Source organism: Carettochelys insculpta, chromosome 1 (genome assembly GCF_033958435.1).
Source record: "Carettochelys insculpta isolate YL-2023 chromosome 1, ASM3395843v1, whole genome shotgun sequence".
NCBI classification, from domain to species: Eukaryota; Metazoa; Chordata; order Testudines; family Carettochelyidae; genus Carettochelys; species Carettochelys insculpta.
In genome coordinates, this window is record NC_134137.1 from 266,331,005 (window position 1) to 266,475,183 (window position 144,179).

Below are 144,179 nucleotides of genomic sequence, written 5' to 3' on the forward strand. Positions count from 1 at the left end.
TTCCCACATTCTTGTTAGTGCAGCTGAGCTGGCATAAAGGCTACTGTAATTTACTGCTCGTACAGAGTAGCAGTAAGGTGCAAGTACAGCAGCCCCTCTCCATTGAGCAAAGTACTGTAGAAGAAGCTTAACTTTAGGAACATAACCACATCCCAGTGACTTTAATGAGACTTTACTTTTATGTTTTTCTGTAGAGGAATAGACTTAAGCGTGTGCTTAAATCTGTGACTGAATAGGTCCTAAGTTACTGTCTTCAGATCAAAGTGGAAACAGGAAGGAACTGGGTACTGGAGGGGTGTCTACCTGTTCTACCCTTGGGGTAGTGTGGGTAGCTGCTACTCCTGGCTCAGGGCTGTGCCTATATGACCCCAAATAATCACTGAGGTTGTGTGAGCAAGGTTGCGGGTGTTCAGACCTACATTTGGAAGAGAAGTAAATAAACTATCTGCAATATATATAACTTCTTAAACTGATATGTAGTTTTCTACTTGGCATTCTTAGCAAAACTATATTTCTTTCCTACTTTTCATAGAAATATATATTGAAAATAAGTGCTTCATGTTTGCTGTGCAACAGGGCTATCTAAGAATTACATTGGAAAAGTCTGCCCTGTGCAGACATCCTCTGATCTTCTCTACTAATATGGCATTAGATGGAAAACCGTAGAGTACAATTAAAATAAAAAAGATCCAGTAAAGATATGTCTGACCTCCACACCAGATTACAGCCGCCAGACATGTTTGTTTACTGAATCCAGCAGTTGAGGCTTACATTACTTGCCAGTGCCAGGAAAATCTACACACATGACAGGCAATATTCATACCCTACAGAGGCACTGAAGACTTGAATATAATGTGAATTGGCTGCAAATCACAAGCAGCCACAGGGGACACTTCAGAATTCATTGTGCTTGCCTCCAGTCTGCTTACTGGGTTCGCTTAACAACATTTGTACCCTACTTGTATATTTTAAATATGCAGTTTGGTCCAAAAGCTCATTGAATTCAATGGAAATCTTTCTATTGGTTTCAATGGGCTTTGGATCAGGTCCACAGGGCAGTGCTTCAGCACATTGTCGTCTCTCTTGGTGTCACGACAAACTACACACTGGCTACGTCTACACTAGCACTAGCACACTTCATCGAAGTAGCCTATTTCGATGTAAGAAATAGGCTACTTTAATGCGTATCATCTACACGTCCTCCAGGGCTGGTGCCTTCGACGTTCAATGTCGAAGTAGCAACGGGGAACGTTCAAAGGAACTGCCCCGGAAGGAAATGCGGAGTGTCCACACACACAAGCGCATCCCGTAGAAATAAGGGTCCAGCAAAGCCCCAATCAGCTCCCTTAAAGGGCCCCTCCCAGACACACTTGGCCTGCACAGCACGAGATCCACAGAGCCGACAACCGGTTGCAGACCCTGTGTTGTTTTTCTAAAATGGAAAATGTTGACATTTTTTGTCTTGTTAAGTTTCTACCATTAAGTCTTTCAAAGCACAGCAGACAACTTTTTTCTTAACCTCTTATAAAAGTAAATATTTTGGCTAACATATTTTTAAATCTTTGTTTAATATATCCTCTTCTATTCATGAATAATTAGTAGTAACACTTTTGTTGCTGCTAGATTAAAATTTATCAAAGATGTATCTCTTAATCTAAAAAAAAATAGTAAAGTAGAGACGGTAAATAAAAGTTCTAAAAAGTGCCTTGTAATGGACTCAAATGAATCTTTTTTTCTCATGTGGATCACTTACCAACAACTCTTTATGGGCAAGAGTCTCATGTACTCCATTTTTTTTTTGTATGGAGTGGCTTCAGAATCAGGCCTAAGGATTTGAAGGCTTTCCCCAAGGCACTGCTTTAATGTATTGGCCACGACACAAAATGGCTACCAGCCAGCTGCGCTGTATTTTATCTTGGGTTGGGGTAGGGGTTCCAGTCCCCACCTCCTAGCCGGGACTATGTTCCAGCTGCTGTTCCTCTCAAATGGGTCTCTCTCAGATAGGGAGTCTCCCTTTTCTCTTATGCATACTCTGTGTGAACCGGTGGCACCAGAAGCCAAGCCGACACCTCAACTCATGCTGTACAGGAATAGACACCTCATGTGCCAGCTTGCTACACAACTCATGGATATTTGGCCTGGCCTCCCTTTTGTACAGAGAAGCAGTTGGGTCAAATTTCAGTGGCATTGTGTCCATCCAGCAGGAGCAATGTTCCACACCGCTTCAGCAACAGCTGCACTGGTTTGATATAAGAGCACACCTTTAAAGTGGACAGGCCAGGCCCACCCTCATTCTGTGGCCTATGGATCTGGGAGCAAATGCAAAAAGCTTGAGGCAGTTGGGGGAGACATCACTCCCTACAAGCCCCAGTTGGCACCATTGACTGTCCTCTGCCAGGTGAGGGTACCAGAGTGAAGTTTTACTCCAGCAATTGCCCCTTTCCCCTAACATGAAATACAAAAATCTACCACTGTAGACTCAATTGCAGGACTGGGGCTTAAACAGGGTGAAGCTGTATAGTTCATTTTCAGTGGTTTGACTAGACACTGATAATCAGTGTGTAATAATTCAGGGATGGGGGAAGGAGGAGACCTGCCAGATGAGAAGGTTAAAAGGTTCAACAAGTTAGTCAAGCCCTGCTGCAAAGGGAATAATTCAAGTAATTAGACTCTTTTATCCTCTCTGAAGTTGAAAAGGAACAAAAAAAAATCATACCATAAAGTGCTCTGTGGAGGTTCATTCTAATCTCCTCCCTCATTTTCTGTGATAATCAAAGCTCCCTTCAGATAAAGAAGTCCACTCACACACATTCATACACTAAATACAATAAAATAATTATATTTGGCAATTCTACCTCCTGTTTCATCCAAAGGTCTTCAGAGCTCTCCACAAACATTAATTAAATCTTACAAAACCCCTGCAAAATAATGGCTATATTAGAATCACTTCAACCTCTGTGGAAACACAGTCACCTCAGGGGTGAAGCACACAATGCTTAGCAGCAAACACCACCACTAGGCAACTGCTTAAGACTCAGTATTCAGATGAACCTGCTTATGTAATTTTAGATAAGGAAGAACAAAACCAGTTGGAGTTTGACCTGGAAACCAATGAGCTGTGGGATATTAAAGGAGAAATATACTGTTATCAGGATTTCAGGTTTGTGAGTCCTCCTCAGAAGGTGTAAGATGATGACACCCATTATATTCCTTCTTCGGGAAGATGTCACATGAAGTCACTGACCCTCCTCAGCTGAATTATGGGCATGTGAAGTTCAGGAAACAGCATTTTCCCCACAGCTCCATTTCTTCTCTTCCAGCAGGCAGCAAGAGAGGGAAACACCTTATCTCAGTACTGCTAGACTGAGTGGCATTAGTTCAGCCATAGTTCAGATGGAAGAATGGTATCTTCTGAATTACATCAGCATTTATAGCTTCCGAGTGGGTCTTCCATCCAAATACTGACCTTGGGATCGAAAAATGTGCTGGTCTGTTCTAATCTGTATTAGCTGCCAATGCTATTGAAAAGCCACTACATCTGCAGGGAGTCAGTGGGTCTTGAGGAAGCCCTGGCTATGTCACTTTTCCCTGAGGCAAGCTGCAGGGGGGAGAGGGGAGGTGGGTGGTAGGCACCATTATGACAATCTTCACCACACTAGAGTCGTTTTTGCAGGGGAGCTAGAACTTCTGGTTTTAGTTGAGCTTGCTGCATATACTTTTTGTGACTCTGTCCATATACTCTCACATTATGCCTTCCTTTACCTTTCTTACTCTATTTTTACAGGCTTTTATAAAAATGAAGTGCCCTACAGACACTCGATTGGCTCTTCTCTCCTCTCACCATAAATTAGTGATTTGGATGCTAAATGGCACTCAATGTGTTGTCATATGGTTAAATGCCCTTTCCCCTCTTCATATAGCTTTCAATCTGGGCTCCTTTGATTAAACAATGCACACCCCTACCTCCATAATTTTTTTCCTTTCTCTTTGCTTTTAAAGGACCCTGGCTTTCCAGGTGGAAGATACCAAAGTATTGCTATTACATTATAAAATACCAACTCCCTAATTTTTTTCTAATTTTTTTGTATTTGGGGGAGAAACTATGGGCATATACCAGGGTGCTGTGGTGTAAACTTTTATTGGCTGTCATTTGGGAGTGCCAGCATAACATATGAATGGCAAAGCTACCTGCTAGTGATGCAGCTGTTAGGGTTACAGGGCTAACAGCAACTCTGACCTCCTCCTGCATCCTCTTGGATTTCCAGCCCTTATTTTCCTGTATGTTGCTGAACAGCTGACAACTTCCAACCCAGAAATGAAAGAAGGGATCTCTATAGCTGTGAACTGAGTTCATGTCATAGAATGCTTTGGGATGAAATTCAAAGTATCATTTGTCATGAATATGACAAAAGACACTTCAGCATCTCACTTCATTTCTATACTTGCTGCTTCTCTTTGCCCCTGCCTCCATGCAGCCTTTCTAGCTTTCTCTTTCTCACTGCCTCAGTCTGGCACTCAGGGCCATCATGAAGAATAAATACACAGAATAAAGATCACACTGATTACCTGCTCTAAAGAAGCTTTTTGTTCCACTGGTGTGGTAGGTAATCCAAATGATTGTGCAGTTCTGGTTATGATCTCATCCTGGTCATTTTCCTGCGTTTTCAATCGCGCTATATTCCATCATGGTTGGCAGTTTTACAATTTTCTGGAAGTATAGTGCTCAGATTTTTGAGTGGTCCTCATAAGCCAAATGGAAGTGAGTTTGTGAACAAAAGGTCAAAACTGGGTCTGGTTTCATATAAGACGAATGAGGAGCCAAAAACATTTTCTCTAAAATATTCAATAACACCCCTGCCATAGAAAATATTCAACCCATCACTGGCTTACTTGACTGACTTTAAATCATCTCCAGTTCAAAAGCTGCCTGACAATCTAGTTAGCAATGCAAATTTAGGTCATATTTTATGCCAATAAAATCTTCAAGCATGTTCATTTGAATGCAGAAAATAAGTGTACTTTGAGTTAGTGAATCTTTCTTCCTATGCATTTGTTTAGCTTCTAGCACCAATGGAACCCTGTTTCTCACTGGGCTTCTGGATCGTTTTGCATAATAAATGCTAAATAATAATGACCACATATTTTTTGTGTGTAAGTACTTGTTTGTTTTCAAATGTAGGTTTCTGCATGACCAAATAAATGCTTTCTCAAGATTTGCTGGTGTATTTTTGGAGCCCCTGTGAAAGTGTGTCTCTTTAAACACTAAAACAGTCCTGTTACACATACAATACTACTTCAGCTTTCCACATGGCAAGTTATCATAGACCAAGTCATGCTCTGGGGCTTTCAATGCATTGTAGCAGCATCTGCCTGGAATCTTAATACACGGCCAATTGTGATTAAAACCTTGGTTTGCTGTGCAATAACTTCTCAGGTTGACAAATCCCTAGGGGCTACGTCTACACTAGCCCCAAACTTCGAAATGGCCACGCAAATGGCCATTTCGAAGTTTACTAATGAAGCACTGAAATGCATATTCAGCGCTTCATTAGCATGCAGGAGGCTGCGGCACTTCGAAATTGACGTGCCTTGCCACCGCGCGGCTTGTCCCGACGGGGCTCCTTTTCGAAAGGACCCCGCCTACTTCGAAGTCCCCTTATTCCCATGAGCTCATATGCATTTCAGCGCTTCATTAGTAAACTTCTAAATGGCCATTTGCGTGGCCATTTCGAAGTTTGGGGCTAGTGTAGACACGGCCAGGGAGTGTTAGGATTATTTCTCAAATTCTCCTTCACTTACGCATTTAAAATGATTTAAAGAATTCATGTATAAATTATAAAGCTACCAATGAAACCTATGCCATATCATAGACCTTTTATACCCATAAGTTGTCTAGGTATATATGTTGTTGTAGGGTTAATCAAAGACTAAGTAATGCAAAAGTTGCGAATTAGATCATCGTCACCCTAGAAAGTTATAGGAAAGGCTTCCAAATCAGTAAAATAAAAGTCTGCAGAAAATAAATGATAGTACATAAATAAGAGTAAAGGAAGGGTTGGGTAAGGATTCCCAGGAAATGGAACAAATTGCTAAGTCTTATGGGCAGAAGTGGTTAGGATTTTTTTTTTTCCCCGAGGAAAACTTTGATGAAAATTAAAATTGCTTATTTTCATTAATGTGTTTTTTTATTGAATGATTTGGCTTCAAAATGAATAATTTGGAGTTTGGTCACTGAAAACCAAAAATATTTCAAGGTTTTGGATTTTTGGTTTATTGACGAAAACCAAATATATATGTATATATTATGTAGCCTCAGTGGCTCCGACCAATGGTCCATCATGCCTTGTGCCAATGGCTGGTGCCAAATTCTCTAGAGGAAATGACAAGAGCAGGGCTATTCATCAAGTGATGCATCTCACTTGTCTGGTTCCATTTTCTGTCTGTCACATACCTAGGGGCACCCAGAGCATAATTTAAAAAAAACACATGGAACTAGGGAGGTTGTGGAATCTCCATCGCTGGAGATATTTAAGAGCAGGTTAGATAAATGTCCATCAGGGATGGTCTAGATAGTACTTGGTCCTGCCATGAGGGTAGGGGGCTGGACTCAATGACCTCTCAAGGTCCCTTCCAGTCCTAGTAGTCTATGATTTGATGATTCTATGATTTTTGTGAAAAAAATTCATGTAAAAATCTTTTTGACGGAATATTTGCGACCTGATATATTTATGAGTTATTGATGACTCTGCCCTTTTCACGTAATCTAGAAGCAGGTAGCAGTGCGGAGATAGCCTTCTGCCTACTGGAGGGGAAGCAATGCTGATCCCTAAACCCCTGATGAGCATCCTGAAGAAGCAAAATAATGGGTGTAGCCATCCTGCACCTATTGAGGAGGACCCAGAGGGAAGTTTTCTTAGGTTCTAAGGACAGAAATCATCCTGAGGCAGTACAAAGCAAAACAAGGGTCAGATCATTACTGCTTGACCACAAACCTGATAGAGAAAGGTTGGCAGGAAAAAAGTGGCTAGGTGGTGGGATGATGGAGGTAAAAAGACAAATCAATGACATTTCTCAGTACAGAAATCTACAGTTCACATTAAAGAGGCCAAAATATGAACTGCATCAATCCAGCTTTAGTGAATATTTGTGGACATCTGCTTACGTTTGCAGCCCCACTAGCAATCCAAGCCCACCCTGATTTTCAAGACCCAATAAAACATTTTGCATAGACCTACTGACAGCTTCATCTTTGTTCAAAGCATTTTTTATTTTTTTTTTAATTTATTTGTAATGTGAGAAAACACTTCATTATTTACTCAAGAGCCCAAAGTGCCTCCTCTTCGGAGAAATTTATAAGAGCTGAACAACTTTTTTTGAGAGTAATCCAGTACTTGTTGGTGGAGTTTACTTTGCTGTAGTACAAAGTAAAATTCTCATGAAAATAATTCCTGTGCCCAGACAATTCAACTTGAAGTAATTCAGGCTTTTAGAAATGTGAGTTTTTTTCCCAATTGTCAGATGTTAGAATATATTTTACATAAACCACTTGCTAAATTTGATTATGCTTAAATCAAAATAATATTTGAATATGTAAATATATATTCAATCAATAAATTTGTTAATTTTTGCATGTCTTTTACAAATTGAGCACATTTACATTTTTTACAAACTTCTGGGAAAAGTTATTTATTCACTCACTTTCCTTGCTAAATTTTCATTCTGATTGAAGTTTTATGACTCAGGTTACGTTTATAAAAATGGCGGTCTTCAAAAATATGGTATAGTCCAAGATCCTAAATCCTGAACAAAGTTACACACAAACATCACTTGTGAGCAATTCACTTGAGAAGAATGGAATTGCTCACATGGTAAATGAAGCACATGCTTAACTTTGCAGGATCAATATTTAAGGGATCAATGAAAAAATAAACAGTTTTAAATTAACTAAACACCTCAATGACAAGGGCATAGTATGAGAAACCACCTATAAACAATATACATGTAGACTTATTTTTCAAAGTTGTATGCCTCAATACAGGCATTTCATTTTATATATAGGTACCTAATTATGAGCCTGTGCTTTTCAGAGAGGCAGAGCACCTGCAAGCCAAGTTTGGAAACAAAAGTAATTATAAATAATTTAAAGAACAAAACCAAAAAAATAGAGGGCACAAACTGGATTATTATTCCTTTGGTATTGGATAATAATTTAAATCCAAGTAAGTGGCTATTTAACTATTTTGCCATGTGTAATAAAACATACATGATATTAATAGCAAAAAGATTAAACAGTTATAAACAAGATGTTCATTACTGAACACTAATGCTACATTTGATCGTGAAGTTGTTAGCTTTTTTGGCTATTATATGCAAAAAAGTGCAAAGAATATTCAGTCAACTGTTACAGTACCACATTACAAAATAGTAACTTTTGGGGCACAAAACCCCATTTCCTATAATACTTTATATTAAGATAAATGTATACTCAAAATAGGTTTTGAATCTCTCTGTCTATAATTATATCTTTATATCAGCCTTGCAAAACTATCATGAAAATTTACCAGCCCAGACACAAAATCTCATGATGATGATGGTGATGAAAAACAAACTTACTCACCTAGGGCAAGTGGATGAGTAAAATTTGCAAGGCTGTGTGTGTATATACATTTATTAAAATATAATTTTGAGGGTTAAAATGCAGTGAGACGAAAGGACCAAACCTCTAAAAGGAAACATTTTCTAAAGGACTTAATGAAGGTGATTTGAAAAAAAAATTGGTTGGTCCCTTTTTTGGTTTTGTTTTCAATAATATATAAAGAAGGCCTGAAAGGTTGTGTTTTGTGTGTGTGTGTGTGTGTATTTAATTATTTTATGCTTGGTTTTACTAGGATGTCAAAATTAGCCTTCTGCTGTTTTTTAATGGAGGAAATCATAAACATCTCAGAACCTGTTGATTGAAAGCCATCACACCTTAATTTAAAAACTGAAGATGATGTATTTTTATAAATTATTTATCCAAAATGTTAGTCACTGAAGTAAAATAAGTATTAACAAAGCCAACCAAACCCAAAAGATTTATTTAAGTCTGAGTAACAGTCTCCCCTCTTCTGGTTTTCATTCTTGTCATGTCAGAATTTGGTAGTTCTCTCATCATAACAGAGTTTCCCTGCATAGACAGGACATATATTTCTAAATGTATAGTGTTTTTGGATTTTTTTAAACTAAAACCTTTCTGGCTTTCTTTATATGTCAAAAAGATGCAAACAATAGGGGGAAGAAAAAGGGAACAACACTAATTAATTTTCCTGTTGTAGCTCACCTTTAAAAATCCTGAGCCAAATCCTTCAGTCTTTTCTTTGCCCCTTCTTAGTACAAATTCTTTCAAGCTACATCTACAATAGCCCCCTCCTTTTGGAAGGGGAATGCTAATGAGGCAGTTCAGAAGATGCTAACAAGGCGCTGAAATGAATATGCAGTGCCTCATTAGCATAATGGTGGCTGTGCACAATTCAAAAGTGCTGCTTTTGGAATGCACACTGCCTGTCTAGATGGTGGCCTTTTGAAAGGACCCCCGGACTTCAAAAGCCCCTTCTTCCTAAAACCAAATAAGAAGAAGGGGCTTTCAAAGTCTAGAGGGTCCTTTCAAAAGCCCCTTCCCCCGTCTACATGGGCAGCATGCACTCCAAAAGTGCATGAAAGTGGTACTTTCAAATCACGCTCTGCCACCATTATATGAATGAGGTGCTGCATATTCATGTCAGTGCCTCATTAGCATCTTCCAAACTGCCTCATCAATATGCCCCTTCTTAAAGTCTACATCTACACCACAGCCCTATTTCAAAATATTCTCTTTCGAAATAACACAACCACCATGCAGAATGCATTTTGAAATAACACCCAGCTATTTTGAAATAGCATTTCTGGGTCTATAGCTGTATTTCAAAATAGTGCCATGGAGCCCATTATGGCCTATTTTGAAATAGGCATTATGCCTCAGAAAATGATGTTACTGGAATTGAACTAATGTACCTGTTATTTTGAATTTATTTTGAAATAGTGTGAGCATCATTTAGAAGCTGCCAAAGTTATTTCAAGATAACTTGGCTGGGTAGACATAGCCTCACTGAGCTAAACCGGAGTTTTATCGAGATTTAGATCAATACTGCAAAGTAATGTGCTAATATTCATTCAATTTTTTAACGAACTAGCTTTAACTGATGCTTATTTTGTATTTTCTTTCCATGAATATTCCAATAATTGAGTTTACTAGCAGGAATGTTTTAGGAAGTAGTAACTGTTAACATTTCTACCTTGCTATATTGATTGAAGGCAAATTTCACATATATAATCACCATCATTTTCACTGAAAGCCTGGGGCTACATTCAGCCATCCGCATTGAATACATGGAAACAGACCAGAACAAATTCCATGAGAACATGGCATCCAGTGAAAATAGCTTGGATCTCAAATCCTCATAGTTGTCTCCGTAATGTCAATAGGATTGTTGTAAGGGTTTGTCTGAACGCATTCATTTTCAGGATATGGCTCATATGATCTGAACTAAAGCCAAAGGTATTCAATACAATATCTTCCATTGACTTCAGTGAGCTTTAGTGTGGGCCCATGGTCAGCAAAACAACATTTGAGACAGTCATAGAGAAAGGACATTAGGTTGTTAGAACTGTCTTTCGAATTACCTCAAAAGCTGGAAAGATTTTCTTTACGGGTCATATAAGATTTAGTGCAAAATTTATAATTTAGAGGCAAGTTACAAAGGGAATGCTGTATATGGCAATTTTTGCTACCTTAAAAGGAATAGCATCATAAGCTCCATTTGTTTTCAATATTTTTCTTCTGATTTCCTTCCAGGAGCAAAGAAATAGGTGGTATCAAAACAATACTTCATGACAGACCCATGCCAGAGAGAAAAATAAATATCTTTGCATCAGGAAGGAATATTTTGGCTCAAGTGAAATTCATTTTTAAGAAATTATTATAAATTGTAATAGACTTAAAACAGGAAGAAAATCTATCTTAATACAAAAATATGGATACAGTTCATCTGAGGAAGCCAAACCTTCTGTTAATGTAGGTGTGATGGACATGGAGCTTGGACACTGGATGTGATGAATCCATTCTTGTGCCCTAGGGTGTAGGTGGTGGTTTTGGTGATGAACAAGACCCCTGGCTATCAAAACTGGTTGCCTGGCCAGGTAACTGAAAGAAAAGTTTTAGTTTTACAATCATATCAGATCTCTCCAATCATCATGGTTATTTCTGAGGATTTGAGAGTCATAAGGATCATCTCCAAAGGGAGCTGGATGGTACCCTCCAATGAAAAGGACATTTTTAGAAAATGAAAACTGAATTAATTTTTATGCTTCAGGATACACCCTCCTGGAGAAGTAACCATGGTAAAAAAAAAAACTTTTTAGGGGGGGTATCCCATAAGGACCTTCCCTGAATCATTGCATTTGGGTGTGGTTTGCTTCACCATCTACTGAGCTGTTGTTCTGCCTCCAAGCCATGCATGTATGCTGGAGAATCCAGGAAGGGGCCAGGAACCTCTGTGCAGTGCCCTCTGGACTCTTCGGGCTCCAGGTTCCTCTCTCACACACACTCCCTAAAAGGGTTAGCTCCAGAAGACACTCCCCAGCTGCCACCGCCCTGAGATGATCCTTTAAGGGTGGTTCCCCCAAAAGTAGAGGGAGCCATGAAATAATGAATGCTGCATCAGGTTGCGTCAGCTCTCAACTGGTTTATCTGCAAGGCTTGATTGAAGAGAAAGGCTGAACAACATTTGTCCCCCTAATCCAAATCTTTACCTGCTGTCTATTGGAACCCAATCTGCACCCTTCCCGGCCCTAAAGCCATGGCTCCAATGGGTTTTTTGCATCCTAAGACAGTGCAGGGGAGCTTATCAAAGTTCACAGAATTTCCCCTGCATTAGGATTACAGAGTTCATATGAGTGACTGTTTTAGATCTCTGTATGTGGCTACTTGTGCATAGCCTGAACTCAACATAGCCAAGGGAGGAATCTCAGCTTGATGTTTTAGTTGTACAACTGTACTAGGGCTAGTAATTTCAGATGAGAAAATGATTGGCCTTGAAATGTTTACCATTGCCACTCTCAAGCAACCCATGGCCATCTCAAAATAAACAATAGGTGAGCCCTAAAAAGATTTGAAAGAACTTTATATCAAAACCTTGAGGGCGGAGCGTAGCAACTTCTGAAGTGACACTTCCAGATCAGACCCCTAACACAGAGCCTTACTAATTAAAAGAGCGTAAAAAAGCAGTAAAAGCATTCTTCAGCCATGAACCAAGTCATAGATTTCTTTTGACTGTCTGCTATTTATAGAAAATTCAATCCGCAAACATAATAAATGTCAGGTCATATTCAAGTGGAGTGCAGGATGGGCTGAGGCAGTGAAATCCACCCCTGAAGACCCAGGGTCAATATCTAATCCCCAGCCAGCCCCAAAGTGAAACTCCATACCAGCCTTTGGAAGGCATCGTGAGGTGCTTGTCCATAATATTCGAGGCTTGCACGGGCATCCCTGCTTGGTTATTCCACTATTTTGCCCACCTGCCAGCACACATAACTCTTACGCAACATTTAAGGGGGGGTGGAGGACCTTGCATAAACTCCCCACACGCGGAGTGATATTCCCACCTTAATGACTGTCATGATTCTCCGAGGCTCATGGAAATGAGTTATTAAATGCAGAAAGAAGTAGCAACAACTTGGCTACAGAGATAGTCTACTTCTTACCTCTACCAATGGATGCCAATGAGTAATAGGTTTACGGGGGTAAGCCAGCATTTCATTCCAGTGATCTCTTCCAAGTCCTTCAGCATCAAGTCCTGTCCTACATACCCCAATCACCTCATTGTGTCCTACCCTGAGGATTACAGAAGGGCAGAGAAAGATTTTTTGTAATGCAGATAGATTTAATCATATCTTTGAAGCAGGATGCAGTTTGATTGGTTTATCATGCAATGATGTTGAAGACATCCTGAAGTATATATATATTTTGTTCTTATTAATCATATATATTAGAGGATAACCTAAAAATCCCAGTCAGGTTTGGGGTACCATTGTGTTAGTAGCTCCAAAAGTTTACATAAAGAAATAGACCCCTCTGCACTAGAAAGCCTACAGTTAGAGCCCTGCAAATCTACAGGTATCTGCTTTAGATCTATGGACACAGGTGACATGTGGGGGAGCACAAGGGCCACACAGATCCACCCAGCTTCCGGCCCCCTGCACTCCAGTTGGTGCCACGCCACTTCTGGTGCATGGGCGGGAGCAGTCTTGGCCCTCCCCCAGAGCAGCATGAACTTCCTGGCTCACACTACGCTCTGGCCATGCTGCTCCAGGGCAGGATGAGGGAGAGCCCTGCACACACCAGAAGGGGCACAGTGCTTCCACAGGAAGAGGCATGACATGGGTGGAGCAGAGGTGGGGAAGGAATGGACAGGAGTGGGGAAAGGGTGGTGCTTCAGCAGAGCAGTAGTGAGAGGGAGAGGGGCTTGGGCAGGGAAAGGAGGGGGCAGGGCAGAGGCACGTGGATGGTGTCCGGTGTGAATCCCTACGCTGGTAACCTCTGTCCATGGACCATGTTTGCAGATCTGATGCAGTTACACTTGTATCTGTGCAGGGCTCTATCTGCAATCCAAGAGACGGGCAAAGACAGGGAAAACATACAAACAAATCACTGTGGTTTTCGGTGTGCAGAGCTGTGGCTGTGTCAGTCCCAGGATATGAAAGAGAAAAGGTGAATGAAATAACATCTTTTACTGGGTCAAGTTCTGGTGATGAGAGAGGCAAGCCTTTCAGCTTACACTGAGCTCTTCTTCAGGTCTTGGAAAATTACTCAGTGTCACAGCTAAATACCAGGCTGAATGGACTGTTAAGCATCAGTGGCTCACACACATTTCCAGGGACCATTTACAGTGAAGTGGTCCATTAAGACTCTTTGAATCATAGGAAGAAAAGGATGGCAGGGTGAGGGGAAAGCAAACCAGCCAGGGATATTATTAGTGGGTTATGAGGTTGTAATAAGCCATAAATCCAGTGTCTGTGTTCAGTCCATGATTTTCACTGTCTAGAAGAATTCTGAATTTATGATCTCAGACTCATCTTTGAAAGTGTTGTGCTGCCTTCCTTTGGGGAGGAGGACCAATAGGTGAGATATGGAGAGATCTCTTGATGAAAAGTTTTCACCCACAGGGTGTTCTTGTCATTTATAATTTTCCTGTCTGAGTTCATTCAAGAGCTTAGGGGTTGTCTAATTTCACCCACATAGGTGATATTGGGGCACTTAGTGCACTGGCTGAGGTTCACCATAACTGTGATAGGCACATGTAGGATTTGTGGATCTTGAAAGGTGGGTTGAGGGTGGGTTTGGTCATTGTAGCAGCCAGAATATGTCTGCAGATTTTGCACCCATTGTTCCAGAAGGGTCAGGTGCCATGTTGTGTTGACGGGGCCTGGGCTGTGGGGAGCTTGCTTTCAATGATGAGCTGGGAGATGTTAGTATGTTGTTTAAAGGCTGGGAGAGGGGGATTGGGAGATATTTCTTTCAGGATGGGGTCTCCACTGAGCATGGATTGTAGCTGTTTGATGACACCATACAAGAATTCCACAGGGTCGGGTGAAAAGTCACAAACGGTGGTTGTGATCAGAGGGGGTTTACTTCTGTATGGACACAGGTTCTCTTGCATAACTGTGTGATCCGTTCCATGATGTAATCTGTCTCTCTGATGGAGTGTCCTCCAATGGTAAAGATGGTTTAAAGTGTTTCATGATGTATCTCCTGGGATTTCTCTTTGGAGCATGTTCTGTGGGATCTGAGTACCTGACTGTACCTAAAAGTTTTCTTGGTGTATTTGGAGTGGTTACTGGATTTATGAAGGCAAGCGTGCTTTCAGTGGTATGCGCTAGTTAGTTATATGTTTTGCTGATGTGTTTTAAATCATGGGAGCTGTGTCTACACGTGCACGCTACTTCGAAGTAGCGGCACTAACTTCGAAATAGCGCCCGTCACGGCTACACGAGTCGGGCGCTATTTCGAAGTTAACTTCGACATTAGGCGGCGAGACATCGAAGTCGCTAACCTCATGAGGGGATCGGAATAGCGCCCTACTTCGACGTTCAGCGTCGAAGTAGGGACCGTGTAGACGATCCACGTCCCGCAACGTCGAAATTGTGGGGTCCTCCATGGCAGCCATCAGCTGGGGGGTTGAGAGACGCTGTCTCTCCAGCCCCTGCGGGGCTCTATGGTCACCGTGTGCAGCAGCCCTTAGCCCAGGGCTTCTGGCTGCTGCTGCTGCAGCTGGGGATTCATGCTGCATGCACAGGGTCTGCAACTCGTTGTCGGCTCTGTGTATCTTGTGCTGTTTAGTGCAAGTGTGTCTGGGAGGGGCCCTTTAAGGGAGCAGCTGGCTGTTGAGTCCGCCCTGTGACCCTGTCTGCAGCTGTGCCTGGCACCCTTATTTCGATGTGTGCTACTGTGGCGTGTAGACGTTCCCTCGCTGCGCCTATTTTGATGTGGTGCTGCGCAACGTCGATGTTGAACATCGACGTTGCCAGCCCTGGAGGACGTGTAGACGTTATTCATCGAAATAGCCTATTTCGATGTCGCCACATCGAAATAGGCTACTTCGATGTAGGCTTCACGTGTAGACGTAGCTGGGGAGAGGGATGATGAATGGGAACTGGCGGAATGAGAGTCCACACAGCATCTCAGAGTAACTGGTGAGCTTTTAGGTTTATTTTTCGTTCTTAGTCTGTTATAATTAGAACCTCAGGTACAGAAATGTGAAAGCCAGGCTTGTGCTTCTTGTAAAGGCATTCCGGAGTGTAACTATGACAGGCAAAATATAACACCAACTCAATGCTAAAAAGCTCTGACTCTGACATTAATCTGTCGTGTGACCTTGCCCAACTCACTTCCTCTCTCTTTCTTATTGCTTCCCTCTGTAAACTTCCAGCTTCCCCTACAGCCAGGCCTCGGAGATCAGCAGAGGATCCATTTCTAATGCAACTTACAACTCCCAGGCTACTTTAGTCATATGGATGATTTTTCCCCTCTTGTGTTAGGAAAGAGTCTGGAGTAGTTTGGGATAGGATGGGAGGGGATGGAGCTGTGCCCATAGGAAAACAGGCCTTCTTAGAGGTCCAGAGAGACCTCAGCCACTTCCAGCTTTCGAGGCCCTTAGCCATGACAGAACAGGATGCTTTTTTTAATCAAATCATATCTCTTATTTGCTTAAATTTGCACCTCTAAGTTGAGAGTGTCATGTTTTGGTCCAATAGGGATGTGCATAACAACATGTTGTGAAACTCAACAATGGTAAAAAATTAACAAGTGTCAGAATTTGAGGCCCTCTCTGGGCCTGAGGCCAAAGCATCCTGGCCCCCTCTGATTGGCTGTGTATGAGAATGTAACTGGATGATGTTGCTGAGCAGTGTTTCCCTCCCTTGTATGGAGAAAGAAATAGGCAGGGCCAGAGCAACTGACTTGAAATCATGGAGGAGTGGGCAAAGACTCACACTATTAATATGGGTCACATTGAAATGACAATTTTCAGTCATGTTTAATTTTTTTTCATACTGTCATTAATGACCTTGATAAAAAGGATTAAACTCTGAAAAATATGATAAGTTTACACCCCTCCAGCAGCGCATTCAAAGGTATTATTTTAGTGACAGTGAATTTAGTTAAAATGATAAGTCAATGGCAACAATGTGGTAACCACTTCTTAAAGATTAATATTTTCAGAGAAAAAATTGTGCTTACCGATCGTAGTCCATCACAGCAATGGATAGGCTGACCTGGTCCACATTCTCAGGAGGGATATCGAAGATGATGGCCTCATTGTAAACTGGGTTAAGTGTGTTTTTCTTTGTGGTTGTTTTTCGCTTTTTCAGTCTTCGACCCTCACACATCAGTGACACTTTGACATATGGATCTGCGTAACAAGAAGTCATTTTCATACCCTGGTCTCAATGCAGTTGTAATGTAAAGAAACAAAGCAGCAAATTCCTAGCAGGGCCATATTGAAAACCTAATTTATATAGGTCGAAGTGACATAAGACAATCCGAGCTGTCTCTTCTGCAATTTTGTTCTCCTTTTTATTCAAAAGAATGGTGCAAGCAGACAGAATAGATATACCTACCCCTGTATCACACTCAGCGGGTATCTCTGTTGAAGGCCTCTCCACCTTAACCAGTTCTTGTAAAGTTTTCAAGTGATACCCATATTAGTTAAAAAAAATAAAAAAGAAGAGATTCTCAAAAGCGCAGAGGACAGTTAGGTACCTAACTCCAGTTGGAAGTCAATGGGAATTGTGTTCCTTTGAACATCACATTTTTAATGCTCCTTTTTCTTAATTATCTTCTGCTATTATCTGAAGAGGAAAGATTAATACCCATTCTCCTACCCCTCCAGAAAGCAAAGCAAAATTTAATTACTCCTCCCCTACCCCCACCAAATTTGTAGATTACTATAACAGTACAACTTAATGTAAACTAATTAAAAGTTTTCCAGATTGGATGTAGAGATTTTTAATACTCCACTAAAAGGTTTCATTTTAAAGAACAGTTCTATTCTGAAAAGTGTCTTTGGTACGAGATTGTGGATTTACTTGTTTGTCTCACAATGCTTTCTGTATCAAGTTTAAGTTTTCAACTTAAAAGGAAAGGAAAACCATCCTGCAAACTCAGCCTGAACTCTAACAACCCACCAGTGTTCTATCTCACTCAACATCAAAAATAATCAAAGTTAGGATGGCCAAATTGTAACCCTATTTTACACCTGGATAATCCTTTTGTTTTCAGTGAGAGCCCTCAATGAATATTGTTTTCAGTGGTTTTGCATACATTGTTTGGAACCCTGTAAATGATTTGGTTTACCAGACAAAACATGAAACAGACTCATCATTTCACTTTTTCTGAGCTGCTTTGCCTCTGCATACCAATAAAAAGAAAATCAGCAAACACACACACACATATTTTTTCACAAAACTAAGCCAATATGACTCTGCATGTTCAAATGTACACACATGTTGAATAAGAAGTTGCTTTTTTATATATAGTCACTTTTCAGATCAGAACCCCATCTTGGAAAACGAAAAGAGGCACTCTTACCTGATGCACCAGTTACATCCATGGCTTTGAGATTTCTACATTTGATTACTGTTAATGTCATTCGCCCGGCCGTAGGTAAATAGCAAAGGGAAAACATGATTTCACCCAGATCTATGCTTTCCTGAAAAGGAAAAATATGGTTAGACTTTTTGAATAATGCAAATAGTTCAACAATACAAAAAATGTAGCAATATTCAAAAATGAATGTGGAAACCTATTTTGCTAAAGATGCAATCTCATTTAGATGTGTTTATGAAGAGATTATAAATCAATTTTTTAAAAAAAATTTGAAGTGCAAATAATAATTGGAAATGGAACAATATTTGGTGACTGGCTTTTGATTTGCAGATAGAGGACTTTAGTTCAGGAATAACCTCAGAATTCTGGAATCCTAGGCTGGAGGGACTAGAGGGTTGATGCATGTGCAATGAGGAATGGGCAATACTGAATGTAGGACCCCAGAGACCATGGATCTTTAGAAGTCATGGAAAGATACTAATGACAGCTCTGGAAGGGACTCTGTGTTCTACTGTCCCAGCCAGTCAGTGAGGTGGTAAGGGGTCAGCCTAATGCACATTCACATACATTTAAGCTCACTTCACAAATGTGTGACAAATTTGTGCAGGTGTGAAAAATTTGCCTAATTTTGTGACCATTTAGAAGGGTCATTGTGCTTGTAAAAATCGTCAACGGTCAGACAGAAGGAAAGCAAGAGCAAATTAGCATTCCCTGCACTGCCTCATGTCTTCCTGGATAGTAACAGAGAGGTAGCCATGATAGTCTGTTTTCTAACAAAACAAACCAGCAGTCATACAATGCTGTGGATCTGAAGAAGTGGGTCTGTCCCAGGAAAGCTCATCACCTAAGAAATTATTTTGTTAGTCTTTAAAGTGCTGTATGCCTGCTGGCTTGTTTTGTCTTCCTGGGTGCAACACAACTTTTAGGAGGGTAATGTACAAAACTCGGAAAGATGGACAAAGTATAAACAAAATGTCTTCTTCTAGAATTTACTCAGTATATTACGCAGCGATATTAGGTACATACAGGGAAGAGACTCTGGCCAGAGATGGAACAAGGAAATAATGTGGCCTTGCTGCATAAATATGAAGCTTGAGAATTGAAGGATAAAAAATAGATATGAATTATGGACCCTTTCTTGCACCCATGTTTAAGTAATTTCCCTACAAAACAAATATATATGATAGCAGATATGGTAGATATTGTTCAGGTATCATTCTCCAGTAAAACACCACCCACCCCACACACTTTTTAAATCTTTAAAAACACAAAAATGAATAAAAAGAAAGCTGTATGGTAAGAACTAGCAGATCAATCCAATACCAATTGAAGACAATGTAGGTCTTTCCACTGACTTCAAAACAGTTTTGGTGCAGGCATCAGTACCTGTACTGATGTATTGAGAAATATGCTGTAGCTACTTAATCTTAACATATCTGCATTTGTCTTATATATTGTTCCTGCACCATTTATGGTAAAACAATGTGGTACATGGAGAAGAATTTGAAATACTTTATCATAATATACCAGATTAATAATGTTTGTGTAGAAGGTGTTACACAGTATGTTACTGATAATTATGGGCCAGATTTGGAATTTCCATTCACAATTATTCTCACATGTAGCCTCATTGACTTCAACAGGGTTTAAGTGCATGCCTAAATTTAAGTGTAGGCTTAAGTACAGGCTTTAGCAAAGGTGGATGTAACCATATTCTTAATTTTTTTTCTGAACCAGGGCCTCTAATTGCAGCTTTAAATTTGAGAATGTAGGTTTTGTCATAGCTTTAAATTCTTTCTTGGACCATTAATGAATGCAAATAGCTTCTATGATGAAACATGCTTGTAGCTGTTTCCATCAATTCACAGGAACTCAACAGATTTTCTGAGGTTCCAAGTAACCCACAGACACAGTGACAATCTTGGAAGCTTGTTTAGACAGAATTTTTTGCAGAGCAGCTTGTATCCCACTCACATGGAAAATAATTTTACTGGGGTTTTATTCTGAAAAGCAGTAGGTTGATATGAACATGCCTAGACGCAGCAGGCTACTTTCATTGCTTGATAAAGTTTCCAAAAATTTCCAAATGACTGCTGCTCACATTCAGTCCACGTCAGATGGACTTGGTTACTTCACTTCTTCTCATACGTTTTATTTTGGGACTCCGGGCTTTCAATTTTATAAATTACAATGCATTGAAAACCCTTCTTGAAAATACGAATAAAGCATGAAATGTGTGACATTTTCCCACCCATTCACAAAAGGGGTGAAAAGTCTGAAATTATATATATATATATATATATATATATGTCGCTGCATTTCTATTTTAACACAGCCCTTTCAGTTCCTATTCTAATTGATGTACATGGAGTCAGATTACGACCCATGTCCCTATATGCAGAAGGTACTCTCTTTGCATGGATGTCACCCTATAACATGTGGAAACAGGGTATAGCTAGCTTCATATCACCATCCCCTCTATGCCCCTCTGCACAAGAAATACTTTAAAGTCTATGCTCAGGAAGGGGATAGGAACTGAGCAGCTCAGATAAGGGAGTGGGCTGTCCAGAAGAAAGACAAGGAAAGACACGTATCAGTCTTCCATCTAGTTCGGTGGCTATTAAGAGAAGAAGACAACCTGCACCAGGTGATATTAGCATTTCTAAATAGCCTTTTGAACCCACTGTCACCTGGGTGAGCTGAGTGGTACCACCACCGGGGGTGTGCCTTGGCAGAGTGTCTCTTTGACTTTATGATGCATGTTAAGCTTTACAGCTATGAACTGCAATCATAATAGGAGTTTTTCTTTTATATTACATTTCCAAACACTTTGAATGGAAACAAGTGAAACTTCAGTTCCCAGAATATTTATGTAACCGGAAGTGTCAGCACGGTTTGAATCTTTATTTATTTTCTTTTTGTTGGTATTGGCTGGTGGTTGGCACCATACCAAAAGCACAAATCAGATACACACTGTTCCAGAAGTGTTCATGCAATCTCAGTTGGGGAAAAAAAAGGGAAAGAAATTACAAATGTTTTCAAAATTTGTAATAAACATTTCAAATTTTCTGAAGTTTTTGACTGCTCCATAAGCTAGCTGTAAAGGAAATTAAAATATTTTTGGATACATTTTCAAAAAATAAAAATCGCAACATATTTTTATTGACATTTCAGATTTTTTTCCCCATGTAGATCTACTTACAATCTAAAACACAGACAAAGATGGGTCAGGAAGATCCAGAGGATTAAGGTAACTTAGATTTTTAAAAAACATTTCTTACAAATATCATAATTCAAGTGAAAGTGACATATTGTGACTTTGTGATGTCTTATCTTTGGTTGAGTAGGCGATTACTAGGATTATTCATGCATTAAAAAGCTGGTAATGGAAGTATTGGGAGAGGTAAATGATAGTGTAATTTGAGGCTGAAGGTGGTACAGTATTATAGCATAATTTATGTTGCATTTGGGATGGACACATTTGCGCCTAATTCTTCCCTCAGAAATACAAATGTGGAGGTAATTTGTTTTGCTTGAATGGCTCAGGTCTGTTTGTACAGAGTTGTAAACTCCTGGGATATGTCTTCCCCACTGCATTGTACAGTGTTAAACACATAACTATAAATAAACTAATAATAAGTTATGGCTCAAGCTCATCCCCTCTTCATCCATTGAAATAGTCTACATACAATGTACATGGAAATGATCTGAAACATTACTATCCAAATGCTGAACTTTTAACGCTATGTTGGACATGGATGAAAATATGCAGGTTAACTAGATTGTAAAGGAAAACATTATTCCTAAATTTTAAAAATATGCTCAGGTCCACATGTTATGAAATATACCAGAGAAGGAAAACGGTGGCACCTGGAAAGCATAGACATCACACAAAAAGTAGGCTGTTTGACATGATCTATATCAGTTATACAAGACCTATTCCATTGCAGTCCATTTATACAGTGACTCTCAAGCGACCATCAGTCAGAAATAGATAGCAGCTGCTCTAAGCTCCAGTACAGTAGATTCCTGTTTATCCAGCCTCCAGTATCTGTCCTTCCATATTAACCAAACAACCAGTGCACACACTGAGCCATAGTTGGTGAACCAATTGCACAACAAAGCAGAGAACCTTTCATCTGAAGCAATGCAAATGGTCGGCTTTTTCCCCCCAGACAATATAGACATGAGTGCGGCTGTACCTACCAATGCACTGCCTACAGTTCGTATTTTAATTTGACACTTTGTGCGTATTACATATTGTTAATGGGGTTAGTTATTACCATTACCATGATCATTTCTGCATTTTTAAAAGCTGCGACTAGTTACTAGATGTAAACGGTTGTGCAAGAAGTAAACAATGAAGTGGGTATTTTTTCATGATTTTCTGGGAGGGTTCAACTGGTTTAAAAGCAACTCTAGATCTTTAAAGTAACAGATAGAAAGCTCTTAGCCCATTCTTCTGATTGTCTGAATTTCAGATGATCTAATCTGGCCCTGATCCCAATTTGATCAGCTAGCCAGGGCTGTATTGCACTATAACTATTTCGATGATTTCATGTTGAAGAACAGCTCTGCTGGAGTTGCTATGACCCAGTGGACCCTGTGGGACTTACACTCTCCACAGGGTGGAGGCTGTGATTATGCCCAGCAGCAAAGTTCTATACCCCTGAATCATCTATATATATTTCCTCCAGAACAGCTGAACTACATTCGTGGAGCAAGAAGTTGGAGAGACCCTTAAATGCTTAAATTAATATATAGTAGAATCAGTTTAGCATAGAGTCGATGCATTCCACCCAAAGAAAACCCACTCCCCTATGCTTTGTGACAATAAATGAGTTCTGATAGTGACTGGAATAAATACCATAACTGAATGTCTAATATCATCTCTGGCATTTATAAGGCATGCATCACTAGGCAATCAAGGCACCAGAATAAAAATTAAAGGATTCACTGGCATAGTCTATCCTATCTCAAGATCTTCTGTCACTGGGGACTGACACCATAATGTTGCCCAGAGGGAGCTGGTATGTGCAGAATGCCATCAATGACTTCATATTTTCTTGGTCTGTAGGTTCAGTATGTCATTTTGCTATCCTTTGGAGACTTCATAGTTTCTGTTTAATTGTGGTGAAACCATATGCTGTGGGCTGATGTTTTTCGAGAGGTATCTTTTTGGTGAGTGCGGAATGGAGATTGAGTGCTCATGTTCTGGCCCTGCTTGTGGTCCAGTTTCCATATTTCCATTAATTATATATGCTTTGGTAAGGTATCCAGAAGCCATTGGGAACAGACCCATTGGCCTCAACCCCACCTGGCTCATTGTAGAATGCCAGGCAGGGTATGTAGGCAGTGGGGCCTTGAAAGAGTTCATAGAGAAAGCTCTGTAGTTCATAGAGGAAGAGGACATGTGATCTTGCCTCTCCACCTGGGGTCTGAGGTGGAGTAAGAGCCATTGCAGGAACCAGAACCAAAAAAAAAAAAAATCAAACCCCACCCCCAAACACCTTTTCACTCCCCAGAAATATTCCTTCTTGCTCCTGTATATGTGCCTGAAAGTGGCCTCTTCCTCCAGGCCCTGCTCCCACCTAACATAATCCCCAAGCCAGACACAATGCTAAATTGATTATTTCATTGAAATTCCATACACCACGGTAATGTATTCAGCAGATGTAATAACAGATAATTAACAATCAGTTACTATGCTCTATGTCTGTGCCTTTCTTGGCTGGCAATGATATTAATAGCCTTTGGGATACACAGACTGGAAATGAGGGAAAAAATGGGTTCTGAAAGGGCCCAGGTGGGACAGTTTTGTAACATTCATGTTTGTTCAAAGACCCCAAACCACACATCCCACTTACTCCCCCCACCCATATATACTTCTCTTCTGAACAGGAGCTGCATGGAAGAAGGGTTGGGGTGGTTGGTGGCTTGGGTGCTGGCCCATTTGTGTCTGGAATGGGAAAGAGAACTGCTTGTCCAAGGAAAGTTAAGGTCATCCATTCTTCCTGTGACCATTTCAAATGTTTATTTCTTTTCCCAGTCACTGGTATCTGGCCTTTCCCTGCACTGAGCCATTCTGCAGTAGGCAGCAGAAGGCAGCATGAGTGAAGCATCTGCTTTTGCACAAACACAATGCTATGTCCCTTAGCAGCGGACAGTTAACAGGCTTGAGGTCAGGGAAGAAAATACCCTTGCAGAGCAGCTCAGTTTCCCTCTCCCTTTCCAATGATGTTTGCTGGACATGGGGCCTCAACTTTCTGTTGATGCTGGGAAGGTAAGAGTGTGGCGGCATAGATGTTCTTTGTGGTTCTTTGTTCCTCCTCCATGGAACTCTGTTTGCTAGCTTTAACATACAGTCATTTTCCTCTTGACTTGCCTCCCAGTTCTGTAGCCATAATTCTGCAAAGGTTTGGGGCAGCAGAGATTCAAGCTGGCTGTCAGTGCTGGGGAAAATGTGTTTGATCCACCTTTGTTGCTTTCCAAACTCCTCCACTCAGCAATATGTAGAGAGGTGACTTGGAGAAGAAACACCCTGCTGGCAGTGAGAGCCACGCCTCCTCCACTGGACTGGAAAGACACCTTTCTTTTTATTCCAGAGCCTTGAAAACTGTCGTATGCTCCAAATGGCGTTCATCTTGTCAAGAAAAACTAGGTGGCTGGTAATGGACCCCCAAAGAAACTGACCTCCACCCCAAACAACCCCTTGATTCATTGTAAACATTACAATATTTTAATACTACTGCAGAAGTCCTGTCCCAATTTTATGAGAACAGTCTTGATATTTGGGACTTACCATTATATGCTTCAGCTCTTTCCTTGTGGGCTGCAAAAGTTGTCTGAGAAAGAAGGCAGCTGTAATAGCTGCATACCTGAGATATGAAAAAGCACCAACATTGTGCCCTTCAGCAGCACTGTTAAGCTATGTGTGTGTATTGATACAAGGTGCTTAGGTTCCTTCGAAAGAGAAATGAAGAAACATAACACTACACTTGTGTTTGACTCAGCAGGATGTTCTTACACCAACATGGTGTCTATTCTTCCTGAAGGCAGGACTAGCACTACTGAGACAGCATAGATAGGTTGCATGTTCTCATTGGCATTCACAATAAGAGTCAGGAACAGTTTTGCTTTCTTTGGGCATGGGACAATGAGGCTCTTAGCCAGGATGGGGCACCGATGAAACAGTTCCTGCATCTAGAGTCATGCCACAGGGATGCCAGACATCAAGGGTTCATACACTCTAGCAGTCACTAGCTCAATTGGTGGTGGAAAGCTTTCAGGGCCTAATTGGTGCCAGAGACATTGCTTTTGTCTGGAAACAGGCAGCACCTCCTCCTCCTTCCACTACTCCTCATTCAGGTGCCTTGCATGCTGCTCTGAGGCAGTGGATCCATACTATCCCTCATGGTGCGGGGGGGAGAAGATGCTGGTCTCCTGAAACAACATCTTTTGCTGGTACCAAAAGCTAGGGCAGGAGAAACACACACCCCGCCATCCGCTCAAAGCATATGGGTGTGGAACAGTTAGTCCGTCACACCCCATAGTCCAGCCAGTGCTCATCTCCCCCCACATAATTCTTCTCAGCTACTACCCACTTGTCAGGGGAAGGGAAAGGACAAGGAGAAAGGTCCACAGAGATTAATGTTTGCATGTTGCTTAGGGAATTTGATCCAGTTTTTGGTTCGTTCACAGTCCCTGTTAAAGTGGTTTTGTTCTATATTCCATAGCTCTTTAAAATAAAAGTTATTGTTCACTTCATTTTAGGGTGATGTTTAAGTGTGAAGAATCAGGGTGGGGGTGAAGGCAATAGATGCCCATATGAGAAAAACTCCGAAATATCAGAACTGTTCCTGTAAAATTGGGACACCTGGTCATCCTACTTCCCATACATTTGGGATGGGTCAGCAGCATGCACAGCTGGTGACTAACGGTTCTGTAACTTTCTAGTGCAGTGATATCATAGAAAGACAATGAATTCTCTGTCCATCCCACAAATCCTCCCCTGCCTCCACTCCCGTAGCAGTCATGAACTTCCAGTGTTTGACCAAAAAGGCGGGAGGAGGGAGGGAGAGAGCAAGCGCCTGCACAGATTTATGACAAATAAAGCGCTTTTGTTCTGCTGTCCAGTGCACCAGAACAAAAGCCTGATAAGTTTACTTAAAATGTCTTTATGGCTTTGTCAATAATTTAATGGACAGTGCAGACAAAGGAAGCAAAAGTAAATTAACAGTGAAGATATCTAATGTTCAGCAGTGCTTTTATGACCTTTCCTCTTTCAGCCCATCAAACTGTTTCTTCATGCAATTCGGGGAGTACTCCGGCATAGCAACTGATCACTGCTGTGAGTGATAGTTGCAGAAAAGTTTGTGAAGAGGAAATGTACGAAGCCGGTCCCAAAACCTTACAAACTTGTTTTTAGTTACTTTCGGAAGGATTAAGCGCTCCTCGGAGAGCACTATGTAGCAGTCGTTAACATGTAGCAAACAGATTTCTCTGTTGGCACTGAAGTGTGTATGCACCCTCAAAATGAAAACCACAGCCTGTTGAGCATAAGGAGACGCCCTTACATAATGGTCTGCTTTCATCTGGTGCACCATCATCAGCTGCAGGGATCAAAACACACCAATGGATGTCACAGTATGGCTATATAGAAATGCATTGCACTTTTACAGCAGCACCATAACATCACAGAAGCCGCATCTACACTCCCCACCCTCATTTCTGGAAGATGCTACTGTGGTAATGAGCAGAGTGGAAGATGTTAATGAGATATGGATTAAAGTATCTTGCACCTCATTAGCATATCCCTGCGATATCTCACTTCCAGAAGATCCCCTTGTAGACAGGGCTCTTTCAGAAGGACATGGGGATCCATCCAAAGGAAATCCCCCTTCCAGAAGACGCTTCTTCTGCAAATGTTTGCAGAAGGTGGGAGGGGGTGTAGGCATGGCTGTAGTGTCCCCATGTATAGTCCAAAGTTACCTTCTGGCTCCCCACTCTTCCCTGGAGCACAAGGAAATAGCACAAGTTTCCTTTGCCCTCTAGGAATGGTGTGAACAAGTTTGGGATCTGACTGCCTTTACAGTCCTGTGACCACTCAATCTGGAAGTATTTCACTTTATCCTTACGTTGGGCAAGGAACAAGACACCACAATTATGAAAAATGCATAGGACACACTGGTATCCAGTGTCACCAACAAGCTTTCAGTCACGCAAACTCACGCTCTACCACCATGCTGCAGTTAGTGTGTAGCTGACTTCTCTTTTACTTGGATCAGCAATCCTGAGACACAGGTTCATCAATCACATTAGGAATGGGTATGTGGGATGCCCCAAAATAAATGTCAGACTAGAAACACTTGTATAAAATCATTCCATTTCCAGGGAATAAAATCCCTTCTTTTCTCCTGCAATACAATCCCAATATCCTGAGCACCTAGGGATGGACATTTCCTGTATCTCCAACATTGGTTTTCATTTATCAACCGCTGTGTTCTCCTAAGACTAGGAGAATGAATGAATTGTAACTTTTTTGTTCAAATATTCATTTGCCCCTTTGGGTGGGTAAAGTATTTAGGATGTGTATGCCATCCGTGATCCTGCACAGTTCAGAAACCCCTTCCTCTAACATTCAGCTATAATTACAGGAACCTGGGTTATGGCAATCAGTTGTGAGTAGATCTCAGGGTCAATGGCCTGGCAAACCTATACAGCCACCACCTTGACAGTTAACTTCCCAACCTCGGACTTGTTTACAGTTTACCAGTAGTGGTTAGGTGTTGCAAAAGCCACCCACTTCTGTACTCATATGGGTTTCTGAAATGCAGTGGCACGTCACTGGAGGGCTGGTGCAAAGCTGTCAACAACTCCATGAAGAGCTGTTGCCTCATTTGGGAGTTCTGAAGCTACTGGTCATCCTCACAGCTTTCTGACAGGAGGCAGCCTGACCAGGCTGTGTTGGATTTGTGAGACCAGACGTGGCACACGTGGGCATCCCAATGTAGTCACAGAATCCATTATATTTGGTCTGTGGGACAATAGTGGATTTTCATTCATCTCAGTCAGCAGGATTCAACATCTCAACTATTTCTGGACCTATTCCATCCAGAATGAAGGAAATCTGCAGAAAGTTTGTCCTGCAAGCAGGAGCAGAACCATATTGGCTTGGCTCCAGGGCCTTCCACAGGGTTTGGCAGACAGGAGATATGAGTTAAAGCTGCTATCACTATCAGTGTGTGAAGGTTGCAGCTAATGCCAGCAACACACTGCCAGGCAATTCCCAGAGTGTCTCCTGTGACACAGAAGTCCCTGGGACTGTCGCTTCAATGCTATCATCATGTGCCAAAAATGGGACAGCGTGGACTAAGATATATGCCTGGGCACAGTGTATAGGTGTGCCCAGCAAGTGTAGACACTTGGCACAAGCTTGGGTTTCATGTGGTAATCATACTTGGAAAAAGTGCTAGTAATACTTGGGATGCACATAAATATAGATGCAGCTTGTATAGTATTCTTTTCTAATAGTCTGGGTCCCTTAGGGAACATTTCTGAATGCACCTGAATACCTTTGAGTAAATCCTACGCACCTAACTCACTTAGGTCAGGTGCTCTTGAAAATTTTACTCTAGATCATCTTGGCTATATCTACACTACAGAGATCTTTTGAAAGAAGCCCTCCCAGGAAGATCTCTTCCGAAAGAACTTCTTTTGAAAGAGTGCATCCACACACAAGAAAACGAATCAAAAGAGTGATCTGCTCTTTCGAAAGAGCGTGTCCACACAGCCCTCGCTCTTTTGAAAGAATGGATCAGGGATCAAAAATCAGGCCCCATGAAGACTGCTCTTTTGATAAAAAAGGGCCTGCGGTGCATCTACACACATTTTCTTTTGAAAGAAGGCTTTCTTCCTGAAAAACGGGAAAGGAAGAGTGATTTTGAAAGGAGTGCCTCATTCTTTCGATATACTTTTGAAAGAACATTTTTTGTGTGTAGATGCTCCGCTGGATCTTTCAAAAGATCTTTTGAAAGAACTTGCTCATGTAGACTCAGCCCTTATGTCACACCAGTTAATTAAGTTAATTAAGATCAGCCACCTGATCACAGTATCTCAGTGCTATCAGACTTCACAAAGCTAAGGTGTAGACAGTTAAAGTTCACTTTTGTATCTCCAACACAAGTTTATATAACATCTGATTCAAGAGATACAAGCACGAAGAATTCCATTTCAAAGTTAGTCAGATAAGTATTTATTTAACTGTAACATCACAAATTAAGCCAGCCAGAATTTATATTAAAACCAGACTTCTATATTGAATGTTTTATTTTATTTATTATTTTATTCACAAAGGCCACAGGGTTTTTTCTTTATCGGGGCATCTCCAGTGAAGTTTCTTGAATTTCATTAGTGTGTTGTGAGTTTTTCCTCTTCTTAAATTAAATTAAAATTTCAATTAAGAGCTAACCTGGCTGACAGATACTGCTTTACTTTCAGGTCCACACTGCTCATAATGATTCACTGCCAAAGGCTTCTAATAACTAGTACAAAAAAAGCAACACTAAGCACAGGTGCAATGAAACATCCACTTGGTGTTGAGTATCTTATCTATTTGTTTCCCTGTTGTGAACACAGGCCATTACACAGAACCATGGAACTGAAACAATGGCAAGCGCTAGACCAGTGTACATTTTTTTCTATTGCTCCCTGTTCACATAAGTAGGCAATACATTTCCGTCATGGGAAGAAAAGAAAGAAATACAAAAATATGAGAAACAAAATTCAAATAAAAGTGTCAACCCTTTATATTAACTCTAGTATTTAACTACCGAATATAGATTCCTTAGATAGCATTAAATTCTTATCCTTCACTGAGGGATCAACTCAATGAGCTTTCCTAAGTGACGCTGAACACGTAAAACTCCTGCTGTGTTCTCTTTGAATTTGGTGTGCTCACTGTCAGCTGGGGGCTTGATACAGGGCCCCCAGAAATCAGAGAAAAGTTTACCAATGTCTTGTTATCATTATGGTCAGGCCCTCTGGAGAGAATTAAAGCTCTGCCCATTTGTTAGCTCCACACACCTGTGTGGGAAGGGTAGAAGGAACTCTTGAGATGGGGCACTCCTTCCTACCATGCATGATGCAAGAAACCATACAGAGGTGTCAGGAAGTGCCTCATACCTCTTTGCTCCCTGGCAGAGTGCAAAGGATGGTCCATGACTTGGCTCTTAAGACTTTAGTTCCTGGATAAAGCGTCATTCTTTCCTACTCAAACACACACATGGATTTCCACAGTTGTTCTCTATGGTTTCCATTTCAAATGTTTTGTGTACACAATTGGAAACACAGTTCTATAGCTCCAAGTCCTGCCAACTCAACGTGGCATCAAGCAATGTTCATACCCTCAGCAGTAATTCTAACCCAAATGCAGTATGCAGGTGATGTAGCTAACCTGAAACCTGTATGCCGTCAGGGAAAGATGTAACTAAAATAATTCAGTAGTTCTGTTGATGGGAGATCTGGGACAGATTCCATCTCACTTTCCAATAGCTTTGCAGATTTTAAAATGCTAACAGGAACAAAAAGCAAAGAGGGAGCAGTACATCTGTGAAGTAAGAAGGTGTCAATTTTACATTATCATTTTTCTGATCATAACTGCAGCCTAAGCAATAACTGTATTGTGCATGGTTATTCCTGTTCTGGCTTTTCAGGTTTCCCAGCTAACTCAAATCAACTCCTTCAGTAGGATTTCTCATTTCACTGCTGCCATGGGCTGGTTAGATGTTACTAGGACCTGGAATTTTATGTCCTTTTATTCATACTAGTTGGTGATTAATTGCTAGTATTAAAACAATAATGATCCATTTAATAAATACTGAATTGTAATGAACATCCCCTTAACTACCATTGGGCTATGTCGACACGTGCGTGCTACATTGAAATAGCTTATTTCGATGTAGCGACATCGAAATAGTCTATTTCGATGAATAACGTCTACACATCCCCCAGGGCTGGCAACGTCGACGTTCAACTTCGACGTTGGGCAGCACTACATCGAAATAGGTGCTGTGAGGGAACGTCTACACGCCAAAGTAGCACACATCGAAATAAGGGTGCCAGGAACAGCTGCAGACAGGGTCACAGGGCGGACTCAACAGCAAGCCGCTCCCTTAAAGGGCCCCTCCCAGACACAGTTGCACTAAACAACACAAGATCCACAGAGCCGACAACTGGTTGCAGACCCTGTGCATGCAGCATGGATCCCCAGCTGCCGCAGCAGCAGTCAGAAGCCCTGGGCTAAGGGCTGCTGCATACAGTGACCATAGAGCCCCGCAGGGGCTGGAGAGAGAGCGTCTCAACCCCTCAGCTGATGGCCGCCATGGCGGACCCTGCTATTTCGATGTTGCGGGACGCGGATCGTCTACACGTGCCCTACTTCGACGTTCAACTTCGAAGTAGGGTGCTATTCCCATCCCCTCATGGGGTTAGCGACTTCGACGTCTCGCCGCCTAACGTTGATTTCAACTTCGAAATAGCGCCCAACACGTGTAGCCGTGACGGGTGCTATTTTGAAGTTGGCGCCACTACTTCGAAGTAGCGTGCACGTGTAGACGCAGCCTTGATGACATTAATACCATTCAGATTATTACAATGAAAGTCAATGGAATTAATAATCATCTAAGCTATTATAAATCAATATTTTGTCATTTTACCAGAATTTTCCAATTTAATATAAAGATTTGTGAAGGGTCTGGGGATGTTCCAGTGTGAAACGTGTTACAGAAACATCAGTGCTAAGTTATATATTCTTTAAAACATTGCTCCATTTCAAACCAAACCAATATTATTTTTTTATTTCAGTGAAGATTTCAGTAAATGAGGCAAGATAATGATGTACTGATTAACTGCTTAATTTAAGGATAGTGAATATTTTTCATGTATGGTCGCTCAAATTTTTTTAAAAATTGCTTTTCCAGTATTCACTTTCAATTAATGTTTTGGATGATGATTGTGCAGACAGGAATATTCAAGGCAGTGCTCAGTTTGTACCAGGACTTGCCAGGACTGACCCTAGTACTTCTAGGGCTCGGCAGTTCATAGCGCGGACACCTTGGGGCTTGCTGTATCAGTTCTGACTGCACAAAAATTGCTTGAGCCCCAGCACCTGGTTCAAGGCAATGGGTCAACTGCAAATGCATATGAGATTAGTAATGAAATGCCTAAGCATTCACTTCCAGAAACTACCTTCTAAGGGTATGTCTACACTGGGAACTAACTTCACAGTTAGCTTCAAAGTTAGGCACTACATCTAAATAGCTACCAGAGAGTCCACACACATTTTCCCTTACTTCAAAGTTAACTTTGAAGTAGGGACCCCAACTTCCAAGTCCTAACTCCATTCGTGGGAATGGAATAGTGCCATACTTCAAAGTTTAACTTTAAAGTAGGGCATATGTAGATGCTCACCTTTGAAGTTGCTTACTTCAAAGTTGTACTTTGAAGTAAGCATCTTCAAAGTTATTTTTGTAGTGTAGACACAGCCCAAGAGTTATTTTAATACAGTCAGGGAACAAAAACAAGTGGCTTATTTGTGCAAGCAGAACTAATCAATATAGCGTGGGTTTTAAATACTGAATTCTTGTAATTGATTTCTTGTCAAAAATCACAAGAAAAAGAATTATGTTTAAAATATTCAGTAAAAATGATGAGTAATTCACACATCACAAATTTGTGAACTGCTGATAGACACTTAGCAAACAGAAAAAGAGAGGTTAGATTTGTTAAATGAGCTTTACATTTGAATCATTTGCTCACCTCTAATTCCAATCATTTGTACAATAAAAGATCGTCTAAGAAAGATAAAAGAGATCAAGGTACTTAGCCATATTTCACAGGTATTTCAAAGCTGTATCTTAGATTGTTTTTCCTATAATCAGTCAAAGCAATAGAAGAAACTAGACTATTTTTTGAAAATTTATTTACCCAATTATAAGAGAATTTTTGGAAGATTAAGACCGTTCACCCAAATGTTTAAGATGTTTCTTTTCTACATTAAATGCAAACTTGTAACATGATGAGTTTATCTTGATCAATTCACATTCATTTTTAAAAATGTTTTAGCATGTACAATAAAGCACTTATAATAAATTATTATACAGTAATTGCTGCAGCTCAAGAGCAAATGGAACAGAGAAACAAGGGTATGATATAAAAAATAAAATGACAAAATACAAACTACAAGAGATGAATAGCAACAGCTGAAGACCAAAGAAATACAAAAGAGCACAGGAGGCCAATCCTGCACCTTTCAAAATGACTGCATTTATTACTAGGATCAAGGAAAACCCAATCATTATAGTTATTCCTGGTTCTATAATTGTCAAGGCTACGTATATTGTTCCCATTACTGTTAAAGTGTTTACTTGATTGCTGGTTTGAATTTGTCTAGCTTCAGTTTCCAGCAATTGGGTATCGTTAGGCCTTCGTCTGCTAGAAACAAGATCCTTCTGCCACTAGAAATCTTATCCCTGTGTACTACAAAGGACAAAGGTGGTTATTAGCCAGACTCTAGTTGCAGAACCGAATATCTGTCTATGAGAGAGAGGTGGTCCTGGGATGACTTGAAAGCCTGAGGAGCTGTGCTCACCTTTTATCTGGCAAGTATTACTTCTCAGAACCAGGTTTGGCTCCCAATCACCTCAGTATCGGTAAATCTCTAGGCATGCTTCCTGTGTCCTAGCAAGCATGCCCAGACCCACTGGTCATAAACACCACAAAACAAACAAACCTGAACATGGGAAAGATGGGAGTGAGGTGAGGGGGACAGAAGCACCAGAGAAATGTGTATATGAGTGGTGTCTCGTTTCCCAAGCACTGGTGTAGCATGAGCTGGTTAAGGGCCTCAGTGCCAATATTTAATTATCTGTGGTTGCTAGTACAGAAGGGCCAGTTTGTGGTGACATGCATTTTGACTAAAGCGCATTCACTTACCAGATATGTCAGAAAAGAGCATAAGCAAAAGTAATCTTTTCAAGATGTTAAATTTACTCCCCCTGTCTGCTGAGTCAGATGGAGCACCTATTTCTCCAGGCATGGTCCAAAATACTATGGAATTTACTGGCCTGATCCAAAGCCATTGACTTCACTAGTCTTCTGAATAGATTCTTAGAGTATAAATTCCTCCTCTGCTCCACATAAACTTTGCTTAACCCAGTGCAGAATTGGCCCCACAGTCTTACAGTTTCTTCCGTGTAAGAATTGGAAATTGTTATCATTAGCCTGATTTTCATGAACTTAAAATAGTTAAAATAAATTATGAAACAATCCAAGACACAAGTTCATGCTAGCACGTTCCAGCTTGTATATGTTAGGGATTTATTATAATATAGTTTTATTTTGCAAGTAAAAATAATACAGTCAACTACTGAAATACTGTTGATAATTCAAATTCAAAAAGTTCATGGAGTCTCAATGTGTTTATACATAACTACAGGTTACTGTAATTTTTATGTGTTCATTGCTAAAGGGTTTATATAAATATTTCAGCCACTTAGGAAAGAGGGTATTCACCGTAGACTAATACAATTCTGTAGATGAAGTTATGCTTACAGTTAAAAGCTCCTTGCTGAATGACTGAAGCTCAAAACATAGCTGCTACTTTCTAAACTGCACACTTAGATTTGAAATTGTAAAGTACTGGTTCATTAACACCAAACAGGAGTCTACCAGCCAACCTAGCACTGTAATTAGGTGGCTTGGTCTCTCAAAGCTGAGGAGAATTGTACTTATATGAGTAGTCAAGAACAGCAATAGTTCCCTGGCACAAAGATGTTAACACATCTCTCCCAGTAGTGTAATATGGTATAGCATTCTAGTCTACTCAAAAAAAGACATCCAAGAGAGTGTGGAATGGTGAGACTATTCTGGTTTATCAAATAAAAAGCCTGCATTTTTGCTTAGTCTAAAGGAGCAATGACCATTATACATAAAATCTCTCAAAATCCCTTAGGGCTTCATTTCAGCAAAGAAAGCATTCATTGAAGTTAAAGCATACGAAAGTTACAGACATATTTAACTGCTTTGCTGGGTTAGGGCCAATGCCAATGGAAAGCGAGGATTTTAAATTTTAAGTCCTGAATGTTCATTGGAAATGTAAAGAAATGTTAGTATTTGTATCTCTGCTGTAATTCCAATTAAAGTCCAAAAGACCATTTGAATCCTCTTGGCTACTGACATCATGGCTGTGCCTGCACTACAAAAATAACTTCGAAGTTGCTTACTTCAAAGTACAACTTAGAAGTAAGTAACTTCGAAGCTGAGTGTCTACACACACCCTACTTCGAAGTTAAACTTTGAAGGAGGGCACTACTCCATTCTCAGGAATGGAGAAAGGACGTCAAAGTTGGGTTCCCTACTTCGAAGTTAACTTCAAAGTTAGGGAAAAATGTGTGTAGACTCTCTGCTGGCTACTTTGATGTAGTGCCTAACTTGGAAGTTAACTTTGACGTTAGTTCCTAGTGTAGACGCATCCAATGTGTATTTGTTCTTTCCATATTTAAGAGAAAGATGTTTTGACTTATCCAGATATTATAGTATTGTATTTCCTTTACTTAATCTTATTTGCTTGTGAAATCCGTGGCAGTAGGAATCTCAAGCGGCCTGTTAGAGAGGAATTCAGTTGTTTTTTCTTTACATTTTGTATGACTAACTGAGCTTTCATATATTTAACATTAGAACAAACATATTAGGTAGGCGACACTCATGCTTATTTATCACCCGTAGGTGGGTGAAGGTAACATTAATTTCTTCCTGGTGGAGCGTCCACCAGACCAACTGCATGACTCTGCTCCACTCCTAGCTGGGGCCCATGCACTCTTACTCTTCCCCACTTCCCTCCCCATCCCATGCTACCCTTAGGGTTCCTGAGGGCAATACAACTGTTTGAGGAGATCCTAGTGGCATTCTGCACCTTTCTCTGTTGCCCCTCCCAGTGAGAAAAGGAGCAAAACACCCAGCACAGCTCGCTACACTTCCTCAGTGCTGCGTCTTCTCCATCTCCATATAGCAGCAGCCCTGCTGGGGACTGGGGCTGGGGGTTCTACTCCTTTCCCCACTGGTGGGGAAGCATTATCCAGGAAATAGAGCAGAATGCCAACAGCTCCTCCAGCTACTGTACCATTCCCGGCTCTCCCTTCTCCCAGGCCTGTTGTGAGAAAGAGCTCTGTGCAGGGGCTGGGGATGCAATGGAGTCCTTGCAGTTTGCCGTTCTGCCTATAAACAGCTTGCTACTATGGAATACCATACTGTACTGGTCCACTTCCACAGCTTCGGCCACTTTCTCACTGGCTTGCTTTCTGTCAATACCAAATTCAAAGTCATTAAAAATGCCTCACAGACCATGAAATCTGGTGTCTCCCTGAGAAATATGGTTTTGTGTGATTTCCCCTATGCTATATAGATTTTATGGGGGAAGACCAGAGTTTCTCAAACTGGGGGGTCCTGACCAATAGGGAGTTGCAGGGAGGTCGTAGCTTATTTTAAGGGAGGCTGTGGTAGTACCACTCTTACTTCTGTGCTGTCTTCAGAGTTTAGTGGCCAGAGAGAGGCATCTGTTAGCTGGGTGCCCCACTCTGAAGGCAGCAGTGCAGAAGCAAAGGTGGCAATCCCATCCCATCCTTACTTCTCCACTGCTGCTGGCAGCAGCTCTGCTTTCAGAGCTGGGCTTCTGGCCAGCAGCTGCTTTCCAGCTGTTCAGTTCTGAAGGCAGCACTCCAGCAGCAGTATGGAAGAAGGAACAGTGGTAGCACAACTTCACCTACACTAACCGGGCAACGTCCCTTGCAACTCCATTTTGGGTCAGGACTCTCACAATTACTACACCATAACATTTTAGATGGAAATAGCTGAAGTTGTGAAATGTACAATTTTTAAAATCTTATGACTGTGAAATGGACCAAAATGGCTTGGGCGAATTTCGTAGGACCCTATCTCTAGGTACATGTCTACAATGCAATTAAACACTTGTAGCTGGTCTGTGTGAACTGACTCAAGGTGGGGCTGTAGGGTATTAAATTGCAGTGTAGACATTTGGGTTTGGGCTGGAGCTCAGGCTCTGAGGCCCAGGAGAGGGTGACAGAATTGCTGGGCCCCTGGGCATGATGTCAGGGAGGCGGGTACTGGCTCCACACTCCCAGAAGGGAGAAGGCCTAAAGAGGAAGGGGCAGGGCTGGTAGCTTGCCTCCCCCATCAGCCCTTCAGCACCACCCAGATCAAGCAGCACAGGGCTCTGGCAGTGACTGAAAGGGCTTGCTGCTCCTGCTGCTGCTACTACTGAATTGCTGGGCCCTGGGGCACTTGCCCTTTTGCCTGCCTCTCACTGGGCCTGCTCAGACCCTTCCTCCCTTGCAGGGTCCCAGAATTCAGGCTCCAGATTGAGCCCAAGCTGCAATTTTAAAGCAAAGCATCCAAGTCCCATGTGCATGAGTCAGCAGGCATGAGCTAGACACAGGGTAGATATACCCTTAGATAACTCAAATGGCACCCATTACCATAACCTATGAGTGCCTCACAGTCTATTTATCTTAACCTCGTGCCTGGGCTGTACTATTTTTTCAGTTTTGCAGACTGAGGAACTGGGACAGATAGATGAAGCCCACCATCATCCAGGAAGGTTGAAGAAGAGCAGAGGTTTGAATCCAAGGCCAGAGCTACAATTCTGAACTGTCCTTCCCACATTCAAGATCTGCTGTGTCCTGTACTTGCCAGGCCAAAGAAATATTCTGGCAGCCTATCAACTCTTCAAGTCATTGGCACCAGATCTATAATCAGAATTAAAAAGTTCTTGAATTCTACCCATATATGTGCCACTCAGCTGCATGCTGAAGCTAGAGCCTCCAAAACACAACCATCCAATTGAATGTAGATATGCTTGTTCTGATGGTGGAGAGCACAAAGGTGAGCGTGATTTTTCCCCATCGGTTTGTCAAAGCAAAAGGAAAAAAGAGGAATTGTCTGCCCACATTAAAGAGGAGGCATGCCTGCAGTAGGCTGTGATCAGTACCTTGGCCAATCCACCCCTCTAAGAAAACTGCATGAGCTTTCCACCATATCTCAGCTCTTGCTTCAACTTTCTGTCACTCTGACCACTTTGTTCAGGAAGAAATAATTAAAATGCATATGAGTGATTTATTTTATTCTTTTAATTTTAACTCCACTGGTTATTGTACAGACAATGGAGCCAACAGAACAAACCATCCTAAGCTGTGTCTACACGTGCACGCTACTTCGAAGCAGCGGCACTAACATCGAAATAGCGCCCGTCGCGGCTACACGCGTCGGGCGCTATTTCGAAGTTAACTTCGACATTAGGCGGCGAGACGTCGAAGTCGCTAACCTCATGAGGGGATTGGAATAACGCCCTACTTCGACGTTCAGCGTCGAAGTAGGGACCGTGTAGACGATCCGCGTCCCGCAACGTCGAAATTGTGGGGTCCTCCATGGCAGCTATCAGCTGGGGGGTTGAGAGACGCTGTCTCTCCAGCCCCTGCGGGGCTCTATGGTCACCGTGTGCAGCAGCCCTTAGCCCAGGGCTTCTGGCTGCTGCTGCTGCAGCGGGGGATTCATGCTGCATGCACAGGGTCTGCAACACCTTGTTGGCTCTGTGTATCTTGTGCTGTCTAGTGCAAGTGTGTCTGGGAGGGGCCCTTTAAGGGAGCGGCTGGCTGTTGAGTCCGCCCTGTGACCCTGTCTGCAGCTGTGCCTGGCACCCTTATTTCGATGTGTGCTACTTTGGCGTGTAGCCGTTCCCTCGCAGCGCCTATTTCGATGTGGTGCCGTGCAATGTCGAAGTTGAACATCAACGTTGCCAGCCCTGGAGGACGTGTAGATGTTATTCATCGAAATAGCCTATTTCGATGTCGCCACATCGAAATAGGCTACTTCGATGTAGGCTTCACGTGTAGACGTAGCCCTAAACTCACATAATTAATTACTGAATGTTCAGAAGATCCCTCAAGATCCTTGCAGGAAGGATGCTGTGTAACAGCAAAGTGTTATTGTCCTCATGAAACAGACTAACTTTCCAATATAGGCTTCGAGAGACAAAATAATATGCTGAGGAGGACTAACAGAATGATGAAAAACCATTTTCATATTTCAGCCAAGAAAGATTTCTGAGTTATTTATGAACCTTTACAGTCTACACACTATAGCAACTGATAAGAGGCCAGATGTCAGATAGGGTAGTGGAGGTAGCTGAGACAGTTGTTCCAGTCCTGTGCATGAGATGCTGCTGCTCATTGGTATCTCTAATGGTAGTCCAGTGCTAATGCACTGGCTGTCACTACATGGAAGAGCAACAGGAGGCTGATTTGGTGATGCCAGCAGCAGGTGACTGCCAAGGAGGTGCCAGGCAGCAAGAACAGAGCCTGAAATCAATTGAAGCCTTGAGCAGCCACTGGCTATTTCGAGATCTTGGAAAGTGCACAAAATAGAAGGCAGACTGCCAATGAGGAAAAACAGGGGCACAGGGGACACAAGGTGAAATGTGAAAAAGTGAAGGGGGCAGAGGGATAAGGGTGTGTGTGTGAAAAACGAGAACAAGCAGGGACAAGAGAAAAGTGGGGAGGGAATGACTAATGAAAGGAGGAAGTCGAGACATCAGTGTGAAGGGGGAAAGACAAAAATAATAAATGAAGGTCAGAGACAAGATAAGAGGTTACATTTACACTTCCTCTGGAAGACTGACCATGCAGGGTTGATCTTCTGGGGATCAATTTCATGCATCTAGAATGGATGCATGAAATCGACCTCTCAGGGGTTGCAGTTGACCCCTGAACTCCTGGCAAGACACGAGGAGTAAGGGTGATCAACGGGAGAAAGTCACCTGTCAACATTGTTCAGTAGGGACAACCTAGTTAGCCGAGCACAGATACGTTGACTTTAGCTATGCAATTGCCATAGGTAGAACTGCGTATCTGTGGTTGACTTTCTTTGCCTAGTGTGACGTAGGCTGAGAGAAAGGGGAAAAACAGAGGATGGAGCAGAGCACTCACCTGTGAGGGAGCAACCCTGCTTGTGTTTCGTCTCCTAGATTCAACAACTATTGGCTGCAGTGCAGGCAGAAGTCCACCTCATACCGAAAAAGCATGGCCAGTGAAGGCCTGTGGCTCAGAACACCAGAAAGATCCCCAATACAACAAGATAACAGGAAGTTTCCTTAAGAACAGAGTTGGATTTTAGAGCAAACCAAACAGACTTGTTTTCTCAAACCATCTATCTTATTTAAAATGGAGGTGAGTTTGGCTTCCGACTGGTAAAGGTAAGGGTGGGAGGTAGTGTTTCTTCCTTGTTACAGCAAGTCACCTATTTGCTATTGGTCACAGGTGAATTCTACAGGCTACAGCCCTCACTTGAAACAGTAAACCCATTTTCCCCATTTCCCAATGCTGTCCCACAGGTCTACATCAACATCAGGTGTTTACATTATACATTAGTGACAAAGAATATGCAGATCTCATATAGGATACTCTGTGCACAGCTGCTAGAAATCATCTGAACCTTCATCTCTTTTTTTCATTTAGATTACAGCATGTGAAAAGCTGCTAATAATACCAGGGTGGTTTCATGGCATATTAGTACACAAACATTTTAAAGGACAAAGTGGAAACATACATATGTTTTGCTAACAGGAAAATATTAACTGTTCCCATTGAAAAGTAACACTCAGGGGTGTCTGATGTAATTAATAAATCTATTTTCCATTTGTGTAGTGTGTCCTGAGGGTAACGCTATGTTCCCAGAAGAGGTTTTTTTGTTTTTTTTTTTAAATCACATTTCACGGCTTCCCAAGCATTTTATTTTCCATGCTCAAAGAAAAACAATGGCAACTTCTTTTTTTTTCAATCTGTGCTGATAGACAGTATTCCCTTTTTATAAAGTACAAATGAGAAATGAAAATATCAGCAATCTGGACACTTTTGGGACACATTACTTACTGCGGTGGCACAGTGGATGTCTTTCCACACAGTGGCTTCCCTCGAGAGATCAGAGACTTCAAAAAAGTTATCAAGGATAACTTCCCCAATCATGTCATGTCTAGAAAATCTGTCAAAATCATACACACTGAAATGCAATTTCCTGTTGCTGAGCTGATCATAGGCTACAGGAAACTGAAAGGTTTCATCAAAGACAGGATTTAACGTCTTTCTGTGAACCCGTGTTTGAAACTTCTTTTTCCTATCTGGAAGAAGATAAATCTTAACGTAGGGATCTGAGGTTCCTGTGAAGTCTTTAGCAGGTAGATCTAAGGCTTTGACAATGGTAACAATGAGGAGTTCATTTTCATAATCATACCGGAGAGTAAAGTTAAGTTTCCCACAGATTTTCACATCTTCTTGATTGCCTTCTGAATCAACAGACTTCTGTTTGTAGAGCTCTGGCTTTATGCGCCCAATGCTGGTTGTTGTCTCACCCCGTTGTAAAATTGGATCTGTCCCCATGTTAAAGTCAACACTGGACACTTGCATCTGCCTTGGCAAGTGCCTCCTGAAAGAATTATGCCTGCATACACAAAAAATTAGCCTGGATTATCTCCATGAAAATGCAGGGATATTCTCCAAATAAAAACACAAACAAATATTTTAAACTTCTTATCATGCGGGACACCAAATTTCCTAGCAATACAAGACAGCATTTTTTAAGAAAAATGTGCACCTGAAACTGCATTAGAAATCATATGATTCCTAAAACTTCAGTACAGCTAAAACATCATTGTAAGCTAATACCTTTATTTTTATGGTAAAACCATGTGAATTTTCTAATAATTGGGATTGGTCGGACTTTATTTTTGTCTCCTATATGTTTTAGAGAGTTTGTTTGATAAAGAACTCCTCCTAAATGGTAAGAGTGAGGACCACCAAATATGGTATAGTGCTCTGTTTTGGCACAACTAAGATCAATGCTTAAGGTGTCAAAACTAGAAGAAAATGTTTTTGGAAAACATTGACTATAATCTTTTTCATTAAAACATAGTGAATGGTTAGAGTATATAGGGATGAAGAAAAATACACTTGATGGAATTCCCATTTTAAAAAGTTTACTAAGACCAGTACATGAAAAAAATAATAATCTCTTTTTAAGAAATATGAAATAAAAATTAACTTCATGAAAATAACATTGGTATTTTTGAAAAAAATTGCAATCATTTAAATAAAGCATGTACAGTTTTCTTTTTTTTTTCAAAGAAAAAAAATAACTGTTTGAATTATGGATCCAAGTAACACTGGGTACATCTGCTAGTAAGTCATAAAAAGTCTAACTTCGATCCCTAGCATCATACTGGTGTACTAGTACTGTGTTATTACACAGGAAAGAGTACCATTCAGTCTATCACTCATCATCAACACTTCCCGTAACTCTTGGGCACTCCTTTGAGGTTTTCCATCTAAGGCCTTGTCTGCACTTACCAGCACCATCGAACTATTTCAGCTACACAAACAGCATAGCTGAAGTTGACTTGCTTATCGCAGTGTCTTGCGAGCAGCAAGGTCGATGGGAGCAACTCTTCCACGAATGCTGGCTCCCCTTCTTGTTTTGGTGAACTACCAGCATCGATGGGAGTGAGCTTGGAGAGTGATTTATTGCATGTACCACAGACATGGTAAATCAATGGCCAGTGAATTCATTGCCTCAGCTTTACACAAGGTCTAAGTATTTAACAGGCTCAACACTTCTCAATTTGAGATCTGAAAAAAACAACCAACCCATAATGCACTAGGCCTGCAGGTAAAAGAAGAGCATTTAATCAGCATGAAGCCCACTGATAGGCGTGAAGGGAGGCAAAGGGGGCAGCTGCCCCGAGACCAGCATTTCAAACAGGCCCAGAGGTCCAGCTGATGCTGTTGCCAAAGTAGTAGTGGTGGCTGCAGAGGGGGTGCGGGGGGCAGGGCTGACTGCCCTAAGCCACACCCCTTCTGCTCTTGGCCCTTCCCGTTTTGGGGCAGGGAGCCAGGCCACCCTCCCACCTCACCCTTGGGGCTGCAGCGGATGTCAGCACCGCTGATCAGCATAGACTCTAATCCTGTAAAGATTTATACATATATTTAGGTCTTTGCAGGCTTGAGGTTATAGTGGGTTCTTTAATGATGTTTGAAACTTTAATATTTAATTCTAGCCATTCTACAGTTAACAGTTTTATGAGACATGAGAAAATTAATTCACTTAGCGGTACCAAACTAAATTATTTTTAATTCATCCTAATTTGGATTGCTGCATAGTACATTCATGATACTTGAGACTTTATACTGCCTACAACAAAGTGGGAATTTTGGCATTGCCTTCAAGATGAACAGGATCTGGCTTATTATGTGCTGTGCAGCACAGGCTGAAATTCTCTAATCTGTCTCTCTCTGGTCTGACAGCATCCATGGTCTGGCATGATTTTAGTAACCCGGATGTCTATTTATCATGAGTGTAGTCAAGTTTACCATGGTCCTATAAAGTTTGTTTATGGACTCCAGTCCTGGCTTTCAGTGTTCTGTGTTGTTATTTAGCCCTAATTTACCCCTAAATGTCTTCTGAGAGCCCACTAACCAATGGAAATATTGGTAATGCTGCTAGACAATATTGGCCTCTTATGGTCTGGCAAATTCTCTGGTTCAGCATCAATCAGGTCCCAAGGGTGTTGGATTAGGGAGGGTCAACCTGCAGTATAAAATGTAGGATAAGATACTTTCTAACCTGCTCCAGACTTTGTGTAATGTCCATTTGCTTTTTCTGCTATTTTAAAATTTCAAATGGCATACTACCACCCTCTCTGTGCTGCAACTAGGAGTATACTTATACTTAGTTGCTATTAAAAGCCAATTTAATTGTCATAATCTCCTCACTTTTCCACAACCTATTACTTATTAATGTCAGAGTAAATGTGCATTATTGCTCAGTTCCCCAACTGTTCAGTATGCTGAAACCAAGAGGAATCACAGCTGTAGGTTCACTTCTTTAAACCAGGAATACAAATTGTCCATTTGAAAATGATCATGAATAATTTAATGGAAAATACCTTATTTATGCTATAGGGGAGAGACTGCAAAATGCACAATGAACAAAACTGCTGTAGGTCCACTGAGTGCTGCACCAAGGGGCCAATTTGCAGCCATTAAATAATGAACAAGAATGTCTTCCGTCCTGGAAGCCTTAGTGGTGCTACATGCAGGCAACAGTCCTTTTGACACAGCCATGGGATAGTTATATGAATATTTCCATGGGTATGAATTGGTTCCAGGAAATCTAAGTATTTCAAACCTGAAAGTTCAGACGAATAAAACATCCTTCTGATGGCACACATTTCTGCCTCTAAGAAAAACCCTCAAAATGAAGTTGAATCAAATATAAACAAAGATAAGTTAAATATAGTTACAGGTGCTACAAATGTCCTTGAGTCTGTCTGCAAATTTGGAGGCATTTATAATCTGCATTATTTTTTAAAATATTTTTCTGTTCCATAGGTATGAAAAGAAATCTATATCAACAGAAAAATCTGACTATGCAGTGGAAACTGTGAAACAAACTGCTGTCAGAGGAAGAAAGTAAGCAATCAGGAAACATACAAAAAAGTTTCTTTGATCTCTTGCATTTATAATAATTTAAGGTAGTCTTTGTAAAAATAGCAGGCAATGTTTTTTGAACAAATGTAATTTTTAAGTTGCAGAAATTCTTTCAAACTTAAAAACATTTACACACACACTATAATATTCTACAATGAAAGTAGTCATTGTTTTTAAGTGCCACTGGATAAAACAAAGCAGCTGCAAGATTGCTCTCAGTGGGAACCAAAGCTCTGTAGCAAGTTTACTCTGCTAAGCCAATGCCCTAATTACACAGTACCTAGTGAATGCTCTGAGTCACAGCTTGTCAACAAGACAGCTAATTGCTCTTTTAATTAATAAGGTGCTTCACTGTTGTCATGGCAACACGGTCATGTTCCTTTTTTCTGCAATAACAAAGGGATTAATGACTGTTATGCTGAAGTGCAAGGATTTCAGCCAATCATACAGTAGAGATGCCTCAGTTACAGACTTGCACCGCTACCAGGGCTTTCAGTGACAAGAGCACTCCATGCACTCTGACTGCCCCTAAAATCACCATCACAAACATTGATACCTAGCTCTTCTACAGCACTTTCCATCAGTAGATATGAGGCACTTAAGGGGCTGTCTTCCACATCCCCCAGGCAAGTACGATTTCCTCAAATTGTATGAAAAAAACCCAAACTTTGTATTTGTAAATATTTACTCACTAGACTAAATAGTAGTAGTAGTTATATAACAATTAATGACACAACAGTGTGCTCTGTTAATTTAGTATGAACCACACCTAAAGAAATAAGAGCAGATGGATGATACTATAATTAAAGTACTGGACTGGAAGTCAGGAGATACGAATTCAATTACTGGCTGTCGGATTTCCTTTATGACTTTGGGAAAATCACTTACCCAGACATATAAGTACATGCTTAACTTTAATCATGTGCTTACATTCATCCCTAAAATAGAACATAAGGCCATGCTTAAGTACTTTATTGAGTATGGATGGATACAAGGAAGTACAAAAGTATTTTGCTTTAAGATTCTGGTTGCTTGGTTCCCCATCTATAAAATGGCAGGTGGAGTTGGGTTTGAATTATACTTCTTTTCTCCCAGACGTGCTCTGTATTGTCCAGTTAGATTATAAGCTTTTCAGGGCCTCTAAGCATAATGTGGGCTGTTTTCAGTTGGGGCCTATAGACATTACTGTATTACGAATAATAAAGAATAATAATTTGGCCTTTGGCCTCAGAGTTGACTTAACTCAATATAGGATTATCAACTTGCACAGAGAAAGTACATTCAAATTATAAACTAATTATAAAATAATGAACAGTATAGTGAAGATGGTTTGGACCATCTTATTTATCCTTTTGTATGATGCATGGACATGGGGACTTGAAATGAAATTCTAAGGCAGGCAGTCTGTCAGTGACTGCTCCAGTCATGAAGAATAAGTGTTCTCCTTCCTCTTGTTTGTAATCATATATAATGCATCTAAGATGTTCTAATTAACTAAATAAACCTCTAATGCTTTTTTCCAGCCCTAGACTCCTACGCTGAATCTTATTGTGTGAAGCAGTTTCATAGGTCAATTTTGCCCTGCATTCCTCCTCCGCCTCAATACTGTAAGTTTTAAATTTGTTGCCTTTCAGTTTTGTTGGAAATTTTTGTTCCAAATTCCAGCAAGGATAAATAAGTGCACCCAATAAACCATGAATTATTTTGAGTACTCCCTTCATCTTCCCCTTACTCCTCTTCTCTTTCTGAACGGTCACAAGCTTCTCAATCTCTCCTTATATGGGAGTCTGTCCATGACCCTGATGATTTTCATTTCTGCCTCCCTCTGAAATTCTTCTATTTTTTCTGTATCTCTGTTGACTATATAGGGAGTCATGAGCTTGGCACCTCGGAAAACTGGCTTGTAGGCATGTCAGCTTGAGGACCCAAAAATAGAGGCACCCATATTTAGAAGTAGATTTGGCCTGAGTCACTTTCGTAAGGCCACACAGTGAGTCAGTGGCAGAGTTAAGAATGGAATCTGAGTCTACTCATACTGTTGCATTCATCCCAGTGGACAGTAGCTGCCTCCCTGCAGATTTCAGCTGTCCCCTTTCCTTTCCTTATTTTGGCCAATTTCTGAAAAAGCAGATAAATTTAAAGTAGCTTTTAAAGTAGAGGTTAACGCTTATTTAGTTTATCTCAGCAGATGAGCTGGAGGAAAGAAGTTGGGCTGCAGCTGGACTGGTCTGGGAGTGTCACAAAGTAAGAAAGAAGTAATTAATTTCCACTCTGAGACAAGCTTCTCTTTTTGAGATGCTTTGGATTGTATCTCTGGATAGTTTCAATTTTCATCTTCTATTACAGTGAACTAAATCAGGGGAAGAAGTGAACTAAATCAGGTCTGAAGAAGTGGGTCTGTCCCACGAAAGCTCACCTAATAAATTATTTGGCTAGTCTTTAAGGTGCTACTTGACTGCTTTTTGTTTTGATAGTGTATAGACTAGCACAGCTCCTTCTCTGTTACTAAATGAGGGGTTGTTGAATAAGTCCATCTTAGAATTTTCAGTAGTTAAACTAGAAGTTGCAAATGGCCAAAGGGCAACAAACTGCTTCTGAAAGGACTTCTGGTAACTTGAGGGGAAAAGAAACCAAACAATTCAAGATTTTTTTAACACAAGTTAGGTGCAATTTGTAAGAAAATAACGCAGGTAAGGGAGTTTGTAACTTACCCCCTACTAAGAACTCCAGAATGGGTGGCTACATTATAATCAACAGTTGAAAATGATTTTGAAGAAAGTTTTACATTTTCAGAAAGGAAAGCAACTGATCAGTATCCATTTACATATAATAAAAACAAAGAATACACATCAAGGAGTGCATTCTGGAGCCTCTAGTGAGTGTCCTTCTCAAGTGGATAAAGTTACAAAGCCACAGTGTAAGCCAAGAGGTGCAGCAGCAGCGCAGAAACGCTCAGACTGTTATAGTTTAATGCTTAATTGGGATCAAGACAGTGAAGAGTGACTTTTTTACTAAACTGACTTTCTTCGTATTTGTGCGAACTATGACAATGAAATAAAATGTTTCAGTTACGCTGAGAAACATCATTTTGCTAAATGTGTCTCTGTGTTAAAAACACTACCCAGAAATTGTGATCAGACACATTGTTAGGTTTTCAATAATTTATTAAGTGATTATAATTATAATCAGTTAGTATCTTGCAGTTTGTTTTTATTAATAATTAACTAATGCAAGACCAAAAATGTATCTCATTTGAATGACAGAGTCCTATCCAGATCCTCTGCTGTAAATCTCAGTTCAGCATAGGTGATGGGGGCTATTAAGGTCTGGTTACACTCCCTGCTTCTCTGCTCCAATACAGGTTAGAAAAGACTAGTAGCTACTCTAACTTTAACCATCTGGAAAAGTAGACCTTCTGCCAGTGGAGCATAGCCAGAGTACAATGCATTTTCTATTGTGATGTGCCCCGCCCACCACTGAATGCTGAAGATAGTGCAGAAGCCAGCTACACCACTTCTGTGCTTGGTAGGGACTCTCCTATTAATCAGGGTAACCATATTTTCCGAGGCCAAATATGGGAAACCCTGGGGATGGGGGTGGATTCCTGGCTGCAGCTGCCAAGCAAGTGCAGCTCCCTGGCTGCCCCATGCCACAGGGTGCTGGAACAGGGCTGCCACCTCACAGGGAGCTCCCTGGTTGTAGGGGCAGTTGCCCTGAGGAAGTGGAGAGGTGTTTGCTGGATGACCCATGCTATCAGGTGCCTGAAACAGGGCTGCAGCCCTGCCAGTGCGGCTCCCAGCTTCCCCAAGCCATGGGAAGCTGGGAATGGGGCTGCAACCTTGCTGGTGGGGCTCCTCCCAGCTTCTCCCCTAGCCTCAGGGATCAGGAATGGGACTGCAGTTCTGCCTTAAGGTGGGGAGAAAGGTCTCTCGGGCTATCGGGGGTGGCTGCCCGGGGTACCAGGTCCCATTAAAATCTTGAAAAGGACTGGGAGGCACACACTACCCACCCCGTCCCCAGCATACCCTGCCTTACTAACTTATGGCATGTCCCCTGCTGGCTCCCTCTCTTGCTGCTGCCTGCACTCTTGGCTGTTGAGTATGTGCTCCACATTCTCTCCATCCAGCAGCTGCAGCTGCACTGATCTGGCGGAAGGGCAGCTCAGCAGGGGGCATAAATACAGGACAATTAGCCCCTTTGTTAAAATAATTGAGACATCTTCCTGGCACCTGAAATACATGTCCCAACCAAAACGGGACAGAGGGTCACCGTATTCCTAATAAAAGGAAGCTGGAACCACAGTCTACGTGTAGCACATAGGGGACTGAGGAATCCCGAAAACTGACCTTTGTATCTGCTGTTTTGACACAGAAAGTTTTGTCAAGAGAATTACACTACTGAATGCAAGAGACTCAAGGAACAGTAGGCACATAGCCATATGAAACCAGTGTACTTATGGAGAAAATATATTTGTAGACACAGAAAGGACCATGCAGAAGGCTACTGTGAACCTTCTGTGGATCTCCTTCTAAAAATGCACAAGGAAGTATTTTGTATGGTAACCATCCAGCTTTTAGGAGAACACTAAAAAGGCTTTGAGAACAACGAGAAGTCTTGTGGCACCTTATAGCCTAACAGATATTTTGGAGCATCAGCTTTCATGGGCAAAGACCCGCTTGCATCTGATGAAGTGGGTCTTTGCCCACAAAAGCTTATGCTCCAAAGTATCTGTTAGTTTATAAGGTTCAGCAAGACTTCTTGTTGTTCTTGAAGCTACAGACTAACATGGCTACCTCTCTGATACTAAAAAGGCTGTGGCTCCAAAGATCCTACTGTCAACTGGCAGTTTCAAAACTAGGAGAGATGAAAGGGCCAGATTAGTGGCCAAGACAGAAAGTCCCCCCGGGAACACTACCAAATGGTATGCATGAGACGAGGAAAAATCACTGCGTATACGCCATAAGATAATTCCCTACTCCAAGACTTTTTATGATTTTAGGGTCTGATACAAGGCCCATGAGATAGTGTCAGGAATATTTCCCTGGACTTGAATAGGCTTTGGATCAGGATTCTAGTAGTTGTTTCCTTGCCCATATGATATCACATATACAATGTGGGTTTGTTTTGCAGCTAGTTATTTCTTCTGCCTGTTTGTTAACTGATGTTCCTTGGAGGTCTATAGTACTTAAAGGAGATTTTGGCATGTGAGAAGTGACGTCATGAGCAAGAAACTTCCAATTAATATCAAGCTTTCCTGTGTAATATACTTGTCATGTTAAATGGCACCTACTTTGGTCTCTCTATGGCCAGTGAGACATTTATGATTTCATAAATGTCTCTCCAGAAATTTGAAAAAGTTAAATATAACAGGTCAGATTCCATGCTCCACCTCTTAGGAAGTGGAACACTGTACTTGGAGCCCAGACATAGTGGGAGAAAAAGATGGTTTTAAGCCATCTCTGCATTTTCTGAATTCAGGGATATTGAAGAGAACTGCACAGTTCTTGGCATGAGTGAGACCCTCCCCAAAGAATGTTTTGACTTGTGACAGCATTACATGGCATGCACAGTTCCATGCACAATACTCCTGTGGCAAATCTCTATGCACAAGACGTCACCAGATATAAACTTATATTGGCTGGGCATAAAGGGGCCATGATGGAGGACACATTGGCTACGTCTACACGTGAAGCCTACATCGAAGTAGCCTATTTTGATGTGGTGACATCGAAATAGGCTATTTCGATGAATAGCGTCTACACGTCCTCCAGGGCTGGCAACGTCGATGTTCAACATCGACGTTGCGCAGCACCACATCAAAATAGGCGCTGCGAGGGAACGTCTACACGCCAAAGTAGCACACATCGAAATAAGGGTGCCAGGCACAGCTGCAGACAGGGTCACAGGGCAGACTCAACAGCAAGCTGCTCCCTTAAAGGGCCCCTCCCAGACACAGTTGCACTAAACAGTACAAGATACACAGAGCCGACAACTGGTTGCAGACCCTGTGCATGCAGCATGGATCCCCAGCTGCAGCAGCAGCAGCCAGAAGCCCTGGGCTAAGGGCTGCTGCACTCGGTGACCATAGAGCCCCACAGGGGCTGGAGAAAGAGCGTCTCTCAAGCCCTCAGCTGATGGCCGCCATGGTGGACCCTGCTATTTCGAAGTTGCGGGACGCGCAACGACTACACGGTCCCTACTTTGACGTTTAACGTCGAAGTAGGGCGCTATTCCTATCCCCTCATGGGGTTAGCGGCTTCGACGTCTCACCGCCTAACGTCGATGTTAACATCGAAATAGCGTCCAACACGTGTAGCCGTGACGGGCGCTATTTCGAAGTTAGTGCCGCTGCTTCGAAGTAGTGTGCACGTGTAGACATGGCTAATCTGAGCCAACGTGTCATCATCTAATATCTTCAGCATTTGCCTGACCTGTTCATGTTTTTCTTCTTCAATTTCAAGTGTACATAGTACAATAATTTATTGAGAAAAAAGGAAATACTTTACAGATAGAATGTATTTTTCTACGTGTCACGATTCATAGCACATCTCTCCCACACCTTTATTTTCCTGTGCTGTGTCTAAAAAAAGCACAATTACATTCTTTGTAGATGTAACTGTAGTGAGTAATATATTTCATTCTTGTAACTGTTTCATGTGCATTAAACACAAATTTCTGTCACTCAAATCATAAAAAAATTCTTCAATACTACAGGTATTGATACATGTCACAGTGTATCTCTACTTTACCATATACTGACATTATCCACTACCTGAGATGGACAAAACATTATTGTTCTCTAAATAGTATTACAGCTTTCAAAGCTACTTCAGATTTATTTAAAGTACTTCGTATTATAGGTATAATGTACTAAGAACATTCAACAAAGAGGTATGTTTTATTTAATTTGGAATTTTAGTCCTTTTAAAATGTCAGTCCATACTGTAAAGAAATGTGCATCAATGACAACTTTGTAATTCATTTTATGAGTCACATTTTCAACTGATGGAGTTGTAAAAATATACCTCCTGAACATGCCTGCAAACAGAAGCTATTTTATAAGTTTGCCTGAGCCTGGCAAATTATCCTAAAAGATCTTTTCTTATGAAAGGTTTGTATGGAAATGTTTCACAAGTACAAATACACACAAAAGTACATTAGTGACAGACATGGACTTGATATTTGCATTTATAAACAACGAAATAATTTAATTTAAATCTTCATTTTTGCAAGAGTGGTCAGTATTGTTGTTTATGGAAAACTTGTAGGAATGCCGATGCTTTGGCTTAATATGATTGTTGTGTTACCTAAAATTTGTAAGCACTGGACTGAGATCTCTCACATTTTGCTTCCTTAATTCACAACAAAATATTCTGGCTCTTATTTATACTCTGTAAATTGCCATAAAATTGAGTTTTCCTTACCTTGATGAGGAGGTTGGCTCAGTTATCTGTCTCTGCATGCGTGCATGTTTTATTAGATGTTCTTTCAATGCATTCTGGACTTCTGCTGGAATATCAGGTGAAGTGTGGCTAATCTTCATTGCAGCCTCAAGTACCTTCATGGAAGGTTTTCCGTTTTCTTTAATTTCCTTTTTCTCATTGGTTTCAAAAACCTCTGGAGGTGCACTCGAGGTGCTTTGAGGGATATTACTGGTATTAGAAATGAGAGGTTTGCTTCTCCAGCATGGCCAACACAACTTCCAAAAGACAAATAGCGAGACTACCAGCAAGGCAAGCCCACAGAAGCTGACGACTACCGCTAGCAGACTGACTGAGATGTCTGCAAACAATCAAAAACAAAGATTGTCAAGAGAGTCAAACACAGAGAAAAAGAAACATTACACAAGTAAGGAAGCAGAAGATTTTAGTTATTTCTGTTGTGTCAAGCTTTCAGGGCATGACAGATGAATATTTTCACTCTTGGAGATATTAAAAAAATACACATTTTAAAAGTTTCATCCACTAATAGTCTGACTAAATTTCTAATAATTATGGTTTTGTTCCCAGCCAATGGGGATTTTCTGCCAGCTCTATGCACACTACAATCAATGGGTATATGTGAGTAAGGTGCTAATCAGTAAGAGGAAGCATACCTTGTCTTTCCATTGATTTCAGTGCACTTTAGATTAGGACCTTGGTGAATGCTTGGCAAGAATTTCAATGGAGTAAAACCAAGAGTGTATCTGACCCAAAAAAATTAAAACATAGAAACTATCTCTATGAGTATGCATGACTATAGATTGTTATATGCAACCGGGCAGATATAGTTACAGTTGTTCAGCATCTTCCAAACTTTAGTCACATTAGGAAATTTGCATTGGATGCATTGGAAACTTATCCAAAGGCAACATGCTATTTCCATAAATTAGAACAGGACACCGCTTTTTTTTTTTTTTAAAACTAGTATGGAGGTGCAACCAGCACAGACAAATATCCTAAAGCTGCTCAGATCATGAATGGCATTTAGTCAGCAGGTATTCGGCATCTCCATGGGCTGTAGCTCTGTACTGAAAATTAAGATGGCCAGAGGGCACATTGTATGGGCTGTGCACTGCATTTTAGCCATTCCTGCAGTCCTGTGTTTGGTTTGGCCTGCCACCATGGGTGAATGTATCTAATAGCATTACCAAAGCAAAGCAAAGAGATTTAATCTCTCCCAACTTGGTGAACAGATTCAAATTTCAGGGAAAGGCTGACCTTTGGTAGTGCCTGTAGGGGTCCTGGTTAAGAGTATTATTATATGAGACACATTTCAGATTGATATTTTCAGTACCACGTTATATTACAAAATATAGACTTTAAAAAAATCCTCAAAGCCATTTTTTTAAAAAGGGCATTTTCCATGTTTTAAAATTATCCAGTAGGCCCCAATTAAATCTTGTGGCGCATTCTTGTCCCTTAAGCAACTGCTGCTCCTGCTTGTTACAACAAGGGTTGACAGATCGACAGCTAATACTTTGCATCCACAGCTTCAGGCTCCATGCAGCTAAAATGATCCAGTTGAGAGGCACATTGAGCGCTTTAAATACAATTTTGCAAAAAAAAAAAAAAAAATCCTCAAATTATATCGTAGTTCTATGAAATGGTATGGTAACAGAGAGGAAGCCATGCTAGTCTATACACTATCAAAACAAAAAGCAGTCAAGTAGCACTTTAAAGACTAGCAAAAAAGTTTATTAGGTGAGCTTTCATGGGACAGACCCACTTCTTCAGACCAAGAAGTGGGTCTGTCCCACGAAAGCTCACCTAATAAACTTTTTTGCTGGTCTTTAAAGTGCTACTTGACTGCTTTTTGTTATGAAATGGAATGTTACTGTTCTCTTTGGCGTGGTTAAAGTTACAATTGAATTTTGGGAGGTTTTTTTCAAAGAACATTATAGTTATGATTTCCAGATACATATTTTTCAATAATAAATATTGAGCTCAATGTCCAAATACCATGAAAAGGGATAACAGTGACAAAAATAAAATAAAATAAAATAAAATAAAATAAAATAAAGGTTTAGAGCCCTGAGAAAGTGTCCAGGAAAACTGTGGGTTTTACACTGAGCCAAATCAAGATCAACAAAGTACATAAAAATAAAAAAAGCAGAATGTTTAATGCTACAGAAATGAAACAATTACAGATTTTTGACACATATATTTTAGCTAGTTGTCTAAAATTCTGGGCTTGTTCTATTTCTCTTGTAACAAAAGGATTTATCTCTCTCCATATTAAGTACAGTAAGCCCTTGAAATAAGTGGCTTCAAGTTGCATGTAATTCACTTTAAAGTGAGTTAAGCTCAACTTGAAGCTGCTCTAAAGCTGCCAGCCGACCTAGCCCTTTGTCACTGCCTACCCCCACTGGTGGGCTGGTCAGTTTCCTGGCTCCAACGACTGTGGGGGGAGCCAGGCTGCCCCTGGTTCCAGGCTCCTCTCCACTGGCTGGAGCCAGGAAACTGACCAAGGCTGCTGCCCTGGTCAGTTTCCCAGCCCTGCAAGGAGAGGGGAGCCAGGCTGCTGCCAATTTCCCAGCTCCCCTGCCACTTGAGAGACCTGGGAAACTGACCAGCAATTTTGAGGAGTAAGGGGACTTTGAAGTTGCCCCAGCACTTTGAAGTACTGGGGGGTGCACCACAGCTAGATGTGTGCCGGTACTTCGAAGTTTAAAACTTCAAAGTTTAAAACTTCGAAGTTGCCACGGGGGGGAATTTGCTTAATGAAGTGCTGCCTATGCATGGCAGAACTTCATTAGTAAACTTTCAACACCCTAATTACCATCCTTCCTTCAAAGGAAGGTGGAAGTGTAGATAAGTGCATTTTATTTGAACAGATCCATATTAGTAGGAGATGCAGGAAGCTCTGAACAACTATCCTGTTCTGTGTCATCTACAAATTTTATGAGCCATCATACTTATTTCCAGATCAAAAATGCTGAATACTGTTAAATATGTTGTCTGGTAAGCCTTCCCTACAGGTTGAACCTTTCTCATCCGGCATCATCCGGACCTGACTAGTGCTGAACAAGAGAATTTGCCAGACTTTGGGAAGTCAATAATGTCCAGCACATTACCAACACCTCCACTGATTACTGGGCCCTTAAAAGACATTTGGGGTAAATTACAGCTAAATAACAGCACCGAATCCTGAGACCCAGGACTGGTGGCTGTAAACAATCTTTATGGGACCACAGGAAACGTGGCCATACCGTCGTCCAGCTAACTAAAATCATGATGGATTATGGATGTTGACAGATGAGTGAGCTCCAGACTGGAGAGGTTCAACACCCACATTCAATGAGGATTCCTCACTTCTTTTTTGAATTCTCTCAGTTGGCCAATCTTCATTGAGAGTGTAGAAAAGACACCCCTTATTGGGAACCTGAGAAAGTTTACTTATTGGAATCAAAAATAAAATAAAAATCACAAATAGAATTACACAGACCCTTGGGAAAAATTCAACACGTGAGCTATTGGCCTTAACCAAAACTAATGACTTTTCTACTACTTCAACATTCCTATGAAGAAGAACCCTTCTTTTAATCAAGGCTCCCACTCACAACTTGGTACTATCCTCTTTAGCTTCAACAGCTTTAAAGTTTAAATATTTTCCATTTTTTCTTGTTTATTTCAGATTCCAACACCTTTACAGGAAATATATGCAATCATTTTAACCCAAAACAATCAAATCAGACATCTAAACTCTCAAAAGAAGAAAAATGGTCTGAGAGTGAATGTTAGGTGTAGATTTCAGTAGTTGTAGTCTTGATTCTTTATCAGTTAATTCAACAGCTTCACATGATGTAATACTTTATAATATAATAAAATGCTTTAATGACTATGCAGTGTTACATTTTCTAGGAATTTGAGCAGCAAATAATTCATTCAAAATACAGAAATTATTGCTATAACTCCAAATATCATACACAAAAAGTACAGATAGCATTTGCTCATTTACTCAGTTCTGCTGGTTATTCAATTGAGCAATTATTAAAATTACTTTATTGTCATATTAAGACTGAATTCATCTAAGCCCATCTTTGGAAAAGTATTAAAGCTGAGCTTTCCAAATCCTATGCATTAGACTGTAAAGGTCTCCTATAATGTTTTTTCATGAATAGTTTGATTTGATAAGAGAAAATACCAAGAGATATTTCTTCAGACAAGAGTCTCTTCACATGCCCATCAAGGAAGTTTAGTACTTAAGGCTGAATCTGTCAACTGAAATGGATTGCATTTGCTACATGTCAATAGTATGCTATTTTCCCTTAACTAAGACTTAACACTAGGAGAAATTAAGAGCCTAATTTAACATCTGGATGCAGATATATGTACTTTAATTCTGTAATGGCAAAAGTCATGGGTTCCTGTATTCTGAAATGGCTGCTCTAACTTGGCCTGGGTTCAAAGATGGACCAGGAAACTGGGGACCTGTAATCAACTCCCTTACAGTCCACTCCCCAGCTTGCACTCAGCCTTTTATCTTCAGTGGTATCCAGAACAGAACATCTCACATTTTGATCTTGTGCTTCACAATATCTTATGAGTACTGTGGATTGCATTGATCATTCCTGTTCTCATGCTGTGTTACATTAAAACTGGAGGTAAAAATATGAAGTCAATTGCAAATCTCCCATTGACTTCAATAGGGACAGGATGTCACCCAGGGTATTTTTGTACAGTGGCCAATCATCTGCCATGATTTCATCTCCACTGCCTAAAAAAGATGTTATGCTTGAAAGTACCTGCCATTTTTCCGTTCATTTTCCAATTAAAATGACTCCTTCAAAGATATATTTCTGGGCCATTTTGTATTTTTCATTTGAGTTTGTCACATTTATTTTTGGAACTGCCGTGTGCCTGAGTAGTATTTACTTGAATTTCTTCTTTCTGTAGCTCCAGGCTTTCACTGTTTATAGGTGCTCTTGAAAATACTTCCACTATGAAAAGCTCATTGACAGCCAGTATTTCACATTAAATAAGTATTCCAGAATTTTCATGATCACTTTCTGGATTCTAAGCAGCGCGTTGCACAATAATTTCTGTAATAGACCATCCAATAATCTATGGTCCATATTGACTTCAGCTAATTTCACCTCATAAAATCATCCACTGCCAAAACCACTGCCTTGCATTTCCTTTTCAATCTGAATGTAGTTTGGTTATGTTTTAGTCCTTTAGAACTATATCCTACTGGGTAGTTGTCTTATAGAAGGAGAGACCTCAACCTATGAAAGTTTGCACTGAAAGCCACAGGTCTTTGGTAATTTCAATTACAGTGTTTCTGGAACTTTTATTTAAGTGCCTGGAATTTCTCTTTTTCTAATCACTCAAGTGCCATTCAGCACCATCCATAGGCAATATTCTGTGTGGATCACTTAATTATGACAAATTAGGGGTGAATTTACCCAGCTACATTAACATGTCCACGAACCTGTGGAAGATCACCTTAGTTGGGTTTTTCATTTATACAACTGCCTGGGTACAATCAAACTCCACTGTAACTGAATATGAATCCTATACAATTAACCTCATTTAGACCAAATCTGGCAAGTTTGCTGTTGAAGATATTTTTCACTTTGGCAAACTGTGGAACATTACAGAATTGTGTTGTTAATCATTGTGTTGACCATTTCTACTGCAAATTAGCAAATCATCAACAATTACTTTAAAATATCTCAGGAAGCTGAACGTATACAGTTCTGTAGTTTCTCTAGTAAACTAGACCTATCAAAACACTTGGTTTGCATCCGATGATGAAAGCAATATTACATTTGAAACTCTAGGCAAGACCTCCTCAACCGTTCTTGTAGAATAATGCTCACAGTTGATGGCCTTACTCATCTTTTGACTATGTTCAGACATGCTTGTTTTTAGCCCAGTGCCCATTCTGTTAACCCACGCTGCGTGCATCTGAATTTGCTTAGTAAGCACAACTTTTACCTCACTGCTCACTGCAAATGCATCCGATGGTTGTAGGTATCCTTGATGGTGCACTACGATTCCTACTGTGAATGCAGGGGACTGGACTTGATGACCTCTTAAGGTCCTTTCCACTTCTATGATATATAGCCATATATATGAATATGTGATTCATTATTTCTTGGGAGGCCACAAACCATTAATCAAATACATGTTTCATCCTGAGCAACAGGCACATTTCAGACCCATTTAACCGCTGGTACCTGCAGACTGACTTTCAACCCAAGCACCAACAAGATTATTCCTTTTTCACTACTTCAAACTCCATGTAGAAGTTTGTTTTTCTACACTGTCACCTATAGGAACTGGGTAATCGTGTGTGAAACCTTATGTTTACACAGGAATTATAAGGAAAAAAGTAACAGAGAGATAGCCATGGTAGTCCATGTACTATCAAAACAAAAAAGCAGTCCACTAGCACTTTAAAGACTAACAAAATAATTTATTAGGTGATGAGCTTTTGTGGGAAAGACCCGCTTCTTCACATCATAGCCATACCAGAACAGACTCAATATTTAAGGCACAGAAAACCAAAAATAGTAATCAAGGTTGACAAATCAGAAAAATATTATCAAGGTGAACAAATCAGAGAGCAGAGGGGCAGAAGGGGAGGAGTCAAGAATTAGATATTAGATATTTTGTTAGTCTTTAAAGTGCTTTTGGACTGCTCTTTTGTTTTGAAGGAAAAAAAGCCATGACTGACCCGAATCAGCTGATTCAGGCTTTTGGGGTTCAGGCTATTGCCTAAAGGAGTGCTGACACTGGTAGACATTTGGTTCTGGGCCAGAACCCAAGCCCTTGAGCCCTGTGAGGAGGGAGTGTTGCTGGAGTCAGGCTGGAGACTATGTGTGAACGTCTATACAGTAATTTTTAGCCCAGAAGTCTGAGTCCCACAAGCTGGAGTCAGGTGACCTGAGCCAGCTGTGCCTGTGCCATGAGACTGTTTCTACACAGGCCACTTCCTTCAGAAGTGGTATGCTAATACAGTGAGTGAAAGATGCTAATGAGACGCGGATGTAAATTCCCCATGCCTCATTAGCATAACGTCACGTGATTTGGAGTCCAGAAGACTGTTCTTCCGGACTCCAAAACACCGTGTAGAAGCGCTGCTGCTGGGGGGGCTTCTGGAAGGAAGTCCTTCCTGACGCCCCTTCTTCCCGAAAATTTTGAGAAGAAGGGACCTCCAGAAGGAGGACTTCCCCCGCCGGGCCACGCTTCTACATGGCGTTTTGGGGACTGGAAGAACGGTCTTCCAGACTCCAAATTACCTGATGTTATGCTAATGAGGCATGGGGAATTTGCATCGGTGCCTCATTAGCATATTTCGCTCCCTGTATTAGCATGCCACTTCCGAAGGAAGTGGCCTGTGTAGAAACGGCCTGAGTCTTTTATCTCTGTGTAGACATACCCGTAGAGGTCATCTAGAGGTGTAAGCTTCGGAAGCCACCAGAACACCATCACATAACCTTTCAAAGTGACTCCTTGTTTTTGCATTAAAACAGAAGTCATCAGTTTTCCTTTACGTTATTTGTTACTTTACATTCCTCAAACACATGTCCTATTAGTTTTCTCCTATCCAACCTGAGCCCAGGTCTACATTACACCAGAAGATCGACCCACTCAGGGTCAAACTTTTGGGGTTCATTTTTGTGCATCTGGTAGGGATGTGCGAAATTGACCTATCAGTGGTGGGCGGTTGACCCCTGTAATCCTTACGCATCATGAGGAGGAAGGGAGATGAACTGAAGAAATTCTCCTTCTTCAGTGAGGATGGCCAGATATGTTGATTGCAAATATGTCATTTCTAGCTACATAATTGCCATAGCTAAAATTGTGTATCTGCAGTCAACTTACTTGCCTAGTGTAGATACAGCTTAATTATTTTTAGTCCTTGACACCTCTCTTCATATGGAATCTCACAAATGCTGTTCATCATTGGTGCCAAATGTTCTCTGAATTTGATCCATTTTAATGTATCTTTTCTAAGACATGGGGACCAAACTGAACACTGAATTCAGTGTGAAACCATACCATCCTGATGTACTGAGACACTACAATATAATGTTTAGTTGAACAGAAACAAGTCCTTCTATCCACTCTAAATGGGGTGTATAAGCTTCTTGAAATTTCACTTCTTCTCCACACACATATCCTGCCACTTTCGCCTTTGCTACTGAGAGACTAGATGCTGAGGAACTGGTGTGGTTCCATTGTGTAAGGGAAGGGGTTGGGGAGCTGGCACATAGGGAGGAAGGGACAAGGGATGTACAACTGTACATCTAGGTTTGAGAGACATAATAAAGATTAAGAAATATGCAAATATGCTGATCCAACAGCCACTGGTTGCCGGAGAGTGAGGAGTGGCTGGGCAACAGCTGCATGACCACAGAGAGATAGCTGGAGAAGGCTTCCTTCCAAAACCTCAACCCAAGCCAAACACCATCATGCCATATATAATCTCACACTAAATACTATTCCTTGTACCAAACTAAGATACTACTGCTTGGTATGAGAAAACAAAACAAAAACAGTCTCATTGTGAGAAGCAGAGGACTGTTCACAATTCCAAATGAAGTTAATAGGACCTGAGGGTGCTTAGCACCTTTAAAATTTTGGACCTCACCTATACACATAAATAGGTGTTATCCATGCATGTGAGGAGCAGCAGAGGAACCCCCCCATATGTCTATTCTACTTTTAACAGAAATCTCTTGTATCATCTCCGAGCACTGTATTTTCAATCCTGTAGCAAATAATACTCGTGTGAACTGGGTGTGCATATTGTTGTTTAAATGTTCTGTATTCAAGTGTTTAGATATTTAAATATGGTAATATTGTTAACATTTTAACAACAAATGTGTATTTGCATTACTTTTTGGTGTCAGAATATATTAAATTATGTTTGCTACAGGGTTTTAATTAGTGAGATTGTTTTTAATTTAATCTGAGTGTAAATGCAGTTGACAAGCATCATCTGATGGTTTGAAGAAGTGTTTGCAAATAAATGCAAATGCTCCTTCAAGAATCCATGGAAATTACATTAACTGAAATTCATATTCAAGTTCTGGCTTTGAGAGAAAATATTATTTTAACAAAAGGGCATGTTCAGATGTAATAATCAAAGAGATACCAACGCTGACCACCATCAAGTATGACAGCATACAGGAATAGGGACACTTAATATAGGTTTTAGTTTGCATAATCATTCATAAAAGGCACTCACTATATTAAATTAAAGAAAGGCAAAAAACTCACATTGTGGGAAAATGTCCTGTATCACCAGCTGACATCTTGCACTGCTAAGGAACACAGCTATTTTACTACCAAAACAAAAAAGCAGTCAACTTGCACTTTAAGGACTAACAAAATAATTTATTAGGTGGAGCTTTCGTAGGACAGACCCACTTCTTCAGACCATAGCCATACCAAAACAGACTCAATATTTAAGGCACGGAGAACCAAAAATAGTAATCAAGGCGGACAAATCAGAAAGAAATATCAATGTGAGAAAATCAGAGAGGTAGAAGGGGGAGGGGGGGAAGTAAAGAACTAGATTAAGCCAAGTATGCAAAAGATCCCCTATAATGACCCAGAAAATTCACATCCCAGTTCAAACCATGTGTTAATGTGTCGAATTTGAATATAAAAGAGAGTCTGTTCTGGTCTGGCTATGGTCTGAAGAAGTGGGTCTGTCCCACGAAAGCTCACCTAATAAATTATTTTGTTAGTCTTTAAAGTGCTACTTGACTGCTTTTTTGTTTTGATAGTATATAGACTAGCACAGCTTTCTCTCTGTAACTATTCTTACTGTAGAGATATAGTAACTTTCAAACACAAATTAAGTTAATCGATGTGCAATTGATAATAATCTTAATGAACACTGATGCTCATGGAGAAGTATACATGACTATAGAAAAAGCTTGCCATTCTTCAATGGAGAGAGAAGAAAATGTGTAGGAGGAAATCACTTTTTCATTCATCCAACTTTGGAGTAGACTGCCTACTAATCCATACTGGTGGTGGTTCACTGATGTGCCGTTAGTAATATGAGCCAACTAATAGGATCTTTTAAGCATCTAGGTGACACTAATAATTTTGGAGTCGATCCTGCTATCCCTCACTCATGCTGGGTAATACCTTATTTGGCAAATTAGTCTAATTGATATCACTGCAAGTGTATACTTGTACTACTCTCTGAATCTGATAGTATTTGACACAGGTGGCAGAACTTGGCTATGATCATCTAACTTTTGGCCTGACCCTGCTGCGTTTCTTTAAGTGAACTCTACTGTGGTCATAGGCAGACTGAGAACTCCTTACAGTAATAAGCAGTCTCTCACACAAGTAATCCTAAAGACTTTATAGCTGTACTCAACAACACTACCATTCACCACTGAGAGTTAAGAGGTTTGCAGTCAAATGCCCAGTGATTTGAATGGAAGTTTTGTCTGAAGAAGAGATGCTGAATCTAGTTTTTTATCAGTGCATTAGAAATTTCATTTAATGTAAGAAAGAGTTTAAAAACGTCAGTGAGTTTGAAAACATGCATAGTCACATATTAATGAGAAATGAAGAAATTCCATACTACAGGAAAGAATGTGTTTATTTTAAAGCATGTGTTTTCATGTGAAGATACCCAAAGAGTCTATAGCTTATTAAAACAAAGTAGACAAGGTACTTGCTGGAGAGAAGTTAAAACTGTAGCAAACATTTATCAAATGGGGAACATATTATAATCTAATATCCTGATAATTTAGAAAACACATCTTATAGCATTATTTTTGTAAGATATGTTTCTAGTAATCCTCTGGGGAAGCAATTTTATGTTCTCACCTGAGCCACTTTTACTTCCTGACAAACTGTTACTGCCCCAGCATATTAAATTTCAAATCCTATGCCTTTTGGCCTACAGTTGCAAGTTAGTTAAGGGTTATAAATTTAAAATACAGATAAGATTATTGGTTTTGAAGAAATACACAGAATTAATATATGCAATCTACTATCAAAACAGGTGCTGAAATTAAATCTCTACACATAAAAAATCGCTTTATCAGTACCTTGGAGAGCACCTTTGTATGTTTCACATCTTATTTTATGTTGCATTTATGTTTGTTGTAATAAAATTAATAATGACCTTTAAAATCAATACACATTGCAGTGTGTGCTCTTCTACTCTAAGTAAAACAATCTTACTCCAAGGTTTTGAAGCTCAACACCAGCTACATCTCCATATGATATGATTCAGTCTGGATCAAGATGATTAACATGTACTTATTTCTCACAAATATACTAAATATATTTAATTTAAAATGCTAGTGAGACTATTGCTTAGTTCAAAACAATCTCATCCATTAGCAACACTTCCACATACACACTCTATTAAGAGCCTACTATGTATTCTATTTGCATAGAAGACATGTATTCCTCGGCAACAGTCACATTGCATAACTTGGAGATACAGCACCTCCATGGATGTCGACTAAACTTCCTTCTGGGTTCTGCTCCCACTGGAGACTTTGAGGCTTTTGACACAACTCCAATAGCAGCAAAATCTTTTCTTTTGTTCTTGGCTAATGTAAATAAACACATAAAATGATCCAGAGGCGCCAGCTAGCGTTGACTTGATCAGGGAGATCTCATTATGGATCCTTATATTCATTGGTATGTAAATACACTTTAGAATCAAACTTGGCACGCCGTGCCTCAGCCTAGGAGAAAGAACTGGAAGGGGTGTTGTTGTTGTGGTTGTTCTTGATGCTGTGGGTTTTTTGATATCTGGGGCTGGAAATACATTAGATCCTCACTCCTTTCTCTTTTTAAGCGAGGAGTGTCCCTGTTCTATCCCGGGACTGTTGAGAGGTAAAAAATCACCCTGTTGCCGAATATGCACGGAAGATTTTGGGCATTTAAAGAAACCAGAGGTGGGACTTCTACGCGACAGTTTTTTACAAGGATTTTAAAACGACAGGTTTATCTATTTGCTCTGTTGTTCAGCTCTCGCCTGCGAGCGCATAAAGAATAAAGCACCGACATGGGCTAATTTTAAACGCTCCCTTTAAACACACACACAGCCATGCAACAGGCAACTGAATGGACTCAAACTATGAGCAAAGTGACGTGAAAGATACAACCTCAGCCAGAAACCGGGAGCTAATTCAGAAGCCATCAGGCAGCTCACCCCTTAACCTCGGTGTGCAGTAAGTGATCAAATACGGTACCACGTGAGCTGCGTTAACTAAGCAAATGGGAACGAGTTTCACCTTTGGTTACCCTTAACTTCTTCCCCGAGGGGAACAGAGCTGACCCCCGAGCAGTACCTGAACCAGCAGGCTTCCCTTTACACACGCCCATGAGCCCTAGGCAAAGGGAAATGGATGCGCGTCCTTGGCGACCCTCTCCCCCTTCCACCAGGGCACATGCTATGGGGTGAATGGAGACTGCACGGCTAAAACGGACTTTTCCGTTCACTCCCAGACACCTGGGAGGTGCCAAGCCCTGTTACACCACTAAGCTTAGTGGTTTGAGCATTTGCCTGCTAAACCTAGGGCTGTGAGTTCAATCCTCGAGAGGACCATTTAGGGATTGGGGCAAATAGATGTCAGTGATGGTGCTTGGTCCTGCCCTGGGGGCAGGGGACTGGACGAGATGACCTCCCGAGGTCCCTTCCAGTTCTAGGAGATGTGCATCTCCAAATCCATCTATTCTGCAGGGTCAGTACGAGGTCGCTGCCAAATGGGGTGCCCAGAAGGACCCGAAAGCACCCCCAAGGCAAATCACTGGCTTGGTGTGCGGTCCCCCGTGGCCTTTCTCTTTTTTCCCCCTCCCATCCCTAGAACACAACCTACTTTCTCCATCGTTAAAACTTCGGCAAAGGAATCGGGTGGGCGCATTACAAACCATCTCAACAGTATCCAAACAAAGAGCAGTCAAGTAGCACTTTAAAGACTAGCAAAATGGTTTATTAGGTGAGGAGCTTTCGTGGGACAGACCCACTTCTTCAGACCATAGCCAGACCAAAACAGTCTGGTCTGGTCTGGCTATGGTCTGAAGAAGTGGGTCTGTCCCACGAAAGCTCACAGAATAAACCATTTCGCTAGTCTTTAAAGTGCTACTTGACTGCTCTTTGTTTTGATAGTGTGTAGACTAGCGCGGCTTCCTCTCTGTTACATCTCAACAGCGCGTCTCCGTTCTGCGAACAGAGCCCCCGTGCACTGCCCCTTCCCAGCGACTCCGCGAAGCCTGAGCAACCCTCCAGCAGCAGCGCACCCAAGCCAGACAACCCCTTGCCCGGGCGGCTGCCTGCTGAAGCCTTGAGCTCAAAACATCGCAAGGAAAACTAAAGGCCGCCGGGGAGAAGAGAGGGGGGGAGACTCGGAGTAAGTCAAGGCACGTCGACTAAGTCTCCCTTCCCCCGGGACATCCATTCCCAGCCATTGTTTCCAACTCCAGCCCAGCCGCCCCCCGCGCAGCGATGCAACAGGAGGGAGCAGTTTTCCGGCGTTGAGAAGGGAAACATTTCGCCGCGGCTAAGGCAGGGTCCGCTCCAAACAATGAGCGAGGGAAGTTCCACCGGGGGAGGTGGGTGGGGGGGACCTGCCTTAGGGGGAAGGAGCGGGGCTGCAAGGGGGATATTTCCTATTGCGCGAACCCAGCTAACTGTTGGGCTTCCACTTTGTGGGGGGTCCTTTTCCTCCACCCCCAGATAACTCGGTCCTGGACCCTCTCCAGGCATTTCCCCGCCCGTTGGACTTCTCGTCCCCACGCTCCGCAGCATCGCTGCCCCAAACGGCCTGGGGTCCTTCCCGCGGCTCCGCTTCACACTCAGCACCGACCGGGCAAGCGGGACTCTGGGACCCTCGCCTGGGCGGTGCTGGGTGCTGAGCGCTGGAAGAAACCCTGCTGCGGGCTCCTGGTACTTCAATCCGGATTCGCTCTCCCTCCCACGCGCCCAACTTTGCGGGCAGAGGAAAAGTTGCACTTTCCCACGCCCACGCCCCCCGCCGCCGCGGCTGTGAGCGGAGAGCCGGCCCGCGCGCCTGTCCTCCCTGAGTCTCTGCCCTCCGGCAGCGCAGGAGCGGCCGGGCGCAGAGCGAGGGGGACGGGGTGGGGGAGAGAAGAGGGCGGAAGCAGCCGAAGCCCAGAGCCGAGCAGGCGAGGAGAGTCCACTGTACCTGTGCTGCCTATACCTTGCTTGGTGCTCTCCAACGGGAAGATGCCTGAACATTTCTCCCACTCCACCTGGCCGCCCAGGCACAGCTCGGAGATGATCTGCAGCGCCTTGTGGCACAGGCTCCCCACACCATCCTCCTTGTGGAAACTCATCTTCTTCTTCTCCTCCTGCCTCCTTCCCTCTCCTCTAAGCCATGGCTTGCCGGGGAGTCGCTACAAACTACCCAGTCACCATCCCCGGAAGAAAGGAAAAAAAAAGGGGGGGGGGAGCAGCGAGAGAACCGGTGCAGTTGACACGTTGCAAGTGAACCCAGGCTCTCGTCAGCAAGTGGGGGGAGGGGGGGCGCAGAAAAGGAGGGAAACAAATAAGCCTCCGCTTAGCAACGCCTTTTGTGCCTCGCAGGCTTCGGTAGGCGGCGGTGGCGGCCAATGGCAGCAGAGCGCGGGCGCTCGGGCGGGAGACAGGTGGCAGCGGCGGCGGGGCTGTCCTGGGGAGTCAGGGGCTCGGCGTGTTCGGACAGGCGGGAGGCGTGGCCTGGCTCGCGGGGGGAGGGGGGGCAGTCTCTCTCTTCTCTGGCCGTGCCCTGGCTCCTGGCTGGCACATCCCGCTCCCAGCTGGGTTGTCCCCCTCCCCACCCGAACAGGAGCTGCGTGCCAGAGCCCGGGGGATTGCCCCGCCCAGCGGAATGGAGAGCGCGCTCTCCTTATGCGTTTGGGGGTGGGGGAGAGCAGATGAGACGGAATCACATGCATGGGTTGAGCTGAGGCCTGCAGCACCCCAGAAGGGCTGTTGGCGGGAGAGGCTGGAGCCGAGGCAGCCCCCACCCCCGAACCCCCCGCAGTAAGTGCACGGTGCTGCCACTCCAGGGCTACAGTTTCACTGCTGCGATCTGTCCATGCAAGTTACTGTCCGAAGAGACATTTGTAAAAAACTTTCGTCTACAGATCGTATCTACACATGAAAGGGGATAGCTCTTTTGATCCGCTATGTATGTTAACAAAAGGGTCCCCGGAGTTCTACCCAGTTTTTTTGTCAACAGTTTCTGTTAACAAAATGCATTTTTTGTGTGCATGCTCCATTAGTTTTGTCTGCAAAACCCCCAGTTTTGTCTCCAAAACTCGCTAGTGTTACCGTAGCCCTGGAGTGGAGCCGAGGTTCCAGGCAGGAGCTGATGTATGGAGCTGAAGTTATTCTGGGTTTTAGCCCATGTGAGGCGTTGGCCGGCAGGTCACAGAAGTGGTGACTGAGACTTGGTAACATGAGCCAGCCTTGTTCATAGTTTTGCTGGTTTGTGGGGCTTATAAATGGGCAGGATCTAAGGATATGCTCCAAAACCCAGAGAGATTTCCCATTGATTTCAATGGGCTTTGGATCATCAGACTATTTGGGGCGGGGGGGGCGGGGCGGGGAAGACTGTTTGCTTACTTCATTAATATTGTTGCTCCTTTACTCTTTGAAAGGCAACCTTTGATGTTCAACAGAGGACTACAGTGAATACACAATCTAGAAAGAACAGAAAGGAAATCGTTTTTTTTCCTTTTGTTTGATGTGAAACTCCTTTGTTTTCAATTTACGTTTGGAACAAACTGAGATTATTTTTAACAGTCTTGTTAATTTGGTGGAACCTTGTTCAAATGGCACAGACAGTGTAACCTTCCATGGCATATGGTGCACAGCAGTGTGAGAAATCACCACAGGCACTCTGGCTTTGTATGACATTATCCTAACAGGGAGACTTTTAATTAATATTTATCTTGCAAATATACTTTAGATTTGAAACTGTGCTATTACTAAACAAGTTAATTTCTTATAGGTGCTCCATCACAGGTTTAAAACAAAAAGCAGTCAAGTAGCACTTTAAAGACTAGCAAAATAGTTTATTAGGTGAGCTTTCGTGGTGCTACTTGACTGCTTTTTGTTTTGATAGTGTATAGACTAGCACGGCTTACTCTCTGTTACCATCACAGGTTCAGATATTCTTGATACAGTAAACTCTTCCATATCCAGCAGCTCTAGGACAGAGAGATTGCAGGATGTTCAAATATTCTGGGTAATAGAGATGTACGCCTAGCAATATATAACACTAAAGAAAAAAACAAGATTAGATATTAAGAACCAAAAAGAAAGTATGAAGAGTACTTTATTTGCCAACAACAGTAGTATTGTATATTATAAACTTATACTGTATTTGTTGTATTTATTTGTATTTACTTTCACTATACTGTGCATATGGAAAATGTAACTAAAATTTACTTATGGTTAATATGCCAGTTATTTGAGAGTTCTGGATGATAGAATGCTGGATATAAAAGACACAGAGCCTGTGTCCACATTACCACCTTCCTTCGAAGGAAGGATGGTAATGAGGCTGTTTGGCATTTACTAATGAAGTGCTGCGGTGCATACGCAGCACTTCATTAAGCAAATTCCCCCCGTGGCAACTCAGAAGTTTTAAACTTCGAAGTACCGGAGTGCATCTAGCCGTGGTGCTCCTGCTGGTGATTCGAAGTGCAGGGGCATCTTCGATGTTCCCTTATTCCTCAAAATTTTGAGGAGTAAGGGGACTTCAAAGATGCCCCGGCACTTTGAAGTACTGGTGGGAGTGCTGCAACTAGACGTGTGCTGGTACTTCAAAGTTTAAAACTTTGGAGTTGTCATGGGGGGGAATTTGCTTAATTAAGTGCTGCGTCTGCACGGCAGCACTTCATTACTAAACTGCGAACAGCCTCATTTCCATCCTTCTTTTGAAGGAAGGTGGTAATGTAGACACAGCCAGAGAGATAGCTGTGTTAGTCTATATACTATCAAAACAAATTGACAGGGCCAGATGAGTAACCAGAAACCAGCTACTTCAAGATAGGCCCATAAAAACCAACCACAGAACACCACCTACAGCCCCCAACTCAAACCACTGCAATGCATCCTTAAAGACCTACAAGCCATCCTCAATCAGGATGCCACACTCCAGAAGGCCCTAGGTGATAGGCCTGTTCTTTCCTACAAACAACCTGCCGACCTTATGAGGATTCTCACCAGCAACCGCAGACTATACCACAATAATACCAGTCCTGGAACTCTTCCTTGCAACAAAGCGAGCTGCCAGCTTTGTCCACATATCTGTTCTGGAGATACCATCACTGGACCTAACCAGGTTATTCACAGAATCACGGGCACGTTCTCATGTTCCTCTACTAACATCATATATGCCATCATATGCCAACAATGCCCACATGCTTTGTATATAGGACAAACAGTAAACATGCTTCCACAAAGAATGAATAGATACAAACACATGTCAAAAATCTCTTAACTCACAAGCCTGTCAGCCAGCACTTTAATGGAGTGGGCTATTCTGTTAATGACCTGCAAATCTGTGTTTTACTGAAAAGGAACTTTAAGAATTATCTACAAAGAGAGAGTGCCTAGCTCTCTTTTATATTGAACCGGGATGCCAATTACCTGGGCCATTATATGGAGTTCTACATACTTTGTTTTATCTGACTCTTGACTTTCCTTCCTCCTACCACCTGCCTTCTCTTCTGATTTGCCCACCTTGATTACATTTTTTCTGATTTGCCAACCTTAACAACTATTTTTGGTTCTCTGTGCCTTAAATATTGAGTCTGTTCTGGTATGGCTATGGTCTGAAGAAGTGGGTCCGTCTCACGAAAGCTCACCACCTAATAAATTATTTTGTTAGCCTGTAAAGTGCTACTGGACTGCTTTTTTGTTTGGATACCAAAGAGTTTACTGTACTTTGAGCATACTTGGTACTTTTAAAACGTTCAACACAGTTTCATTCTCAGTTCAAATCATTTATTGATTTAGCAGTATAAATCCTTAATTTCCCTAAACACCTTAAAAGCTGCAAATTATTTCATACAGCGACAAAATACGTCCTGTTTCATGACTTGTGTATAACTTATAGTGCTGATGATTAGTATCATAGAGGTAGCCGTGTTAGTCTGTATCTTCAAGAACAACAAGAAGTCCTGTAGCACCTTGTAGACTGACAGATATTATGGAGCATAAGCTTTCGTGGGCAAGCAGGTCGTTGACCACGAAAGCTTATGCTGTATAATGTGTTAGTCTGTAAGGTGCCACAGGACTTCTTGTAGTACTGATGATTGTTCATTAGCCATAGGTGGAGAATAATTCTGGTAGCAATTTGCTTAGTTAAACAGCCAAGAGACCATTAGTCTGTTGTAGTTTGCTACTTGGATTCTTGTGTCTCGTGAACAAGAACAGTTAATGTGCTCATTACTGAACTTTCTTCCAAAATGGAATTTTTAATCTTTTAATGTCAAGTTAATTTATAATTGATTTCTAATAAAATGCAAAAATGGGTAGTGTTCCTCCTGCAATTTTTATGCAAAGACAATTAAGAACATACATTATTTAAATATATTATAAAATATTGCTATTTTCCATTCTGAAAGTTATGTATTTGGAAAACGGAAGGCGTTGATGTGTGTGTAAAAAGTTGTTTGGCATATGAAGTGTGACAAGAGCACTTCTTTGCCTTACTTGCTCCTGCACTTCTCCCATTTGGCAAAAGGGTCCTTGGATAAAGCACCCCCTTTCTGCCACATTTGGGCAGTTAGCCTTCCCCTTAGCAGAGGTTTAAGCATGTCATCTTCCTCTGTGGGGGATCCCAGCCTCTCCTCTTGGGGCTGCTCACTCCTGTGGTGTTTCTAGCTTCGCAGACACTGGAGAAAGAAGAGGTCCTCTTCCCAACAGGGAAGGGTTTTAAAAGGTGTCAAGCAGTACTGAAATGGAATCAGCTGATCCTAGTGGGGTCCAAGGTAGTCCTGTCTCAGCTGATCCTAATTTGTCTGAAACAACCTATTTTTAGTTGATCCTGATTGACCTACAGTAAGCCACTTCTAGATAATAGGGAAGTGGCTCTTTTACCCTTCTAAAGTTGCCTTTTCCACTCTGTTGCAGCCATCTGACCTGATTTTGTCACAGCAAGCATATACCATTATGCATTTTAATTCATATTAATTTATTTTCTGTTTTCTTAGCAAACTGATGTGGTACATGGCACAGGAAGAATGTAATATTTTCTAGAATGTCTTTACCTTTCTGTGTTCAAATAATTTTTTGGGAACTACATATGGTATTATGATTCCTTAAGTATTAATTCCTATGGTATTATAGAAGATCAGGTCAAAGAATTGTACAATCTTAGATAAGCACCGTTTAATCTTTATATAGACAAATATAAATGACGAATTAAAATGTTTTTAGGGCTAAAATCTTTACATACATCTTCCATTAAGAGTGAAGGAAACTGTACGGCTAAGATTTGAAAATATGAATGACAATTAGTTGTTAGATTTAGAGCCAAGAACTCAAAATAGAATCACACATTGTTGGTTAATAGTTGAGGAATCTGTTCACCTCTAAGGATATGCTTATACAGCAATGGAAGCCCAGGTCTGTTGGAAATGAGTCCATAAGCCTGATGTTTATAAACTTGCACTTGAATGCCCACCCTGACTATTGATTGACCCTGGAGTTAGAATCTCTGATTGTGATCTAACTTTCACATGTACACACTGCATTACATATACCTGAGGACTCAAACCAGCCTATCACAGGCTTCCCAGTGCGCTCTCTAATTATAGCCCCGCTAGCACTTTGTGCTAGGCGTGCTATGAGACAACTTGACTATCCATCCTGTGGCACTGCATAGGAAGTTGTCACAGCTGCCAATACATCTATCTGAGCCTTTCTTTTGGGTCTTCATGCTCCCAGGAATGGGATCCAGCAACCTGGAGGCAATGCCATTTGAAGAACTTGTCCTGCTTGTGCTTTCACTCTTATGTAAGGAAATTGGTTTAGCATCAATGAGACTGAGGTGGACATTTTGACAGCATTTTCTGACCTAATGAATGCAGCTCTCACAAGAGGACAAGGATGATGGCAAAGCAAACATAGTACACCTGAACTGGCTCATGCAGCTCATGAGGTGTTGTATAGCCGCTGATGTTCACAATGAAGACTGGTCCTTCTGGAGCAGGGTCAAAGCAGAGACAGGTCACATCACTGTGTCGAGCCAGGAGGATCAGCAGTGGCTACAGAACGTTTACATAAAGAAATTGACATTTCTGGAGTTTTGTGAGCAGCTTGCCTGGATCCCCTCATGGGAGGACACTCCCATGAAAGTGGCCATGCCAGTCCACAATCACTTTGCTGTAACCATCTGGAAGCTGGCTACCTGAGATTGCCACAGATCTGTTGCTAACCAGTTTGCTGTTGGCAAATTGGCTATGGTGGTGGAATTGCTGAGAGGTGTGATTTATTCAAAGATTGTGGACATAAACAGTCAGTGAAGTCACTGCTGGTTTTGTGAAAATGAAGTTTTGTAACTTCGCCAAGGCCACTGATGGGACCCAGGTGCTCATATTTTTTCTTTCTCAAGGAGCACATGCATAAATAAACTATACATTGTACTACACTCCATTGTTACTCAGGACCTTGTTGATCACGGAGCCCGGTTTTTGTTTGTCAGAATGGTCTGACCTGAAAAATTCATGATGCCAGCGTGACCTGCTGATTGGGAGTGGATATTCCTGTACAGACTGGGACAATATCACCATCAAATGGCATTGTCATATATGGAGTTACTGTCCCCAACATTGTTATGGGGGTCCCTGGACATGGTCTTTTGCCTTTGTTTATGAAACCGTAGCCTGATATCAGAGGCCTTCACAGCATAAGGTTGGATTCCGTTCTCAGTAGAATGCTGGTTATGCTTTTGGCAGGTTGAAAACTCACTGGCACTGTTGATAGAACTGTTTGGATTCCATTGCCATCTGTATTGCTTGCACTGTTGTACGTTGCTTCAGACTTCACAGTTCTGACTCCAAAGGTGAGCTATTGCCCTTGGGAGGACCTGTAATAGAGCTGGAGTGCTGAACTGTATGCTCAGCCAAAAAGCACATCTGTCACAGAATAAGGCAGCTTTGTGCAACCTCATTCTGGCCTTGCATGAACAATGGGAGAGGGAGAAAGGTGTGTTGATGAAGCTTTTTGTTCAGCAATGTTAACCATAAATGAAATACTGTCAGTGTATGGTGTGGGTACAAGGGCATGTTGATTTGTGTGACATGAACAGTAGATTTTCATTATGGACTGATCTGAAAAGACATAGTGAGATACAACTTCCTATATGTGCCTTATTATATGGAAGCAGGCTATGAAGGAATGCTTCCATTGCAGCTTGCTGGAATGGAGAAGAAACCCTGGGCTTCTGTATGTACGTACAGTTTGCACCTGCATGCTTATATCTGCTAGGTATTTAACTGATACAGTGGTATTTTGCTTATTCTAATAAATTTGGTTAGTGTGTGACCACAAACTATGTTAATGCCAAACATAGGAATTGTGAAATGTGATCACCCATGCTTGCAATTATTGTAGGAATGCAGAAAAGACAGATTGTGTTTAACTTGTTTCCAAAAGGAGAGAGACACTGTCAGTTTAAACAACCAGGATAGACAAGGAACATTTGCCAGAATACTGTGAAACTGAAGGCCCCAACCAAGAGCTGTAAGATTGGTTCAACCTGTTTCTTCCCGGTGTTCAATGCCAGAGCTAAAACATTCTTTATGAGAACAAAAAAGCAGTCAAGTATCACTTTAAAGACTAACAAAATAATTTATTAGGTGGAGCTTCCGTAGGACAGACCCACTTCTTCAGACCATAGCCATACCAAAACAGACTCAATATTTAAGGCACAGAGAACCAAAAATAGTAATCAAGGTGGACAAATCAGAAAAAAAAATGAAGGTGAGCAAATCAGAGAGTAGAGGGGCAGAAGTGTGTGGGGGGGAGTCAAGAATTAGATAAAGCCAAGTATGCAAAAGAGCCCCTATAATGACCCAGAAAATTCACATCCTGGTTCAAACCACATGTTAATGTGGCGAATTTGAATATAAAAGAGAGTTCAGCAGCCTCTCCAGACTGTTGTGAAAATTCGTCTTCAGTAAGATGCAAACTTGTAAGTCATTAACAGTATGGCTCCCTCCATTAAAATGCTGGCTAACAGGTTTGTGGATTAGGAGTGTTTTTATGTCTGTTTTGTGCCCATTAACTCTTTGTCTAAGAGAGTTTGAAGTCTGTCCAATATACAAAGCATCTGGGCATTGCTGGCACATGTTGGCGTATATGATGTTAGTTGAGGAACATGAGAATGTGCCCATGATTCTGTGAATGACCTGGTTAGGTCCAGTGATGGTATCTCCAGAATAGATATGTGGACAAAGCTGGCAGCGGGCTTTGTTGCAAGGAAGAGTTCCAGGACTGGTGTTCCTGCGATATAGTCTGTGGTTATGGGTGAGAATCCTCATAAGGTTGGGAGATTGTTTGTTGGAGAGAGCAGACTTGTCACCTAGGGCCTTCTGGAGTGTGGCATCCTGATTAAGAATAGGTTGCAGTTCTTTAATAATGTGTTGCAGTGGTTTGAGTTGGGGGCGGTAGGTAATGACCAGTGGTGTTCTGTTCTTGGCTTTTTTGGGCCTATCTTGGAGTAGCTGGTCTCTGGGTATGCGTCTGGCCCTGTTGATTTGTTTTTTTATTTCTCCTGGTGGGTAATTTAGGTTTATGAATATTTGGTAGAGATCTTGTAGTATTCGGTCTCTGTACTATTCTCTATGAGGAGTCTCTTTGATTATTTTAAAGTTACTCCAGTGGATGCTGGAGACTTTTGTGGCTGGACTGTGCTTTGGTCCAAGAGCTGAAATAACTGAAGGCTGAAATCACTGAGCTTTGCCAGAGCCAAATGCACCACAAGCCGGTGGGAACAGTGAGCAGTTGCCTAGAGGGAGCAACAGTATGACTGGCAGGAGTAGCAGTGCAGCTGGTTGGGTGGCTGGTGGGAATAGGGTTGCAGTGGTGGCACAACAAGCACCCGGCAGAGCAGTGGTGGAGAGCAGTGAGCATGTGTATGTGTAAAGGGAGTGTTGGCCCCTTACTAAAATTCAGTGGCAGGGAGGGAGTTTGTTTGGCTAGCTGCCAGTACTAAAAGGGGAAGGGTCCAGGAGAAACCAAGGCCCTGAGATGGACAGTCCTCAGTGACAATGGAAAGAGGCCAACACTCCAGGTCAGCCAGATTGACAGATTGGATGGGCCAACAAAGGAATCAGGAGGCCAGGTCCCATCCACCATGTGAGCTGGGTTTTGACTGGGTCTCTGAGGAAAGAGAAGAGAGAGCTAAGAAGAGCAGCAGCGACTGCAGCTGTGCTGAGAGGCAGACCTGGAGTGACAGAGCCAGAGGCCCATGCAGCCCAAAGAGCACCGATCCTGTGCTGCAGCAGGTCTGCAGTGACCAGAGAGCCAAAGGGGTCAGAGAAACAATGCAAGGAGCTGGAGACTGACAACGCAACACAGTCTGCAGCTGGATGTGGCGAGCAGATGGGACCAGCAAAAGTGAGGGAGAGGGTCTGGGTAAATAAACACCACAATCAAGAGGCCTTGCAGGCTGGACTTGGAGAGGGATTATAATTCCAACTGGGAGAAGGGCACTGTTACTTAGAGCCTCAAGTCCTGTGGTCACTGCCAGAGCAAGCATGCTCAGCCCGCAGCCTCACCCCCACAGCACAGCCTGGGCCTGAGAGGGAGCTTGGGGACATAACAAGGAACAGACAGTGAACTGTGCTTTTGCTCAGGAGACCGCTGGTTGTGATATCCTCATGCCACAGAGCGGGGCTATTTGTTCTCTTTCTTTTAACCTCTCTCATTTTCCCTTATTCTTTTCTTTTTAATCAGTTGCTGTGTAATTAATTGTATTGGCTTTGAACTATATGAGGTGATCCATGGCTCAGGGAAGCATCCAGTGTGAAGAGGGACCACCCTGGAATGGGGACACCCTAGCCCCTGCCCTAAGCGACCACGAGGTTGGGGATTCAGCCCCAGGAAACCTGGGCCCAACTTTGTTGGGATTTCAAGGACTCTGCTACTCAGAGGAGTGAAAGGGGAGCCCTCAGGGTCAGGGAGGCCGTTGGGTAAAGGGTGTGGGAGTGAGGACTCATATCCTTTCGCTGGTCCACTTCACCAGAGTAGTATAGGAGCCAGGAAAGTTCCTCACAATAGTGGGACCATTCCCCTGCTTAGATATGGCAAGTAACCAGTAGAGTGAGTAAAGTGCCACTTTACCACCCCTAATCAGGATGGGAGATGAACCTTGCAGATGCAACTGTGAACTCTGGGTCTTCCCTGACCAAAGACAGCAACTGTTAGAGGGGTGCCAAAAAAGTTGGGCATGTGAAGAGGACATTTTGAGTTGCTGGACTTAAGAACCTGAGAGGAAGAGGACATTGCCCAACTGACTTGGGGTTGGACTTTTACTCATGAATTTCTTTGTTTGTGGTGTTTTCCCAAATTAATGCCATGTTACTTCCCTCCTTTTTATTAAAAGTTTCTTTTCTGCGCTCAGACTCTGCTTGAGAGTGGAGAAGCATTGCCTTGAGATGTGCCCAGGGGTGGTGTCTGAATTCCCCAGTGTACTGAATGGGAGCCCAAGCCGGTTCTATGTTGGATGGATGGAGAGGAACTACTTGAAATTGAACCTGAACCTGGTTGCTGCTGGCTCTACCTGGCAGAAGGGTTACATAAGGTCTTTATTCTTTAAATACATATATTGCATATGATGTGATGCAATGAAGTTAATACACTTCCTTAGCGATGTAAGAACATAAGAACGGCCATACTGGGTCAGACCAAAGGTCCATCTAGCACAGTAGCCTGTCTTCCAACAGTCGCTAGTGCCTCGTGCCCCAGAGGGGGCGGACTGAAGACAATGATCAAGTGATTTGTCTCCTGCCATCCATCTGACAATCAGAGGCCAGGGACACCATTCCTACCCTTGGCGAATAGCCTTTTATGGAGCTAACCTCCATGAATTTATCTAGCTCTTTCTTAAATTCTGTTATAGTCCTAGCCTTCACAGTCTCCTCTGGCAAGGGGTTCCACAGGTTAAGTGTGTGCTCAGTGAAGAAGAACTTTCTTTTGTTAGTTTTAAACCTGCTACCCAGAAATAACTTCTCTTTATTCACCTCTCCACACCTGTCATAATTTTACATACCTCTATCATGTCCCACCCTCAGTCTCCTCTTTTCTAAACTGAAAAGTCCCAAATCTTTTTAGCCTCTCCTCATGTGGGACCTGTTCCAAGCCCCTAATCATGTTAGTTGCCCCTTTCTGAACCAAATGCTAACATATCTATATTACAAAAAGAAAAAAGAAAACAATATTAAAGAATTCTCAGGCAGGCCAGTTCCATTAAAACACCAAAGCCAGTAATGAAACAAAGCACGTAAAAATACTGAGCAGTGCAAAACAGCGTAACTAATACATACAAAAAAATAACCCCCTACTTCTGCTTGTCTCTTGGCATTCATTCGACTTTCCCTTTCTACCACATTTAGCATGCACTTGGCACTAAATGAGAGTGGAAGACTTCAGGGGGTAGCGGATTCCAGGAATATGCATGCCCCGTCCAATTTGCATTCAATCTTGGTTTTAGGGGCCACCTACCCTCAGTATTCACCAGTGCACTCCTGGACTGTGGAGCGGTACTGTGGAAAGAACTTGGGTTATGGAGAAGGAACCTGAACTAGCATCACCATTACTGCAAGTGCAAACATGTCATCTGCTCTGTCTTCCTCTTTTAATCACCATTCTTGGTCTAGAAACCTCACTGCAGGTCTCTCCTGCACTCTGCAGTCTGTCTGTGTCTTTTTCCTTGCTGTATATACTTTTCCCTTTGGCATTCTGCTTGTTCATTGGCTCTTATTCACCATGGACACCTCTACATGTAGTTGTTCTCCCAGCAGCTCCATGCTAATGATCAGTGTCACAATTGCAAATGGCTGCTCATTAGCATAATCACATGGCTAATTAGCATAGCCAGGTGAGATCTCAGGGCTGGCAGAGGCTGCTGCTGGCAGTAAACAAGCTGTGAGGACATGCCTGTGCCGGCTAAAAGCCTCTTTGTTACCAGTCCCTTAACCCTGAAAAAATCCAGGGGAGACTGCTCGTTAGCATGGAGCTCGCTAGGAGAACAGCAAGCTTTTTGGGCTGCTTCATGACAGTTCAAAATCCCTGGCTCTTTCTAGGCTGTGGCTGGGCTACAGAGCTGGAAAGGCTGGAAAATAGACATAAAGCCAGACATTAGTGCCTCAGTACTTCAAAAAAGCTTAAGTACATCTTCAGAAAAAAATGATCTTTTAAATCTGAAGGCTAAAAAAGAAGATGCTTTGTAAAACTCAGCTCCAATATATTTTCAGAGCAATGCTTACAACCCCAGGTGCTCCATGCACAAAATAGAGTTAAGCAGAATGATAAGGTGAAATTTACAAATGCTATAAGTTCAAAAAATCACTGACTGTGTGTGTGTGTGTGTGTGTGTGTGTGTGTGTTGTGGTTTACTTCATTAGCTTTCTCAATATTTTTCAGGCATTTCACATTCTGGAAAACAAAAATCCTAGATCTAGCTGAATGGCAAAGGAACATTTTATTCTAAGCTACTGTTTGGAAGCCAGCTAGTTGTGTATGCAACAGAGGTGTTCAGGCTTATGATGACTGAGGGTACATTTACACTTACCGGAAGATCGATGCAATGGTGGTTGATCTTCTGGAGTTTGATTTAGTGTGATTTTTCCCTGTAGTGTCCACCTGGCCTGAGTTACACATCTATTAGTGAAGCCGACCCACGTCCTATGGAGAAGGGCTTGAAAAATACACCCTTCCTAGAACTGTGACTACCTATTTGAGGTTCCTGCTGCAGGAGCAGTTTGCAGCTATGAGCACCTGTGATTGGGTCAAAATTCATGGGAAAAAACAACAGTATGCAGCAGTAGAATCCCCATGGATTACTGCCTGTGTATGAGCTGCTGAAAACTCTGCATTCCTGCAGTTAATGTGTGCAGCTGGAGCTTACCTGCTCTGCCTATATCTACCTATGTACCACATGAAAACACACATGACAATATGAGCTCTCAAGAACTGCCTAATCAGCTCTCCTCTTCACTGGCACACTTCTGGACTGCACAGACCCAGCTCTCTGAAATACAGCAAGGATTTGGTCATCCATGTGCTACATTGCAATCCTCTCCCCCAACCCCTGGGAGATGCTTCATTGTACTGGGGCATGGCTGATTTGCATGATGTGGTCTGCTGAAAGGGAAGCATCCCACCGCATCTTTGTAAAAATGAGCAGCAAAAGTTTAATCTTAAATGCTTGTTTAACTGCTACCCATGTCTTGTAATAAAATGCATTGGTCATAAAGTAATGTATTCATATTCGTATATTAAACACCAACAGACATGGAGCCAAACATGTACCAGACTCCAGGCTCCTTTAGTATCTTCAGCTTCTTCAGCCAGTTCTGAGGCTGGCTGATCATCCATGATAGTGGTTATCAAACAACTCCTCTGCGTATGGGCTCAGGATAAGCTGCAGCTGCTCTGGCATCAAAGCCTGCTGGGGAGCCTCCAAGGGGCATGAGAGTCACTGACCTGGCAGCTGCTAGCTGTACTCTAATGCTATACTAGATCTGGGGATCAGAAGGTTGCCATACTGGTTGACTGAGGTATTGTACCCATTACCCAGTCAAAGTCATTGTAAAAGACAATGGGGAGTTCCCAGAAGTGTGGTCCTCACCCTTTCTCTTGAGCTGCTTCATCTGTTCCCTGCACTTGTTACTATTTTATTTCATCCCATATTCTCTATTGTTTGGGTACATATGGCCATTTCTGGTGCTTTTCCTGAAGTTGAGCTAGCACCTGAAATTTACAAGACTGACTGTGGTGCCATGACCAGGTAGCAGCATGTCTGGCAAAGAACTACTTCTGGTTGGTGGCCATAGCTAACACAGGACATGATTTGCTTTGTCTGCAGTTTGCTGCTCAGAATAAAATGGAAGAGTTAAATGCCAAGCAGGTTTGAACCATGTGGTTTACTTTCCTCAGAACTGATTGGCTAAGTTTTGGGATAGAACGGCCAAGGAATACTGACCCATGGGATTGTGGGATAGTGTTGGCAGACTCTCTGGACATAAGCCTGGACATCCAAGCCCAAGATACACCCAGATTGCAAAATTATGATGTTTGGACCCAGTGGGACTCGGGGTTGGATTCCTCCCCCCCACCTCTTGAGGGCTCTGTGGCCCGAGCCACACAGATTTGCATGTAGATGGAAAGGGGGCGGTTGGCTTGAGCAGGAGTCTTACACTGCAATGTAGACATACCCTAAAGCCATATGCATAACTCTTACAGAAATTAATGAGTAGTATAAATATACACAGAGTGGAAGATGAGAATCAGTCTTGAAGTTCTAGTGTTAATAGGAATAGAGATTGAGTCTTAATTTTGTCTTAGATTTTGGAAGTCCACATGCAATTCTGACCACTGCCACAGACTTCCTGTGTGACCTGATATGGGGAGTGAAATCTGTCATTGATGGCATTGAGTGTTTTGCTGCTGAGATCAGCAGAACATAGGTGCTGGAACTAGCTTGTAGGGGGACACTGCAACATCCCCTGGTGTGAAGTGTTTCTCATCATATACTGGGGTTTACAGTTTGGTTCAATGGCTCTCACTGCCCCTAGTATATAAATTGTTCCAGCACCCCCCCGCCCCTGCAATATTTCATCACATGTACGATGGCAATACAGATATTTCCCTCTCCTGGCCTTTGTATGCCTTGTCTATTTAGACTGTAAGCTTTTTAGGGTAGGGTGTCGGGTGGCTGAGCCACAGACAGTTAGGCCTAGTAGGCAGAATCTGAATGACAGACCCCAAGGTCAAAGCAGTCAGAGGGGAGGGTCTAAGCTGAGGTTACAGTCCTACTTCCAGAGCTAAGGGCTGAAACAGAGTCTGAGCTAGGAATCAGCACCCAGGGTCAGAACTGGATTACCTGGAGCCAACGCAGAAGCAAGACTGGGTCAGGGCTGGAATGAGGGTGGGTGCAGGACACGGCCACAGCTGGAGTAGCAGGACTTGTAATGAAGTGAGCACAAGGAGACAGAGAATCCACCATCATAGAATCATAGAACTGGAAGGAGACTTGAAAGATCATCAAGTTCAGTTCCTTGCACTCATGGCAGGACCAAGCACCACCTAGATCAACGCTGACAGGTGTTTGTCTAAGCTGCTCTTAAAAATCTCCAATGATGGGGATTCTACAACCTCCCTAGGCATTTTTTTAGTGTTTAATCACCCTGACAGTTAGGAAGTTTTTCGTAATGTCCAACCTAAATCTCCCTTGCTACAGTTTAAGCCGTTTGCTTCTCGTTCTATCCTCATATGTCAAGGAAAATAGTTTTTCTCCCTCCTGGTTGATAACAGCTTTCAAGTAGCTTAAAGGTTGTTATATGCCTCCTGTCAGTCTTCTCTTTTCCAGACTAAACAAACCCAGTTCTTTCAGTGTTGCTTCATGTCTTCCGGAACTTCGCTCATTTTTGTTGATCTTCTTTGGACTTTTTCCCCAGTCTGTCCACATGTTTTGTGAAATGTGGTGCCCAGAACTGGACACAATACTCCAGCTGAGGCAGAATCATTGTGGAGTAGACTGGAAGAATTATGTCTTGTGTCTTGCTTACATGACTCCTGTTAATACATCCCTGAATTACGTGTGCTTGTTTGCAGCAGTGTCACACTGTTGACTCATATTTAGCTTGTGGTCCACTATGACCCTTACATCCCTTTCCACAATGCTCCTTCCTAGGTAGTCATTTCCCATTCTGTATGTGTGAAACTGATCCTTTCTAAGCAGAGTATTTTGCCTTTGTCCTTATTGAATTGCATCTCATTTTTTCTCAGACCATTTCTCCAGTTTGTCCAGATCATTTTGAATTATAATTCTGTCTTCCAGAGGACTTGCAACTGCTCCCAGCTTGGTGTCATCCTCAGACTTTACAAGCTTACTCTCGTTGCAATTATCTAAATGGTTGAAGTTACTGAACAGAACTGGTTCCAGAACTGCTCCCTGGAGAATCCTACTTTTTAATGCCCTTCCAGCATGACTATTAACTACTCTCTGGGAATGGTAATCCAACCAGTTAGGCACCTGCCTTATAGTGGCTCCTACGAGGTTGTATTTTTCTAGTTTGTTAACCACGTGTGTTGAGCAATCAGTGAGCTGTTGCCGGGTGCATGAATCGGGCTGCTAGCTTCCTCAGCCAATCAGGCAACATAGCTGACTTAGGCTGTCAGGAGGCTGAGCAGGCACAAATGTAGGGCCTTACTCTTGACATGGTCTTTCTCTTACTATATTTATGGATGGTGCTTACCACCATGGCAACCTGAACTCAGCTGAGGATGCTAAGCACTGCCATAATTTACCTATTTGATTACTATGATTAAATAGCTATGTAGGGTATAACAGAAACCAAGTAACAAAGAAAGTTGTACATAGCTGCTTTTTGAAAGGTTGTTAAGTCTGTGGTTTTCAAAGGCACCTAAGAGAGAGGGAGGTGCCTAATTAGTTTGATACCTAACTCTTTTCAGTTCTTTTGAAAATCTCAGCTTGAAACCCTCACAGTTTGCAAGCGTGCAAAATAATTTATCTACTGCTGGTAATTACTGCTGCCCCGTTACCAAAAGTGTCTGCACTTTAAGTCAGAAACCTGGATATAAACTTAAATTAATCAGAAATAAAAGTAGTGTTCTTTAGCATTAGCATCAAGAGGTTAGCTAAATGAACAATACTGTTAGCTGGCCGTGCTCCAGCTATCTTGTTTTCAGTCCTGTGAAACCATACATTTTGCTTTTGGAGAGAGGTTGTTTATACACAGAGGTTCCTTCTTTGTTTACTCAGGAGATTAATTTGGAAATATCGAATCAGAATAAGAGTCATAACATCGCTCTCACGCTTGTCCTTTCAATAAATATACGTGAGCCTGAATTAGAAGTGATATGGAAGCTTTTCATTTTCTTCTGGCTGATTGACCTCGCAATTTCATCACATGCCCTCGTGTCCAAGAAGCTTGATTATTGCACTTCCCTGTTTGTAGGGCTCTCTGGAAGGCTGCTTTATTACTTGCAGCTTGCTCAGAACACAGTAGGATGATTACTCATTGGTTCAAGAAGTTGCAATCATTATTATACCTTACCAGTATTTTTAAGACTGATTGGCAAATTTATATTGGGTCTACCCTTTTCTTTTTAAAGGTTATAAAAAGTGTTGACACAGGCTAGAAATTTGCTCTTTGAACTTTCTAATAGCCATTTTCTGTGTTCACAAAACAGATGCCACAGAAGCAGCCAGCCACAGGTCCAGCTCCTAGGTTTACTGGTGGTGTTGGGGGGGCGGCTAAGGGGTTCTGTGTGCTCCTCCCACCCCAAGCACAAGCTCTGTGCTCCCATTGACTGAGAACCAGCCACTGGAAGAGTAGGGGAAGCAGTGCCTGTGGGAAAGAGCAGCTGTTTCAGCGGTGCAGCACAGTCCACAATGTCAGGAGAGGCAGGAAGGCTGCCTTAGCACCGCATGGCACCACTGATCAGGAGCTTTTGGAGGTAAGGCCACACCCCAATCCTGTGCCCCAGTCCCCTAGCCCCAGGCCCGAGCCCCGCCCCCAACCTGTAGGCTCCTTTGGCACCCCAAGCCCCACCCAGGAGCCTGCAGTCTAGTCTAAAGAAATCATTATGTTGGGTCACAAGAGTTCCAAAGTTTGAAAACCGCTGCACTGATTCCTCGCTGCCATGCAATACAAATTCTGCAGTGTGCTTTGATCTACCCTTGTTTCAAAGCAGAATACAGAATGCCTCATGCACGATAGCAGGGTCCATGCAGACATTTGGGATATGTCTACACCGGAGGATTTTTCCTACAAAACTGGGCTTTTGTTGAAAAAATCCATGGAGCAGCTACATGCGAAATGAGCTTTGTCGCCAGTTTGTCGCCAAAACCTGACACATCTGCCGGCAGTGTTATACCTCTTCCTGTTGAGTTGTAACACCTCTCTCGACAGTATTCTGTTGAGAAAACAGCATGTAGACACACTCCGGGGCCCCTTTTGTCGACAGAGGGGTCCTCCATGGCAGTGGCCAGCTGGAGCTGGGAGGCACCTCCACACTGCAAGCTCAGCTCTATCATCTGTGGCTCTGGCTGTGTTTAAAGGGACAGGCAGCCCTGAAAGCATCATGCAGGAAGCCGGAGGTGTGGCTCAAGCGTTGCGGCATGCAGCCATCACCATGCCCTGGCAGCCACGCCGTGCACTATTTAAACGTGTCCCAGGCTTCCTGAGACTCCCGTAACCCCTCCCAGGATTCTGAAGAGAGCTCCCAGCATGCCCCTGAAAGCAGCAGAACGTGGGCTCCATCCTGGTTTGGCCCTGAGCTCTAGGACCTGCTTGCCCCGTGGGCTGAGGAGCCGGTCCTCTTGGAACCTGGTGCCAGGTGCTGTGATGCCCCAGGCTATGCACATGTTGCTGGAGCCCTGGTGGAGTCTGGCCATCCAGGACAGCTTGGGTGGGAACCCATGCCACGGGCCCGGCACGTGCACCCATGTACATGGCAGTGTGTCTCACCTGCACCCAACAGGCAGTCCCTGGGCATGTCTGCTGTCCCGCTGCAAGCCCCATAGGGGGCCAAAAAAACCCTAGGGCCCAGACGAGGAGGGGGCAGCTCACCCCTGACACGGCTGGAGGTGGGACAGCCACACGGGCGACATCCCGAAATCTGACACTCCGCCAGGGATTGTGCTCTTGGCTCGCAGGTATGGCTGTGAGCAATAGGCAGCACTGGCCCCTGTGGACAGCACTGCGAGACGTGTGTGGGGGTGGGGGTGGGGGCTGGGGAGGCCTGGTTCACCCACCACCCATGCCGGGACCCCTCTGTGGCCTGCTCCCCTTGGGCCACTATCCTGTCAGGCTGGGATGGGGGGGTGGGGCTGTGGTCAGGCCGGTCCCATGACACCATAGGCTCCACATGTGGCAGGACCTGCTCTGCAGGGGGCACGGGCATGCACACCCAGGACAGCCTCATCTCATAGCCCAGGGGTGGGAGCTGCTACTCATGAGGGGTGGTGGAGCGGGGAGTCAGGGGGTGCACTGCAGGAAGGACTCACCACCTCCCCCTCTCCCCTTAAATTTGTACTGTCCAAGGGCTGAGCTGGCCCTCCCCCTGTCCACTCAGACAGCCCCAGGGAGGAGCCGGAGTTGGCAGAACATGGATCGGTGCCCCTGCAAGATGGCAGCCTACCACCAGCAAGATGTGCCTGCACCCAGAAGGGACATTGCTTACATGGCTGCCCTACAGCAGCAAAATGACTTGATGGAGCAGTGGCTGTGGTGGAAAGAGGAGTGGCAGTGGGCGTGGGCCTCTGGCCAGTGCTGGCCCAGGCTGACCACCTGCTGGACCTCATGGAGGCCTGGCTGGGCCAGATTTGCTGCACCTGTGGCTCCCACCACTACTGGTGCTTCCCCTCCTGCCCCTGCCCCACCCACCCCTGTCCCCCTCACCCCATCCTCCATGTCCTCCTCCAGGCCCTGTGGTGGGCAATGGACACGACCAATGTCCATGCCACCATGCCCCTCTGCTGATCCCAACCCTGCAGCAGCCTCCCCCCTACCTCCCTGTGATCTCAGCCCCAACCCAGCCCCATGGAGGATCCCCAGCCCTAGGGTCGGAGGGGATCTCGTGGTCAGAGTCACTCATGGCCCTCTACCCCGCAACATAGATTAAGCCCCCCCCCAGTTGAGTGGCCCCCATATCCCATCCCCCGACTGCATATAGCAAGCACATTGACATTTGTACACGGTTCTTTCATGAATGTTTGTTTACAGAGTTCTAATTTGATTAGTAAAAGTTTCTTTTTATGCACCAACCCCACATTCCTCCTTGTTGGGTGGGGGGTTGGGAGGGTCAAGGTAGAGGTGGTTGTGGGGAGCGGAGAGATTTGTGGGCCCAGCCCCCCCCACGAGGGTGCCCAGGGGAGTGTCATTGGGGGCAGTGGGCAAAACTCTCCCACAGGGCCTCCCGGATACACATCCTGTCCCTGTGTGCTTGTTAGCTGGGCACCGTGCTCTGCTGTTTGTAGTGGTCCCCACCCTCCACCGCCTACCCTGGAGGAAGTCCTCCCCCTTTTCTTCCACCAGGTTGTGGAGAGTGTAACAGATGACCATGATGTAGGGGACATTCTTCTCCCCAACATCCATCGAGGTTAGGTGGCAACAGAACCTTTCCTTCAAGTGCCCCAAGGCGCACTCCACTGAGTTCTTTGCCCAGGCGAGGCAGGTGTTGAATAGGTCCTGTGTGGGGTCCAAGTGCGCAGTGTAGGGCCTCATCAGCCATGGCAGGCCTGGGTAGGCTGCATCCCCACCACGAAGAAAGGCATCTGTTGGCCAGCTCCCGGTAGGGGATGCACATCCCTGCCTCCATACTCCAGAACAGGGTGGAATTCTGGCATCATGGGTCTGGCCTGACCACCCAACACAGACATCAAGAAATTGTCTGTAGTGGCCCGCCAGGGCCTGCATGACCATGAAGAGATAGCTCTTCCTGTTGATGTAGTGTGGCGCTGTGTTCTGCGGCCTGGGTGGGGATGTTGGTCCCATCCAGCACCCTGAAACAACTGGGGAAGCCGAGGGTGTTGAAGCTGGCCATGAGGGCATCCACATCACTGATGCAGATGAGCCTCTGCAGCAGGATCACACTGATGGCCTGTACCACCTGTGAAGGGAAAGACTGGACACGCCCATGAGAGACAGGTGGGGGGTTGCGCCCCTGGACCCCAGTGAGCTACATAATCCCCACTACCTCTCCCCTCTCCCTGTTCCCTCCCTACTTCCACTCCCCTCCCCGCTGCCCACTCTCCACTCCTTGTCCTCCCTACCCACCTCCCCCTGTGCAGGGCCTGCAACCTGCGGGTGCCTTACCTGCATAAATACGGCCCTGACAGTAGACCTCCTAACACCGAATTGGTGTCCCACACACTGGTAGCTTTAGGGGGTGGCCAGCTTTCACAGGGCGATTGTGAACCACTTCTCAAGGCGGAAGGAGGGCCACATGTTGGTGTCCTGTCATTGGAGGGCAGGGGTGAGCCAGGTGCACCGCTCAAGGAAGGTCTCCTTGTGCATCCTGAAGTTCTGCATCCACTGCTGGTCCCCTTGCTGCCCCATGACTAGCTGGTCCCACCAATTGCAGCTGGTGGGGTACCACCAGGCCTGCCTGCGTTCCCGAGGGGACGAGGGTGGGTGGAGCACCGGGACACTGTAGACTTGCTCTGCAGGCTGCCAGTTGGAGTCATCTCCCCAGGTGTGGTGGAAGACACCGATAAGGATGAGAGGCAGGGCCAGCAGCAGCTGGTCTTTGGTCCAGGATGAGCCCAGAGGCTGGTTTGGCATGCTAGCGGTCTGACGAGACATGCTTTTCACTCAAATGGCTAGGGAGCCCTGCAGTGGCTCTGCTGTCCCTCCAGAAGGTATGCAAGCCTCGGCATGGGCAAGGAGCGTGGCTTGGGGGCAGGTAGGTAGGGCCTTTTAAGGGCACATGGGGCCAGCAGCCCTGGAATGGCTTGCCCTCCATGTGGGTCTCTCTTCCGGGGTTTGGTGGCTGCTGTTGTCGACAGAGCAGCTGGTGCGTGTGGATGCTTTCTGCTGACAGAGCGAACCAAAATATCGATCCACTTTTATGTGTAAATACAATCTGTCCAGAGAAGTTTTGTCTGGGAATCTCGTCCAACAGTGACTGCCGTCGACAGAGGCTTCTTGTGTGGACGTAGCCTTGGTGTAGAGTAGGCTAGTGCAGAGTAGATTAAGGTCTGATCTACACTAGACATTGACATTGGTATAGCTACATCACCCTTAGGATTTATGGGGCCTTGCACAGTATTATTAAAATGGTGTCTCTCTGCCCAAGAGCAGCCAAGGCAAGCGTGGGGAAGGGACAATCTATAGAGATGTGATTTTTATCATCTTCAGCAACACGCTAGTGAAATATTTTCAAACCAAATTTTAAACTAAGGTCCTGCAGACTAACACAGTAAATTAGAGACAGACAGTATGTGCCTGGCATTAGCAGATGTCTGTTAAATGGATTCCTTGCCACTTGAATGGCTCTTTTACAGGTTCAGTGTTCTGCTAGTAATTCCGGCTGATTTTTTCACTTTTAAATTAATTAGATTCTCTCCAGAGGAAGCAGAGCCACCAAACAGGAATAGGAAAATGGGTGGATGGGGAGGCATTCAGATCGAGTGGTACCCCCAATTCTGGGATGCCCTACACAGCTCCTTATTCTACATATGGGTAAGGATGACGCTGCTCAGGGAAGTGAAAAACCCACACCTCAGAGAGGTGTGGCCACCCAACCTAATCCCCTGTGTACACAGTGATGATAGTCAATGCAAGAATTATTCTGTTGACATATATACTGTTTCTTGTGGAGATGGATTATTTGCACCCAAGGGAAAACTCCTCCCATTGGCACAGGTAATGTCTACACTGGAGTGCTATAGCAGCCCAGCTGCATTGCTATAGCATTTTAAATGTAGATATATTCAAATACTTATGTAGAGAAGCCCAAGTGAGTTTATAGCAGATGAGTATCTCATCTTCATAAGTTCTTCAGTTTAAGGATCTATAACTGGGGGTGTGCAAAACAAGCAACAAAACTGGAGGAAGTTACACCTTTCAGATTTAGGTTTTTAAGTTATTTGTAAAAGTTGAGTAAAACATGCACTTTAAACTTGATTATCTTTCAAAATGGATTTTGAAATAGATAGGCAAACTCCAAAGCACTAAGGATTGTTTTAGCGTGCCTGAACATTTTTAACCCTCTAATTTTGACTACAAAGTGTCTTTCACTGCTAATGTAATAATAATAATAATAATAATAAAAAACCCAGCTGTCTGACAGGCATTATTGCAGTTATAAAGCAAGCCACAGGGCAGAGCCGTCAAAGCTGAGCATTCCCAACAAGCAAATTTTAAACATAGGGGCTGGGTCTACACGTGCCCCTTCCTTTCGAAAGGGGCATGTTAATGAGCGGGTTCGAAAGATGCTAATCAGTCACTGCAGTGAATATGCAGTGCCTCATTAGCATAATAGCGGCTGCGGTGATTCGAAAGTGCAGCGTTTTGAATCGCATGCTGCCCGTGGAGATGGGACCTTCCGAAAGGACCGCCTCCCAGTTTTCGAAAGCCCTTCTTCCTATCTGTGATTGGAAGAAGGACTTTCGAAAACTAGGGGGTCCTTCCGGAAAGTCCCGTCTCCACGGGCGGCATGTGATTCAAAAAGCTGCACTTTCGAATCGCCGCGGCCGCTATTATGCTAATGAGGCACTGCATATTCACTGCAGTGACTGATTAGCATCTTTCGAACCCGCTCATTAACATGCCCCTTTCGAAAGGAAGGGGCACGTGTAGACCCAGCCAAAGAGTGAAATGGTATCTGCAGTAGCTGACTAAGATATTATGGCTGTAGGATAAGGGAATGCTGCTTTCATTTGTTTTCAACATAAAGCAATAAAGATGAGATCATTTTGGTCAGAATCTGAACTCCACTCAAGAGGTGAAAACCAGTGCACTAAGTCACTGCTTAAAGTAATTGCGTCATCTTCTCTTCTGACACAGATAATGTTCGCTTTGGTTTGTGGTCCTAAAGGGAAAGGTCAGGACTGTTCAGGAGTCACCTTCTAATTCTTTGAGACAGTTCTAAATGTATCTGGGGAAGGATGATGTTGTGGTTAAGACTTGGGAGTATGACTCAGGAGTTCTGGGTTCAAATGCCAACTCTCTCACACTGTTGTTATAGCCATGTGGGTCTCAGGATATGTGAGATAATGGAGCAGCTTCTGTTGGTGGAAAGGACAAACTTTCAGTTTCCTAAAGAAAGAGCTCCATAAACTTCACACACCCTGGTGTAGGTGGTGTGTCCTAGTGGTCAGAGGAAAATCAGAGGGCAAAACCAGTGGCTGGAGCCGAGAGTCAGAAGTACAGGTTCAGTGTTCCTATAGCTCTGTCTGGCTTATTCACCAAAAGGCAGAACTATAGTCATGATCAGGAGACAAGCCAGTGCTCAGAGCCAGGAACTCGGAAATCAGTAGTAGACTGGGGTTAGGTCTAGAACAGAGCAGGCAAGAGTTGGAGCGAGGGCTGGACAGGAAATAGGTCTGGTGTAGATGTAGGCATTGAAAGCACTGAGCATCTACTGTGCTGCTGTTGCTACAGGGTACAGCCGTGATGCACTGGCTCCTCTGACCAATCAAGGAGCAGAGTCTCTACGTGAGGACCCAGTCAAGCTCATTGAGTTGCTAGACAACTGAGCCCACAGGAAGCTTAGCTCCTAGAGAAGAAGATCAAAAGCTTCTCTCGTACATCCTACAGAAGTTGGTCCAATGAAAGATATTATTTCTAGCACAGACTCTCTTGTGATCTTATGGAAGTTGCTGCATTTATCTCACCTGCTCCATCTGTAAAATAGTGAAGATAGTCATTCCTTTCTCCATGCCATCAGATTTTGGCTATGTGCCTGGTTTCTGTCGGCTGCACTAGGTTGCGCTACATCGCCCATACATCAGGCTGCAAGCAAATTACCTAATAAGACCACAGAGTTGGTTCAGCAGTGGATGCATCAGACCATGTTTATTGCCTGTAAAACACATTGCTAATGGCTCAGATGAATCGTTACAGGTAAATTAACACATGCATGCCCATGACAAAGGACCCACTCAGACAGAGGCAGGACTTTTCGTTGATCCGTAGGCTGGAAAATGGGCTAAAGTAAGATATCCCAACTTTTGCAGACTGAGACAAACAATCTGGGATGAACAATTTACATATCACCTTATCCATTTCATGTTGTATTTTTACCTTCCCTTGTATTTTCCTCCTGATGTTTCAAACAAAATATTCCAATTCACATCTAGTCTTTGTAGTTTTATTCCTGATGTTTCAGTCAAAATATCACCATTCATCACTTTTGTCAAACCATTTCATCATGTGCTAGGTTAGAGTTTTTTCTACTGGCCTGCAGGGATGTATTATGTATTCCCTGTGTTTTAGCAATGCTTGCAATACTGGTGCTTAGTTCATGTAGGCAAACATCTGCTTTTGACAGTGCCTGACTGTTGCTGAGCATAGCTTTTGCAGACTTTAGTTCAGGCCTCAGACCTTAAACCAGGCCCATGCTTCAGGTTCACTCTTTTCATTATGTTCCCATTCTTTATTTTTCTTGTCCATTGAGATTATAGGTTCTTTTTAGAGGGGGCTGTCCCTTAGTGTTACAGGTGGTCAAGAATGGCTTCAACTGTCATTCACATCAATATTCGAAACATCAGTTTTTGATTCTTCTATTCCACCTTCCTGCACATGCTACATATTAGTACAGGCCATACACAGTGTTACCGTGGACCTTGGTTGCTATCTCCTTACTCAGACCTACTACAAGTAACAGATGTACACACATAGAGAGAGAACAACCCCCCAATACACACAGCATGGCTGCACCTACACCAGCAAGTTCTTTGGAAAAAACCAGGCCTTTTCTGAAAGAACCTGCAGAGTGTCTACACTCAAAATTAACTCTTTTGATCTGAAATTGGAAGAATGCAGCACTTTTTCCAGCCACCCTCTTCCTCTCCCAGACGAGGAAGAGTGCCTTTTTCTGAAAGATTCTTTCAGAAAAAAAGTGTGTAGATGCCCTGGGGACCCTTTTTTCGAAAGAGCAGTCTTCGTGCTGCCAGATTTTTCGATCCCTGGCCTGTTATTTTGAAAGAGTGGGGGCTGAGTGGATGCTGTCTATTGAAAGAGTAGATCGATTTTTTTGATCTGCTTTTTTGTGTTTGGACGAGCTCTTTTGAACTGTGTTTTTTGCAGAAGAGTGCTTCTGGAAGAGCTTATTTCAAAAGATCACTGTAGCGTAGATGTAGCCCATGTGTATGCGTGCATATTGGTCTGATTTTTCAAAAGGTTGAATATCCATAGCTCCCATCAATTTTTAAGGAGTTTGGTGCAATTATTAATCTCATTTGAAGTCCACTGAGATAGACAAAGCTCAGAGTTCTCACAGGACTTTTACAAATACCTGAAATCAGAGCCACATAATGCTTGATTTTTTTTGGAAACATTTATCAAAAAGACTTATAACACAGAATAATGTTTGGAGATTTAGGAGAAGATGCAAGTTTAATAAGATTAATCTCTGGAGATGGGGAGGAGATGATTACTAATATCTTTTATTTCTAGTGCCTTTGTATGCGATTAGTGCATAAGAAGGGGAACCGTTTTGGCATCTCAAAGTCTTGAGTCCTGTATGCATAGCTGTTTGTTTTCCAATTACTAGTCAGTGATCAAATTAAAAAAAAAGCTTGTCTGATAATTCATTAAAGTGTGGTCTAATCTTCCCTGTAGCAACTAAGCTGAAAAAATAAGCATGGAATTGAGAGTAAAAAGGTCCTGAGATCTAATTCTGGCTCTTACAGTTACTATGTGGCCGTGGGCCTCTATTGTCTAATGTGTAAAATTAGAATAATACCACACCTACCTACCTATTTACAGCATAAAGAAGTTATGAAGATTAATTTGTTAGTGGTAGTAAAATGCTTTAAGTATATAAAGTGATATATACCTGGAAAAGCCTATGCTAGTTGACCTCCTAACATAAAAACAATCATGGGTAAGGCCTTTCTGTCTTGGACGTAGCTAGTCCTGATCATTCTGGTCCTGAAAATTTGGCAACTGCTCCATCATAAATTATTGACAAGCTTGTAACAGCTACTGAGAGGCCATAGACCTTAGTGACGCAGCAAGAACTTCTGTCCTATAGTGACAGAGAAATGGACCTAATTTTCTTTGGCGGTAGTGGAAAGACATGCCAGGGCTATGGCAGATCTTCTAGAACTTCCCTCACCTCATAATTTGCCCTTCAGGTAAAGTGTCTTGAGATATAAAGGGGTTATTGTATCATCCCTCACTTAGAATGCTTCCTTCTTCGTCCCCTTGGAGGCCCCGTTCAGAGGGTTCCATCCTACATGTACCCTAGCACCTCCTTGGAACCTCTCCTGCTCTGTTCAACAAACAGAGTGGGAGGCTCACACCAAAATTAGTAAGTCCTAGCATGTGTGTAGGAGGCTTTAGTCATACAACAGGGAGCAGGTTAATAACGTTGGACCCTCTTTTCCTTCCTTTTCTTTTATCATGGAAAAAACAAATGATAACCGAGTACAGTAACTGAAATTTCTTCAGCTTGAGATAACAAACCATGTGGGCCCAATGTTAATGGTTGGAAAATACACATGATTGAAAAATTTATTAAAAAGAATAGTAAAAATTGTTTTTTGAAGTTTTCCTGTGAAATGTCAAAGTCAGATTTCCCAGTATATGCTGACTACTCTGATGATACAAAGAAATCATGAATCTAAGTGAAATAAAGTTTAAGGTTTGGTTTGTCTCATTATAGCAGCACAAAGCAGTCAGACTGTACTGGTGAATTTGGCCCACTGTCTAATACATCATAATATTTGCAAGCTAGTCAAATTGCCAAGAGCTTGCTCTTTATTCTTACAGTTAATACATTAAAATGTCATTCAGTCCAAAAGAAAAGTTCAGTGATTTATCCAATACTTTTGTTTGCCTCTTACACCGGCTCAGTTGTAACAACTGAAAAAGGAATTCTGTCTCTCATTTTTACTTCCAGAATGTAGCATTTGGAAATTCACCAAGAAGGATTCTGTGACCTATTACTGGTCCTGATCCTGCACTTAGTGAAGTTAAGAACTGAATTCATTTATCATCATTAAATAAAATGAGAGCACAATTAGACTCTAAAGACCACAGGGCAAGGCTCATAAAGCCAATTCATAGTAGTAGGGATAAATAATATTAATATAAAATATTAATTTTGATAAACTGTTCTACTTGGCTATGGTACACTAAGAAGCCTTCTCTCTAAGGGAATCAGAATAAAATAGGTCAAATAATTGTGTAGTGAATGTGTTGTCTGCTGTAGCAATATCCAATGGACAAAATTACTCTCTCTGTCCCTCTCTCTTTCTCTTTCTTTCTCTCTCTATATATATCAGTCACTTAGTTCAGTATAACAAAAATAATTAGATCTGAACATTGCTTTAAAAATGCATCAGTTTTGCCTTGACATTTATTCTTGATAAATGAGCTTCACTTCAGCATTTGTGTAGCAGCAGGAGACCTTTATCTTGTGACATTGTTCTATTCCATTGACATTATTTCTTAATTATCACTGCCATCACTAGTACGGAGCCCTGCGTGTCACTGGTGAAATTCAGCTTTGGCTAAACTAGGCATGACACTCCTCGATCTCAATAGGAATTATGCCTGCTATGTCAGGATGGGATTGGGTACTCTGTTGTCAGGCACTGCTTGTATGGCTTGATCTTTGTGTATTTACCACAGATCTCAGAAAATGAGTGCAGACAATTAATTTTAAAAATTAGAAGTCATGTAATACAAATCTCTTGGCCAGATCCTGGTCCCTCGATTTGTCTCTTTTGCACTATGCTGTTGGCACTAAGGGGAAAGAAACCTGCCTTAACAGGGCAAGCAGTGCAGCCATCTCCTTTGTGGGATGGGGGCTAGAGCTGGAATTTGGTGCTTTAGGAGAAGAGATGTCCCGAGAGATATCTGGGACTAAATCAAATTCTCTCTGTTGTGCTCAAGCCATTTCTAGCTTAAAACTGCTGCATAATAATGTTGCTTGTCCTACAATCTGTTCAAACTTGAAATATTTCCTTTATAAAGCCTGAGAAAACCCAGTAGCCTGTTTCCAGTTTTCTAGTAGCTCTAATAAATATCAGCATGATAGCTGTGTTAGTCTGTATGTGCAAAAACAACAAGAAGTCCTGCGGCACCTTATAGTCTAACAGATTTGTTGGAGCATAAGCTTTCGTGGGCAAAGACCCGCTTCATCAGATGCATGTCATCATAAATAAATAGTTAGACATAATGGGCTATATTGAAAATGAAACACAGCCACCTAGAAAAAATCGCTGAGATTCACAAAGCCGGGTTAGGTGCCTATCAGTAGAGCTGCCAGCCATTGCATGTCCTGGGGAAAGGTGCTGGGGAGGGGGCTGGCTCCCACACCCCTGAAGGAGTGGGGCCAGAAGTGGAAGGGGCAGAGCCAAGGGCAGTCATTCCTCAGCACTGCCCAGAATATGGCACTGGGACCCCCCGCTCCCTCACAGCCGCATGCAGCTGGAACACTACTGCTGTGGTGTTTCAAAGGGGGCCAGACCTCCAGCCACTGCCACTGGGCCCGGTGGCAACTACTATCTTTGTACCCCGCAGCCCATCCATCAGCAAGCTTGGTGCCTATGCAATGAATCCAGATAGGCACCATAGAATGGATTCACAAAGGCAGCATACTAGGAATCATTCTCAGAGTTGCTCTCACTCTCTCCCTCTGGCAGCATTGAAACTGCTGCATTGTTGTTAAATAATGAAATAATCAGTGGGAAAGGTGTTTGGGAGGAGAGGGGAGGGAGAACTAGAGAATGACTCTGTAGCCTGTTGGTTACAGTACTCACTGGGGACCTGGAAAAGCCAAGATCTTGTTCGAGTTAATTTTTAATGTATTTATTCAGTGGAACAGATTCCACAAAGAGATTGAGGGAGCCCCATGTTAGCGTGCCCCATAGCTGAGTGGTCACAGATACCCCGGACTGAGGTGGCAAATGTTTCTTCAAATCATCCTCTTTTACCGAGTGAGCACCTTAACCAGTGGGCTAAAAGTTATGAGAGAGGGTCTACTTTTCTTCTCCCCAGCTATTTAATGTAAGTTCGTCCTTGCAGCCCTCTTCAACAGGAAAAGTCTGAGCATGTGGAGGAGCATCCATCTTCTCTTGGTTCATGGCTCACTCTGGGGCCTAGCATCCAGATGGTGGTTGTGGGGCTGCACTGATCATGCTCAAAGGCCGAATTATGGGCATCTAGGGAATTTTCACTGCAAGAAGGGGCACTGAACAAGTTAACATGCCTATCAGTTTGGTGTGTGGGAGGGTTGTGAAACCCAGTGGTGTCTGATTCTGGGATCTAAGAGTTTAAACTGTCATTTAGGAGACCAAGTCCAGCCCAGAGACACTATTTGGTCTCTGATTTTGGAGTCATTAATCTGCCATGAAGGTAAAAATGGATCTCCAGTAGTTACAACTGACACAGCCTCAGTCTGACATAACCTATCACTTCCAGCTCTCTTCAGTTTGACTTCTCTCATTTTAACTAGAGCTCTTGATTAAATTACACACAGAGTTTATAAACCACAAACTAGGCATATATATGGGCTACATCTACACTAGAGGGTTTTTTTTTTGATAAAACAGGGATTTTGTTGACAAAACCCACAGTGTCCACACTACAAATGTGCTCTATTGACACACTGTCAACAGAACATGGCACTTTTGTCGACAGCCTTCTGCCTCTCCCCCATGAGACAGAATGTCTTTTTCGACAGCATCTGTCAATAAAATAGCTGTATGGATGTTTTTGGGGAACCCTCTGTCAACAGACAGGGCTTCTGAGTCACTGGGCAGCCCTGTCTGCTATGCTTGTGGTCAGCCATTCTGTTGAGAAAGGGAAGGGCAGTCTGGCCACTCTCTGTCAACAGAGTGGATTGCTCTTTTGATCTCCTTTCAAGGATGGATGCACTCTGTCAACAGAAGTTTGGTCAGAAGATCTCTTCCAACATTGACTTCTGGCAACAGATCACTGTAGTGTAGACATAGCCATGATGTTTTAGGGGACCATTATCTGCCTGTGGAGTCTGGCATGCAGATTCTCATTTATGACTCAAATCCATTTGTTGCTCATTGTGGGCGCATAAAGCATGTATGAGGATAGTGTGCACATCATCCCATTGGGCATGAAGAATGAAAAACAGGGGACCAGGCTCCCAAGTTCTCTCCGCCTCAGAAGACATGGAGCAATGACGAAAGTGTGCTGAATAGCTACCCCTCCACCTGTGTGCTAGGGAGCGCTAAGAATCAGATTTCCTCCCAGATCATCTCCCTTGTGGGGTGGGATGACTTTGCAAATGGCACAGACAAATCCCAATTAAAGTGCTAACAAAACATACCTCAAATGCCCATATATTAGTCCCCAACTAATATGTTCTAATACATAGTATTTAAGTTGTTCAGCAGTGTTGAAGAAGCCTACAGCATACAGCAAGGTATACCCAGAAGTCATAGGTTCTATTGATTTACTAAATCTATTTCTTATTAGCATTACTTCATTTAAGACCTCCTATAATGTTTTGTGTTTATTAACTATTTGAATACTGCATCATAGGTGCCTTTGTATGAGTGTGACTACATAATCAGTGTATATAAATACACATATATCTCATTAAATAAATTCTGGTAGGGCACTAGAGGATAAAAGTGTGCAGACAGTATTACAGGAAGATAGCCAATGATTTGTTAGTCTAACAAAGTGCCCTGCTACTAAACTCATCTGTGTGGTTAACTAATGTTCTCTGGTTGAATCCCTCTGATAGCTAAAGTAGACAGAACCTTACAAAGGGGTGTCCCAATATGTATTTCATGCACATGATTAGTGAATAAGCAATAAAATATGAGATACATAAATGTTGGCTCACAATTTTAAACCTTCACCTAAGAAAAGAGTGAATCAATGGAAATGGAAGTCTTTCTATCTTGAGTCACAATCAGTTGTACCAAGTGCTAGGAACTCACTATGGCTATTAATCTCATCTAAGTAAAAAAATCACAATCACAGTTTTAATCACACCTCTACGAGACTTCTGACAAAGTGGTTTAGATCTAGCATGTTAAAAGAAATTTTGAAAGTGGGTAGTTTTGCTAGTAGAACTATAATTTGATTTAAATCCCTCCAAGACTGACTCATTTGAAATTAACTTTTGGAACAGATAATTTAGAGTGTACAAACTACTCTCAACAGAATCTAATCCACTGTAAAATCAGGAGTTAATCCAAGGAATCAGTGTAGGAACTCTTTTGACCAGTGATCACTTCATGCTTTGGCTTGATATCTTGATAGTAATAGCACTAGGAATAACATGGTAGTTATGGATTTTAAATAGGCATGTTTTAAAACTATGACGGAAAATGTTAAAAGCAAGCTAGAGAGGAAAATTAAACTTAAATGCTATGCATTTGGCCTGAGAGTAGCTTAAGAACATGATATTAGAAGCATCACAGGCATACCAAAGGGCAAGAGTCTCAAATGCTCCCAGAGTTGTCTGGATGCATCTCAGGTAAAGGATAAAAGTAATTTAGTTGTGTGTCTAATTCTGGGATGGGTTCTGCATTGACTTGGACCCCAGTGTATTAAAGACAGTTTTAATTATTCCACCAGGTCATGGCCCCATAGGGGTGTTACACCAGTCACAAATAAAGCAGAGCTCCATAGTGCTCTAGACATACCTTCAGTAGGTCCCCTATGTTGGCAGCTTCAGGGAGGTATGTTGTAGGAACTTGGGAGATCCAGTGAATTTCTGCTTCCTTTGGCATCTGAGTGGCACCAAGGTCCTAAGCAAAGAGCTGAATCTGGACAGTAGATATACTGTAATTGTAAATCTGTCATAGTTGCATAAAGTAGTACAACAGCATCAGATTCAAAAATGGCATTCTCTAATAAGTGGGAATCCTATCGAAGCAAGAGCAGTTAATTAAAACATTGATTACCAGTTTTATTTAAAAAAGAAAGGGAAGCAAAATATGTAAGAGGAATAAAACAGCAATGACTTACTATAAAATAATTTAAATAAATCAAAGGCAAGAATGCAGTAAGTGTTTTCTAGGCTATATAGATCACTGACTGGTGAGTGAGGCAATAATAGGAATGACAAAATTTTGAAGTGGTAAATTGTTTTCAAATGTTCTGGGGTCTTTACAGTGGAGCGTGATAGTGAAAATTCTGTTCTAAACGTAAGAATGGCCATACTGGGTCAGACCAAGGTTCATTTAGTCCAGTGTCCTGTCTTCTGGCTGGTTAATGTCAAGGTCCCCAGAGGGAATGAACAGAACAGGTGATTATCAGATGACCCATCCCTTGTTGCCCATTCCCAGCTTCTGGTCAAAAAAGACTAGGGACACCATGCCTGCCCGCCTTGGCTAATAGCCACTGATGGACATCTCTTCCATGAACTCATCTGGCTCTTCTCTGACTCTGTTACAGTCTTGGCCTTCACAGCATCCTCTGGCAAGGGGTTCCACAGGTGGGAAATGTGTTATGTGACAGAATGCTTTATTTTGTTCCTCTGGAACCTGCTATCTGTTAATTTCATTTGGTGACCCCTTGTTCTTGTGTTATGAGGAGTAAAGAACATTTCCTTATTTACCTTCTCCATGTCAGTTATGATTATGTAGACCCCTTACTTCTCTGTCTCTTTTTGAAGCAGAAAAGTGTCAGCCTAATTAATCTCACTTCATATGGCAGCTGTTCCATACACAAATCACTTTTGTTGTCATTTCCTGTACCTTTGCCAATGCATCATTTTTGAGATGGCGCAACCATATGTGCACAAAGAATTCAAGATGTGGATGCATCATGGATTTATATAGAAGCAATATGATATATTCTATCTTGTTACCTATCCTTTTCTTAATGGTTCTCAGAATTCTGTTTGCTTTTTTCACTGCCACCACACCTTGAGCGGATGTTTTCAGAGAACTATCTGCAATGACTCCAAGATCTCCTTATTGAATAGTACCAGTTAATTTAGATCCCACCATTTCAAACATCCAGTTGGAAGTTTGTTTTCCAGTGTGTATTACTTTGCATTTACCAACTTTCAGTATCATCTGCCATTTTGCTACCCAGTTTTGTGAGCTCCATTTGTAGCGCTGTGCAATTTGTTTGGTACTTAACCATTCTCAGTAGTTTTGTACCATCTGCAAATTTAACCACTTCATTTTTTACCCCGTTTTCCAGATAATTTCTGAATATGTTGACTAGGACTGCTTCCAGTACAGATCCCTGGGGGATGCTGCTACTTACTTCTTTCCATTCTGAAAACTGACCAGTTCTAACCAGTTACAAGTCCAGAAAAAAACCTCTCTTATCCCATGATAGCTTATTTTGCTTAAGAGCCTTTGGTGATGGACCTTGTCGAGGGTCCCTGAAAATCTAAGCACACTATATCCAGTAGATCCCCCTTGCCCACATGATTGTTGACTCCCTCAAAGAATTCTAGTCATGATGAGGCAGTATTTCCCTTTACAAAAATCATTGTGAGTCTTCTGTGTTCACCTATGTCTTGATATAGACACTCATTTACTATAATTTCAACTGGTTTGCCTGGTATTAAAGTCAAGCTTACCAGATGCTGCTGGGGTCAATTCTGGAGCAGTGTTCCCTTTAAGCTGAGTTCTTGGGCAGCTGCCCAGGAGAGATTCAGTTGCCACCTAGCTGATTAGCAGAGCACCCAGGGCCACCCACAGTGGACATCTTTTGTTTCTATTGGTGGTGCACATCCACACATCTTGGAGCACATGACAGAATTTATTTGGTGCAGGGATGGAAAAAATTACAGGGAACACTTCTCTAGAGCCCTTTTTAGAAACTGGTGTTACATTTGCTGTCCTCCATTCATTTGGTATAGAAGCTGATTTAAAGGCTACATTACAAACTATATTTAGTAGTTCTGCAATTGCACATTTGAGTTTCCTTCCAAACTCTTGAATGAGTACCATCTGGTCCTAGTAACTTAGCACTGTTTGGTTTATCAATTTGTTCCAAAACCTCCTCTAATGATGTCTGGGGTGTTTGGGACAGTTCCTCAGATTTGTCACCTAAAAAGAATGGTTCAGGTCTGTGAATCTCTGAATTCCTTAGCCGTGAAGACCAATGCAAATAATTCCTTTAATTTTTTCACAATAACCATATTGCCCTTGAGTTCTCCTTTAGCATCTCAATCATCCAGTGGCTGCACTGGTTGTTTAGCAGGCTTCCTGATTCTGATATGAAAACTATTACTTTTTGAATCTTTGGCTAAGTGTTCTTCAAATTCTTCTTTGGCTTTCCTAAATATATTTTTATACTTCTTTGCCAGAGATTTTTCTCCTTTCTATTTTCCTCCCTAGGATTTAACTCCCACTTTTTGAAGGATGACTTTTGTCTTTCACTTTGCTATTTAGGCATGCTAGGACTTATTTTGTTCTCTGTGGTTTTTTTTTTTTTTTTTTTTAATCTAGGATGTACTTTTAGTCTTTATTCCTGAATCATCAAAAAGTTTCTATGTAGCTTGTAGGGATTTCAATTTTGGCACTTTGCCTTTTAATCATAGAATCATAGAATACTAGGACTGGAAGAGACCTTGAGAGGCCGTCAAGTCCAGCCCTAGCCCTAATGGAAGGCACAAGTACTGTCTAAACTATCCCTGACAGACATCTATTTAACCTGTTCTTAAATATCTCCAGTGATGGAGATTCCACAACCTCCCTTGGCAATTTATTCCACTGTTTGATCACCCTGACAGTTAGGAACTTTTTCCTAATGTCCAACCTAAACCTCCCTTGCTGCAGTTTAAGCCCATTGCCTCTTCTTCTATCTTCAGAGGCCAAAAAGAACAAGTTTCTCCCTCCTCCTTATGACACCCTTTCAGATACCTGAAAACCTCTATCATGTCCCCCCTCAATCTTCTCTTTTCCAAACTAAACAAGCCCAATTCTTTCTGCCTTTCTTCATAGGTCACATTCTCTAGACCTTTAATCATTCTTGTTGCTCTTTAATGGACCCTCTCTAATTTCTCTACATGTTTCTTGAACTGCGGTGCCCAGAACTGGACACAATACTCCAGCTGAGGCCTAACCAGCGCAGAGTAGAGCGGGAGAATGACTTCTCGTGTCTTGTTCACAACACACCTGTTAATGCATCCGAGAATCATGTTTGCTTTTTTTGCAACAGCATCACACTGTTGACTCATATTTAGCTTGTGGTTCACTATAATCCCTAGATCCCTTTCTGCTGTAGTCATTCCTAGACAATCTCTCCCCATTCTGTATGTGTGAAACTGATTGTTCCTTCCCAAGTGGAGCACTTTGCATTTGTCCTTATTAAACTTCATCCTATTTACCTCAGCCCATTTCTCCAATTTATCCCGATCGTTTTGAATTATGACCCTATACTGTTTAATTTCTGTTTAACTGACTTCCTCATTTTTGTCTGGTCCCTCTTACTGAAATTAATTGCTATAGTGTTGGTTTGCTGTGATGTTTTCCCTTCACCGGGGATGTTGCATTTACTTATATTATGGTCACTATTATCAAGGAGTCCGGCTATAGTCACCTCCTGGACCAGACCTTCTGCTCCATCTCTGAATAAATCAAGAATTGCTTCTCATCTTGTAGGTTCGGGAATCAGCTGCTCCAAGAATCAGTCACTTAAGGTTTCAAGAAACTATCTCTGCATCCAATCCTGAGCTTTTTTTATTTTAGTAGCATCTCTAATCTCCCTGAGCATTTCACAGTCACTATCACCACGCTGGTCAGGTGCTATATTCTTCTTATTAGAGCACGGAATGACTATCCATAGAGATTCTACCATTTGGTTTATCTGAGATTTTTACTTCATTTGATTCTAATTTTTCTTTCACATTTAGTTCCACTCCCTCACCAGCGCAACCTGTTTTATCCTTCCATTATATTTTGTAGCCTGTTGTTACTGTGCCCCATTGATTATCCTCATTCCATCAAGTTTCTTCTATGCCTTCTTTACACCAATACCCTAATTTAACATGAAGCTCTCTAGTTCACCCATTTTATTATTTAGACCTTTAACATTTGTATATAAGCACTTGAAAAACTTGTCACTTTTTGGCTGTCTGCGATTACATTAGGTAACTGAATGGGACTTTTTCCATCTGACTATTTCTGATCAGATCTGACCTATATTTTATTGTTTTCCATCCTCTTCTCCTTGCCTATGAATAGATACTCCCCTAAGGGTTGTCTGTGTCTGAACCTGGTGTTCCTCTGCACCTGTCAGCTTCCCCCCAGCCTGTAGGTTAAAAACTGCTTTATGACCTTTTTAATTTTAAATGCCAGAAGATTGTTTTCATTTTGGTTCAAATGACCCACATCCTTTCTGTACAGGGTACCCCATTTACCAAAATATCTCCAGTTCCTAATAATCAAAGCCCTTCTCCCTACACTATCATACCATCTACACATTGAGACCCTGTGGTTCTGCCTGTTTAACTGGCCCTGCAAGTGGAACTCAAAGCATTTCAAACACTGCTACCATGGAAAATCTGGATGTCAGTCTTTTACTCAGCAAATTAAATTTGGCTGCCAGGAGCTCTCTCCTATCCTACCCTATGTTATTGGTACCTACATATACCCTGACCACTGCCTTCTCCCCAGCACTGCTCCTCTGGTTAGCTAGATGTCTAAAAAAATCCACACCCTTTGTGCCAGGCAAGCAAGATGCTATGTAGTTCTTCTGGTCATCACAAAACCAGCTATATTTCTAACAATCAAATCCCTCATAACTAATACTTGTCACTTCCTAATAACTGAAGTTCCCTCCCCCTGGAGGGACCCTCCTTCCAGGTGGTATCATAGTAACCCTAAGCATGAGAGGATATCAGGACATAATCTGGAAGGAGGGTCCCACCTATGGGATCATTTCCCTCTGCTCCAGTTGTATATTCTCCTCCCCTTAGACTTTCAACCTCCCCAACAGCACAGAGACTGTCAGACTGGGATATGGAGCTGAGGGACCCATTCTCCTGTGTTCCAGAAAGTCTCATCTGTGTACCCCTTCGCCTTCCTTAGCTCCTCCAGTTCAGCCACATCAGTCTCCATACACAGTCTTTGAGGGACAGGAACTTCTTGCACCCAAAGCTCACATGTGCCACAGCAATCCTACATATACTTTTTATGGAATAAATCAGCATGTAGCCTTAATTGAGGTAACATCTTGCTTAGATACCTTTATGACTACCTGAGAGATGGGCAGGGCACAAGGCCTGGACATTGTTCACTAGCAGATGGGAAGGAAATAAAATAGCAGAAATACTGTCACCAATAAGAGATCTAACCTTTGGGACCACTACTTATTACTGTCGTGAGAATTACAGACTGGAAAAGCTTTCCTCATATCTGGGAAAACTGATGCATAAAATAATAAAGTATCGGAGGGGTAGACGTGTTAGTCTGGATCTGTAACAGCAATGAGGGGTCCTGTGGCACCTTATAGACTAACAGAAATGTTTTGAGCATGAGCTTTCGTGAGCAGAGACTCACTTCATCAGATGCATCTGATGAAGTGAGTCTGTGCTCACGAAAGCTCATGCTCAAAACTTTTCTGTCAGTCTATAAGGTGCCACAGGACCCTTCGTTGCTAAAATAATAAAGGCTAGAATGGCGCTAAAACGGTATATAAACTGAATGTCAAAAAATGCAACTTCTGTAAGGACAAGTCATGGCTAGTCTAACTAGTGAAGAAAATAATGACAGAGTAAAAGCAAATGGCTCTAAATAATGACTAAAAGGTAATGAGAAAGGAAATAAAAGAATCATAGTGGAAAGCATTTAACAAAACTGGAACCCATAGATTGTTATTAGCACCCATGTTCTTTATCAAATAATTATAGTAGGTCGTGAAGAGTGAGCTGGTGAAGACTGATGGTTAAATTAATGTGTAATTTTTTTAGAACCAATAAAAGGGAGCATGGGAATATTTATTGTAAGAATGTGAAGGGTCAGTGATTAAATTTTATTAGTCAGGAGCCTTGGAATTCTCTAGATTTTTATTCCTTTTATGAAAAGAAACTAACAATCCGTTCTTGGTAGCTATGACCCAACAGTATTTGTATGTAGCATTCTATAGCAAACTAATTTTTGAGCAATACTACAGCAAACAACCAGAATAGACATTTAGGCGACGTCTACACTAGCACATTATGTCGAAGGAGCCTATTTCGAAGTAAGAACATCGAAATAGGCTACTTTGACGAATATCGTCTACACGTCCTCCAGGGCCGGCAACGTCGATGTTCAATGTCGAAGTAGCAACGGGGAACGTCAAAAAGAGCTGTCCTGGAAGGAAATGCAGAGCGTCTACACACACAAGCACCCTCTTTCGAAATAAGGGGCCAGGACAGACCACGGACTGGGTCACAGAGCACACTAGCCCTTCCGGGACAGCTGCAAGCCGCTCCTTTAAAGGGCCTCTCCCAGACACACCCGGCCTGCACAGCACGAGGTCTGCAGAGCAGTAGCCACTCTCTTGCAGACCAAGTCACAGCAGATATGGACACCCAGAAGCAGCTGCAGCAGCAGCAGCAGCAGGAAGAGGAGGCCCTCCAGGTAGTCATCCAGGGGGCAAGCGCCCTGCTAGGTGCTGCCCAGGAGGCCGCCCAGTGGCTCCTGCCAGAGCACCCCACCCTGGAGGCAGACGGGGACGCCCCTGACCACCGGGCTCCCCTCTTCCTCCCTCACTGGCTGCTCCCCCGCCTCTAGAGCTACCCCACCAGCTCTGAATGGTGGGAGCAGCTTGTCATGTGGGAGTGGGACGATGATATGTGGCTCCGGAACTTCCGCATGCGCCGGCAGACCCTTCTCGAGCTCTGCTAGTGGCTCACCCCAGCACTGAGGCACCATGACACCTGGATGCGGCGCGCCCTCCCCGTCGAGAGGAGGGTCGCAATAGCTGTCTGGAAGCTGGCCACTCCAGACAGCTACCGCTCCATGGGACACCAGTTTGGAGTGGGAAAGGCCACAGTTGGGGTCGTCATCATGGAGGTAAGGAAGCCCGGGCACGCACCCACTGGGGGGTGGGGGGGCCGGGTGTGGGCTTGGGGAGGTGGGGAGGGAGGGGCTGGGTGTGGGGCTGGAAAGGGACAGGTACCGGGGAGGGATGGGCTGGGCAAGTGGGGTACCCGGGGAGGTGCCTGGGAGGGGGGCCTGGGGGAAGGGCCCCGGGGCACCCTGCACAACCTCATGGGCACCTGTGTTCCCTCCCCACAGGTGGTCCATGCGCTTAACGCCATGTTGCTCCAGAGAGTCGTCCGACTCGGGGACCTGGACGCAGCCATCACCATATTCGCCTCCATGGGGTTCCCCAACTGCTTTGGGGCCCTGGATGGGACCCACATCCCCATCCACGCCCCGGACCACAGCGGAGGAACATACATCAACCGCAGGGGCTACCACTCCATGGCCCTGCAGGCCATGGTGGACAGTCGGGGCCGCTTCCACGATGTGTATGTGGGCTGGCCCGGCTGCACACACGATGCCTGTGTTTTTAGGAACTTGGGCCTGTGCTGCTGGCTGGAGGCGGGGACCTACATCCCCCAGATGGAGATCCCTCTGGGGGACACCACCGTGCCCCTCTGCCTCGTGGCGGACACGGCCTACACCTTCCAGCCCTGGCTCATGTGCCTGTACACTGGCCACCTCAACGCCAGCCAGGAGCGGTTCAATGCCTGTCTGAACCACACCCGCCAGGTGGTGGAGAGAACATTTGGCCATCTGAAGGGCCGCTGGAGGTGCCTCCTTGCCCGACTGGATGTCAGCCTCCAAAACATCTCCCAGGTTGTGGGAGCGTGCTGCACGCTCCACAACATCGTTGAGAGCAAGGGGGAGGCTTTCGTCCAGGCGTGGGCGGTCGACGTCGGCCCGGGCTTCCCCCAGCTGGCTGCTGCACCCAGCCACCAAGCCCACCATGAGAGCGTATGGGTCCGCGAGGCCCTGCAGTCCCACTTTGATCAGGGAGACCCCTGAGCACCTCCCTGGCCTTCCCCAGAAGACCCCCCCCCCACACACAGCCTGCAATGCCCGCACACTGCCCCCAACACCCACACGCCACCCCCCCCAACAAGCACACGACTCCAGCTTTTTGGAAAATAAAACATTTTTTTAAACTGGATAACTTGTTTGATTCAACAAAGAAACTGCAACTAATCTACAAAAAGGGGGACAACTATATACAAAAAGGGGGACAACTATGTACATGGGCCAACAGCCGAGCCGTCCACCGGGCCCCCATCCGTCTGGGGTGGGGGTATTGGGCGCGAGCCCCGGTGGGTACGGCTCACAACCCCCCATCCCCGTGTCCGTGGTCCCCAGCGTGGCTGGCTGGGCTGGGAGGACCGGCAGGTAGGGCCGGAATGCCTCCACTGGCCGGTCTTCAGCCCCAGTGTGCTCTGTGGAGCTTGCCGGTGGTGAGGCGGGTGGGGTGGCAGGCGGGGCAGCAGGCGGCGAGGCGGGTGGAGTGGTAGGTGGGGCAGCAGGCGGCGAGGCGGGTGGAGTGGTAGGTGGGGCAGCAGGCGGCGAGGCGGGTGGAGTGGTAGGTGGGGAGGGCGGCCTGGGGGGCAGCGGGGGGCAGGAGCTGGGTGACGGCCTCCTGGATCAACCCAGCTATGTCCCTGAAAACCCCCATAAAGTCCTTCCATGCTGCCCACTCCCGGGTGAACTCCTCCCGCTCGAAGCGGAGTCTTTCCTCTGCCATCTCCGTCTGCTGCCGGAGAGCTGCCAGCAGCTGAGGGTCCACTGGGGCCATCCCAAGAGTCCAGCGGTGGCGGGACCGTCCTGCTGGCCTTGGGGGTGTCTCCGGCCGCTGGTGGTGGCTGGCCTCCAGCGGGCTGTCGGGGACAACGGATGGTGCCTGGCTGCCTGGGGCATCCAGTGCTGCAGCTGGAGAGAGGGAGAGAAGGAGGGGAAGGCTGTTAGTCCAGTGCCATGGCCTGTGGCCCATTCTCCCCGCCCCCTCTTGGGTGCTGGGTCTCCGTCCCCGTCAGTGGGTTTGATGTCCCTGCTGGCTGTCGCCATGGCATTGTCCCCCTGCCCCCGGGGTCAAGACTGAGTTCTGTCCATGATTATGGGTGCTGACGGGCACTGATGGTCGTGCCGCCATCCTGGGACTGTACTGTGGCTGGGCATTCGCGGGTTGGGGTCTGCTGGGGGTGTGTGAGGCTCCTGGTCGTGGCTGGTGCCCCCACCCTGTGGCCCATGGGTGTGTGCTTTGTGGGGTACGTACCTGACCGTCCATTGCCGCGGTCAGGGGAAGCCCGGTGGGCGGATGCCTGGCTGGTGCTCCAGGAAGGGAGGTCAATGAGGAGCCCCCCATCTCCTCACTGCTGGACCCCTCCTCCGCTGTCCTGAGAGGGGGGCTCCTCGGGTGGGCCCCGGGATGCGGGGCTGGCCTCCGGGCCGGACTCTGGCTCCGAGACCTGATGGGGCTTGTCGGCCGTGGTGTCAAGGGTGGCCGGGGAGGGGGGGAGGAGGTGTCCCGGGGGTCCAGGATGGCCCTGAGCTCCTTGTAGTAGGGGCAAGTGGCAGGGGCAGCCCCAGACCGGCTGGCCAAGTCCTGGGCCCAGGCGTACCCCTTCTGCAGCTCCTTCACTTTACTCCAGACATGATCCAGAGTGTGGGCAGAGTGACCCCAGGTGGCCAGGCCCTCAGCCAGTCGGGTGAATGCTTCTGCATTCTGCCGCTTGCTCCCCATCACGTGGAGCACCTCCTCCTTGCCCCAGAGCCCCAGCAGGTCTCGGAGCTCAGCCTCCAACCAGGAGGGGCCCCGCATCCTTTTGGCCCCCCCACCTGGCTGCTGGGGGTGCCTGGGTCCCCTCAGGAGGGGAGCCCTGGGGGCGCTCAGGGGGCTGGCTGGAGGCCATGGGTAAAGGCAGCAGGGATTGGGGCCTGTGAGAAGCGTTCAGGGCTAGCACGTGCCTGTGCTGCTGCCTGCATGCTCTCAGCTTCCTGCCACAGGAAATCCAGGTCGGTGGTGCCTTTAAGGCTGCTGCACACGGCTACCATAGAGCCCCGCAGGTGCTGGAGAGAGTGTCTCTCAACCCCTCAGCTGATGGCTGCCATGGAGGACCCTGCAATTACGAAGTAGCGGGACGCAGATTGTCTACACACACCCTACTTCGACGTTGAACGTCGAAGTAGGGTGCTATTCCCATCCTTGGATGGGAATAGCACCATCGAAGTCTCGCTGCCTAACGTTGATTTCAATGTCGAAATAGCACCCGGCATGTGTAGACGCAACGGGTTCTATTTTGATGTTGGGCTGGCTACTTCAAAGTAGCCAGCTAGTGTAGACGCACCCTTAATGTTTATTGTTAGATTAAAAAGAGCTATCATTTTAGATTTGTTAGTGTGGAAACTTCAACTGTACATTGTTCTTATTTTTCCTAATCTATAACCATTGGAGAGTCACACAACAACATTGAAACTGGGTGTTTTCTATGTCCTTCAAATAACTTACATCCTGTTAATGTGATACAGTCGTCATTTAGCATCTAAATCCAAAACGTGCAGAAGTAACTAGAAAAGTCCCCATAGACAAAATGTCTGTTATTAAAAAATATGCATCAACTTTTTATTGTTTTACATAATCAGAAATAATTAAAAATATTGAGAGGAATGCAATCCCAAAGAGAAACAAAAGAGTCATGTAAAAATGTATTTTGAAATACACTGGCTTCAAAGATTTCAAATCTCAGTAAAATCGTCTGTCTTTTAATAATTCACCATCTGCAACTGCCTATTTTAATACATTTTGTAGGTATTATACCTTTGAATACTAAATAATTAATAGCGTGATCTTAGTTTTCAGCACAGGGCTTTTGGAACAAAACATAGATCCAAATAATTCACTAAAAGGCAGACTGTACGCATGATATTCATCAAAGCCTCTCCTGTGCTTTAAACAAGGCTGCTACATATTTACATCTGTTTAAAATGTAAAGCAACTCTTCTGAAGGATAAAACTTCCCAAAACCTTGAGATTCCTTCTATATTTGTCCTCATACTCTTCATACACTCCTAAGTCTTTCACAGCATGATGTAAGTAACCTATTAAACTTCATTACAAAGTAGTTTGTTCATTTTTTATGGATTAACTATCTACATCTTATAAAAAATTTAAGAACTTTTTAATGAACTAACTCTGTCTTCCTGTCTACAGACATAATGAACAGTGTATACACAAGTCCTTTTAATAGAAATTATCTTTCTCAGTGCATTAAAAACATATAGAAAACAATATTCTGGGTTTACTTCCACCAAAAATTAACTGTTACTGTAAAAATGAGGACCTGATTCCTTACCCATGTTACTCCAGCTTTTACAACAGTGTAACTTGACTGAAAACACGTACGTCAGCATAAAGCTAATATGGAGACACAATTTATTATTATTACATTTCATAAAGAAACACTAGAATTCAAATTAATTTTTAGAAAAATACTAATATTTTAATTCATATTGAGTGAAAGAATTGACCTCTTTCACTCAGATGGCAATTTGGAATGCATTTGAAGTATAACAATTTTCTGACAAAAGATTTCTTTAAGCCTTTTAACTGTAACAACTCCTCTATATAATAGCTATATTTCATCATTTTAAATTCTTCAATCATTTTTAGTCTGCAAAGAAGGAAAAAGTTGTGCCCCCCTTCTCTTTGCATGCAAATAGCTTAAGAGTGTTTTTATTTTCAATATGCATTATATATTTTCCACATATGGAAATCTTTTGGTACTATTTTTGATGTAATATCAACTCAACTCAGCCAAAGCATAAAAATCTGTTTACACATATGTATCTGTATACACATGCACACTTTGGGCTCAGTAGCACTGTTGTGAACAAGTGACAAGTTTATGACATTTACGTGAGAGGTAATGGATTTTGTGAGTGCTTATACAGATGTTATAAGCCGTGTCTACACGTGCACGCTACTTCGAAGTAGCGGCACTAACTTCGAAATAGCGCCCATCACGGCTACACGCGTCGGGCGCTATTTCGAAGTTAACTTCAACGTTAGGTGGCGAGACGTCGAAGTCGCTAACCCCATGAGGGGATAGGAATAGCGCCCTACTTAGACGTTCAACGTCGAAGTAGGGACCGTGTAGTCGTTGCGCATCCCGCAACATCGAAATTGCCGGGTCCTCCATGGCGGCCATCAGCTGAGGGGTTGAGAGACGCTCTCTCCAGCCCCTCAGCTCAATGGTGGCCGCATGGAACGGCCCCTTAAAGGTCCCCTCCCCCTCCCTTCCTGTGCAGGAAGCTGAGGGATCGTGCAGGCGGCAGCCCACACACGCGGCCAGCCTGCACATCCCTCAGCCCCCCACCCAGCTGCGATGGCTGCCCGGCAGCCCCCCCAGCGTCTCCAGGGGACCCCCCCCCCAAGGGGAGCCAGGGCAGCCAGGCTGGCAAGCGGCAGCGGGGCCCCTCCTGGACAGAGGCCGAGCTGCGGGACCTGCTGGGGCTCTGGAGCAAGGAGGAGGTGCTCCAGGTAATGGGGAGTGTAACACGTCCCGTGACGCCCAGCCCCTTGGACTAGGGTGGGCGGCAACAAAAAAAGGGGATTAGGGCACCAGCCCGTACTCAGTTCGGGCAGTCAGCGGCTCACTGCTACCACCATACAGGCCCCCAGCCCTCCGTCTAGGGCAGGGCAGCAGTTCAGAAGAGTTGTATAGTTCTGGGCCCAGCCCTCAATCTAGGGCGGGGCAGCAGTTCAGAAGAGTTGTATAGTTCTGGGCCCAGCCCTCAATCTAGGGCGGGGCAGCAGTTCAGAAGAGTTGTATAGTTCTGGGCCCAGCCCTCAATCTAGGGCGGGGCAGCAGTTCACAAGAGTTGTATAGTTCTGGGCCCAGCCCTCAGTCCAGGGCGGGGCAGCAGTTCACAAGAGTTAAGCACCAGCCCAGCCCTCAGTTTGGGGCAGGTCAGCAACACAAGGGTTAAACACCGGCCCAGCCCTCAGTTTGGGGCGGGGCAGCAACACAAGGGTTAAACACCGGCCCAGCCCTCAGTTTGGGGCAGGTCAGCAACACAAGGGTTAAACACCGGCCCAGCCCTCAGTTTGGGGCGGGGCAGCAACACAAGGGTTAAACACCGGCCCAGCCCTCAGTTTGGGGCGGGGCAGCAACACAAGGGTTTACAGACAGGCTCAGCGGGGGCTGGCCCTGTCAAGGAGGGGGTAGGGGGTCGCAGGCCCTCCCACTCCACTGCGACCCGGCCTGGGGTCCTGGGGGTCGCTCACATGCAACCCTGGCAGTGGGGATCCAGACCGCAACACACTGCCATTGGTTCGTGAGCGACGTTCCCCGGGCCACTTCCTACCTCACCCTCTGTTGGCGGCAGGTCCCAGTCCATCTGGTCGAGGGGTCCTCCTAGGTCGGTCTCCTCTGGGTCATCCACCTTTGGGGGCTCCGGCCAATCGTCCATAACAACGTCATTAGGGTAGTCAGGCGGCGGCAATACAGGAGACGCAAGGCGGTCCTGGGTCTGAGTGCTGTAAGGATCCGCTGGGACTCTGGGGCAGCCTGCTCCCGGGGCCTCTTCCAAGGCGGGGGGTCTCCGCTGGCGGGAAGGTCCTGGTAGGTCCGGGTAGTCTCCTTGGGGCATACGGACCCGGGATTGCGTGGAGCCTCTGGGGGCCTGCTCCTCCGGCTTGGCCGGGCTGCCGCAGGCCCTCTCCCTTTGGCCCCGAGGAGCTCGTGCAGGCACGTCCTCTCTGCCTAGAGGCCCAGCCCCGAATGGTTCCTGAGTCCCGCCTTTGGCTCTTCTAGCCCTTGGCCCCGCCCTCTGAGGGGCGGGCCTCTGGTCTCCTGACTCCGGCCCCGCCCACCAGGGCCTCTGCATAGCTTCCCCTGCCTCCGGGTTTGCAGGAGGCCATACTGACTCACTACAGGGAGCAAGAGGCGGAACGCGGATGCGTTCGCTCGGCTGGCCAACGGCCTGGCTGCCCGGGGTCACCCTGCCCGTACTCCTGATCACATCAGGAGTAAGGTGAAGGAGCTGCGACAGGGTTACTCCCGGGCCCGGGATGCGGCCAGCCGATCTGGGGCCGCCCCCGTCACTTGTCCCTTTTACAGGGAGCTCAGGGACATCCTGGGCACCCCGGCACACCTCCTCCCCTCCGGCCACCCTTGACACCTCGGCCGACGAGCCCCAGCAGGCCCTGCAGCCGGAGTTCGCCCCGGAGGTAAGCCCCGCACCCCAGGGGCCCCCCCCGGAGGCCACCCCCGGGACATCGCGGCAGGAGGAGGAGGAGGAGGAGGAGGGGGGCTCCTCCTCTGCAGAATCCGGGCTGCAGATCCTCCTCCTGCCATCCCGGAGCAGCAGCAGGGCCTCCGCCCCCCGGGGATCTCCGGACCGTGGGAGCGGACCGACAGGTAGGTACCCCCCTCTGGTGTACACCCCTGGGCTTGTGGGGCAGGGGTAATAGATATGTGTCCAGGGCCCCCCACATGCTCACATGGCCATGGCCCCAAGGACAGCAGGGCCATGGCCCTCACAGCACTGCATCAGCCCCTGGCCCCCCCACACCCCGCATGACAGTGCCATGCCCCATCCCCAGGCCAGGGGGGAGCGGAACCTCGAGGGGTCCCCGGGAGGAGGGGGTGGGACACCCCGCAGCAGCAGCATGTGATAGAGTGGGGGGAGTGCCAAAGGGAGACTCAGGCTACATATGAGCAACAAGAGCCAAATAGCTCCCAGGGGCAAAGGAGGATCCTGGGGCTACAGCTGGCAGGTGACACCTCTGCCCTGAACAAAGAGGAGGGAGCAGCCGAGCTGGCTTGGAATTGCGGGGGGAGGGCGGGGGCCACAGGTAGAGGCTAGGGGAAGGGAGAGCTGGAAGGCAGCCAGCCTGAGGAGGGGGAAAGCTGCATCCCAGAGGGGCCCCCCTTCGGGTCTTCTCCCCATGACGGGTTGGAAGGACTGTCTCTTCCGACAGCTGGTGCTGTCACTCCTGGGAGAAACTGGGCATCTGTGGCCTAAGAAACCTCTCCTGCTGTCAGACCCTGCGGGGTGAAGTGAGAGTCGCTCCCACCAGGGGACGGGGTGCAGGGCAGGGGGACCCCTGAACCCCATCCATCACAGCAGCATCTCCCGGGGACGGGGATGGGGAACCTGCAGCACAGGGCTGGGGGGACAAAGGCCACGGCTCGGGGCCCATACTAACGCCTGTCTTCATTCTTCTTCCCCACCTCCTCTCCTGTGTCCCGCACCTGCAACATCAGAAGGACCGGAAGAGAGCACCAGCGAGGCCTCAGTCGTCCCGGAGAGCCCTCCAGGACCCACGCTCCAGGCCAGCCCCTCGGCCGAGGACCGACCGGCCCCACGGCGGGCTAGACGGTGGACCCCGCACCACCACCACCCGACGGCGACGGACCCCCAGCTGCTGGCCATCCACCGTCGGCAGCTGGAGGTCGCGGAGCAGCACCTGCAGCTGCAGGAGCGGGCGCTGGCCTGGTGCCAGGAGGCATGGGGGGCCTACATGGAGACTTTTAACCACTTGGTGGACTACCTGGCCCCCCATGCCGTGCCGGCCACCGCATCGCCCGCCCTGCCTGCTCCACCAGCCCCACCACCAGCTGCTCCGCCCGTCGCCGTCCCGTCTGCCGTCGCCCTGCCACCCACCGCCGAGGGCCAGAGCGCCGAGGGACCCCTGGAGCCACCAGAGACTCGCCGGGCATCCTACCTTCCGGTCCGGCCCGCCCCCAGCCAGCCCCGGATAGGGCTGTGACCGCGGTGGGGCTCCCAGCCGGCCACGCCCAGTGCCGGGCTATAGGGGCGAGGGGCCCGGGACGTGGCCCCCCCTTGTATATAGCTGGACCCTCTTATTTGTTGCCCCCCGTTTGCCCCGTCCCCCCCATGTAAATAGTTCTCCCCTTTATCCTCCCTGGTTTTCTTTTTATTATTGAGGACACTTGTTTGTTTGGATTGTTTTATTTTTGTACATATTAGTTTGTTTCCACATGTTTGTAGATAGTTTGTTCTTGGTTCATATATTTACAGTTAAAAAAAATGGTTCTGAAAGAAAAAGAAGTTTAAGTTCAGCCACAAGTGCGTGCTGTCATTTGTCCAGGAAAAGTGGGAGGGGGGTGCGGTGGGGTGCTCCATGGTGTGGGCGTTGGGGCAGGAGTGTGGTGGAGGAAGGGGCGGGCAGTGGGGGGCCTGGGCAGAGTTCACCCCATGGCCTCATAATTGAAGTGGGCCGGCAGGGCCTCCCGGACCCGGGTCCCTTCGGGGATATGGGTCCCATCCAGAGCCCCAAAGCAATTTGGGAAGCCCAGGCTGGCAAACCCCGCGATGGCAGCATCCGGGTCCCCAAGGCCAGGAGCCTGTGGAGGAGCAGGGCATTGATGGCGCGGACGACCTGCAGGGGAAGGACATGGGAGAGCACCAGTGAGGGGTGTGCAGGGTGTGTCTGGCCCTCCCCTGCAGAGCTCCTTCCCCCCCAGGGTTTCCTCCCCCCCCAGGGCTGCCCTCCACCCCAATTTCCCTCCCCCCAGGACTCCCTCCCCCAGATCCTCTTATCTCCTTGAGGACAGCCCCGACGGTGGCCTTGCTGACGCCAAACTGCTGGCCCACGGATCGGTAGCTGTCTGGAGTGGCCAGCTTCCAGACAGCGATGCCGACCCATTTCTCGACCGTGAGGGCACGCCGCATGGAGGTGTCCTGGTGCCTCAGTGTGGGGGTGAGCCACTGGCCGAGCTCCAGGAATGTCTGCCGGCTCATGTGAAAGTTCTGGAGCCAGCGGTCGTTGTCCCACTCGCCGAGCACCAGCCACTCCCACCAGTCAGTGCTTGTGGAGTAGCTCCACAGCCGGCGGTGTGTGCAGCGGGGGGCCGGGGGCGGAGGGCAGCAAGGTCTGGGGCTGCTTCCTCCTCCCCTGGAGGCAGCTCCTCTTCTGTGAATAAAAGGTGGTCAGCTGCCTCCTGCATAGCATTGAGCAGGGCGAGCACTGCTCCTGCAGGGGCGGGTGGGTGGACCTCTGGCTGCTGCTGCTGCTGCTGCTGCTGCTGCTGGGGGTCCATACTGCTTCGACGGGTGTGCGTGCCTGTGGCTCTGCAGACCGCGTGCTGTGCAGGCTGCGTGTGTCTGGGAGGGGCCCTTTAAGGGAGCGGCTAGCTGTTGCCCCAGAAGTGCTAGTCCACCCTGTGACCCTGTCTGCAGCTGTTCCTGGCACCCTTATTTCGATGTGTGCCGCTTTGGCGTGTAGACGCTCCCCTGCAGCGCCTACTTCGATGTGGTGCTGCCCAACGTCGACTTTGAACATCGATGGCACCAGCCCTGGAGGACGTGTAGACGCTATTCATCGAAATAGCTTATTTCGATTTCGCTACAGCAAAATAAGCTATGTCGATGTAGCATACACGTGTAGACGTAGCTTTTATGTATAGTCTGGAAAGTTACATAACGAGTCCAAATCCACTTGCTATAGCTGCTCCCAAATTGTTACAGAATAATTTTTGATCCATAGATCCTGCATGAAACAGTTGTTACATGTATTTGATATTTGAAATTTGAGCAGTGTTCATTTGTTTTAAATACCTATGTATATCTCTTGGTAGATTTCTATTTCCCAGCTGTGTAAGTGTAACTATTAAAATCAGATTTGCAATGTGAATACTGATGTTTATTACTTCATAATTCACTTTCCACAAATATTGTCCACTGTTCACACAAAATTGTATTGTCTATTCCTGCCAGCAAACTAGGTTTTTTCGATATTCATATATAAAAAAGGGCATGAATAGAGTGGTAGCAGCTGAATATTCACACACATATCATGGGATGGGTAAACCCCACAGTGGAGAAAGAAGGGTTCAGAAACAATTCTAGCTCTAAGTACCCTCTTCCCTCTCCCCCAGGCCTGCTGGGCATGCTCTGGCTGAAGGTATTTAAAAGGGAATCTTCAGCACAACAGGATGGTGGTGGAAGAGACAGAGATGCACTCCAAGTGGTGGACGGCCTATACTGCTATTTATCCAGATATAAGCTCAACCAGGTGGTTTTTGATCACGGGAGTAATTTTGACAGTTGCAATAAATATTTCTAATGTTAAAAATATTAACCACCACAAGGACACTTTGGCTACGTCTACACTAGCCAAAAACATATCCAGTGCCTCATTAACATGCGGGCGGCCGCGGCACTTCGAAATTGATGCGCCTCGCCGCCACGCTGCTTGTCCAGACGGGGCTCCTTTTCAAAAGGACACCACCTACTTCGAAGTCCCCTTATTCCCACCTGCTCATACGAATAAGGGGACTTCGAAGTAGGCGGGGTCCTTTTGAAAAGGAGCCCCGTCTGGACAAGCAGCGTGGCGGCGAGGCGCATCAATTTCGAAGTGCCGCGGCCGACTGCATGCTAATGAGGTGCTGAATATGTATTTCAGCACTTCATTAGTAAACTTCAAAATGGTCATTTGCATGGCCATTTCGAAGTTTTTGGCTAGTGTAGACACGGCCTTCAATTGCAGGGGAAAAGGTTACAGAGGTTGTACAAGAACAACCCTGCTACACAGTACTGTGTACACTGACATCACTATACTAATATTAGGCTAAAAGAAGGACTTTAATAAGATTAAAAAAGAGCCAGATTTGCATCATAGAAAACATTATTTTAGTCTTGGAAGAATTCATTTTTATAATATCTGATAATCAATGTTTACTTTTCACTTTTTTCCCATTTTTATAAATTTGATTTATTGGTTTCACAACATTATGCAGTTTTAGCATCTTAAAAGTGCTATATCTTTACATTTTCACAATTGTGAGATATTACTGGGGGAGGTATGTCAGGCCATAGGGAGCATTAAACAGTTTTTTGTAGGATAGCAGCAAAAACAATGAGTTTTAGAAACGCTGAGCTATAAGGGAAAGACAGCCATACCCTGCTCACCAGAAGGAAGAATGGTGCCATTGACCAAGATCTGTTGACAAAACACTAGTCTGGACATTCTTGGGGGCCTTCTGTTAATAGAAGAGGCCTCCAGGATGCTGTGCAGGTGCCCTGACAGACACTCTATGCACAGTGAGCAGTACTCTATGGTTCCTGCCTCCAGCCATTCTTAAAGCCACAAGGGCCCAGGAAACCCCATGGCAGGAGGCTGAGAGTGTGTGAGCCTCAGGGCTACCATGTGCTGTGTCCCACACCCTCGCAGCCACCCGTGCAGAGAGAGCAGTGATGGCAGAGGCCCCCCCAAACCTCCCCAGGGCCTGAAAGGAGGAGCCCGAGAAGTTCCAGGACCCACCCTGGGGGTTCAAATGCTGTGCCCCCTCTTAGAGCAGGGCAGAAATCCAGGCCCTCCTGGACTTGTGGGCAGAGGAGGAATGCCTGCAGAAACTCAAGGCCTGCTACACAAATGTGCAGATTTACAACAGAATGGCCACTGCCCTGGCTGAACAGGGCTACCCTCATGGCACCCTGGAGCAGGTCTGGGTGAAGGTAAAGGAGCTCCACCAGGAGCATGTGTGGGCTCAGGATGCTGCCTGATCCTCCAGGGCAGGCTGTGCTGTCCTTTGAGGAGGTAAGCATACCTGCAGCAGAGGCAGGAAATGGGTGTCTGGGTGGGTGTTCCTTTCAGAGTGCACCTTGCTGGGGATCCGAGAAAGAACTGATGATCTGTGACACTGTCTGATGGGGCTCTGGGTGGCTGTTCTGCCAGTAGAACAGCTGGGCAGTCCAGCTGTTCTGTCGACAGAGCAGATCACTCTTTTGATTGTCCTTGCGCTCTGGGCATGATTTGTCAACAGAAGTTCTGTTGCAAGATATCTTCTGACAAATACTTCTGCTGGTAAATACCTGCAATCTAGACAAAACCTCAAGGCATATCTACGCTACAGTTAAAAACCCAGGGCTGGCCTGTGCCCTCTGGCTTGGGCTTTCGAGCTGTTTAACTGCAGGGTAGTTATGCTGGTTTGGGTTGGAGCCCACGTATGAGGACCCTGTGAAGTCAGGAGGTCCCAGATCTTGGGCTGCTGCCCATTTTGGAATTTCTACCACAGCTGAACAGCTCCACAAACTGAGCCCCATGTGCTGGAGTCAGCTGTATAAGTGCAGCATCAAGCATTTCACTGCACCATGCATCTGCATAGCAAGTGGCTGCAACTCGCAGAACATGAGCTGACAGGCTCACATTACAGCCTTGCGAATAGTTGTGTAGACATGGCAGCTTAGGCTGGAGTTCAGGTGCTGATGCATCGGGAAGGGGAGGTGGGGCTACATATCCTAAAAGCACCATTGTTGCTACAGTTATTTTCAGCCCTCCAGCACAAACCCCTTGTGCCTGAGTCAGGCAACCCTGGCTTTAAGTGTATCTACAGTGGGCTCCCTCTGACTGGCTGTGTCTATACTTGCATTCCTCTTTTGAAAGAGGCATGCAAATGAGGTCAATCAAATATGCAAATGAGGTGCAGATTTGCATATCTGGCACCTCATTTGCATCTTTTTATTTCAAAATAGCTTCTTTTGAAAGAAGATCACCCGTGTAGACACTGCTCTTTCAGAAGCAAACCCCATCTGCGAAAGAATCCTTCCTCCCTTTTTTTATGGGAAGAAGGATTCTTTTGAAGATGGGGTTTACTTTCGGAAGAGCAGTGTCTACTCAGTTGTTCTTCTTTTGAAAGAAGCTATTTTGAAATAAGAATATGCAAATGAGGTGCAAGATATGCAAATCTGTGCCTCATTCGCATTTTCAATTTCCTTCATTTGCATACCTCTTTCAAAAGAGGAATGCAAGTATAGACACAGCCACTTTGCAGCTGTCCACTTAGAGACAGATATTTCACAAGTGCTGATTGCTCAACTACAGTTGAGGTCAGTGGCAGCTGTTGGGTACTCAGCACCTCTGAAAAATCAGGCCTGAAATGACTGTGGCTGGGGACCCACATTCAGCAGTCACTTTTGAAAATTCTCTGTGGAAGCTACATAAGTCTTCTGTTGACACAAGACTATTTCATTGTAGATCACATACTCCACAGAATTAAATCTTTACTTGATAGCACGAGCTGGTATTTTTAAGTGCAAACAAAAGAGGTGGGGAAAACCCTTTGTCTCAGCAGACTTGACTCCACTTACACAGGCAGAATCTTTTAAGATGTACATATTATCATAGGCACATTTCTTCTGTGCTAAATTGGCTAAGAGAACTTACAAAACAGACAGCGCCCTGTGAAAAAATTGAGTTTTGATGTTTTTTGCTGTCCCTCCTGATCTAGTGAGATGGGCTTAGCCCACTGGGGACAGGCATGAAATACTTTATGACTTCCTCCCATGGAAAACAGCTGTTTCCATTGTTTCTGTACATATGTTCCAGAACTCATTATCCTTTTTGTTACTACAAAACAGTATAGTGCCAAACAAACAAACAGTCAAATGAGATGGAGTATGTGGGTCTGGTGGAGGACTTAATTGGCAGGGTCAGTATAATAATTTTGTAAATCTGCTACCGTAGCTGTAATCTCCCTCTCGACAAATGCAGGGTTTCAATCTGTGCAGGGATGGCAGTCTGGTGCCTGCCACCAGTATAAGTGCACATTGTTTTTTTGAAATGCTGAAGCACACAAAAGGCTAATGCATTTCAAGAGAAATATGAAAGAGTTAATCTGCTTCTGAAATGTCCTGCTCAAAAGGGGCATTTTTGTGTGTCTTCTTTTGCATTGGGTGTTAGTCCTTTGAAACTGGCCTGGAATTTTGCATGCAACCAAGAAGGGGGCAAAATCTAAGGCCTGTTCACTAGTCATTACACATTTCAAGTACTAATGGTTTCATTGAAGCATTCACTTCAAATTAATTCTGTTCTAAAATAAGTTCTTGTGCTACACTCATCACCACCATAGCTGAGCACCTTCAGGTAGCGTGCTAAGCCCATGGGCCGTGTCTACACTAGCCCCAAACTTCGAAATGGCCATACAAATGGCCATTTCGAAGTTTATTAATGAAGCACTGACATATATATTCAGCGCCTCATTAGCATGTGGGCAGCCGCGGCACTTCGAAATTGAGGTGGCTCACCACCGCACGGCTTGTCCAGACGGGGCTCCTTTTTGAAAGGACCCTGCCTACTTTGAAGTCCCCTGATTCCCCTCTGCTCACAGGAATAAGGGGACTTCGAAGTAGGTGGTGTCCTTTTGAAAAGGAGCCCTGTCTGGATGAGCCGTGCAGCGGTGAGCCGCGTCAATTTCGAAGTGCCGCGGCCGCCCACATGCTAATGAGGCGCTGAATATGTATTTCAGTGCTTCATTAGTAAACTTCGTTCGAAGTTTGGGGCTAGTGTAGACACGGCCATGGTTAACATCGATCATGTATTTATTTTCTCATGACTTCTCTGGGGAGAAGCATGTGGAGCAGCCTGGTTTGTTTTGGTAGGGCATTTGATTCATTTTGCTTTTTATGTATATACACAAACACAAACGCTCTCCTGCCTCACACACACATCTGCTGTGTTTTTGTATTAGAGAACTCAAAGGTCAGGGAATTCAACTCATACTTTGAGCAGAAAATGGGGAGTCTTGTGATGGTCCTTTATTCCTTGGGGGTGCTCCTTCCACTGTCTCAGACAACCTCAGAAAAAAAAATCTTACCTGTGTCACAGACAGTCCCAACTGGGCACCAGTTAGTTGGTAAGAGGAAAGTTGTCAACCACACCCCAGGGCTTTTGCCAACCTTTTAGCTTTCCTAGAGCCACAACACAGAGCACCTGGGAGATTAAGATTAGGGCCTTGAAATAGGGTTGCTTTTATAGGGAGCATCAGTTTAGAGAGCACAGCATGGGTCTGATGTGCTTGCTGCAGCCTGTGTTGCCGAGGAGATGCACTGCAACATGTTGGAGTTTGAGTGCTGCCAACTTCACAAACAGGTCTACCACAGTGCCATAGTCCAGCCCAGACGTGACAGAGGTGTTGCTGAGGCCAGGTCACCCATCACCACGATGGGATGGAGTATTCTGGCTAACCAGAGAGGACAGAAAGTGGTGCTGCTGTGTGAGAGCTGATCATATACAATAGAGCAATAGTGGGGGTGTGCCTTCCACCAAAAGGAGGCTGCACCAGGGCTACATACAACTCCAAGATATTTTTCTATGCTCACTAGCGTTGTCAGTTTTGTTCAGGTTCAGCTTCTACCAGCTGTTCTTCATCCATGATAGCAGCCAAGTATGGGGCCATCTTGATGGTAGTGGCTTCTAGATTCACCCACAACATTCTTACAAATACTTGCAGCCTTCCAAGCTATGTAAGACGGGGGATGCTGACCCATTCCAAGGGATGCCAGGAGGGTAAATAAAACGAATTTCATGTAAGTGACTAGTGCAGGCAACTAAAGGTAAGGGGAGCTTCTGTTGCCCAGCAAGTAGTTGGGGATGCTTTCTGTTTGATAAGGCCAATAGTATGCTGTAAAATATTTTGGAATATATTTTCAGTAAGAAGCAGAGATAATACTGTGTTGACTGCTTCTTTCTTTGTGTTACAAAGCAGCTTGGTAGCCTCTGAAAGAAGACACAATGGCTATGTATACACGTGAACGCTACATCGAAATAGCCTATTTCGATGAATAACATCTACATGTCCTCCAGGGCTGGTGCTGTCAACATTCAATGTCGACGTTGGGCAGCACCACATCGAAGAAGGCGCTGCGAAGGAACATCTACATGCCAAAGTGGCACACATTGAAATAAGGGTGCCAGGAACAGCTGCAGACAGGGTCACAGGGCGGACTAGTGCTTCCGGGGCAACAGCTATCCGCTCCCTTAAAGGGCCCCTCCCAGACACACGCAGCCTGCACAGCACACGGTCTGCAGAGCCATAGGCACACACACCTCGAGCGACGCAGTCATGGACCCCCAGCAGCAGCAGCAGCAGCAGCAGCCAGAGGTCCACCCAGCCGCCCCTGTAGGAGCAGTGCTCGCCCTGCTCCATGCCATGCAGGAGGTAGCTGAGCACATCCTAGCCACAGAGGAGGAGCTGCCCGCAGGGGAGGAGGACTCAACCCCCAACCCTGCTGCACCCCTCCCCTCCCGCCGCCGCACACGCCACCGGCTGTGGAGCTACCCCACCAGCACCGACTGGTGGGAGCAGCTGGTGCTCGGAGAGTGGGATGACGATCGCTGGCTCCAGAATTTTCGCATGACCCGGCAGACATTTCTGGAGCTATGCCAGTGGCTCACCCCTGCACTCAGGCACCAGGACACCTTCATGCAGCGTGCCCTCAGTGTGGAGAAACAGGTCGGCATCGCTGTCTGGAAGCTGGCCACTCCAGACAGCTACTGATCCGTGGGCCAGCAGTTTGGTGTCAGCAAGGCCACCATCGGGGCTGTCCTCATGGAGGTAAGAGGACCCACGGGGGGAGGAGGAGGCAGCCCTGGCAGGGGAGGGGAGCCCTGGCAGGGGAGGGGAGGGGAGGGGAGCCCTGGCAGGGGAAGGCCAGACACACCCTGCACACCCCTTACTGGTGCTGTCCCATGTGCTTCCCCTGCAGGTTGTCCACGCCATCAACGCCCTGCTCCTCCACGGGCTCGTGAGGCTTGGGGACCCGGATGCCGCCATCACGGGGTTTGCCACCCTGGGCTTCCCCAGTTGCTTCCGGGCTCTGGATGGGACCCACATCCCCATCCGCACCCTGGAGCACAGTGGAGGACGCTACCTAAACAGGAAGGGCTACCACTCAGTAGTCCTCCAGGCCTTGGTGGACAGCCAGGGCCGCTTCCTGGACATATATGTTGGCTGGCCTGGCAGCACCCACGACCCCCGGGTATTCCGGAACTTGGGCCTGTGCCACCGGCTGGAGGCGGGGACCTACGTCCCCCAGCGGGAGATCCCTGTGGGGGACACCACCATGCCCCTCTGCGTCATCGCAGATGCGGCATACCCCCTCCAGCCCTGGCTCATGCACCCTTACACGGGCCAGCTGTCAGCCAGCCAGGAGCGCTTCAACATGCACCTGAACCACGCGCGCCAGGTGATGGAGCGCACATTTCGCCGCCTCAAGGGCTGCTGGAGGTATCTCCTCACCTGCCTTGATGCAGGCCCCACCAACATCCCCCAGATTGTGGGCGCGTGCAGTGCCCTCTACAACCTTGTCGAGAGCAAGGGGGAGGCCTTCTTTCAGGGCTGGGCTGTGGAGGCCGGCAGGGCCAATGTGCAGCCACCCGCTGCCCCCAGTCACCAGGTGGACCCCGAATGGACCCGGGTCCGGGAAGCTCTGCGGGCCCAGTTCGATGAGGCCGCAGGGTGAACGCTGGCAGGCCCCCCACTACACCCCCCCCATCCTCCACAACACTCCCTGCCCCTACGCCCACACCACAGAGCACCCAAGAGCACCCCCCGCATACACTTTTCTTTTAAATAAAAACAGACATGTTTTTCGTCAAACCAGAATATATATGTTGAACTCTTATTATTATATCATAACTATGTACAGCCAAAATAAATATTATATTTATACGTATTTTAAGATGAAAGGAAAAATAAGGGGAAGACAAGGAAGGGGAGAACTATTTACATGGGGGGGCAGGTATCATCATAACATAACAGAACAGGGGTCTAATACAAACTATTTACAAAAGATAGGTGAAGGGGATATATACAAAGGGGGAGGCAGGCGCCAAGTCCTGGGCCCCACACCCCCTAATGTCCAGCGCTGGGGGTGGGTGGCCGCGACCTGCGCCTCGGCCTCAGCCCACGCCGGGGCTGGCTGGGGCCCGGGCGGACCAGGAGATATGGCCAGCGGGTGTCAGCTGGCCCCAGGTCCCCCTCGGCGGAAGGGCCCTCGGTGGCGGACGGCGGTGCGACGGCGGGTGGAGCGGCGGGTGGAGCAGCAGGTTGAGCAGGCAGGGCAGGCAGAGTGGCGGCCGGCGCGGCATGGGGGGCCAGGTAGTCTGTGATGCGCTCAAATGTGCGCATGAAGGCCCCCCATGCCTCCTGGCGCCAGGCCAGTGCCCGCTCCTGGACTTTGAGGTGCCGCTCCTCCACCCGCAGGCGCTGCTCGGAGACCTCCAGCTGCCGACAGAGGATGGCCAGCAGCTAGGGGGTCCATCGCCGTCCGTGGGTGGTGCTGGCTTTGCCATCGTCCCCGCCCTGGGGCCGGTCGGTGCTCCACCGAGGGGCTGGCATGGAGTGATGGCCCCGGTGGGCTCTCTGGGACCACTGACACCTCGCTGGCACTCTCCAGTCCTTCTGATGGTGCAGCTGCGGAACACAGGGGGGGAAGAAGAGTGGAGACAGCCGTTAGTGTGGGCCCCGAGCCGTGGCCCTTGTCCCCCCACCCCTCTGCTGCTGGTTCCCCATCCCCGTCCCCGGGAGATGCTGCTGCTGATGATGATGGGTGTCCCACCCCCTCCCCCCAGGGGACCCTAGGTTCCACTCCCCCCATCCCCAGGGATGGGGCATGGCACTGTTGTGCTGGGGGGGCAGGAGCTGATGCACTCTTCTGAGGGACATGCCACTGCTGTCCTTGGGGCCATGGTCATCTGGGCATGTGGAGGGCCCTGGTCATATCTGTTACCCCTGCCCCTCAACCCCGGGGGGTGTGCACCGGGGGGGTACATACCTAATGGTCCACTCCCACGGTCGGGGGACACCCGGTGGGTGGACGCCCTGCTGGAGCTCCGGGACGGGATGTGGATCCAGAGCCCCCCATCGCTGGAGGAGGATCCCCCCTCCTCCTCCTCCTCCGGTGCCCCAGGGGTGGGCTCCTGGGGGGGGCCCTGGGGTGAGGGGCTGACCTCCGGGGCGGACTCCGCCTCTGGGGCCTGCTGGGGCTCATCGGCCAAGGTATCAAGAGTGTCTGGAGGGGAGGAGGTGTGCCGGGGGCCAGGATGGCCCTGAGCTTCCTGTAAAAGCGGCAAGTGATGGGGGCGGCCCCAGATCGGCCGGCCGCATCCCGGGCCTGGGCATAACCCTGCCGCAGCTCCTTCACCTTACTCCTGACATGGTCAGGAGTGCGGGCAGGGTGACCCCAGGCGGCCAGGCCCTCGGCCAGCCAAGTGAATGCATCCACGTTCCGCCTCTTGCTCCCCATTACCTTGAGCACCTCCTCCTCAGTCCAGAGCCCCAGCAGGTCCCGAAGCTCGGCCTCCGTCCAGGAGGGGCCCCACTGCCACTTCGCAGCCTGGCTGCTGGTCTGGGAGCTCTGGCTCCCCTTGGGGAGGGTGCCCTGGGGGCGCTTAGGGAGCTCAGGGGCAGCCATTGCAGCGGTGGGGGGTTTGTGTGGCTGCAGAGGAGCGTGCAGGCTGTCCGCGTGGCTGGGCTGCCGCCTGCATGCTCTTTCAGCTTCCTGCATAGGAAGGCGGGGGGGGAACCTTTAAGGGGCCGCTGCGACCATCGAGCTCAGGGGCTGGAGAAAGCGTCTCTCAACCCCTCAGCTGATGGCCGCCATGGTGGACCCCGCTATTTCAATGTTGCGGGACGCGCAACGGCTACACATTCCCTACTTCGACGTTGAACGTCGAAGTAGGGCGCTATTCCCATCTCCTGATGGGGATAGCGACTTCGACGTCTCGCCGCCTTACGTCGATGTCAACTTCAAAATAGCACCCGGCACGTGTAGCTGTGATGGGCGCTATTTCGAAGTTGGTGCGGCTACTTCGAAGTAGCCGGCACGTGTAGACGTGGCTAATGTGAGTTCAAAGTGTTATTACCCAGAGAGCAGAGGAAGCTATACAACTGGTTAATCATCCCAGGTTAGGGTGTTTCAGTGAAGTTAAAAAAAAAAAATTGGTTACCTATGCTTTTTATGGCTACGTCTACACGTGAAGCCTACATCGAAGTAGCCTATTTCGATGTGGCGACATCGAAATAGTCTATTTTGATGAATAACGTCTACATGTCCTCCAGGGCTGGCAACGTCGATGTTCAACATCGACGTTGTGCAGCACCACATCGAAATAGGCGCTGCGAGGGAACGCCAAAGTAGCACACATCGAAATAAGGGTGCCAGGCACAGCTGCAGACAGGGTCACAGGGTGGACTCAGCAGCAAGCCGCTCCCTGAAAGGGTCCCTCCCAGACACAGTTGCACTAAACAACACAAGATCCACAGAGCCGACAACTGGTTGCAGACCTTGTGCATGCAGCATGGATCCCCAGCTGCAGCAGCAGCAGCCAGAAGCCCTGGGCTAAGGGCTGCTGCACACGGTGACCATAGAGCCCCGCAGGGGCTGGAGAGAGAGCGTCTCTCAACCCCTCAGCTGATGGCCACCATGGCGGACCCCGCTATTTCGAAGTTGCGGGACGTGCAACGACTACACGGTCCCTACTTCGACGTTCAACTTCGAAGTAGGGCGCTATTCCCATCCCCTCATGGGGTTAGCGGCTTCGATGTCTCGCTGCCTAACGTCGATGTTAACATCGAAATAGCGCCCAACACGTGTAGCCATGATGGGCGCTATTTCGAAGTTAGTGCCATTACTTCGAAGTAGCGTGCACGTGTAGACACGGCTTATGTGATCCATTATTGTAGATATTTATTTTATGAAGGTAATAGATCATATTTCTTCCTGGTTTTAGAATATGGACTAAATGAGCGGAAGGACTTTGCAACTGAATAAAACAGTCAAGGGGGATTGGTAACAGAGACATTAAAATGCATAATAAGGCAACACAGTTTGAGATTAGTTGAACTAAGGAATTAAGGCAGTTAATTTTCATTGGGCAGCCATGGAATGGAACAAAGCAATAATAGACTAATTTTATTTACAAAGGACCGTCTGTGCCAAAGTACTTTTGCTACTGAACGTGAAATTATTATACAATAATAAAATTATAAATATGCGATATACAGACTAAATTAAGTACTTAAAATGAAAACACCATTTGCCTCTGGGCTTCTGTATAGTAAAGATCTGCTCTGTTATTGGGAACACTTAATTGACTGAACTGTGAAATCAGCTTTAGACAGCTTAGATAGAAAAATGGACAGGCCAAATGAAATTTACTTCATTGGAGGCGCTATTGGAAATACTTAACTGTCTAACATCATGAGTCATCAGCATTGCAACTCCTCCAGACTGCACATTTCACTCTGTCACCAACCAATACATCAAGGTTACATCTACACGAGAGGCTTTTCCTGGCAAAACTGGACTTTTGTCGAAAAAAAAAAATCACAGAGCGACTACACGCAAAATATGCTTTGTCGATAGTCTGTCAACAAAACCCGGCACATCCTCTGGCAGTGTTATACCTCTCCCTGTTCAGGTGTAATGCCTCATTCAACAGCCTCACTCAACAGTTTGCTGTCAACAAAACATCCATGTAGATGCTCCGGGGCCTTTTTGTTGACAGGCAGGGCTGCTGGTTCCCTGGGCAGCCCAGTTTGCAGAGCTTCTGGTCCAGCCTTTCTGTTGAGAGAGGGTGAGGCAGTCTGGCTGCTCTCTGTTGACAGAGTGGATTGCTCTTCTGATCTGCTTTTATGTGCAGATCCAATCTGTCAGCAGAAGTTTTGCTGGAGCATCCCTGCCAACAGTAATATCTGTAGATAGAAGCTTGTGTAGACGTAACCCACATGTTCCTAAATCAGGATATTTTTGTATTGGAGCAAAATCTTCTCTCGTTTTTAACTGATAGGGTTTGTAAATCAGTTGAAGGAAGCAAAGTTAAAGGTTTAGTGAGATCTTTCCAACTATTTCCTTGCCTGGAGATATAAGGTGTGTCTACACGTGCACGCTACTTCGAAGTAGTGGCACCAACTTCGAAATAGCGCCCGTCGCGGCTACACGCGTCGGGCGCTATTTCGAAGTTAACTTCGAATTTAGGCGGCGAGACGTCGAAGTCGCTAACCTCATGAGGGGATCGGAATAGCGCCCTACTTCGACGTTCAACGTCGAAGTAGGGACTGTGTAGACGATCCGCGTCCCGCAACGTCGAAAGTGCTGGGTCCTCCATGGCGGCCATCAGCTGGGGGGTTGAGAGATGCTCTCTCTCCAGCCCCTGCGGGGCTCTATGGTCACCGTGGGCAGCAGCCCTTAGCCCAGGGCTTCTGGCTGCTTCTGCGGCAGCTGGGGATCTATGCTGCAGGCACAGGGTCTGCAACCAGTTGTCAGCTCTGTGTATCTTGTGTTGTTTAGTGCAACTGTGTCTGGGAGGGGCCCTTTAAGGAAGCAGCTTGCTGTTGAGTCCGCCCTGTGACCCTGTCTGCAGCTGTGCCTGGCACCCTTATTTCAATGTGTGCTGCTTTGGCGTGTAGACATACCCTCGCAGCGCCTATTTCGATGTGGTGCTGCGCAACGTCGAAGTTGAACATCGACGTTGCCAGCCCTGGAGGACGTGTAGACGTTATTCATCGAAATAGTCTATTTCGATGTTGCTACATCGAAATAAGCTATTTCGATGTTGGCTTCACGTGTAGACGTAGCCATAAAGACATAAACAATGGAAAAGAACCCAACACTGAAGTTTAAAGAAGTAAAATTATTGAACTGTTTAGTTTGGCGTATTATTAAACTTTTAGATAAAGAATTTTCATTAATTTCTGTTCCGTTCCATTCCGTTCAGGATTAATTAATTATGAGAGTCTTTACAGTGTTTATCATCTATTTTGAAACATTTCTCCAGGTTGTGAACTGAGAGAACCCTTATTTAATATGACAAAAATTGAAAATGTTGTTCAGATAATTAGCTGCAGTCTCTAAATAAAATTGTACTCAAACTTTGCTAGATTCCTAATTAATAGTTTTACATTTATTTGTCTAGAGAAAAAACACTAATTGGGGTAAATAAATGGTACAAAATGCTTTATGATCAATCCATCCTCCAGGATTTTTGCAAGAGAGCTCTTGGGCAAAAATATGCAGATTCAGCCACCCTTTAGTCCTTTTGTGTAGCTCTGTTGAAATCAATGGAACACATGAATAAATGGTGTCAGAATAAGAACCTTTGCAAAGAATATTTGGTAGAAGTATCACAGGTATGGATGTTATGTAGTTTCAATATTAAGCACTGGTGGAGGTGCATTATACTTAGACATTTAAAACAAAACACTGGATCCACGAATCATCATCAACATCAATAGGCTCAGCACCGCTGGTGTCCAATGCCTCCCTCGCTATTTCCTTCCATCTTTCCCTGTCTACTGCAGAGTGGCTTAGTTTCTGTAGACTAGCTTCACACCAATCTACTATATCATCTACCCATTCTCTGTGGGGTCTGCCTCTCCTATTTGAGCCATCCATTATGCCGAATACCAAGATCTTGACTGTTTGCTCATTCTGCAGATATACCCGAATAGCTGTAGCTTCCAGAGTATAACCTTCTGCAGTAGGTTCTCTTTCAGCTGTATATTCCTATGTAATTCCTCATCAGTGACCTTCTGTATCCATCCTATTCTCAGGATATTTCTATTACAACTCCTCTCAAACACCAATATCCTTCTCTTCGAATCTTTTGTTATTGTTGCAGTCAAATGTTACCTCAGGTTTCACACTGGATTCTCTGAGTACAAAATATGCTGACAAGATATCTGTTAAACACAAGCAGTTTATTCCCTGACAAGTTTAACAAACCCCTTAACTAAAAAGCATGACAGGAAAGCAGAGTCTTACACCCCTTTGGCAATCTGGGGACCCCGGTCAGCTGCAGACAAGTGGCAGTTCTTTTTCATGTCCCAGGCATGCAGCCATGGCCCATCGGTGAGGTCCAAATTGCACTGTTTTCAGTTTTGGTTATATACAGTTTTTCTGCTTCGTTATACAGTTCCATTAGGTCACTCATTACCATTTATGGTATTTCCCTAGCTGTCAGTTTTTGATCTGTTATTGGTTCTGTTACTTCTTCTTCTTCAACCATGCGTATGTGTTTACCACGTCTCATCATAAAAGACCGGTGCATGTTTGTGCCCTTCCTCTTCTCTCTCTCTACAAATTGTTCTGCTACAGTGCCACCACTTATCTTGTTCGGTAGTTTTTCCCTGAGGCTTGTTCCTGGCTCATTTCACATGGGTGGGTGGGGTGTGCATGCCTCATCACTCCTAAATTTTTACATACAAAGTTCTTCTGCCATTGACCACGACAGTTATCAGCCATGTCACACAACTGTACAACATGCTGCTGAATACACACATTTTCAAGATAGTTAGCTTTATTCCTAAGCCAATCACTTTGCTTTTCTAGATCTTGTCCATTGCCTTCAAACTCACGCTTGCTTTCACTATTCGAGTAGCTGTTTTCTTTCTTACAATCTGGATCATACGTCATGTTATTCCCCAGATAGGTGAATTTCTCTATGGTCTCCAGTTTGATCCCGTATATGCTGATCTTTCTTCCTATTTCCTTTTTCTCCAAATACCATTATCTTTGTTTTATCAATATTTTTAATCAGTTAGTACCACTTCCCTTCCTCATTTAACACCTGCACCTTTCTCACTAGTTTCTCTTCATCTTCCTCAATGATAACTATTTCATACGCGAACCTCAAATTGTTAATTCTAATCCCATGCACTGATATTCCTTTTACCGTTTCCTTGATCTTGTTTATCACTCTCTCTAGGTGCATGATGAAGATACTTGGTGATATTGGATCTCCTTGTCTCATACCTTTACTTGTTCTAAGCCAACTTCCCAACTCTCTGCACGTTCTCACCACTGCCTCTGCATTGTCATCGATATCCTTCAACAACCGTATGTTAGCCAACACAAAGGGGTTACTGATCAGGGTAGTGCTTGGTGCCAGAAGGAGTCCCTTTTACATCCGAATCTTTAACTGCTAGGCCAGACTGTCCCTTCGCAGCAGGCAGTCTGGGTGGCTGACGGATGCCCCAGGAGTTTGCCCCTTGGCAGGCGGCCAAACTCAACGCCCAGTTTCCAGCACACTAGCACCACTGACACTAAGGGGTTAATTAGCCAGAAGCCAGCTAGGGTTCTTTGGTTGTGTATGGCTTGATGCAATCACTGGAGGAGTCAGGCGTAGCGTAATGGTTACTATGATTTATTACAGTGAAAAGTTTAGCATGTAAGAGATGTGAACTTACAGGTCATTTAGATCATTAAACTTTACTCTAGTTACAGCTTAGCTTTAGTTACAACAACAACAATGACGACACTTAACCTATTGAATGCGCGCAAAATACATAGCAGGTATAATTCTCGCGCCTGCATCATCCGACTCCAGTGTAGCCAACGTCTGTCACTCAATCCCTCGGGAAGAAGAGTATGAGGAGGGCGTCCCCTTACCCCAGGAGGCAAAGGCCTGTTCTGACCAGCAGGTCTGGTAATGGGAGCTCAGTTCGTGTTTGCTACTAGGCCCTACTTTATACCCCTTAGGTCATGTACAGATCTTTCTTAACACCAGTCGTGCTGGTACGTCTCAGTGACGCCAGCCTCAAAAGAAGGTTACTAAATTAATTTGCATTGGTTAGGTGAAGATAGCCGAATGTTAGCCAAATCATTAAGACAGAACCTTCTTTTCACATGGGCATAGGATTCCTCTCCTGGAACGTTATGTGGGCGTATCACTATCAGTACTGTTCAAGGGTAGCCCGAGGCCCCCGGCTCCAGGAACAGCATGTCGTCCCCTTTGTCTATTCTTCTGTGCTTCCCATGATTTCAGTGGCTTAGCACATCTGTGCCTTGAAGCAGTTACAGTGAGAAGAGAATGGGTGGGGTGTTTGTCTGGCTACATTCCACCCCCTGATGCGCGACATCTTTCCAGGACGCAAGGTGGTGGTGATGCCAGCACTTCTTGCCCTCCTTGGAGGAAACTAAAATTGCCCTACGGGAATGGCCCGATCAAAGGTTTTGTGATCAAGGGACTGGTTAGGATCTCTGGGCAATGCCATATATCGAACTTCTGCAGGTGAGATTGCTAAGACAGTTAAGCGTTTAACAATACAGAGAATAATACAAAAAGCAATAACAACAATTAAAATAGTTAATGCAGTAGTAATAATAGAATGTAAAAATGGGGTTATAGAGAATCCCAAATGCTGAGCTAGCCAATCTAACCATGAAGTTATTCCATCCTCTGCGACAGCATGCAATACTTTAACTGCATCCTTAATAGCAGATACATCTTGTTCAATTAGTCCAGACTGACTTATATAAAAGCAACATGATTCATTAATGACAGTACATACTCCCCCTTGATGGGCTAAAATAGCATCTAAAGTTACTCGATTTTGTAAAGCAAAGTGGCCTACTGATTGTATTTGCTTGTTAAGCAGGCCTAGCGCATGGGCAGTGTGATTGAGTAACTTTTCCACCTTCTGTGAGACATTAACTAATGCCTGTTCAAGCTCTGCTACTCCAAGCCAGGGTAGGAACGCACGGGCAAACTGATGAAAACCAGTAGGCCGTTTAACAAGGGGGTTTTCAGCTCTGGCTTGCCTAGATGCTCGATGTAAAAAACTTCCAAGGTTGGTTATACCTGGTGCTATAATGTGTGGGTGACCTGTAAGTCCCCCAGGGACAGCATGTCCCAATGAGCATTGACCTCACTGGTTTACTGGGAGGTACTTATAGGCTTAGCTTCCACAGATGAAAAATAGGCCAGGCTCCCTATCTAAAATAGGGAGTAGGGTCCCTTAAACCACCCCTTTCCACCCATTCTTTTCTTGGGAGCATTGTAGGTGGCACAGTAGCTATCATTAGTGGCCACACAGTGTAAAGAAAATAGTATGTCCTGTAGAATTTGGCCTGTTTGGAATATATTGGTTTTAGCAGATTGGCTGGGGTACAAAGTATTATTGGTTACTAGCATGGGGTTATACAATTGTCCAGTTCTTAAAACTAGGAACAAAGAGTTATTGTACCATGCTTGGCTTTCGGTATATTTCTTAAAGTTAAGGTGGCAATTGTAGCATTACCAATACCATAGGGCAACTTGCCATCGAGGGATACATTGAGATGTTTCCCCAGCAATCTGAATACTCATTTTCTAACTCACTATCTTCGTCTTCATAGAGGTCCCATGATTCTAACTGCTCATTAAAAGCTATGATGTGGGTGTAGTTCTGATCCTTAAGCCATCCTCAGTAGGGACCAGTACCATGCTCATTCTCGAAACAGATAGGGTAAACTTCCGAGACATATTCCAATGGCTGGCCCGATACCATTGGTTGCCAATGGCGACGCCACTCCCAGTACCTCCCCCCAGAGTCATTTTGGTGGTTGTGGTGTTGAAGGTTGCCATCGTCAAGCCACGATGGTTCCCATGTGAAAATGTCACTTTTGTTCCACCAGTCATTTATGTTTAAAAGGACGAATTTGATTCCAATTCCAGTGGAGGAGTTCAGCATGGTACACATTCTGCCCTCTTTTGCGCAATCATACTGGTAAAGAGGAAACAAAGAGCCAGTCCTTGCCTTCTCATCTCCTTAAATAAATGGCTTTGCACAGAGGCCAATATAGGATGTTGAGGGGCTACTCTCTCCAAACAAGATTTAGGGTGATCCTGTAGCAGCTGTGGACCAGCCTGGTACACTTCCTGTACAAAAGACTTATGGGCAGATGAACCCATGTATGTTATAGACCTGGTACCCTGATCATGATCTCTCCATGTGCATGCTGCCATGGTGAGACACATCACAAAGAAGGCTACCTGATAAGGTAACAATCTAAAAGTTTTATATAAATAAGAATTCATGTTCTCCTTCACAACTGGTTTGATTAAAAAAAATCTCTGTTGCTGTAGCTTCTATTAAAGATATATTTCTAGTGGCAGCTTTTAAAAATTGTTTTAGGTATCTTAGAATGAAATAACATCACCACAATATTTGCAATGTCACCTGCATTTTTATGGGCAACAATAAACAGGAAATGTCATAGGTATTTTAGAAATCAAGGGCAAAATTGGAAAGTTTTTGAAGGGATAGCATATATTATTAGATCAATGACTGTACTAGTTGGTCAGCATTATCTGACTCAGTGGCCAAGAACTTGTATCATGGTTATCTTTAAAGTGTTTGTATAACTTTTAACATCTTAAAAGAGATCAATTTTATATATTTCGTCAAACTGGGCAAATATAGTAGTACAGAGCATTAAATATAAATAAATTCGGAAAACCAGCAACTCGAGACCACTGACTTATGGAAAGACGCTTGGAAAGGTGCATTACAGTGGGAAAAGGTATATGCAGTTGAAAACCATTCAGGTTTACATGCACTGTAGAAACAGATCATATCTGGCGAGGGTCCTGATTTGGTTGCTGTTCTGGCCCCTTTGAACTACTCTGTTGGAGTGTTGAAGCTGGAATTCAAAAATGATTAGTCCATGGAGGTTCCCCAGGAGTCCAGGTAGTAGACCTTTGGCAACAACGGGCAAGAAAATAATCAAAATGATGTTGCAAGCCACTGGCATAGAGGAGACACAGGTCACACGCACACCCCCGCCACCCAGCACATTCTCTTGCTTAAGTGGCAAGGTTAAACAAGCCATGTCATGCTAATACCACTTTTCTTGTGTAATTTTTCCTTGAGCCAGCAGATAGCTGAGCAATATTTAGCATTGTCAAGAGTCTTGTTAAAAAAGGTTGTGTGAACTCACTAGTAATTTGTGCAGGGCCACCTGCAGAGGGAAAAAGAAAGCCAAAGGGGCAGCTGCCCCAGGGCCTGGTGACTTAAAGGTCCTGGGGGCTTCTGGCTGCCACCGCTGCTACTTCCACCAAGGCAGGGGTCAGAGGGGTGAGCTCTTTAAATCACCACCAGAGCCCCAGGTTGTACAGGCTAGGCAGTGCTGAAGGAGGCTATCCCCCAGCCTCACCTCTTCTACCCAAGGCTTCTCCCTCTCCGGGGGTGCAGATCCACCCCCCGCACATTGCCTAGCCACTTGGCAATTCTGTTGGAAGCACTGAATTTGTGTTGTAGTGTGCAATGATTGTATAGGCAGCAGGCTTTGGGGCTGCCCCATGAAGATCTTTGGCAGCAGCTAAAAGTCAGTGGGCACAGGAAGGAATATGGAAATAGTTCTTCATTAAAAAAAGTCCCTAAATAAAATGGGTCATATTTATTGTACTTCTAGGGATAATGGGAGGTTGGGGTTGGAAGGAAGACATTTTTTTCTAGCAGCAGAGTAGTCATCTCTTAACATATTAAGACTTATTAAGGTAAAAAGACTAATTCAACTGTTTACAGTTCGTTTGAGGCAGCTGCAGCTGTGTGTGCTTAGAAAAGTGAACCAAAATAAATAAATAACTTCCAGATCTCAAGTTTCAGAATAAAGACTTCCAAATCCAGTGTCTTTGTGAGTTTACCTTTGCTTGTCTGTACAGAAAAAGCTTGTGCCAGCTTCAATGACATTTTATTCTTTTTGGAAGTTAGGAGATTCAATTATTTTCCAATTGCTCTTCAGTGATAGGGGATGTTGGAGTTCTTTGGTTTCCCATTTGAAGTGAAGAAGTAGCCTGTGTGGGAGGTTGTTAATGTTCTGGAAAGAGTTCAGCCTTTTCCCCCTTAAATGTTTGATGAAAAGTTTGGTTTCATTTTATTTTGTTTCTGGATGAGTGACCCATTCATAAGTCTTATCTCTATGAAGACTCAAGGTATTTTCATGAATGTAGTTATGTATTTTTTGTGATTTTTGATAAAAGAGCCAGATTCTAATTCTTATGCTAGTGTAAATCTGGAACAATCCTTCATTCGACTGCTTGTCGACAGTTCCTCCAACTTTACGCTGGTGTAGCAGATCACAATCTTGTCAGCTGTCTCAAAGTGATTAGGACTTTGATCCATACATTTATAAGGGTATTTTAACAAAACAAAACAAAACAAAACAAAACAAAACCTTAGCACCAGACTGTAATGCCTTGGCTGCTAGAATGAGGTAGGTCAGAGCTACTTTAAAAACCTAGAACTGTTTCCCGGAAGCAGAACATGACCATGTTCCTGTTTTTGATGCTGCTTATGTCACTAAGCCTGGTGTCTGAAGAGGGCAACAAAATGGACACAAAGCAGCTGGTCTTCTACATGTTAGTTCTATCTAAACGTTGCCGGTAATTAAGATACTTGTGACCTGAAAAACTGTAGTCCTTTATTAGGAATGCACATTTCTTATAATGGGTAAATCAAAGCTGTTGCGTTTTATCTATCAAGACTTGAATGGATTAGTATCTACGTTTTAATAGACTACCTCTCTCCAACATTGTGATAGCTCCGTGGCTCAATCAATGGGAGCACTCAGGCTGGAGAAGTAACCCTCTCAGTGTGACGGCCACAACCTGAAAAGTAAACTCTCATTTATGAGTGTATGTAGGGGTTGTGAAGAAGCCAGGGAGCATGGTGTTGGCTTCACCATCAGAAACACCCTTCTACAAATGGTGGAATTAGTCATGGGTGGATCAGAAAGACTCCTTCAGGCCATACTTCAAACTTGCATCAGTCCTGTCCACCTGATCAGCGCTTACACTCCAACCCTGTACGCCGCACCGGAAGTAAAAGGCAAGTTCTATGACATGCTTAGTGCTGCCATAACGCAAATACCTGCTCGTGAACAACTGTACATTTTGGGTGACTTCAATGCAAGAGTTGAAGCTGGTCGTGACTCACGGCCTTCCTGCTTAGGCCACTTCGGTGTGGGAAAAATAAATGGAAATGGACAGCGTCTTCTTGAACTTTGCACATACCACAATCTGTGCATCACAAACACATTTTTCCAAACCAAGCCACAGCACAGAGTGTCATGGAGACACCCACGCTCAAAACACTGGCATCAACTAGACATGGTCATCGCTAGACGTGATAACCTCAAAAACGTCCTTCTGACACGCAGCTATCATAGTGCCGACTGTGATACAGATCACTTGCTAGTTTGCTCTAAACTCAGGGTGATTCCCAAGAAGCTGTACCACTCTAAACCAACTGGAAGGCCCCGCATTGATGCCAGAAAGACAGCAAACTCAGAGAGAGCCGAAAAGTTCAGAGAGACCCTCAAGGAGAATCTGCACAGCAGCCCTGGTGGTGCTGATGTGACATCCAGATGGCAGCATCTGAGGGATACAATTTACAACACGGCCTTGTTGGTGTTTGGAAGAAGAGCTAGAAACACAAATGACTGGTTCGAAGCTAACTCCGATGAGATGATTCCAGCCATCGAAAAGAAGCATGCTGTGCTCCTGGAGTACAAACGCTCGCTGAGACAGAGTACCCTGCAAGCACTCAGAGCAGCCAGAAAAAAAGTACAGCAGATGGCCAGGCACTGTGCCAACAACTACTGGCTCGAGCTATGCAGCAGCATCCAGACCAGTGCTGACTTTGGTAATCTCAGGGGAATGTATGAGGGATCAAGAAGGCATTAGGACCCACCCAGAACAAACTGGCACCTCTGAAATCCAAATCTGGTGAAATCATCACTGACAAAGCCAAACAGATGGAGCGCTGGGTCAAGCACTACTCCGAGCTGTACTCACGCGAGAACATTGTAGTTGATACAGCCCTCGATGCCGTCGAGCTCCTACCAGTAATGGACGAACTGGACCAGGAACCAACTGTGGATGAACTGAAGAAAGCCATCGACAGCATTTCAGTCGGAAAGGCCCCGGGCCAGGATGGTATACCACCAGGGGTAATCAAGTGTGCCACAGACACTCTCCTGGAATCCCTACATGAGCTACTGTGCCTGTGCTGGAGAGAGAGAGGTTCCACAGGATATGTGCGACGCTGACGTCATAACCTTGTATAAGAACAAAGGAGACAGAAGTGACTGCAACAATTACCATGGAATCTCCCTCCTAAGCATCACTGGTAAACTGTTCGCTCACGTCATCCTCGGCAGACTCCAGAAGATTGCTGAGAGGGTGTATCCCAAATCACAGTGTAGATTCCACGCAGAGAGATCTACCGTTGACATGGTCTTCTCTCTGAGGCAGCTGCAGGAGAAATGCAAGGAGCAGAGGAAGCCACTCTATATTGCCTTCATCGACCTGACCAAGGCCTTCGACTTGGTCAGCAGGGATGGACTGTTCAAACTGCTCCACAAGATAGGCTGTCCACCACAGTTACTCAAGATGACCTGTCTTTCCATGAAGACATGAGAGGAACCATCCAATATGACGGCACATTATCAGATGTTTTCAGCATCAGGAGCAGCGTCAAACAAGGGGGCGTCCTTTCTCCGACATTGTTTGGGATCTTCTTCGCATTCCTCCTGAAGCACGCCTTTGGATCTTCAACAGAGGGCATCTTTTTGCACACAAGATCTGATGGGAAACTGTTTAATCTTGCAAGGCTGAAAGCTAAATCTAAGGTGCAGGAAGTCCTCATCAGAGATATGCTGTTCCCAGATGACTCTGCTGTAGTGTCACACACAGAAGACCAGCTTCAGAAACTGCTGGATCGGTTCTCCAAAGCATGCAAGGACTTCGGGCTTTCCATCAGCCTAAAGAAGACAAATGTACTTGGTCAGGATGTTGCTGGACCGCCATCAATCAGCATTTACAACTATACGTTAGAGGTTGTCCACGAGTTCGTTTACCTCGGGTCCACCATCACTGACACCCTGTCACTGGAGACTGAGCTAAATAGGAGGATCGGAAAAGCAGCCACAACTCTGTCCAGACTCAGCAAGAGAGTGTGGAATAACATCAAGTTGTACACCCACACCAAAATGCAAGTCTACAGAGCCTGCATCCTCAGCACCCTCCTTTACGGCAGCGAGTCTTGGACCCTGTACGCCCGCCAGGAGAAGAGGCTGAACGTCTTCCACTTGCGCTGCCTCAGGCGCATCCTTGGAATATCATGGAAGGACAGAGTATCCAACACTGCCATCCTTGAGCAAGCTGGAGTCCCAACCATGTGCACCCTCCTCAGGCAGTGGTGGCTCCGCTGGCTTGGCCACGTCCACAGGATGAATGATGGAAAGATCCCAAAAGACATCCTATATGGTGAGCTAGCCTCTGGCAAAAGAGCTCCTGGATGCCCCCAGTTGCTCTACAAAGATGTTTGCAAGAGGGACCTCAGGGAGGTAGACATCGAGCTGGACAGCTGTGAGGAGCTGGCAGATGATCACAGCAGATGGAGGCAGGAACTACACAAGGGCCTTCAGAAGGGTGAGATGAGGATCAGACAGCTAGCAGAGGAGAAGTGAGCCCACAGAAAGCACAGTAAGGACCTGCCAGACACCCATTACGCATGCAACAGATGCAGCAAGGACTGTCACTCTTGTGTGGGCTTTCACAGTCACAGTCGATGCTGCAAATGATGATCCCAAATGGAACTATGAAGGGCGCAATTCATAGTCTACGTAGACTGAAAGATTCTACTACTACTACTGCTAGGGGTTGTGATGCTTTTTTAAAAATTAATTTCTGAGGTCTCTACCATGAGACCAAAAATATCATGTGGATTGTATGAGAAAATAAACACGGTATACAGTAGGGCCTCAACATTCACAAGGGTTCTGTGTTGGGAACCCTCGTGAGTGTTGAATTTTGCAAATATGGCAGACCCTGGCTGCCAGCACTCCTGCCCAGGGCCCCAGGGGAAGTCGTGGCTGCCAGCCACTTGTGAATAATTGAATTTGCTAACCTTAGGTTCATGAATATTGAGACCTTACTGTACAGGAGTTCACCAGTGCAAAACACAAACTAGCTTCTTTGGAGTGCCCGTGCTAGGCACTCTTTGGAGGAGGAAGAAACAGGAGACATTAAATAAGCAAGCCCCTATCTTCTGCATTGCTACCCTGCCATCTCAGCTTCCTCGGCCCTTTGACAACATTTTCTGTCAGATTTGTCCTGATGCTTGCCTGAATCTAAAGTGAAGGTTTCCTCAGTGTGAGTGGAATTGCTGCTGGGAATGATTCACTCAGGACATAGAGTGAAAATTTCTAAAGTACCAAAGTCAGGCACTCAGTTTCCTTGGTTGCTTTGGAAAACAAATCTCACCCTTTGTCCAGGTTTTTCCTGTGTGTCTACAACCAGTTTACAACCTCCTTCTCTTTCCCTTGATGCTGGGACGTCTGACAAGTTATGGAGGGAGCACGTGGTGGCCTTTCATTCCTTCCTTGGCTAGATTATGATGTTTGGTTCCACTCCACTAGATAGTTAACTATTTAACTACTAATGGTTTCCTCTTGGCTCAAACAACACACTCTGGAAAGGATATTTTCTGCCTTTCTGAAATGTAATGGAAATATGCAGCCACAATTCATTTTATGGTCGACATACAGAGACGTTTCCTAGCACAAAGTAGAAAGAACAATTATGATAATTATGTGGGTTGCACATGCAATTAAATTATCCTTTTGTTTGCAAATTTGTACTTGTAATAGTTTTTAATGGCTTGTTCTTAGATTTCATGCAACTCAAATTGCTGTTCATTAAATTAATGAATTTAGACATATGTAAAGCATAAGTGTAATACTTATACATTAGACTCGTTTAAAATATAAATATAAAATTAAATAATTATTATTTAGAACATTGCTTGTCAGCATGATTAGGGTGCTGCAGAACAAATACGAATTTTTCAGCTTTAAAGTATTGTTACAGTCAGTGTTTGAAGTTTTTACAGAGCGTAGATGGGTAGTAACATTCAGGAGTTAATTAAAAATAAATTTCCCACTACCTATTAAATAACAAATATAATCAGTGAGGCTGGTGCTTAAAGAACAGTCTAGGGCTATGTCTACATGACAGCGATATGTTAACAGAAGATTTTGTCAGAAGATATCTTCTGACAAAACTTCTGTTGACAGATCTTGGCCAGATAGCAAAGTGATCAAAAAAGCAATACACTCTGTCAGCAAGGAGTGGCTGGACTGCCTTACCACTCTCTCTACAAAATACCCAACCAGAATACAGCAGACCTCTGCCCAGTGTCCCAGCAGCCCTGTCTGTTGACAGAAGAACTCCCAGAACATCCACACTTACTTTCTGGCAATAGATTCTGTTGAAAGAAGCGTTCTGCCTCTTGGGAGAATGGCAGCAGGCTATTGATAGAGGGGCCACATTCTGTCGATTTACAGTTGACCGGACGCATTGGGAATGTGGGCACTCCATGGGATTTGTCGAAAAAACTCTCTAGTGTAGGCGTAGCCTAAGTGAGCTGAGACTGCCACATGAAGAGAACAAAACTGGTTGGATTGTCTCCTGTGCCAGAACTCGATGTGGTGAAGGAAAGTGAGTGAGTGTAAGTAAACTAGTTCTGCCTTTCTGATTCTGAGGCTTGAGCCAGCCCCTCCTCAGCCTCACCAAGACTTACAGCAGATGCTGGGCTGCTCTGAGCTGTATCACTGATGCAGGATCCTCAGTAGATCCTGTACCAGTGCTGAATACAGTAAGTAAAACACAGCTGTGCCATGACCAGTGACCCTTGTAAGCTGAGCACTTCAGTGGCCACCTCAGAGATAGTCAGGTGCTGCTCAGCTGATTAGCAGAGCACCCATAGCCACCCACAGCTGGCAGCATATGTTTCTATTGGTGGTGCATAGCTCTACATACCACAGTGCACATAACAAAATTTATTCCTCACATGGATGGACAAGTTAGAGGGAACATTGGCCGTGACACCTCCTTGTTTTCTGCAATGGGAGGAGGGGGTGTGACAAATGCCCAAATGTGAAACCCAGCACAGATATAACAGAAGAGAATTTCCCTCCAACCAGGGTATTCCCTGCTAGACATTTGCACTTGAGTCAAGTCCTCCTGCGTGTAACTTATTTGCCCAGAAAGCTTATATTACTACCCAAAGAAAGGTTCTAAGGTAAGTGATCAGCCATAGAGGTTCACTCTATCAACAATGTCGCCTGAATGGATATTAACAATTCAAACGTTACATCAGCCTTATCCAACTTGCATGCTCAGAGCAAATTGCAACAGCACAGTCATATTCTGTAGGCATCTCAAAACACTTTTGTGTGATATGACCCCGAACAACTTGAAAAAACATCTGAAGCTCGATCTCGTTTTTATTCAGCTAAAGCCATCGTTGCAACAGATGAATAGAATTTAGACAGATTTAGAGAAAGATGCATGGGGAACTGAGGCAATAGGGTCACACTAATTTTCACCACTCAAGAATCTGATCCTGACCTTTAAACATGTATGCTGGTATAAATGCACACTGAAATACAGATGACTCTCTATATCTTCTCTTATTTGCATAATGGAAACTGGAGAATGGACGAAGACTATGAAGCGACCTATATTAGTTGAAAACTTGGTTTTGCTTTTGTAGCAGTCCACAGGAGTTTGAATGCTTTTTTTTTATTAAGCATGTCTAACATAGTCACTGTACACAGATGGGAAGAGATCTTAAAGTAATACAATTATTGTTATGCCTTCCCATAAACTTGTGGCAGTAAATTTGGTTGAGAGACTGTTACTGAGATTGACATTATTGCTTCACTTGAAAAAAAAGATGACTCATCCCCAGGAACGTACCACAGCTGATTCACATGTCAACATATTTTTATTTAGGAGACAGCTATGTTTTGGGCCAGCAACAAAACTAACAACTAGATTCTTTCCTTAGTTTACTTGGTGCTCTGTATTTGCAGCTCTGGTGTTCTGCTCTTTCTGTACATACAGATGACCTCAAATGGAAGTACTTATGCATCCCAGGGATATAGGAAGTGAAGATTAGTAGAACTGATATCAGCCTGTAAATCTGAAGGCCAAAAGTTTTGCCTTCTACCTCAATCAGTTTTCCAGAGTCAATACAGCACTACCCAAATACTGAGGGTTTTTTTTCAGTCTACTCTCTGAATTTCTCTAGTACAGGCTGAACATCTCTAGTCCAACAATCTCGGGATTTGACTGATGCCAAATCAGGGAATTTGCCAGACCATGTGAGGTCATTTTCTAGCAGCATTACCAACACTTCTACTGCTTACTGGGACCTTAGAAGACATTTAAGGGTAAATTAGAGCTAAATAACAGCACAGAACACTGAGAGCCAGGCCTGGTGGCTGTAAACAAACTTCATGGGACCATGGGAAACTTGGCCAAACCCATGATAAGTGGTCATCCAGCCAACAAAAATCGTGCCATAACATAGATGTTGCCAGACCAGAGATGTTAAATCTGTATCATATTTTGAGACGCTGTAGGTGCAGCACATGATGACAAATTAATTTGATCAGTTTCACACAGTCTTATTGGAATCATTTATAATCTGGACATGTCATT

The 144,179-nt window shown here is 44.6% G+C and overlaps 1 protein-coding gene across 1 annotated transcript; it reads right to left on the minus strand.

Annotated features, from left to right (window-relative positions):
• Positions 1-11,146: 11,146 nt before the first annotated feature.
• SYT10 (synaptotagmin 10) lies at positions 11,147-66,569 on the minus strand. Its single transcript, XM_074983797.1, has 7 exons — positions 66,419-66,569; positions 52,209-52,566; positions 41,176-41,740; positions 18,161-18,281; positions 16,811-16,982; positions 12,778-12,907; positions 11,147-11,218 (listed from the first exon to the last, which is right to left on the minus strand). Exons 1-7 carry the CDS (start codon positions 66,567-66,569, stop codon positions 11,147-11,149), a joined length of 1,569 nt encoding a protein of 522 aa, XP_074839898.1.
• Between the last annotated feature and the right edge of the window lie 77,610 nt (positions 66,570-144,179).

What these genes read in the sequence shown, in the direction of transcription:
- SYT10 (XM_074983797.1), bottom strand. Translation starts at nt 66,569, where the DNA reads ATGAGTTTCCACAAGGAGGATGGTGTGGGGAGCCTGTGCCACAAGGCG. An exon ending in GCAAGGTATAGGCAGCACAG is followed by an intron (nt 52,567 to 66,418) that starts GTACAGTGGACT and finishes GATTGTTTGCAG; the next exon opens with ACATCTCAGTCAGTCTGCTA. An exon ending in ATTGGCATCCATTGGTAGAG is followed by an intron (nt 11,219 to 12,777) that starts GTAAGAAGTAGA and finishes CTTTTCTTTCAG; the next exon opens with TTACCTGGCCAGGCAACCAG.